The following is a 108,503-nucleotide window of genomic DNA, read 5'->3' on the forward strand; positions in this document are numbered from 1 at the left end:
ATCCTTATATTTAGAGCTGCAAATGGATTGAATCGAATTGGGCATAGGTAGATCCGAATTTAGTTTGTTTAAATTTGAGTTTGAATCATATCTTATCAAATGGATTTATATCACATTTGAATTATAATTGGATATAATTAAATAGTATAAATAAATTAAACTAAAAATGATCAAAATATTAATAAAATGAATTAAAAATTACTTTTATATGACGCTTGAATCCATGACAAGAACCCTGAAACACAAGATTCATTTCTAATTCATTTATTAATATTTTTAGTTTAATTTATTACCCAAATGGGAATATTAATGGGACAAATCAAGAAAATCTGGAAGAGTAGTTAATATGGAACAGGTAGCAGTAAGCATAGCATGTGCCAGGTACAAAGTTGGCTGTACACCAAATCCGAACTTTTCAAACAGTATCCTAAGTATTGTCTACTGCAAAGTGCAAACAAAATAGATGGTGCATATCGCCTAGCTAGACTCTTCCTTTCCCAAGTGGATGGTGTTGAGGGACATGTGAAGACTTTTGTTGGTCCACCACTCCATCTCCAGGCTACAGGCTCCAGGCTACAGGCTCCAGGTTCCAGGCTCCAGGCCCATGCAGAGAGCAGCTGAGCTATGATCCAGGCCCCTTGGCTTGGCGAGGCCTCTTTCACATCAGTACTGTCAGACGCAAAAGTGCTCCTCCAATAAGCCCCTCGGCTCTCCCCCAGTCTCTGGGTAGTGGGTACTGGGTCTCTCTCTCTCTCTCTCTCTCTCTCTCTCCATCCATTGGTTGGTTAAGGAACAAAAGCAATATCTTACTACAAACCACATGCGACTGAACTGCAGACATTGTACACAACAAAGCGGTATATCATCCAAAAAATATTGCAGTTCATCTTTGGTTTGTTTAACAGGATGTGGTTCCTCTGTCGGGCTGAGGTAGCCCAGGCCCAGGTCCAGGAAGATTGAAGAACTTTTCCAAAATCCAAATTGAAAAAGAATTAAGTTGCATTTGACATTCCTTATTTTAATTACTTATATCTCTTTTTACCATTAAGAATTCAGTGTTTATAGGAGCATTTTAACTGCAAAAAAGAGATATTTAAGATAAGGAATGCTAAATATAGCCTAAAAATGCAATTTTGTCCAGCCATCTTTGTCCCTGATCAGTCCATGGGGTTAACGGTGAAAGTAAAATGATCAAACGGACTCTTAAATTTCTACTCTAAAGGTCCAATCTATTATTACTATGTGCAAGGATGATTTGGATGATGTGGGAGAGTTTGAGTGTCCATTTGGTAAGGTACCCTCGGAATTGACCATTTTCAATGGTGTCCTACTGTTTGTGGCTTGTAGTAGGCTTTGAAACGTCATCTTCCCCCAAATAACATAGGGTGAAGAGATGGGTTTGTCTTTTGGGCAGATGACAGAGTAGGTAGCCCATCTCTAATGGGTCATCTGCCACACCTTGGAAGCTTGTCCCTTGTAGATTGAATTTGTAAATTACAATGCTTTGAAATTGAGTTTTGAAAAATCAGAGGCTAGAAGAAGAAGAAGAAGAACAGATTTTGGCAATTCTGAAGTCTAAACCCCCTAACATTTGTAAATAGTTTAAGTAGCTCTTTTAAGAATGCTATCCATAGTCCACAGAATTGTAGGTTAATATCATATTTTGCCCTTTGATACCGTCCATTGCTTGACATTGTTTGCTACTATAAAATCTTGAACTGATTGTCGTTTTAAGGGGTCCACCACTGGCTGTATCATCAACTACATTGTCACGGGCTTGATCCCAATCCTACCACCTACCAGAGAAATGCCAAAAAGGAGAAGAAAATCTTGTTCAGTGGTTGATCAACAAAATATTTACATGGGCCATATTTTGATTCCATGAACTTGGGCCCCAATATAGTTGGGATAAGGCTTTGATATTGATGATGATGTAGGGGGTGTTCTATAATGTGGATGAAAAATTGGTGGGTGTGGATTGGTCTACACCACACTATGAGATAGGGGCCAATCTACACTATACTATTGTTTATACTTGTTTTAAATTGTGGACAAAACTATGTGGATAGAAGTTGTCTATACCCATATGGGCGTTTTGCAGGTGTAGTGTGGATTTATCCACATTGCACCTATTGATTCCATATATCTTATATACAATTTGCGAGATAATTTACACAATCGATCATGTAGGGATGCAAATGGATCGGATTGGATTCGAATCAAGGTACATCCGAATCCGATCCGATAGCAGAATATAAAATCTGATTAGATTCACAAATGGTGATTAAAATTCGAATTCGTTAAGGATGCTAGATATCTAAATCTAATCTAATATGGTTCAAATTATGAAAAAAATTAATAAATTATTAAAAGAAAAAACAAAAAATATAAGTATTTTTAAACTATTTTCATCATATATATTAATATATAGTTGCCTTTTTATAAAAAAAATTACAAAAAATGCAATATAAACATATTTATAAATAAATATATTAATATATACATGTATTTTTATAAGTAAATATGTTTATAAATATATACATATATAGATTGGATCGGATCAGATAGGAGTGATTTGAATTCCAATTGGATCTGATCCAAAAATCTGACAAAGGGTTATCCGAATATGATAAAAATAGGATTGGATTCAGATTGGATGATCCGATCCATTTGAACCCATAGAATCATGAATGAAAAAAAGCCACAAAATGATTTGAAATAATAGTAGTAATAATAATAATAATAATATTATTATTAATATTAATAACAACAGATAAAATAAAACACCAATACATAATTACTAATAAATATATTTATCATTATAATATTATCTTCAACGATAAACAATTTAAAAAATAATTTCATTATAAATTAAAATATATTAAAAAGATTAAATAAAATGAGGGTAGTTAGACCAGTGTTAATGCACCTACGTTACACTGACTCATTCCCACAAACTATCCATACCATAGTGTGGCCCATCCATGAGAAAAATCATGGATGATAAATTGGGGTGTCCCGTCCCTACCCACATTATTTTGTAGACGGGGACTGTCCACACAAAACAAAACACCAAATTCTATCTTGGACAGGACCAAAATGGTCCAATCCATGATATTTTCACACTAGCAAACACCCTCATAATTGTGTGTTTACAGCTAGAACCGGAATAGTCTATTCTCATAGTCTGTTTGGTTCAGACAGGAATCAGAATTAGAATTGAAATTAATTGAAATAGGACTTCATTCCCAAAAGAAGGGGAGAAAAATCAAAATAGTACATCCCAATTCCGATTCCAGACCCCTATTCCCATGACCCAAACGTGCCTTAGAAGAGAGAACTAGCTAATTTACAGCTTAATTCGTAGATAATTGCAAAGTAAAGGACAAACCCACCTCAAAATTCATGAAAAACAACACTAAAAACCATAACCCACCACCTCAATGCACCAAATAAACAAATGTGGCTGTGGTTTCTGGAGCCCCTTTTCACACCCCTGGCATAAGATGTGCAAAAGCCGGCCAGCAGATGTTTCTCCTCTAACGGGTTGTTCGTGTCCTAGAGTTTCAGTGGTGCTTGAAAAGCTGAACCCAACCAACCTAAATTGTCATCTTGCTTTTGGCTTCCATTGACAGTAAAGGTGATAGGATGAACTCTTTTGTATGTTTGTGTGTGGTTGGAAGTTTGCTCTCTTGCTTTCTTTTTCATTTTTCACTGGGAGTCAGTCATCAGTCATGAGTCATGACTCCTGACTTATGAGAGAGTCAGCCATAATATTTTCTTATTATTAGGGGTTTAGACGTTAGACCATTTTTTGTTTGGGTTAGAGTTTGTCTAAAAGAATCAATCCTCCCTCGCTGAACAAAAACCTAAGAAATTAATCCCCTTCTTTTTGTCCTTACCCCTTAACCATTTAAATCTTCAACGAGACATGAGCATATTGACATGTTTATGGAAAATTGTGCAACTAATCAGCATTGAAAAGGCGATCAGCATCGAAAAGGTAGTGCCTTATATTGCTGTTGTCCTTCACTCACACACTTCAAAATCCTTCTTTTTCTCTCTCTCTCTCAATTTTCGAAATTACAGCATTTTGGACCCATCTGTTTGTGACGATGCTTTCAAAATTTCAAAAAATTGGGAAGACTTTCTACCTAATAAAATTATTTATTAATTTCCATCAATTTTTTTTTTATAGTAATGTATTTACATTTAATTATTATTCTGACGTTACCTTAATAATATTCCAAAATATTAATTTAATATATGTTAGCCCAAAACATTTCATGAAATTGAAATTCAGCAAAATCTCACCAACATTCAAGACCTCTCTCTCTCTGCTTAACCTTAATCCATGGAGTTTAGACTGTATTAGAAGTTTACAGGGGAACCGTGGATCATCTTGATTCGGTAGTTAGAGACCCTTCAATTAAGACAGGGCCAAATAATGTAGGACCCATGATGTAATGGTCATGTAGGTTGGATTATTGTGGACCCACCAACTCGTGGACTTAAATTTTTGTTGATTTAAGGAATCAGAATCTACATTGCTCATGCTAAATGCTAGGCCTATGGATTAGAATTTATAAATTAGAACTACAGAACTGTGGTGGCTCGTGAGATAACAGTGCCACACAGTGCCCGGTTTTCCCTTGATTAAGCTTTTATTGATATTAGAAGGTAAGAGAAAATAAAAAGGAGCTTGGGGAAGGGGGACATGATAATATGGTCTCTTTGTTGTAGTACTACGGAGCATCACTGTACACGAGAGTTCACGAGAATCTTATATACTGTGCCTCCTTCCTCCTATGTCTTGTGGGGGGCTGATTTGATCTCCAAATTTTTTAGTAGTCTTTGTGTATGGTCCATCAAACCACTCTGTTCCTGTTATGTGCCTCTAGCTCCCATCAGCCCAAAAACCATTCGACAAAGATGATGGACCATCGTGGGCTCTAGAGCTGTCAATGAATTGGGTCTATTCAATAGAATCAAATCGACTGAACCGATTATATAGTTAATAATATATAGAGGTTTTTAGTAATTTTTCTTATATTTTATGTTTGAAACAATAAATTTCATACACGCACGGCATATAAGATAATCTTACTTAGAAGCACTTGAATTATATTATTGTTTTTATTAAGATTATATTATCAAAAATGAAATTCTAAGTTGTTACTATCATAGGTAATTATAGATGTCAAGTGTAATCGGATCTAATCAGGTTAGACCCGATTTTCGTGCTTAGTAGTTGTTTTGGTTCTGGGTGTCCAGACCCGACCCATTGACAACTTTAATGGGCTTCCAGCATAAAGGTTAGAAATTTAGAATAGTTCATGTTCTTCTTGATTTAGGGTTTAAGGCTTGAGGTCTGTTGTGCTATTTCAGAAATTTGAAGGGTAGGTCCTACAACCTAGGAAAAGAAAAGTGAAGGGGAGGAGGTTTCGACTTTCAAGCTTCTACTTTGAAAGGGAGGGAATTGACCAGACCTTGCATTGTTAATTGTTCTGAGAATTAAGAGAGAGATCTCACTTTGATCGCTCAATGCCAGAGATGGTTTTATCACTTTCAGACAAATCCAAGAAGAGGGTCAGCACTCAGCAGAGAAGAATGGGAGCCGCACTGCATCACATGGCCTAGTCTTTATCAGAAAGGACCCAAATTAGAACACCACATAACATTGGCAGTACTAAGGCATCCAGTAAACCATCTGCCTTTGGCAACCCAAGAACCCATTTGCCTTGTTTCCTGGTGCCTGAGATGTTGAAGGGAATATTTCCCATTAATAGTCTTAGCCTCTTAAATAGAAGGAAATAATTGAGGGAGGACTGTAAAAGAAGATGATGGCCATTGTTTTGTTTGCTAGTCATTTCAATTATTTTGTATGTAGAATTATGCATGGTATGTGGATTAAATGGGATAAGATGGAGTACTGTTACCTTGTTTTCAACCCTCAAGGCCAGAGGCATTTCATATTGGGACATGATCCGATGCTCAGTATAATGCAAGGGGTTCTCATTGTCTACGAATTTGATAATTGATGGCTGAGGTGGCCACCCACCCAATAGAGTTCCACTTGTTCATCTCATCACCTATCTTTCAACTTTGCCACTTGGCAAATAAAATTTCAGTGATTATCATTTCCTTAGGTTACATTTGGAAACGATATAAATAGAGTGTAAATTTTGATTCAGGGTAAATTTGCACTTTGGTTCACTTTTATCTGTATTTGACAATATTACATTTATGTATTGACAAATGATAGATTAATACATATTTACATTGTTAATAAGATGTAAAAGTACATCAATAAAAAAGAAGTAAATTTGTATTCAAGTGCCATTTTGATAAAAAAAAAGGCATATATTTTATTGGAATTTGTATAAAAAGATAAATTTGTCAATGCAAAATTAATCCAACTTTACAATTTATGTGGACTATTTTACACTCTACATATTTGCATAATTTCCAAACAGAGTCATAACTTTTTTTTCACCCCTAAGTCGGCCTCACCATTTCAACCCAGCCCCAAAACAAACAAGAAAAGCATAGTTTGAATTATAAATGAATGGTAGGGCCCCACCTTATTGTAAATGAATGGTTTGAATTTGACATAGCAATTCATTCCCAAAACAACTGACTGAACAAAGAGGTTGGTTTGGTGATGGAATTTGGAACAAGTATGTACAGAATACTGTCTTGATATAGAAATAAAATCATTATATTCTGATGCTTCCTTTTTTTCTTTTTTCTGGTGTGAGGAAAAATAAAATCTCTTGTCCCCCATGAACATGGCCTACCTGTCTGATGGATTCTAGCTCAAAATCACATCAAAAGGTTGAATCCAAAGCCCCAAACATTTAACAAATGTCTTGTCTTTTGGAATGCTATATGCCCCATGGCCTCTCAATCAATTGCTTGAATGAAAGGGTATCTACAGTAGTATTTTTTCTTTCTCTACTTTTTTGTTTATTAAGAATCTAAATACAAAATAATAGACTAGGGCCCTTTGATAAGATTTTTTTAAAGATCTTCCTGACAACCCAAATGACCAAAAGATGAGTTTAGCTTTTGGGTTTTATCTTTTAAAGATATAGACCATTGATAAATATCGTGGTCTATGCTAGTCTATTAAATGAAAGATTTTAGGTGCGAAAAGACGGGAGATTTTCAGCCGTTTTGGGATTTCATGAACTTACCGACTCCCAAGTCCCATATTTTCTTGCCAAACAGAAGAAACCGTTTTTTGATCTAATGGTTTTTGAAAAATCGGAAGATCTTTCAAAAAGATTTGTCAAACAGGCCCTAAATAAGCCTAGACTAACCTCAATTTTGATGGGTGGCAGATTTTCCACTTGGGTCCTACAAATTGGTGGCAATTGAGTTTTTACTTTTTGGTAGGAGGTACATTTGAGTTGACTGTGATGCAAGAGTTGCATGGCTGAGAGCATGCTTACCGGAAGTATCTAGGGTGCAAATTCATCATGTCTCATCCTTGGGATATCAATCTCTACTTGTTTCTTAGTTTTTGAATTTAAAATTTGTCACAGTGGTTCATTCCAGTACCTGGTCCCCTACTACCTTGTTATTATGGTGGATGATATATACTGGATAGCCAAACAGAGCAAACCATAACTAGATCAATGGTTTCTGTTTTGATGGCCTGCCCATTTGATCTTTCTGCTATTTTTAATAAAAATTTACGTTTAAAGTTTAAACGTCCTCTCTTTTAATCCCCATCGTCTCGTAGTCAGATTTCAGCAGTAAAAACTGAAAAGAGACGAAAATAGAAAAAAGGTATCAGACTTTTTAAAATCTCAAAGGAGAGCTCCTACAGTCGAGTTCAATCTCCCGCGTGCTCCTTTCCTGCATATATTTTCATTCGAAGAAGAGTAGCCTTCTACTCTCTCAAACAAACTGTCTGTCTCTCCGATGGAGGCTCGACTCAAGATGCGGATTTCTCGCATGTTTCGTTCTTCATTTGGATCTTGTAAGCCTCGAAACATATCGGATGTTATCGAAAGGCCGATTTTCGTAGCTCAAAACAGCCGAGACTTTCATCTGCTTGAGCCTTCGTCTCCTAAGGTTCGAATTTTTCCATCTATGTGCAGACCCAGATGGTCGGAAAGAATGGAGGTGGCGTGGAACGAGAGTGTCGCAGTCTCTCCAAAGGAGGTGTTACAGAGGTCGAAGGTATCGGAACATGGCCCATGTTTCGTGTCGGGTGATATGGGAGGAAGAACATGTCCTCCTGCGTCACCCACTTTGCCTCTGAATTCGTTCTACAGTTTTGAGGAATTTCAACCAAAGAAGAGAAAGAAAAGATCGAAGAAGACTAGGAAGACCCACGGGAAGTACAAGAAGAAAGAGAGTTTCTACCATCTCAGCTCCTCGTCTGCAGAAACTAATGGTGGTGGGTGGTTCAGCAGTGAAGACGAACTAGACGACGAGACAGAGACGTTTTTCTCCTCGAGGAGCTTCTCTTCTGATTCCTCAGAGTCTCGTCACCTAAACAAGAAGAGTTCTCGCCGGAGATCAGAAGCCAGAGTTGAACGGAGAAGAGCAGTGAGCAAGAATTCCGATATGGGATACTGTACGTTTTCCACTAGGGGGAAAGTGCAGGAAAGTTTCGCAGTAGTGAAGCGCTCCAGCGATCCTTACAGTGATTTCAGGACATCAATGGTGGAGATGATCATCGAAAAGCAGATATTTGCAGCCAAGGATCTCGAGCAGCTTCTGCAGTGCTTTCTGTCGTTGAACTCCATTCATCATCACAAAGTGATCGTCGAAGTCTTCTCAGATATATGGGAAGCTCTGTTCTCTAACTTATCTTGAAGAAATATGCTATTTCGTCTTGTTATATTTAGATATCTGAGAAAGTAGCTAGCTTTTCTCGTTTCTGCTGTTGACTCTTGAAACTCTAACTGTTATTTACTATGTTAATGGTACTCTTTCTGGTTTTTCGTTCAAACCTTTGATGGGTTCTTTTTCTTACTTCATTTTCATTGTTTGTTTCTTTGCTTTCTGTTCCTCCTTCGATCTGATGGGGATCAGTTAAAAAACAAAGACAAAGCAGACGAGGAGCTAGCTGTTTTGCTTCTAAAGACTGAAATGATATTTTGTTGCAGTTTTGATAGAAATAGTTGAGAGAAGAATCGACAACAGTTATTTTTGGATCCTTTTGTTTGAGAATTGAGAAGGGCTTTCCATGGATGGATGTACCATCGGAAAAGGAGTACAGAAGCGACGAATTGATCCAGAGAAAGTGCTGCTTCAGTTGCTTGTGTGATTGGATTCTGATTACCTTAACAGTTTACACAATAACTCCACACTCCACACAAAAGAGATGGAAAACAACGATAGCCACAGTGTTAATTCTCCTTTTCTCTCATCAAGATGCTATTTTTTTTTTTTTTTTTGTTTCAAGCTCAGATCATTTTTTAGTGGTGTTAGTGATTAGTTGCGTTCTAATTAAGTTTTTGTTTATTTCTGGTCGGTAGTCCTCTCTGTTGTTGTCTTGTCTTTCATCAAAAGCTCTGATACTTGTGACTCGTTAATTACTCAATTCCTCTAAATCTAACCTCATGTAGTGGAACTTGGTGGCCCTTTATCCAAAACTGGTACAACCCAAGCATCAATCACATCAAATCTGTAGTTTGATTCCTGATGCTGCTGCTGCTTCGGATGCTACACCTACCCATAAACTCAGAGAAACAAAGGATCAAAAAGGGGTTCATGATTCATAGATGATTTGAATTGGATCAAGCATTTTGTGTGGTCTGTATCTCTTTGCCGACAAAAAAGCTTATGACTTAGAAATTCGTGAAAAATTTGAGTGTAAAAGACAAAAGAAACACAGCTAGTAATAAAAAATTGAAGTTCTGTAAATGTATTGTCTAATCTAAACGTGGTGATATAATGAGAATTTCCGTATTAATAAATTAATAGAATCCGTTTTGTTTCATTTACACGAGAAGAGAGGCAGAAGGAAGTGAGGAACCAACCGCAGCAGCTACCTAGATAGACAATCCACTGCAGAGTGCAGAGTGCAGACTTCATTGGCTTTTGCCTTTTAGCGTCGCCCAGGAGCTAAGCTACGTTTAATTATGGCGCAATAACAACAATGCACTGATCAGTGTTCTCTCTCTATCTAGATTGTTTGAAATAAAAGAAGAAAAAAAGCTTTATTGGTGATAGACTTGGTGTAGCTAAGGCCCCTATCTCTACCTAATGTAGAAGAAATGGAAAAGTCAATTGAATGAGAAAGCATGTCTCTTTTCTGATAGCTATGTTTCACTGTCTCAGAGAGAGAGCGCGACGTTACTAAAAAAGAATGCCATCTGGGTTCCAGCCTGATACTGCAAAGGAGGAATGTTTTCTTAACGAGGGCAGTGATGTTTGTTGGGTAGGTAAGAGATGGTTGTTTTGTTCATGAGGATAACCTTCTTCTCATTAATGCCCCATTTCAAACCAAGCTCTGCTACTCTGCTCAAGTGTTCAACCATTTGTCCCTCCGGATCTCCTACACTTGACGCCTTTGTACTAAGGCGTATACTAATGAATCTGTGTCTTTCCATAAATGGAGATCATATTTGCGCCCCACAAACGCCCTACATGCACATCTCAGCATGCATTGACATGTTGTCAATACAAGGTTGGGATGTACTGTGGGGGCGTTAATAGAGCACAGATGTGAAGTAGGAGATCTGAACTCTATACTAAACATAAAAACACTGGGTTGAATCATCGATTTGAGTTCACATCTCCACCTCACAAAGCCCCACACCACATCTCCACCGTGTATTGGGAATATCTCCTGATGATAGTATCAGAACCGATAATATTATCATCAGAAGATGCTCTCAATAAACGGCGGGGGATGTGCTGTGTGGCGGAGATGTGAACTCCATGGATTTAGTGAGCCAAAGACTCAAATACACCCAGATGTGATCCTTCTGCTGCTGCTGACGTTTGTTCTGAAAATTTATGATTTGTTTATTTATAAAAACAAAAATCATAAAACAGTAGGTTTTGGGTTGGATCAAGTGGCCCAATATATCAACCCTAACCCAACCCCATAAGTAGACCTGGCAAAAAGTTGACCAACCCGTGAACCCGATCCAATCCAACCCGAAAAAATAGGGTTAGGGTCTCATATTTAGCAACTCAAATGTGAAAATGACCCAACCCGACCCATCTCGAAAAAAACTGGGTTGGGTTGGGTCACGGGTCAACCCGCTGTCCCGATTGTCAAGTCTAATTTGGATTATTTATGCATTGTTAGAAGTATTCACTCTTCAGTTTTTTTTATTTAGTCTTTACTTTTTATTGTTTATTCTTTAAATTGTTAATTGTTCAAGTTTTTATTTTATATTTGGAATTTTAAGGTTAATTCTTTTAATTTTGACATTTTTCATGTAATTTTTCTTTATTTTTTTTAATTTCAATTATTTTTTGGGATGACCCGAGTTGACCCATGGGTCAACCCTAACACAAACATTTAGGGTTAGGGTCTAGCATTTGACAACCCAACCCAAAATGAACCCGAAATACCTTAACCCAACCCGAACCCTACCCACCAACCCGATTTCCAGGTCTACCCATAAGGAGTCGAATTTGACCTAATTTCATAACCAGAAATATCGTTTTAGGCTCAGGTTGGAAGGAGTACAAATATAAATATATATGGTATAAATGTATACAAAATAATACAAAATACAAGACTTTGCACTTTACATATTTATATTTGCACTCCTTCCAAACTAGGCTTTAATTTCAAAAGAAAAAAAAAGAAGAAATTCCTTTTCTGGGCTGAATGGGTTCCACTTGGTCCCATGTTTTAAGGGAGTTTGGATTGGCTGAAAACAAAATCATACAATGGACTGGGCAATATGTCACGAGTGAATACACCAAATCGCCAATGCTCTGTAGGCTGTGTTTGGTTGTAACACGAATTTATTTGCATTGATACAAAATAATGATAGTGTAAATAATTTTGGTGCAAATTATGATTTATTTTTGTTTCAAAATTTATTTTATTTTGTTTGATTGCATCACAAATGAAGTAAAATAAGACCTAAAGCAGAATAATGTAAAATCAAAAACAAAATTAAATTAAAATTTTTATTCTTTTTATTTGCACTGCCATGCATATGCATATGTATTAATGCAAATAAAATTGTATAGCAACCAAACACAGTCCTATATACAAAGTGTGGGTCCTATGTATACAAAATACTGGCATGTTTCCTCATGATAAGTTGTCCAACCCGCTGTGGCGCTGTGTATTTTATCTCTATCCCATCTGGTTGATGTGAAGGGAAACGGGGAGCTTTATAAAAGTCCAACTGGAATCCAGTCAATACTAACTGTCCCTCTAAATCTCATCCGCCTAAAAGAAAGGTGTGAGAGAGCACTGGGCCAATGCCAATCATGAGGCCCCACGTCAGTCTGACATATGTAGCCCATACGTACAAAGCTTACGTGGTATATCATAATTGGCGCAGTATAGAAATAAGGACAAAGTCATAGCCACGTCCATGCAAGCATAGCTCATAGAGGTAAAAACATTTCACCTAGTTATGAATATCACTGATCTGTCACTTAGGCTGTATTTGGTTTTAAGGAAAAGATAGGGAAACCAAACATAGCCTTTTCCTTCAAACCAAACACAGCCTTAGAGTTTGTGGAATGCTAATGCTAGTATATCAATGGGTGGGGATTGGCATCCAAACCCAACTCAAACTGATTAAGGTTGATGAAAACCCATCCAGTAGGACCAGGTAGGGCTGCCAGCGGGTTGGATATTTGGATAGAACTGGAACTGACCCAATAAGACATATTAAGGAACCATAATCGAACCAGACCCTATAGGGACTGTAATTTTAGATTCAAAATTGAATCAATTGGTTCTTGGGACAACCGGGTCTGACCCGATGGACCTGATTGTAATAACCTGTTGAAAATATTATACATTTAATGGTTTAGGTAGGATCTGAGTTGGTTTGGGACCGGATAGAACCATTTCTGAACCAACAATAATCGGAACAATATATCAGGAACTAGAACCGACTCATAGGGTCCGTCGGGTTGGATCTGACCCATTGTTGAGGATAAGTCTGCAAACGTTGTACATTTATACAAAGTTGAATTTGATCCCATTATGGGTGATTCAAATTTGATTCATTTATGATTGAATTGAATATGAATTCACCCCCATTTGATCTGATATAATCCCCTTGGATTCAGTTAACTATAGATATTTATATATACATTTAAAATCAATATTATGCCTACTAGTAAAGTTGGTTTGAATGTTTTGTTTTTAATTAGAATCATTGGTTCAAGTTTCATACAAATCATTTTTAATATATTTTGTTCATGATAGTACCAAGTCATTTTTTGATCATTTGCTTGTTTAATTTATTAATGCTATTCAATAAATAGGATATATTTCTCTGCTGGAATGGCTAGCTCTGCATGACACAGAATTTCATGTAGTTACAAATCCTTCATATCTTTGATGATGGACATTATTCATTCAGTTTACAGGTAAAAGTTTTGCCAAAGGACTATGTTAAATTTCACTTCTAAAAAATGAAAAAAAAAGAAACTACTCCAAAAATGCTTACAATAAATGTCAATTAAATGTTAACTACATGAATGCTATTGTCTCATGACATATTAGGGCAAGTGGCTCCCTGGTAATCCAATACTCCATATTTTGTAAAATGAGCAGTTAAGAAAAAAATAGTAATCAAATGGACCTTTAAAGCATCTCAGCTGATAACTTTTGAAACTACACCTGCACCGACTGTCCTACCTCCCTCAGAGCAAATTTTTGTCCTGTTAAGATCAATTGAAGGGAAGGGGAAGGAACGGATTTATTTCAAACCTCACCATGTATTTTTGAAAATGCAAATAAAATGAGAAAAAATTCACTGCAACTAAAATAAGACATGCACATTGATTGAGGACATTTGGCAGTAATGGTTCATATTTCATAATAGAAGCATCAAAATGTTGATTATGCTAGTGATAATGATTTCAAGTGAATCCATGGAAAAGTCAATGAAAAAGAAAATATATTACACAAAAAATTCCACAAAAAAAATTACAACATAAAACAATTAATGCAACATGTTTGCCAAACAATATACATACATATAAAACACGGGCATTACACATATATATTGCACAAAGTGGCCTGAGGTTCATATAGGCTGGCTGGTCCAGTCATTTAACTATCCACAGAAACTCAAGGGGCACAAAAAGAGTCCCCATAGGGCCGCGAACCATATCCATTTTTCCAAATTTGTATTAAAATTTAAAAATCTGATTAGATTAAAGCAGTCAAAATTTGACTTTTAACAGTATTTTAAAAATTTGAATATGAATCTATCACAAACTGAATCAATCAAATTGGTATCTAACAACATTAATACGTATGCATTATAGTATTAGCACCTTTCTACAATGGCACAACATGCAACATGGCTATACATTTCTACATTGTCCATGTTGCAAATATGGAAAATCTGTCCTAGTAACCTTGATTTGAAGCAACAACTTACCAATAATAATTCTTGTAAACAGCCCATATAACTTTATCAATATGAATTTAGACTATAAAAAATATAAAACTATGAAGGCATATTGGAGGCATGATTCTCATAACATGAAGAAATGAAAATATAATATACTAATATTATTGTCTTAAAAAAAAAGTTTTATTATGTTTAGAAGATCAGAAATATGTAAGCTTTATCTAGCCATTTCATGAGTTTTCAGAAGTTTGTATAGTTCCAGAGGATGGAAGTTATGAGTCAAATTCTACTTGCTTCAAGTGGAACAGAAGATATCAGCTCAAAAACTGCGGTCACATTATCATCGGGTATCACCATCTTAACATTTTCAGGCAATTCCACTTTTCCAGTAACATCTGCAGTTCTCATATAAAACTGAGGTCTATAATTTGAAAACAAGGCTGTATGGTGGCCACCTTCATCCTTTGAAAGGACATAGATCTCTGCCTCAAACCTCTTATATATTTTCACAGTGCCAGGCTTGGCAACCACCTACCATTAAAATGTCCAACAAGACAGTATAAGCCAATCAAGGCTGTAACCTTTTATGAACTGTTAAGCACCTGCACCAAAGGTCCAAAACTACTCTGACCATTAAGAAAACATTTTTAAGGTGTGGGCCATGTGGCCCTGGAAACAATTAGGGGTGGCCACGAGCCAAGCTCTTTACGAGCAATTCGGTCGAGCTCGAATAGCTACATAGAAAATAATAATATATAATATATAATAAAACTATAGAAAATAATATATATAATAAAAAATTGTATATACAATAATAACTAATTATTATAATTCTTAATTTTTAAATATCAAATAAAAAATATTTTTTATATATAACTTTTTTATTTTTATAAAACATTTTTTTCTCAAGCCGAGCTCAAGCTTACGAGCTTTTGACTCGAGCCGAGCTCAAGCTCAAGGTTCTAGCTCGAACCGAGCTCGAGCATCGTACTGCCTTGGCGAGCCGAGCTCGAATAGCTAGCTATTCTGCTCGGCCCAGCTCGAATCCACCCCTAGAAACAATGAACCATTACAACAGTGAAAAGGAAGAAAAGGACACCTAGATTTTCTTATAGAAATATTGAAATGCAATTTTTTGCTACTTACTAGCACAACCAAGTACAATCCTATGCAACAAAGGAACTCCATTTTCTAAAAGATGGCCATGCAAGACAGTCTCTTGTTCATTTCCAGACACCTGTTGATAATTCCAGAATAACCAATCTACTCAGATTCTCCTAAATCTACTGTTAAAAAAAATTATACATGTTGATCCATGTTACATAGGTCTAGAAAAGAACAGTAGGAAATAGAATCAAGTTCAGATAATGTTACTCTATGAGAATGGCTTTATGTCCTACAATTTTGTTTGATGATACAGTTGACCACAGAATTTTATGATTGTGTGGAGGATTTTTTTTTTTTTTTTTTTTGTATTACTTGCCTGTCCTCTTTGTACATCTTCACGTTTTAAACCACGTAGAAGAAGACCTACATTGTCTCCAGCGTAAACAATGTGAAACACATTATCAATTTAACAATACAGTATAGAAATCATAGTAGCATGGATTACAATAAGAAACCAGTCACTTGTTTGTCCATGATCCAAAATCTTCTTGAACATTTCTACACCTGTGACTGTAGTTTTCAGAGGGCCACCCTGCACAAGACAAATATAATCATTAATATTAGGTATACCAGAACTCGTTGTCATCAGCTGCTTAATTGAATGAGATCAGTTCACATTTTGCAGTATCCATCAAAAGGTTCAACCTCATTAGTACCTGAGTTAATCCCAAAACCTCTACATCCTCTCCAACCTTGTTCCACACGGTCCATGACAACAGTTCCACGCCCCTTTAAGAACAATGGTAGAAAATATCAAAACTGAAAGCAGCACAATAAATCCCATGAAGCCTCCAGTATTGTCTAATATTTTCCAAGCAACAAATATGGTATTATGGGAAAACAATACTAAAAGCCTAAAAAATCTTAGATTCAAAATAACAGCAGTAGCAGCAGCAACAACAACAACTACAATAACATTTCTACTTAAGGTAACTCAATGGGAAAAGGTGATATAACTGTTGACTGATGCGGTAAAATAACAAATCTGCAGTACTAACCACCAGCAATTGCTTGCCTATTCTTAAGTTAACTTCAGAAATCAAGGAAACATAATTTATGATAAAAAAATCATAGCTTACATTTCAACTCTGGAAATTATATTTGCAATTACCTGAATTGAGAAAACATCTTCAATTGGCATTAGGAAAGGCTTGTCAAGTTGGCGAATGGGATCAGGTATGTACTCATCCACAGCATCCATTAATTTTAGCATAGCCTTCTTGCCTATTTTTTCATTTGTCCCATTCAAGGCAGACAGAGCTGAGCCCCGGATAATTGGAATTTCATCACCAGGGACTTAGTAGAAACTAAGCAGCTCTGCCAAAGAAGCAAATCAGGTTAAAAGATCCAATGAGGAAGCTTAATATATTAGTTAATCAGGTCACCCCTTGTTACTCCTCTGCTTAGTGTGCCTGTGAAATCAAGCCATGGTATAGCTTAACCAGTGGATGCATCAAAAACAAACCACCCCAAATTTGAACATGCCACAGAGCTCCATTTCTACAAGTTCAAGTAGCTCTGGATCATCAACAGCATCAACCTTATTTAGAAATCCCACTAGTGATGGCACACCAACCTGAATCATGCATAGAATTTATTAAAAAACTACTCAGAAGAACTAAAAGAACATATGAAAGGCTCTAAAATTTTTCGAGACATGGCGATGGAGATCAAATGCTTGAAATGCATTGCAACTGCAAGATGACATCATGACAATAATATACTACTCACCTTGCATGCGAGCAGAATATGTTGTTCCTTTGTCTGTGGCATGGGCCCATCTGGGGCAGAAACTACTAGAATGCCTTCATCCATTTGAGCAGCTCCAGTAATCATGTTCTAGAACTCAATCAAAATGTCAGGATAGAGCATTATTCAAAGAAAGATGCTCCTGCACCCACTCATAAAACATATCATCGATGTGGATAAAAACACAAAGTTGACTTTTCCTGACGTTTAAGGGGAAGTAGACTAAGATGGTCATGGCATGTGTATATAAGACTACATACTGCACTGATGCAAGTTGATGATTGTAGAAGTGCCAAGCAAAGGCTGAAAAGAACAGAGTGGTGGTAAAAAAATGTGAACTAAACGATCACTATTTAACAAAGGGTATGAAATAGAGTTATAAGGCAAAAGAGGACTCATGTAACCAACCCCATTACATTTGTTGAATCATAATCATTCTAAATCTGTATGGAATTTTAAGAAAAGAATAACAGCTTGGGGGACAAAAACTCTCTGAAGAGGATAATTAATTCTCCTTTGAACTGTCTTTTAAGCCTCTTAATTTATTTTCTCTCTATATGAGTATATTCTAAGTCCACATCCTGTTGGTAGAAAGCAATTTTTTTTTTTAATGTTGGAAAGAGGCTGAAATGCAACCTCCACAATGTCCTTCTTATGACTAAGGCTGGCCCAAGTGGCCACATATGGGAGAGGATAAGCTAAATAGTACTGATGATGATAGTGAGCATGGGAATTACAAAAATGAATTCTAGATATTTAATATCTTTTTTCTTTTGCTATTTTCTTTTTGAGGTCAATTGTTGCTTAAGTTAAGGCATAGTTGTCAAGGCGTCTAGGCAGAAAAAATGACAAGGTGGGTGACTTTCTATAATATCATTCATATTGGTACATCTTACTAATGTGTTAATACATTCTATTATGTAATATATATAGAATTTATACTTTGTTTTAAAATTTTACTATTGAAATTTAAAAGATCACAGGGTATAAAAAGGTTTCTTTCTCTTTTCTTTTTTGCTTTTTTTTTCCTATTCTCTCTCTATCTCTATGTTAAATAAAGCAGAAAATCCATCCTTGTTCATTTTCTCTTTTACTTCCCATCTTGAATGTTTATCATATAAAGTTATAGCCTTATTTTGTTTTTATTTTTTTGAAAATGGCAAAGTAAAGTTATAGCCTTCTTTAGTTGCTAAGTGCTATGAAATTTCTCTTTCAAATACTTATTATATTGGTATTGTTTTTGAAAACATTGAAATTAATATTTAAAATATTATTATCTTTTAGATATGATGATTTGCAACGTTTTGAGAGGAAAATTAATGTCCTTAATAAAGAGAATTGCTATTTTTCAATTAATATGCATGCTTAAAACTAGGAAACTATCCAAAATGAAGACTAGAGTACTAGACATCTTGACAACTATGAGTTGATGTTTCTTTTCATAATAAATACTATACCTTTTCCATGAAATAGTCCTTTATTCTCGTTCTTCCAAATTAACGAATGAAAGATTATTATAGGTTCTTCCCTACAACTTATTTGCCTATGAAACATCACACTCCTGCAGTGGATGTGAGATTCCACTATTGAGTCCTTCTGTGACGTTGCTGAGAGTCTAAACTAAGAGACAGATCAAGGTATTGGAACTCTAGCTATATCCTTTCATTTTCTTCTTTCTCTCTCCCCCATGTTTTATTCTCTTTCCATTTTTGTCAAAACCACCATCACAAGTTATTGCAGCATTACCATTCTATTTTGGGACCGTCTTGCACTGGATTGCAGAGGAAATGGTAAGGGCATGCAAAAAGAAAAACATCTCCTGGTGGACTAAGAACTAAGAAGGGTGATTTCTTTCCAAAGGAGACAGAGGTAGAAAATATTCAGCTATTTAATGGTCTGAGCAAAGGTCCTCTTGTAATGGCAAAGGAGATCCACATAAGAGTCAAATAATGTGCCAAGGAGAGTTGATACTGACAAGACTGTTTCCACGCTTTCTGCTGATTTTAATGAAGGCCTTTGAGGAGGAAGATGGCAATAATTCGGATTTGGAAGAAGCTCAGTACATTACCCTGTTATTCTCTTAGATTAGTGTTCAACTGTTCATAAAGCCATTTTTCTTTGAAACAATTGCAACAGGGCCTTTGGAAATTGGAACTCTCAACTGCCAAATTCTGGATAATTAGAAAAAACAGTTAAATTTATGATATGATGGACCAGACCAGTTCAAGGAAGTCAAGCTTAATGCTGAAGAAAAACAAGTTTGCAAATGGAGTCATGTGTCTTTACATTTTATTGATTAAGGGTTAGCTATTCCCCTCTTTTCCCACAGATTCAGTGTAAGGTTCAACATTCCAATTTCCAACAAAGGTGACATGCTGATATGGATGGTGTCCTTGGATAAAACCTCAACAACAGTCACCTAACCAGTTATTAGGCAGTTATGGACCTATGCTATTGTTTTTGCTCCGTTAGTGCCCATAGGTTATGTTAAGAAGCGACCCGGAAATCTAAGGGCTAAGCAAGAACTGAATGATATATCGAGCATGACCTCTCTAATGGCCTGGAGCATCTGGAAAAGAAACTATCTGAGAACAAATGCAAGACATGTATGTGCTGCTATTCTAAGTAAAGCTAAGACATCTGTGTTTTTGTCCCCCCTTATGACAATTTGTAAGAATTCTTTTTGTTTGTTTTTGACAAGAGGAAGACATCATTTAGGGCCGATGATTTTATTTTTATTAATTTCCTTTATTATATTTCTTTTCTTTTTTTACCACATAGGAACTAAACCTCTTCTTTTAGGTTCGACTATGATACTGGAAAGGCATGATGCCAGAAAAACTTATTTCTCGCATCATAGGTTTACCCTCTTCTTTTTTTCTAGTTCTTTTATCTGCAGTTTTGTTGTAAATGTTAGTGGGATTATTTTATGGATTATTTATATTGGTTCATTGCGCTGTAATAAAACATTTCGCTGGCAAAGGGAAGGTAAAGGATTGACAAATCTGACCCATTAAAACAACACTGAAACATTTGGCAGCTTACCTTGACATAGTCTGCATGCCCTGGACAATCTACGTGTGCATAATGCCGCTTAGCAGTCTCATATTCCACATGTGCCTGCAAAATGATACAAAAACATGAAGGTTATAAGTAGTTATAATACTAATATGCTTGGCGAAAGAAAGTTATTGTTGTATGGCTTTTTTTTTTTTTATCACTACACTATGTGATTGTCAACAAATCAAATAATATTCTAACCGTTGCAATGGTTTTTGCTTCTCTTCAGGAGCTTTGTCAATCTCATCAAATGCAACAGCTTTAGCCTTACCTTCTTCTGCTAGCACCTGGGAGAGAAAACATCCATTATACTCAATTGAAAGAGTTCATACCTTTAAAGCAATTATAACCATGTTAAGTCTCAAAGCATGATAATTTCAAAATTATACATAAATCCAGAAGTCAACAACAAAAATCTGTCCATTGAAGTGGTTAAATAAATACACAGTGAACATACCTTTTCTTATTGTCTTTTAATAAAAACAAGGAAATAACAAACTACCCTAAAGCATGAAAAAGAGTAACAGGAAGGATGCCAAAGAATAGAGAGGAAAATGAACTGACCTTTGTAATGGCAGCAGTAAGTGTAGTTTTCCCATGATCAGCATGTCCAATGGTCCCAACATTTACGTGAGGTTTCCTGTGTCAAGGAAACCTTAGATAATAGTTATATTATATCTGGCCGAACTTACTTCCTTTCCCCACTAAGTATCTAAATGAACATAACACAATCATTTTCCACATAGATAAAATAGGACCAAGAGAGAAAGTGTTATGGAACACCATTTCGGTGGCTGTTATTTGGATTCTTTTATCAGATACAATGCAGAATATTTGAAAAGTTGACTACAACAGGAAGAGGAGGTGATCAGAGGCGCTCTTAGATAGAAACCAACAGGAAATTCATGGAATGGAAGTACCCACTTCAGCCTTTTTGACTCGGGATCATTGTATAAGAATGATAGATATTAGCCTATACTTTCCTGTCACTTCTATATTTGTTGATTCTACTACAGAGTCACTTGTATAGCATCTTATTGTATATGTGGTCAATGTGTAAACTCAAACACATTTTTTTTTTTTTACTTTTAACTTTTCAAAAGAATCATGTAAAAAAGAAAACAACTTATTACAAATAACAGATGTGATCAGCAGCAGGAGATTCCATTATCCCAGGATGCATGTAAAACGCACATCCGTCCAATTAAAGGGTTAAAACTCTACCTAAGTATGTATATAAAACCACTAACTTTATAGGCGAACATAAGCACTGAAATGCATCACCAAAACTGAATTCAGGGAATGTCCCAGCACCCATATGGCTCAGTTTGGAAGGAGTACAAATACAAATATCTAGAGTGCAAAACCTTGTATTTTGTATGTATTTGTACTGTACATATTTGTATTTGTATTTGTATTCCTTACAAACTGAGCCTTTGGAAGGAGTACAAATGAAAATATGTAGAGTGCAAAACCTTATATTTTGTATGTATTTGTACTTTACATACTTGCATTTGTACTCTTTCCAAACTGAGCATATGGAACAAATGCCCATGACCCAAAAGCCAACGGAGGCACCAAAAATATCCTCACAAATAGATTGAACCAGTAAGGTAAATTTCAATTCATCTCCAAAATATGTTATTATTAGTTCCAGATTAAACACAATGTAGAATTTGCAAATGTTTTTCTTTTACAAACTAATAATTCTTTTTCTTTTTTTCTTTTATGAAAACGATATGCTATGAATTACAAGGAGGTGATCGGAGACGAATACCAAATTCACTAGGCATACTACTCGTCATTCAGATTTCCCATAGCTTTAGAAATTCAACAAAAAACTTGAGAATGGAAACAGGAAAGCGGCTGAGAGCATATCCTGTATACAAAAGTGAGAAACCAGATCGGACCTCTGAAATGCTCAGGGAACGAAAGAAAGCCTACTGTGTGAAAACTGCTTTCAACTTACGTCCCCGTGAATGTGGCCATCGATCTCCACCATGGTCCGGCATCCAAGAAGCTCTCACTCCCACACAATGATTCGGAAACGGAGAAACGACTCGCAATTTCTCCTCGACAGCAAGAGGAGAGAGGAGAAAACAGGCCAATAAGCCGCCTTGAATTAGGAGCCATGGAAGAGAAAAGAGAATTAGGAGTCATGGAAGAGAGGAGAAAATGAGCAACCGCGAGTATGCAATGCGAGGGGTTTAGCTTTCACCTGGGGGTTTTAGAAAAGAGATTGATGAAGCAAAGCCCGCGGCTCACGTAGTTGAGCCTCCCGCTCATGATGCACTCGCGTCGCTGTGTGTCTCTAAAGTCGTGTAACTGGAAAGCTGAAAATAAGCTTTGCATGAGCCGAAAAATCGACTTTCCAGTAAAGCTCAGAAGCCGTTGAGTCAATGCAGAAAGTAGTTAGTCCCCCAACTTTCAATCGTGTGTATGCGGTACCCCGAACTTTTAGAATATATCTAACAGTCCCTGCCGTCGACAGTTCATCAGTTAATTTATAAAATGTCAAAATTACCCTTTCATAAAAAAAATTGTTCATCATCTTCTGCCATGAAACTGAGAAGGAAAATGTCTTTTGCATATAAACAATATCAATTAAACATGAAAGGCAACGAATCCCCTATTCAGTCAATCAATTAGGCGCTCCCAAGAGACTCGGATTGAACTTCTCAAGCTTGGGGGAATGCCATCGAAGGGGTATAGCCGTCGCCGATGCCGGGAGTACATTCTCGGTGGACGTCATCGATTACGCTGTTGGGCTGTTGCTCGATGCCCTTAGAAGGATCTTGGCTGCCGGCTGATAGCTATGTCCGTTTAGAGCTTTGGCCTATCCAAGGAGAATTTCCTCTCGGTCACAAGGTCAGTCAGTCTTCTCCTTCTTTCTCTCTTCTCACTATTTTCTTGGTTTGATGTCTACCATCTCTATGCAATTTGGTGAAACTGAATATTAATTCTATCATTCTACTAGGGCCGATTTACCAGTTTCAGATCAGATGGGATCAACTCCCACTCCCAGTAGAGTAGTTTATTGTAAGATTGACTTATCTTAACACAGAACATAAACGAAACACATGAGAAAAGCTTCAAAAAAAAATAGCAAAAGTCGAATTTTAGGGAAATGAATTATTTACTAAATAATTAAGAGAAAATTGATAATAAGAGAATTGCCTTAGCCTTTCCCTAGTTACTCTTTATATAGGCATATACCCTTATGTTTTATAATCCTAATATGAAAACACTCCATAATAGAATCCTACTAAAGTTCCTTAAAAAATAAAATCATAATCTAAAAAAACACTCCAAAATAGAATCCTACTAAAATCCTTCAAAAGGAAAGCCCTAATTGAATATAAATTCGAAATAATGCTATCTTGGTAAAAATGAAATAAGATGGAAACTCTGAGATGGTGCCAACTTGGTAAAAACAGATTAAGATAGAATTCCTGTGATGATGCTATATCGGTAAATATTTATTAAGATGGGTCAATGGTGACATATCTACTTCTTATGGGTTGGGGAGAATCCGTCATTGAATTCAAATCATCATTTAACTGATTGCCAACATAAGGTATCAAGTGTTTGACATTGAAAACACTATGGGTATGTAAATGGCTGTGTAATTTTACTATGTGAGCATTTTCATTGATGACTTCAACGATTTTGCATGGTTCAACCTTCCTTGGCGCAGGTTTCCCCGTTGCCCAACCAATAGGTGGCCCACTGTTAAAATTTCCCCAACATAGTCTCTTGTGTCAAATACTACTTTCCTCATTTTTCCATCAACATATTGTTTGTACTTAGCATTGGCTACTTTCAGCTTGTTGTGGACTTTTCCTTGGAGATTCTTAAGCTTCTGTACCATAGCATAGAATTTCACATCATAAGTTGAGTAGTTGAGGTGTGATTCATTCAATTTTTTACTATAGTAGGCTATGAGCCGACTACCTTGGCTGACAACAGCATCGATTCCAACCTTAGAGGCATTACAATCAACTTCAAAGGGTTGCTTGAAGTTGGGAAGGGCTAGTACAGGTGCAACTATCAATCGTTTCTTGATCTCAATGAAGGTTCTCTTTGCTTTAGTGGTGAATACAAAATTGGTTGTAACCTTCATACAATCTGTATATGGTGCCATAACAGTGCTGGAATTGCTAATGAATCGCCGATAGAAGCTTGCAAGACTATGAAAATTTTGTGCTTGAATAAGTGTTTTGGGGATGGGCCACTCAACAATGGCATGAACCTTCTCTAGGCCTACAGAAACTCTTTCTCTTGAGATGGTATACCGAAGGAATAAAACCCGATCTGTGGCAATAATACACTTCTTCATTGTTGTATAAAGTTGTTTCTTGTTCAAAGTTATAAGTATATCTTGAAGTTGCAACAAATGAGAATTCATATCAGTGCTATATATGAAAACATCATCAAAGTATACCACAACACACTGACCAATAAAAAGGCTTGAGAACCTGATTCATGACCCCCATGAATGTGCTTAGTGCATTGGACAAATTGAATGGCATCACTAACCATTCATACAAACCATCTTGCATCTTGAATGCTGTCTTCCATTCATCACCGAGACAAATTCTAATTTGATGGTAGCCTGATTTCAAGTCCAACTTAGTGAGCACCTTGGCCCCAAAAAGCTAGTCCAACATGTCACCCAAACGTGGAATTGGAGATCAATATTTGATGGTTATCTTATTAATTACTCGGCTGTCAACGCTCATCCTCTAAGTATCATCTTTTTTCAGTACTAATAAAGCGGGAACCACACATGGAATCATATTGTCTCGTATGAATCCTTTAGCAATTAGTTCATCTACTTTCCTTTGCAACTCCTCATGTTTAGTAGGACTCATTTTGTAATGGGTTTTGTTGGAGATTAGCACCCGACGTTAAATCTATGCATTGTTGGGTATCCCTTAATAGTGGTAATCCTACCGGTAAATCCTTAGGAAACACATCACTAAATTTATCAAGAAAAGGCCTCACCTCCTTTGGAGCCTTCACACCTTGCAGGTCAAACCCCTTGTTAATTGAAACATACACAACACCAATTTCTTTTAGGGTATTAGTGAATTCAGTCATGGCAAAAAGGCTAGAACCCTCACCGGGTTTCGGTTTAGTCTCTCGTGATGGACATAAAGTCAGCCTTTTCCCTTTAAACTCAAAGAGAATAGGTGTTCTTTCATCCATCATGGACTACATAGCGGTCAAATTGCTATAGGCGCCCAAGTAACAAATGTCAAGCATCCACGCATACAACATCACACCACACATGATCACTATAATTGTTGCCAATAGAAAAGCTCACTAGACACCATTGTGTAACTGAAATCTTATTCTTTCTTTTTAGCCATGCAAGCTTATAGGGCTAAGGGTGTTGTTGAGTTTTTAGGTTTAGATTGTAGATGACTACTTCCGCTATAACATTCTCACAATTCCTACTATCAATTACAAGGCTTGCAACTTTCCCACCCATAGTACACGTGGTGTGAAAAATATTATTTCTTAGCCAATCCGATGATTCATCTCTAGGAGTCAGGAATGATCGCTGCATCATCAAGGCATCTCCCACGTCCCCATACACCATTTCTCCCTCTAAGGTTTTGTCATTATAGGAGTCAAACACATGAGGGGTTGAACAGTTAGATGATTCTAATTGGGTTTTAATCTCATCTTCTACAAACATTGCCCCTTTTCTTTTATCACCCTTCACACATTCAACAAATTTATGGCTTGGTTCACCAACATAAAATACTTTAGTCTAGGTGGACCCACCTGGCTTGGATTAGGTTCACGTCCTTGGTTTTGGTTTAGCCCATGGTACTGCATCTGATTTGAAGGTAGGTTAGGATTATTACATGGGGTGGTTTTGCCACATTAGTTTGGGTTCGACCCAATTGGTTAGGTTGGTTGCTTTGTTTTTCTATGGTTAGAGCATGTTAATGTGCCATAGAAGCATCATAGCAGTCAAATAGGTCTAATATATCTCGAATATTTGGTCTTAACCCACCTATATACCTAACCACCAATTGGTCTTCAATTTCAACTAACTCATTCCGGGCCACTAATAGATGAAACTTTTTTTTTACATTCATCTATTGTATTAGTTCCTTGCTTTAGATTTTGCAATTTTTGATAAAGTAAACGAATATAATTATGGGGTAAAAATTCTGACCTCATCTTTTCCTTGAGTTTCTCCCATGTCTTAATCTTTTCTTTGCCTCTTCTCTATCGCATGACTTCAATTGATGCCACCATGCTGCTACTCGTCCTCTAAACCAAGTGGTTATTAAGGACATAATTTTATTTTCTAGAACTTCCATGAATTCAAGGATTTCTTCTACTATGAAGAGCCAATCCATGATTTCTTCTGGAATCATGCCTCATTGGAATTACGAGATCTCAACCTTGAGACTTGCTTTCCACCTTCTCTCATCACCACCCGCAACTACAGCCGATCTGGTTGCTTGCCTTGATGATGAAAGGGAACGCGTGGAGATACTCGCGTTGGAGTCATTGTCCCTTGTTTCCGACCGAGAATGCAGCGACTTCATCTCCTCAACAAGTGCCTCGACTCGTCTTCTCAGCTCCTCCATTTCCTCTTGTGTTTTGTTGTTGAGTTGCTGCTCCATAATATGAGTTACTGGTTTCTTCTTAGGAGCCATAATCTGAAGAATGATCAACTTGAGCTTTGATACCAACTGACGCAGAATGGAAATGAAACACATGAGAAAAGCTTCAAAGAAAAGAGTAAAAGTCGAATTTTAGGAAGAAGAATTTTTCACTAAACAATTAAGAGAAAATTGATAACAAGAGAGCTGCCTTAGCATTCCCCTAGCTATCCTTTATATAGGCATACACCCTTATGTCTCATAATCCTAATCTGAAAACACTCCATAATAGAATCCTACTAAAACTCTTTAAAAACCTAATATAAGAAAACACTCCAAAATAGAATCCTACTAAAATCCTTCAAAAGGAAAGCCCTATTTGAATATAAATTCGAAGTAATGCTATCTTGCTAAAAACAAACTAAGATGAAAACTCTGAGATGGCACCAACTTGGTAAAAACATACTAAGATAGAATTCCTGTGATGATACTATATTGGTGAATATTTACTAAGAGGGGCCGGTGGCGTCATTTCAGCTTCCTATGTATCTTGGAACGGTCCCAACTTGTATAGAACTTATTGGCCTTCTCATGTACTACATCATATCTGTAGTCCCAATTAAAATTCTAATCCACTCTAGTTCTACTCCTAAGACTGGGATTAGGCTAATTAAGCCCAATATCGTCTAGTTCTTGTAGGCAATAAGGCACATGACTTCAACTATCTGATGACTAATGGGTGGCGGCTAAGGTTGCCAAGTTTGGATGGATGTAGGTTGTTTAGTGTGGTGGGCAAGTGAGGGACTGGTCTGGTTCGTTTGAATTATCGTTTCTTAGATTGAAAGGAAAAAAAAGGAAAAAAGAGGATTTTTTCCGTCTCAATCAAACAGTAGATCAATAAGTACAAACTGATGAGGGCAGATTTGGCCCTCCAATGATATTGTGACACATGGCACCTCAGAACGACTAGGTGACACCCAAAACCACTTTGGCAACAACTTGCCTTAGCCAAGTTGATGGTGTCCCACCTGGCAGCCTGGCCCTGGCGCAAATTGGCACAGGCACGAGCTGGCAGCTTGGCACTGGCGCGACCTGGCGGCCTGGCCCAGGCACGAACTAGAGGCCCGGCCCTGGTGGCCTGGCCCAGGCACCGACCTAGCGGCCTAGCACGGGCACCGACCAGGCGACCTGCGAGACGTGCTTGACGACAAATTTGGCATGCATATCCAAACACTCCCACGATCCTTGGAAGTTGGCCTACATGCCGAACGATTCAGAGGGTGGTTAACGCGCATGGAGGTTACCTCTGAGAATCTCAGACTACTTAGACGACCTCGCGAAAATCTTGGATGCGGTGCGTGAAGCCCATGCCAAACAATGCCTATATAAAGGCACCAACCCCAATGCCATTGGGGGGCAAGTAAGCATATTCTAGCTCTCATACTTTGTGATTTTTAGCTCGCACTCTACTATGAGAGTACTGACTTAAGCATCAGAGCGACCTCGCCGGGTTAGCCACCCTGGGTCCTCTGACATTGGTTCCTCGCAGGTCCCTAAAGAACTACGAAGCTCAACAATCAATCCAGTTTGCCACCAGCCAACTCGGCACCTACTAGGCAACTCGGCCCTCTGGTAAGCTCGGCACTTAATAGGTAGCTCGGCAACTAATAGGCAACTCGTCACCTAACCTGCCTAGCTCAGCCCAGTCAACTCGTCACCTAACCTGCCTAGCTCAAGCCCAGTCAACTCGTCACCTAACCTGCCTAGCTCGGCCTAGTCAGTTCGGCACCTAACCTGCCCATCTCGGCCCAGTCAGCTCGTCACCTAACCTGCCTAGCTTGGCCTGGTCAGTTCGACATCCAGGTCCTCATCCAGCAAAAGTTCACTTCGGCCTCTGAGTCATCGGCCACTTGGAAACAGACCAAATGACGAGGTACTTAGCACAAAAATTGATACATCATCAAAAATTGATTCATCATAAACCAAAAGACGATTTGGAAAATGGGCATGCCATGGTTGTGGTGGCGGAGGGGGCGGGGCAGGATTTGATACCAGAAGTGACGCACAAAAAGAGGGGAAGGATGAATCTAGCAACGCAATGTTGTTGGATGTTAGGGGTGGTTCAAATCAGAAATTGAAGTGATGGTGGGTAAGAGATCACGCAAAGGTGTTGTTGACGATGAAGTACATAGACCCAATGTATATGATATGTGCAGACCCTCCGAACGTGACAGACAATTTGTAATTTTGTATTGCATGCTGTTGGTGCATTTAGTGATTCATGGGGTGATGGCGAATGCATGATACTGTGTAGTGGGAGTATCATCGCCATCACCATAGCAACAACTGATTCAGTCTCAAGGTAGAAGACAATGAATAGTATCTCTTTCAAAGGGTAGTTTTTATATTTTAAAAATTTCAAGTGGCACATGTCATTATGTGATAACTGACGGATTGCTAACGGCAAGGACCTATTAGACACATTCTAAAAGTTCGGGGTACTGCATAGACACATTTGAAAATTTGGGAACTAACTAGACACAACCCTCCAAGTTAAAGGTACTGATTAAGAATTTCCCTTAACTTTTTTAGGCTCACAGATCATACTTAAATGAGATGGAAATTACTAATAACTATTTACTTCACTTCTTAGTATAACTATTTCGGCGCAATTTTATTTGCACTAGTACATACATATGGGAGTGCAAATGAAAAAAATGCAAATTCTTATTTAATTTTATTTTGGAATTTACTTTATTCTATTTTGGATCTTAATTTACTTCATTTGTATTATAATTAAACAAAATAAGATAAAATTTAAAATAAAAATAGACTAGAATTTACACTTAAATCATTTGCACTGTTATGATTTTGCATCAGTGCAAATTTATGTAAAAACACAGCCTTAGTTTCATTACTCAAATAACACATTATTATAATTGGCCCTCCAAAATTCTGCAGTATGAGATTTCATTAGACTGTGTTTGGTTTGAAACATAAACCAGGAATTTCATGAACATAGTCTTAGTGCTTTTGCCCCCTCCCCTCTCAAAGAAAAGAATGTACAAACAAACATAATTTTTGTCTTTTCTTTAAAAAATACTGACACGACAACCCTTTAAATGCAAAGGCTAGTAAACGCCATAATACCAAATGCAACCTTAGTATCCAAAAGTGGAAAAAAACTTTAGTAAACAATAAGTTGGCTTATCAACAAAACAGATAAAAACTGAATTTGTTTATATCTGTTTAGGAAAAAATTCAACACATCATCATACTCTATAAGCTAGGGGAGAGACAATTCTGTTTTATTCTCTTTTTTTTTTTCTTAAAACTTTCTTTTCATTACACTTTTATCAGAATTTCATAAAATGTAACTTAAATGTGAAACAAGGCTTGTGCTTCTGTCTTTTTCTCTTCTTATTTTCATTTTCTTTAATTTTTTCAACCAAAACGACCAATTTCCATGCTACAAATCTCTCCTAACCTACTCCAAAAATCCTTGGCCGAGAAAACATTAGCTTTCCACATTGACAGCCTCTGTCTTCTACAGGGCTCTCTTCATGTAACACGTTAGTCTATAGAGTAATACCTACCTTCAGCACTGTTATTGGGCCCAACCTGAGGGCTCGAGTCCGAAGTAGTGTCGAATGCGACTCAGGCCAATCTGTGTTGCACCCCCTACTGTTATATCAAGCTCATATAGTTTAGGGAAAAGTTATGACCAATCAATTGGTATCATAAACGTGTGGAATTTATCAAAATTCGCAAGTGGGTTTTCGATTGATCACAATTTTTCTAATATTATGTATTTTCGACATTATAGATTTTTTCTATAAATAAACATGTTAGGCAGGAGAACCATGTGGGCACTGTAGAAGTTGTCAATGGAGCCAATTTTTTCCCATAATTTGTTTTCTTTCTTTTATGTTCATCCAAATCTCAGTGGTTGAACCTATCACATTTTTTTCTCTTATTTTTCACTCATGCCAATGCGCATAGGTCTGAACAAGGTTCAAGGTTCAAGGTATCGACAGAGGCCGATATGTGTTGGTACTTTTTTTTTTTTCAAAACCGGTTCAGAGGAATCGATTTAAGTCCCGGCTACCCTATAAATTATGGTCTGACCCGATACAATCCCTGTAGGGGTGTATCAGGAAGCTCCTGGTGCGATACGAGTCAATATATATTGATACTTTGAATCTTGGGTCTGAGGTCTCCTACTAATTTATATACTATACTTGTGATAGAATATATACTTTTAAGGCCATATTTTCTTTTCGGGAAATTATTTATCTAGGTAAATGCACTTATCCAAAGAAAATAAATTTTCTATAAACCCCACATAAATCTAAAAATAAAATTTTCATTAACCAATTTTCTCATCTCTAAAAATCCAAAAAATGAACACCCCTAAGTCTTAAGTCTTATAGGCCTAGTGTAATGGCCCAGCCTAGCTTTGCTTAGTTCTGAGCTTGGGCCTATATTTCAGCCCCAAAACCCCTATTACCCTTTGCTAACCTCGGTTCATTATTTTCCTGTTAATATATTTCATTTTGATAAGAAAATTTTCAACATGCTGATGCAAAACTATGGCAGTGCAAATGATTTGGATGTAAATTCTAACCTACTTTTTCTTTTAAATTTTGTTTGACTGCGGTACAAAACTACAAATGGAGTAAAATAGATCTGAAGCAAAATAAAGTAAATCTCAATACAAAATTAAACCAGAATTTACATTTTTTTTTTATTTTACACTCCCATTCATTCGTACTACTACTGCATAAAATTACACTGCAACCAAATAAATACAGCCTTAAGAACAAGAACAAAATACATGTGGTAAGAAGGATTAGAATTAATAATTATTATTCATAGTTGTTAATTTGTTTAAAATATGATAATTTTCTGCTTGGTACAATTGTAGTTTGGATTATTTTTTTCTTGTTGAAAGGGCTACACAACCGAGGGTAACCCATCCCTTTTAACCTCCCTAACCCAGGTGGCAACGGGATTTGATCTCAGGTATCCGCCACAACGAAACAACAATCCTATCATCTGGGCCATCAACCAGTTGGTAATTGGAGCTCGGATTGGCTCCCCATAGAATACATCTAGGAATGGCAATTTTCCTTGTAGAACCAGGGCCCCGCCTCACTCCAAATGGGGCTGGTTTTCCCCAACCCTAAGCAGAGATGGGGAAAATATTTTTTCCCCGAACCGGAGATGGGGTGGGGACGGGTTTTGTATATAATTCTTCGAATCTGCCCTGAATTGGAAGGTAAAATTAATAAAATATCTCTAGGTTTAATATTGATATTTAAAATATCTTTAAGTTTTTCTTAAATTCTTAAAATCCTAGAATCCCATAATTCCATTTTTGAAGTGATTTTAAAGTATTATAATTCAATTCCTAAAATACCTCCAAATTCCTATATTATATATGCAAATTGTCTACAAAATAAATAATTTTTAAGAAATTGCCTTAAAACGGGAAAAATTTGGGATTACCCATTTCCGACAGGGAATGGATGCCCCACCCCGCCACCGGGGACAGGGCAGGGATAGGGAGGGGGTGCCCCACCCCAAACCTGCCTCATTGTCATTCCTAAATACGCTCCACACATGCTCTACAGTACATCTCAGTATGTATTGGAAATATCTCCTATACTTATTACATGGGAGAAATGTTCTCATTGTATGGTTGGTATGTGCTTTTAAGAGGCAATACGAATTCATCAAATTGATATGGATTGTTGTTGATTTTTCTATTTTTTTTTTTAATCAATGCCCTCTTGGCACCCACAAAATATGGTGTGAGCCAAACGGTCGCAATTAGACCTAAAAGTTACATTGGGCACTTACTAGTATAATATTGCTAAAAACAAGACTTGTACATTTATGAAGTAAAGTCAAATATGATTCAGTTGTTTGAAAGAAAGGCACAAAAAGACAATGAAACCTAAACAACCTCTATGAAATTGGAGATGGAGCCTTGCCTGATTTTCAACATGGCAACTGTGACCCAAATAAGATCTGGTATACCATAAGAAATGAATAATGGATACATGAATTCAACAAACCCTTGTACGCGATTGCACCAAATGCTCTGAATTGAACACATAGAGGCGCTTCTGCAATGGAGAGAACTCTGGCGGGGTTAGGTATGTCAATGGGCCAACCTTATTGGGGGTCGAATTGGTCTTAATCGGGTTTGGGTTGAATGAATTCATGCTAAACCCAGTCTTAAACCAAACACTTATGAAATGAAACGCCATGATGCCAAACATGAAACATCTTTGCTTCTTGTCACATTAGATACTAATTTCAATTTAGTTCAAATCAGCCCCCCACAAGATGGTTTTCCACAACATCCCACAGCACATCCTCGCCGGGTATTAGAAACAACTCTAGATGATATCTTGTGGGGATATAGCATGGGACTTTGTGGGAAACTATATATATTGTGGGGGGGCTGATTTCAACTCATTCCAACCAAATTAATATATGGATGCGTCTCCAAGTCTCAACTCAAAACTGTATTATTCATCACACCACGTCCATTATTCCCCTTTTATCATTGACGAATCACTTCATACATCCAAGAGAGAGCGCTAGCTAATTACAGATGTAGGATTTTAATTTCTGTGGTTTCAATGGAGCCATCCCATGTCTCATACCCGTGACACGCTTAAAGTCACAACTCGTGTGAGGGGTCCATTGAATCAGCGTTCTGTCACTTCACAGAAAAGGAAACGGGACTGGTTGTCCATTCCATCATCTGCGATGTACTTTGGCTTTTAATTACATAAATCCCAGCTGCTAACCATCACACTTGGGGTGGTGGTCATTTTAGCTTTGGATACTTGGATTAATTACTACTACTTACTACTTTTGTTTTCATATATAATTAAGGTCTGAAATAAATTTACTACACAATAACATAGGATTCCTTAGTCTCTTGATGAGTGTGAAATTATTTTTTATAACCCAATTTGATGAATAATAATATTCAATCAAGAATTTCATGGGCTTTGCATTAACTTATGAGAGGAAAATTGCCATATAGAACAACCCAAATTAACAAATTTCTAGGATTTTTTTTTAAATAATTAAGCAAGGATTTCTGGTTTTCCTCCCTTGAAAATTATAATGCAAACACTTTAATTAATAGTCTGGTTATATATTGAAAGGGCTGAGACCAAATGATCATATTCTAGTGGATTAAGAGCTTTTAATTCTTTCTTTAATTTTTTCTTTTCATGCATGAAATAATGTAGCTTAGAGGAATATAACTGTTGCTGCTTTCTCACAGAGAGGATGACAATTCCTGAAACAGGCAATTAATTAAACTACACCATTGAGAGTAAAAGACTAAAGTAACTAAAGTAAATTGTAACGCTTCTAAGGCTTCCCTTCTGGCATTTCTAGATATGACATGCTGTGGAGAGAGAGAGAGAGAGAGAAGAGGGGACCATGCAAAAGCAAATTAATTTGTAGAAACAAATAAAGCGAAAACTCATCGTCCTTCGCCTATGGATTGGTCCCTTTTGTCGCAAAATAATCTTCAATTCACATCTCTTCTCTGTGCATTCAAAGCAGCCCAAAAGCCAAAAGGTGGTGGAGAGACCGAAGAGACAACGAGATCCATACCCATTTGTGCAGAGAGAAGAGACGATAGCTAGACAGGTAGATAAGACTGGTAAAGGGAGAACAGATAAAGAAAAGGCCTGTCTCTTAAACCCCACTCCACTTGAACCACAGATGGTGCTACGAGGGAATCCCATTTCCAAGACAAAGAAGTTCTTTCGGAATACCATCAAAAGCTTTAAGTCCTTCCTGTCTGGAGGCTATCAATACCAAAGGCTGTCCAAGACGCCTCCTTTCAACCCCTTCTCCTGCAATAGTAGTATCGACTCCAGATTACTCCATCAAAGCTCTAGAGACTTTGATAAATTCTACGCAGACCTCACCAACCATTACCAATGGGCGGACTCCGGACAAGAGAAGGGAGCAATGAAGAAAAGCAGCAAGGAAACGATGGCGACAACAAATGAGCCCGCCGTGAAGGAAGAAGATGTCTGCAGTGGACGAAGCTTCATGAAATTGGCGAATTCAAGTCCGATTAAAAGCAGGAAAGAAGAGAGGAGAGAAGAGCAGACGAAATTCAGAAGAGCCCAGGAAGGACAGAAGCAAGGGACGAAGCCATGTTCTGCTACTCTGGGGAAGGGTAGGAGTTATTTGGTGGTGCAGAAGCTGAGGGAGTTAGAGATGATGGACAGAAACAATGTAGATCATGTGTTGGACATGGAAGAGGTAATCCATTACTACTCCCGTCTTACATGCCCGGCCTACCTCGACATTGTAGACAAGTTCTTCATGGATATGTACTCGGAAATTCTCACACCGCAGACCTTCTCCGGCAATGAATTGCGATCAAGAATCCGATGAGTGAGACCGAGTTAATTGGTAGATTCTTTCCATCTGTTTTAATTTCTTCCCTTTTACTTGTGATTTCAAATCTGCTCTCTGTTTAATTTCTACATATCGCTTGTGTTGTGGTCTTCGGTTGGTGAACTTTCTGAAATTCATTTGTTAGTTTATTACTCGGAGTCGTGAATCAATCTGGGCTTACTTGTCTATATCTCTTTTTAGAATTAATACATAATATAATTGATTACTGCATTTTACTCTGAAAGGGAGAAAATGCAAGTCTGTGGAGATCTTAATTTGTTTTCAGATGTGGATGCAAGAGTAGGATTCAATTCCTGGAGAGCAGAGCAAAATGGATATAAATTGGAAGGAAGGCTTCCCTCCAGTTATTTGTTCATTTCACCATTCTTCTACTTTTGGTGTGAACAAGCTTCTTGTTCTCTTTCTCTTTTGTCTTTGTTTTTCTTTTTTCTTCTTTCCTTTCTTTTTGTTTAAATAAAAAAAAAAAAAAAAAACAGATTCTGTTCTTAATAGGAAACCCTATATTGATGGTGTCGTGGTGACTTTCAAGGCATTGTAAAATCCTAGCATGCATTGAACCAAACAACCCTGATCATAGTTATGATCTCTGTTGTGTTGGATGCCAAATCTGATAGGCTTAGGTACGTAATATCAACCATTTGTTCTACTATTCATGGATGAATGCATTAAACTACTCCCATAAATTTCTACAGTAGTATTGAAGAAAGGGGACTTTGTAAATTTTGTGGGTTCCCTGTGTTGCGGTGGTCCTCTTTATAAAGGTTGATGTGTGGGCTCTGGTTTGCCTTTGAGCAACCCAAAATTGTAAACAGGCAAGGTCAATCTGATGTGACTTATTAATGGTATAGGGACGTGGGGCCCTTAAAGAGTTAAGACCCAACTCTGTAGAATGAATAAAGAAAGGATTTGGTTCACCATTATTTTCTCCAAGTCATAAGGACTGAAATACAAAGTCCACCAGCCCCCCGGTTGTTGCGCCCGACTGCCCGGGCGTGGGGTCTATGTCTATCCATCTTATTCATCCATCCATATTTTACACCAATATATCTATGCTTATGTCCATGGCCGTTGGCCGGCCATGTTTTAGAGTTTAGAGTTGAATACACGCTACGTACTTGGTATCTCAGGTTTGCTTAGACAGCTCACTGAATACACGCTACGTACTTGGTATCTCAGGTTTGCAACCTGCATACTATTTCAAACCACATAAATGTTGAGAAGCGACAACCCACAAGAAAAACTGGTGAAAAAAAACACTGGATGCACGGATGGGTATTAGTCCTTTGGATGTTTGTGTTAAGACAAATAGAATAAATCAGCTAATCCTGTCTTAAGCTCAACAGAGTGTGTAGTCTCGAGAAAAATCAGCAACACAAAGTACTTTTGACAATTTATGATATTCGGGATATTTAGAATTACTTTTAAAATATTTGCTCTAAAAAAAAAGGGTAAATTGCTGAAACCTCTCCTAAAGTTTGGACCATTACAAAAATCTTCCTTAAAGTTTGATAATTACAATCATCTTCTCTAAGCTTTTTGGTATAGTTGCAAGTAGACTCCCTCCATTAGAATCTTCTAAAAAGAGGTGCGAAAATATCCAAAATACTGGTGCAATTACTTTGACCAAAATGTATATTTTCTAGGTTTTCTCTACATATAAATCACTACCCCAAATCCTTCTAATTTCTTTTCTGAAATTGCTTCGTTTTCCAAAATTTTCCTTAAAGTTTCAACTTTAAATTATCTCTCTGCTTTTATTTATTTATTTATTTTCATAAAGTTTGTATTGCTTTTTTTGGAGAAACCACTAAACAGCCTCAATAGTAACTGTATGGGTATTTATTTTAGACATTTTTATGCCTCTTTGTAGAGTATTCTAACCGAGAGTGTTTACTTGCAATTGTATCAGACAATTTAGAGAAGGTGATTGCAATTATCAAACTTCAAGAAAGGTTTTTGCAATGATCCAAAACTTGAGGGGAGGTTTTCAGCAATTTACCCAAAAAAATTGGTAATGAGAGATGTTGATTAGGCTTGGGCTTGGGCTTGATTTGGAGGCATGTAATACAAGTGAGTATATAACTACGCAAGGATAGCCCAGTCCAAACAAATATGAGGTGTCTAAACGACACACCAACGGAGGGACGAAAGTAGCAGTAGACAGGTCACAGGTGTAAAGAAATGAAGAACGAACTATGGTTAAAAACTTAAAATCAATGGATATGAATCAATCTTATTGCTGGAAGAGCACCATCACCAAGCATCTATGAACCAAAAATCCAAAAACAATAACAGAAACTCAACAGATCAAAATATCAACATCAGTATCACATCGTTTTCCACCCTTTTCTCTTATACGATCTTCGAACAGTTGAGTCGGACCTGCCCAAATGGGGCTGTGAGAACCTGAAGGCTGGAGAGCTTCATCATCGCCATGGCGAAATCCCGGCGGAACAAGGCTCTATCGGCCGCGTAGGCATGGACCCACCATCTGGTTCCATCACCGGTCATCAGTTGCTGGTCGGCGAGAAGGATCCCCCTCCTCTGCACCAGGCTCTTGTAGTATATTGTTCCGAATCCTTGTCCCGTTCCTTCGTAGTCCATATCCATGCCTGGTTCCTCTTCTGATGACGTGGTGGAAGAAGGCGGTTCTGAGCTGCCGGTCCTGTTGCATCTCGACCTCATGAGGTTGAGGAATTCCGGTTCCAGAGTTGGGTCAGGGCCGTTGGTGCCTTTGTAGTTGAACAGACGGTTTCTGAAGAACTTGCAGTGGATCATACCAATGCTATGAGCACCTGCTTGCCGTGGAAAAGAATTATTCAGAGACAAGAACTGAGCAAGAACAGAATCGGAGAACTGTTTAAATTCATTTATATGCAGAATACAGATAGTAACCATTTAGATCTAAGTATGTAATTGGATATTCTTGTTTCAACGAGAACTCAAGAACGGTTAAAAATATCAAGAGTCTAAGATCGACGGTAGAGATTTCTTCACAAGAACAAAAAACACGTAAACGATTACCTAAAAGAGTGACGGTCTCTCTTTCGTCGAATCCCCTTGTTGCGAAGGTCGTAAGGGTTTGGGCGAGTTCGTCATGGGGTGAAGGAAGCTCGGAGGCAGCAATCTGACGGAAAGATAATATGCTGTCTCTCCTTCCCGTACGCAGTGGATAGAAAGGACCGCCGGCCTTAAGTCCAAAATCCGGCGAAATGTCAGATGATGAAACAATATATATATATATATATATATATATATATATATATATGAGAGAGAGAGAGAGAGAGAGAGAGAGAGAGAGAGAGAGAGAGAGAGAGAGAGAGAGAGAGAGAGAGACCAGAGCAACGCCATCTCTTGCAGCCAAAACGAGAATATCTGCGCAAGACACTGTTGCCGGGCATTCTTCTTCAAGCTTGGACTTGATAACGTCGATGAGATCAAAACCCTTCAGTGTTTCATTGGGAGGAGCGTCTTTCTCGGACTCAACTCCATTGCTGGCGTCTAAAAGAATGGAGGCATCGCATCCCTGAAAAAATCCGCGAGAATAAAAGAAAGACAAATCAAAACCAGTACAAAGAATGAAATCCAGAATGCAGGTTGAAAGAAAGAACAAGAATGTTTTACTTGAACGAAACAATCGTGAAAGACGAGACGTAACAGAGCGGGTGCAACATCGGATCGGGTTTTGTACAGCTGGTGAACGGTGGATCGGATGATAAACTCCGCCTGTGGGCAGCTATTCCGGTAGAAATCATATTCGAGGAAAGGTTGATCGATGAAGGGAAATTCCTTGGGATTAAAGACTCGAGGGTGATACCAGAATGCGTGCAAAGAGGAGTGTGACATCGGCGTCGAAGTCACTGAACTGGATGTGAGACCATTCTTGGGTTCACCAATCTGGTAGCCAAGCGAGAGCAAAACAGACACTGCGAGCAAGAAGACGCTCAAATTCTTCGCTAACTCCCACATTTTTCTCTCTCCTCTCCTCTCCTCTACTCTCCTGTTTCTTGCTTCTTTCTCGATTGAGTTGCAGGGGGAACGCTGCTGGCCTGATAATCGTAAATCGACGATAGAGTGAGTGCATTTAAGCAAGCTCAAGAGGGCGGGAGAAATATCAATTAAATGACGTAAATACCCTCTCTAACAGAAAGTTCGTTATACCGTACCATCCACGTCATCAAGGCTTCGCTATACCCGGGTTGGGCCGCCCTTGCGTCCCTCATACCTGGCCCATCCTGATTCCTACTTATAAAGTTGGGATGCTTAGGCCCAATTTTGGCCCGGAAGATATATCTACCCAAGGCCCAAAGCATATACTGGATTCATCGGTTACAACTAAGGGTCCGTTTGGTTTATAAAGTCAGAATTGGAATTGGAATTGGAATTGTCTATTTTCATAATCTATTTAATTTAGACAGAAATGGAAATGGGAATTGAGATCAGCAGGAATAAGATTTTATTTGTAAGGGAGAAAGAGTAGGGAATGGCAATTCCAACAAGAATGAGAATAAAACTTGATTCCGCTCAACCAAATAATTGAAATTGGAATAATCCATTCTGATTCCAATTCCAAACCTCTATTCCCACAAAATAGGGCCTAAGAGTCTTAAGACCTTTGCACATGTAGTGGGTTAATACTGGGCTTCGCATGGGAACGTTATAGGCTTTGGTAACCATGTTGGACTTTGCAAACTTAGCCCACAATCCACCTTGGATGTTGAAGCTGGATTCCGGATGTTAAATGTCACTTTGAATGTCCTACCCACAAATCCTTCCTACATCCCCACCCAAATGACACTACTATCGTGAATTGGCAACATCCCCCATGAATGATAAAGAGAATATTTCCAATGTGATCCTGTAATGTTGTGTGGACAGGGATGTTGGAAGAATTTGTGGGTAGGAGATCCAAATCCAAATTCCATCTTGGTTGAGTCCAGATCTGCTACCCACATGATACTAATCATATTGCTTCCAACATGATCTATGGCCACATATCTCTACATGTTATCTTACTTTATGTTGTCACTAGCGGGGGCCCGTGCAATGCATGGGATGGGGCACCCCTCCTTTGTCCCTTCCCCCTGAAAGTCAAGACACTTTACTCCACTCCCGTTCCGACTCCAGTGACCGAGCAGGTTCGGAGCAAGGCATCCATTCCCCACCGGGGATGGGGAATCTTCAAATTTGCCCCATCTTGAGACAACCACCTAAAAAAATCTAATTTATGGATATTTTACAAATAGGATTATGGGAATTTGGGGTATTTTATAAATGAAATTATGGGATCCTAGGATTATAAGAATATGAGGAAAACTTAAAGATATTTTAAAAATCAATATTAAATTTATGGATATTTTACTAATTTATCATTGGGTTCAGGGAATTATATGCAAACCCCATCCCTAATTTGGGGCAAAAATATTTTCCCTATCCTCACCCCGTCTCAGTTCCGTCCCCATTTAAGATTGGAGAAAACTTGCCCTATTTGGGGCAGTAAAGGGTAGGGCCCTAGTTTTATACGGAAAATCACCATCCCTACAATTATAATAAGTTTTTATAACTAATTAACTAACGGTGAATTAAATAATAATAAATTACAATATTTTATGATAATTTCCAAAAGTTATTGAAATTGCTATTGATTAGTAGTAATGTATAATAAATTAATTATTTATAATAACAATAAATTAATGTAGTTATGATAAATTACATTATTTTTAATTAAAAGTAAACCATTTACTGTTAATTAATGTAAAACCAGGTACGATCAAACTCAACAAGTGGTCTAGATCGGTGTTGATATATTTAATAATTTTCCTAAATTATTTATTGAAATAATAATAATGGATTGTTATTTAAATTATTATGAAACAATTTCTGATAGATTAATTTATTAATTTAGTTTTCCTAATTTTTTAATAATTATTTAGTTGAACAATAATAAATGAATTATTATTTAAATAGTTTTGGAGACTATTTTTTTCATAGATTAATTTCTTAGTTTTAATTACTTATTTAAAAAATAATTATGGATTATTAGTTAAAGAGTTTGCCTAAATTATTTGATAATTGTTAACTATAATTATTGATTTTATAGAAATTAGTAAGTTATGCTAATTAGTATTATTTTTTATCAATAAATTATTATTGTAAAAAATTAATGAAAATTTATTAAATGACAATGATTAATGTAAGTTACACTAAATGTTGAAATTTTGAACATTTATTAACAACAAAAAATATTAAATAATGGATTATTTATTAATTTTTGGTAGATAATTAAATTATTTAATATTTTTTAAATAATTGATTATTTCTGAAATAATTATCTCATAATTTTTGGTAGAATATTTTTCAGAAATTTTTAATAATTTAAATAACTAATGAATTATTTAACAATAGATTATTATTTAAGAACAGGTTATTTAACGAAAATGGAAGATGCCATGAATATATAGGAAACATCAAAATCCCCTTATTCCCCTCTCTTTGCTTGAAATCATGTCCATAGATATAAATATTGTGCTGCTTTTACATTAACATTGCACTGTGCTAACTGTTCTTGGTTGAACCACCAAAATTTGGTTTAGCCCGGCGAATGTTTGCACTGGGACTCTGGAGGGACATGATTTCAAGCAAAAAAAGGTTTCAAGATTTCAATGGTTACCATTACACTGAGCTAGCTGCTTTGGTTGAACCACCAAAATTTGGTTTAGCCCGGCGAATGTTTGCAGCCCATAAACTGTGCTGGGCTGGGCCCTAGCCTAAGAATTAATATTATGTGCTCGACCCAATTCGTAAAGTTGCCGCCTGTAATTAATGGCTATTAATTATTACTTATTCAAGGAGTATTTTGCTGATGTGGCAATTCTTTTTGTTTTGAAAAATCAAATTATACGAGAAAACCCTATTAAGCGTTCCTTGATAGAAAATTTCTAATTTCACTTTTGTTCATTTGGATTCTAGTTTAATGATGGCCAGTAAATAGGCATTACCATGTTTTTCTAACAATTAATACAATTAAAAAAAAACGTGTCACTTGTTCGTCCTTACTTCTAGGGTGGTCAATGGACAAGTTTTGGACTGTCTAAATCAAAATTAATTTGGATGGAATAGACGGATTAATAAGAAATATTGAATGGGCCAGTCCAAATTTAATGGTTTAAAGTATTATTTATTTGATTGGATCGGAATGGATTTATATTGGATTCAATCTGATTGAACTGATATTTGGTTGATAGAAGATTAGAATACAGATGTCAACGAATCAGGTCTGAGTTGGAAAAAATCTAAATTAAAACCACTTCGAACTGACTGAATACGGCCCAGACATTGAATTGGTACAGTAAAAAATGGTTCAAATCATTTATTGGATTAGATTGGATCTGATCAATCTGTAATGAATTCATATTGATCCGGATTGGATTGGATCAAATCTGGTCCAATCAACAACCCACCTTACCTCTACTTTTTGGCGGTAGTTTGTACATCAAATACACTTGGCTTTCTTTCATGCTCTTTACAATTATCGATCCATAGAGTATGGATGAAATACTCAAGTTGTCCAGTCACAAGAAAGAGATTAATTGGGACAGCCATGTTTTAGTCTCCGAAGAAGGTGAAGTAATCAAAGATAAAGAAAGATTGACCCGATTGATCCGTTGATTAATTTTCCTTAAGCTAAGGAAGTAAGCCCTAAATGGAGTAATGGCCACATTTTTGGGCCGATAGAGTGATCGGTGATAGCCAACTTGAGCCCAAGAGGGGATGCGTCCAGTATAGAAGGAGTAGGGGCTGTGTTCAGTATGTCCTGGATGCGTGGCTTTGCCATGGACTCATTTCATGCCATGTAAGAGCGTCAGGATTTGATCCAATCCAATACAATCCAATATGAATTTAATATAAATGGATCGGGTCCAATCCAATCCAGTAAATATTTTGACCATTTTGTATTGATCCAATTTAATGTTTAAATCATCCCAATCTGTTTAAATTGATTTCAATTCAAACCTAATTTATTGATACTTGTATTTTTATCTTCTGTCAATAAATTGGATATCAGTTAATATGACCCAATCCAATACAGATGAACCATATTTAATTCATTCTAATAAATACTTTCGAGCATTAAGTCTGAACTGGTCCAATGCAATGTTTTATTAGTCCTTATTAATTTCATTTGTAGAGAGTATCCAATCCAAAACTGGTCCATTACCTCTAATGCCATGCAAGGTGGTTGGGACGTTGCGGTCTGTGGGTCTGTCAGGATGCGACACGCCCAAGAATAAATTTGGTGGTCAATAGGTACTGGAGGTTGTCTTAGTAATTAAATCTACTGTTTGCTGTGATCATCATGAACTATTTCCCCACCATGGAGGAGAGAAGTCACTTTCCAATTTTACTTTTTACTCCCCACCATGTGCAGTTTTAACTAGAGGAAGGCACCATGAGAATGGGCTACCCCCATGGATCAAAGAAAAAGGATAATAATAATAATAATAATAATAATAATAATAATAATAATAATAATAATAATAATAAATTCTTTAATGGGTTGGGTCTATCCGATAGAGCCAAATCTACTGAATGGATTATGTTGATGGTTCCGTGGTTTTGTTATAAATTTTGTCATAATTTATATGCAAATGGATAAATGTCATAAATAGTATGTAAGATTATTTTATTAAAAAACCTTGCTTTATCAACGTATAAACAGTATTTGTTTTCTTTTTTCTTTTTGGTTTTATTTTGAGGATGGGCTACACAACAGGGTTATCCCTCCCTCAAAACCCTAGACCCCAGGCTAGCTGGCACCTTCAACATATAAACAGTTTTACCATTTTACTGTCATTTTTATTCATATAACAAATAATGTTGTTATTGTAATAGGTAATTATAGGTTCGAACCCAATTAGATAAATAGATAGATAGAAGTCAGTAAAAAAATAAAAATGAACAAAAAGCAATTTGTTTTAGCAACAAGCTAAAACAAATGTTAATATTGGAGAACACACCTCAAGTATATATTTGGCATTGACGTCTTTTTTTTTTTTTTTGAAATGTTGCTGCTAGGTAGAACATTTTCTGGAGTAACAACAATATCTTATGTTTGGTACCGGTGTTTCATATCTATTTTCAACACTGATACCCATTATAGGAAGTCCACATCACTACCACATCATGTTCTCATTGGTAGCAACAAGCTCTAATACGAGAAAACATCAAATTCGGCATTGCTCCAAACCACACTTTCTTGATTTCCAATGCGTCGCTTATCATCATGAAGAGAAACAAATGGGATCGATGGATTATAGATGGAATATTACTTTTAAACAATACCAATCCTTAGTAGGAAAGAGATCCGAGAGCTATTATGCCGGATCATGAAATATTCATCTTGACAAGAAATTATGACTTGGAACACCGTTTTTATGGAAAAATAGTTCCAAACATATTAATGTTTCCTGGAACACCATTTTTTCCAATGTGGCACTTATATGTCACCGTTTTCTAGAGCAACGACATCAATGCAAACAGACGCCAAGTAATCCATAAACTGATGATCACTACATGTTTAACTGTCATGTTTCTCACATAGCGTTCATCAGTCATTGAGAAAGAAATATAAAAGGGAATCGAGGAGATGCCTCAAGCTAATGTATTGAGGCTTTCGCTTTCCAATGCAAGCTCCAAAATGGGGTCTTATCTGTAAGCTTTTGTGCTAAATTGTCATCCCAGATATTGAGGATTCCATACTGGTAATCCCTGAAATCTCTAGAGAAAGAAGGCAACAAAGCCCCCCTTAAAAAAGTGATCAAGTGGGTCGGTGCTCTCCTTTAAGAAGCATATAGTCTTTTGTCTATACATGTGTTCTCTTGTGAAGGTAAAAAAAGATAAAGAGATAAAAAGCTGTCTTTGTCTGCTGTCTCTCTCAAAGGAAGTAATTCAATAAAGACATGCTTAGATGAAAATATTCTAAAAATGCTGGATTGGGAAGAAAAGAAGAGAAAAAAAAGGAATCAGAACCATAAAGAGATAGCATTCAAATCAAGATGTGGGTGTTTCTGCATTCAACTTCCATGATGAACAAGAATGGTCAGACACTGAAATTATTGTGAGGGAATATTGTGGGTTGATTGCAATAAATTAATGTGTTAAGATAATTATATACTGTGCATCGGTATAAGCATAGAGAGAGAGAAGAAAAGATGTTTGATATGTTTCTCTCATGTTTCAAGACTAAACAGGAGAAAGTGGAAACTGGCAGCTGGTCATTAATCGATAAGCGAGCTTGATGTTCATACACTAGACGATTTGGGTGTAACTAATAAAGGGAAAGGGAGAGAAAAAGGACCCTTTTCCCTTGTTTTCACCAGAGGAGAAAACGCAACTTGGCTGCTTTAAAGCCTTATACCATGTGGAATGATTGAATGAAGGACGAATGATCAAAGAAAGGTGGTGAGTCGTGAGTGGTGGTCCCTAACAGAGGGAGAGTTGATGATGGAGTTGCCCATCTACACATTCCGTCTTCAGACTCTTTATTGACCTCCAAATTAAGCTTCTGATGGATTGGATTGTCATACTCTCTCTCTCTCTCTGTATGTGTTGCCCTTTTCATCTAGATAACAGAGATAGCTCAAGAGGGGATGTGGGGATTGTTGTGCTGGTGAGGAAAGCAGCAGCTTAGTGGGAGCGGGGACCTGCGTCTGAATCAAATCTCACAATCAGTAGTAGAAGTCTAGGCTTTGAGAGTTGATAAGCCTGATGAGGAGAAGCCAAACTGAAAGATGCACTCAGGGTTGTCAGTCTTGGAAGAAAAGATATCGTTTGTATCAATTTGGGAAATCTCAACTGTTGAGTACTAGGACCAATTTTATTGTAGGTTCATGTGGAAATATTGTAATAAGAGTGTTCTCTGGAACCTCACTTAATTGTTCCCCTCTAAGCCCGAAAATTTGATATATTGGGAGAGCATGCTCCACCATTTTGATTTCTTACTAGTTTACTTTGGAACTTCTGGGTTCCATCACAAGCCTCCAATATATTGAGTATGTGCTTTTTTCCTTTGATAGATTGGAGTCTATTTCAGATCCATATATACTTTACTTTGTATTTGTTCAAAGCTCTCCATAATCCACTTCATCTACTCATTACGATTCTTGGTTCCTGGAAATCTACAAACACATTTAGGCTGCATTAATTTGGCATTCCTTATTTTAAGGACTTATGTCTTTTTTGCAGTTAAAATGTTTCAATTAATACTGAATTTTTTAATTTCAAAAAGGAGATAAGTCCTTAATATAAGGAATACCAAAGGCAGCTTAAGTGTGTTTCGTTCTTTAAAGCTCATTCCAGCTAGTTTCAAAATGTTTTACTTAGGGAGTTCAAATTTGCTTCTCACCGAGCGCCGCCTCACATCAATCTCACAGTTCTTCCATTCATGCATTGAGAACATCTCCTGTGCTTGATTTTATCATGGGAAGATGTTTTCAATGCAGGGCTGCGATATGCTGTGAGGATGGTGCGAGACGTGTTCTGTGAGGAGTAAATCTGATTTTTTACTGAGGCCACATGTTCTTGTGATGGTGGCGTGCTTTGGTAAAACACTTATTTAGTAATAAAAACTAATTTTTAAATCCGAACACACTACACCACCATGTGCTGTACATAACATCACAAGGGGTGTAGTGTGTTTTAAAACTTACAACTTCAAATAGGGGTGTCAGTGGACCGGTTTTGGATTGGACTCCATCCAATTTGGATGGACCAACAAGAAATATTGAATTGGACCAGTCCAGACATAATGGTCCAATGTATTTATTGGATTAGGTTGAATTTAAACAGTATCTGGTCCATTGACAGAAGATAAGAATGTAGGTGTCAATGGACCAGGTTTAGGTAAAAACCAATTTAAATGAAAATAAATTTGAATAGATTGGATGGTCCAAACATTGAATTGGATCAGTCCATATATAATAGTCCAAAATATTCATGGGATTGGATTAGATTAGACCTGATATATTTATAATAAACTCACATTGGACTGGATCAGATTGGACCAAATCCAGTCCAATTAACACAATGAGGCCCAATAACAAAGAAGGCACCACAGTACCAAGTACATCCAAAGTTGTATATAGATATGGCAGACCCATTAATGATATGGGGACTGCTTTCTGCATCAGTTATGGTGTTTGAATGACCGGGGTGTCTTACACGTAGCAGAATGGGGGTAGAAGATGTCACATCTTCTGTACATGACATCTGCTTATGTGGCATACTTTAGCTCAATATCCCCACAAGAACAAAATATATGGCTAATTTTCTCCTAGGAAAATTCACTCAACTACAGAATTGCACGGTTGATCCCCAATTCCCTCGTAATCCATTTCCATGATCCAAACAACAGAACAGAAAAATCACAAAACCAACTTGTCTGAAATAGCATTTACACAAATGTGTCTAAATCTTAGAAAAGAGATCACAACAGAAGACATTACATACTTAAAGAAGGCGATGGTTTGGACTGTCCTTGGCTGTGGAAAAATCATTGATAAATAATTTAATTTGGACTGAGTGCCCCTCACCATTTGATGACATGCTGACCTTTACCAATCAATTAAACCTTTGAAAATGGTCCAAGAAAAATTAAAGTATACTAATCAAACGGTTAGAATCATTAATTTTGGACCACATACAATAAAAGCAGTAAGACACATCACTGAAATGGTCCAGAGTTCCAAATTAATCTTTAAGCACGTGGAGAGTGCACCAATTCATGTGAGGTGATAACGTGTATAATGAGCCAATGGCTATCATCAGCTTGGACCTTTGAGAAGTGATCCTCTCAGTGATTCATGGAAAGTACTTTGTAAAATAACTATGCATGAAAAGTACTTTGTAAGTATTCCTAAGTTGATTAAAAGTGTAAACAAATTTAACTTTTCTCCTTGGCAAAAAATAAAAATAAAAATCATAATTTTCCCTGTAACTTAATTTTTGTATACTAATTAATTGCCAAAGCAAAGAAGAGAAAAGCCAGCAGTTGATGGTAGTAAATGCTAAGGGACCCAATAATAATTTGTAGCCCCACCTTGCTTACCCTAAATAGGATTCATAAGAAAAAAAGCCCTCTTTGATGTTGACAGTCTTATCTACTAAATTAATCCTTCTCTCTCTGTCTATTTATCTATGAATCGAGCTAGTGTCCTTATTCTCAAGCCAAGGATTCCATATTTGATGTACTCATCAACCCTATTCGGTTGGAATAAATCCCACCACCTACGCATATTAAAAGCCTAGCTAAGCCCTCCTTTGTACCACTATGCTCATATAAACCTTGTGTGTAATACATTCATGCATCTATCTTATTGTAAATATCACATCATATATATAATGGAGCAGCTAGAGGGCCCAAAGTCATTCGACCCAGGGTTGGGTCGGATGATTGGGCCATTTGATTCAGGAACCAATGGTCAAAATGGTTCTATTTTTATAATCTTTTAAAATAAATCTTTTCTCCATCAATGTAAATTTGATTATTTTGTTCATGGAATTCTTATACCCATCGATCGATCAATTTGCTGTAGAAATCATATCGACTTTCGAAATATGGTAGCTGTGGTCCGTGCTTCATTCTGATGATACCAACTTGACCTTTGGAGATGAGGATGATAATCACAAGTCATATAGCAAAGGGGATAGTGAATGTGAATGGCTATCTAGTGATATTTCTATAGCCACATCAATAATAATACCAGTGACCCTTGAAAGGAACTCTCTAGCTTGGCTCTCTATATGGCTAACCATGAGAGAAGGATTCTTGTATATTTCCTTTTCTTTCTCTTCTTGCTTCTAGTAATTACATCTTGTGTGATAGTCTCTAGCATAGTCAAGTATAAAGTGTTAGTGGGCATGCACCTACTAATCCAGACTTTTTAGGGTTTGGGGCACCTCTATGAGCGTGATTTGATTTGACTGTTTTTCTACTGATTGGACTACTTAATTAACTACTTAACAGGTTGGTCCATTCAAGTAACACAACTTAATTTAAAATGGAGAATTAATGAGTACAGGGTTTGTGCTAAGCAAAACACTGAAATATTCTAAATTTCATCCCCAAATCCTTTGGAGATTGTAAAGGTTAAGCACAGTAATCACTAATGCTACCATCTTTGAAATAAACGCCAAAACCCAGACAACCTTTCTCCCTCCTTTTTGTCTGTCTGTCTCTATGTCTCATACTAAAAAAGCCATCCCCAACCCTAATTAGAGAATGACAATGTACAGGATGTACAAAGATGGTAGAGGGGGGTGCACCCACCAAGAGGCTACAATAAACAGTTCATTCAGTCGTGGTTCCTCCTTAGCAAGACTTCATTGCCGTTTTGAGTATTATTGGGACATCAGATCCAACCACAAATTCTTCATTTTCTTCTGTTTTCTTGAAATGGAGGAACATCTAGTCTGGAAGAACCATTACACTTCTAAAACTTCAAAAACCTCTAATACCCATTAATGTCGTTGGTCATTGATCTGTAGACTGTAGATGTTTCAATTCTGAAATAGAGCTGGTAAAGAGATTGGCTTAGTGTGGTTTTGGCAATGTTGGTGGTGAACAACTGAATGCAGGGAAATGACGCCTGGCCTCAGCTTTCCAGCACTGCTCGATATCTTGTGCTACCCTTCTGGCATCCATCGATGCACCCAGTAGGCCGCGTTTGGTGAACCCCACAGCGTATAGCCCAAACACCCCTTTCCACCCATTTGGGAATGGCCTCCTTGGCAACCCATCTTGCTTGGAAAACAAATCTCCTTCCTGAAAACAATTTCAATTTGATTCAATCAGTTCTATTTAATCAGCATTCTAATAGAAATCTTGAGACAAAAATCTATTAGAAATTTTGATAGAGTTAGACCTTGTAATTGGGGCCCTGAGATGGCTAATTGGTAAAGATTATGTTAAAAAAATGGAGACAGCAACTACTTCCATTTCATCTCTTTTGTAAAAAAAAAAAAAACCGTTGACTTGATCAGCGATTTGTCAATTTAGATGGTCCAACCATTGACTCATTCGATCAGAATAATGTTTTTTTGGCTGTTTTTATTTTAATTATTTTTTTATTTTTTAAATTATAACGGACCATCCATTCGAACCGAATGAGCAGTTTGACTAGAAACGGGTTACTAAAGCGGTTCCGGATCCGGGTCTGCTTTTTAAAACATGGGGCATAAGAATAAGAGATACCTTTAACCAAGAAGGTACGTTGCTTTCGTAACCAGTTGCCAAGATGATGGCATCGAACTCCTCGATGCACCCATCAACGAACTCCACTGCGTCTTTTGCCAGTCGCTTTATGCCCCGGCGAACCTGCAACAAACTCAAAAATGATTTGACATACAGAGCAGAGATCGAGACACCAAAAAGCTTGTAATATCATATGGAATATAATAGCTAGGCCACCCAGCGAGCAGAAGCAGACCTTGATATCTCCAGATTTTATCTTGGCAAGCGTCCCTGCATCCAGTACTGGTGTCTTGCCAGACGAGTTCTTGAGCTCAAGGGGACCGAGGTGTGGGCGGTGGAGGCCGAGGCGGGATGTGTCGCCGAGCATGAGACGCGACACCAGCAGCAAGAAACGATCGACGAGGCGTATGGGCAGCCACTTGAGCAACCACATGGACAGCCCAAAAGTTGATCTCCCCAGCATCTCTCGTGGTAGGACGTGCACCTGCAGCCCGAGATAAAGGAACCCCCAAAAGCTCAGAAATGAAACTAACGACAGTGACCAAAAGATATGGGATGATGAGATGATGGCGTGCAGTAGCAACCCGATCGAGAAAGTGAAAGAACAAGAACAAGGGCTTTAAAAAGTGAAAAATCTTAATCTGGAGATTTCTTGATTGGATAGGTGTTTTAGTTATTAATTTGCATACAGAAGAACAGGACGAAAGGAAAGAAGGAAAAATCTTTTTAATGGGTTTGGCTTAAATACTTACTGAATCTCTGACTACAAGAGATGGGGTAGCGTTATGGTTGCAGAGGTCCAGACAGACCTCCATTCCTGAATTTCCACATCCAACCACCAACACTCTCTTGCCGTGGAAAGCGTCTCCGCTCTTGTAGGAGCTGGTGTGAACAATAGGCCCTGAAAACTCGCTCAGTCCTTCAAATTCTGGAACAATGGCCTCCGCATTCTCCCCGGTAGCCACCACCAACCACCGAGACACGTACTCAGTCCTGTCGTCCTTCTTCAATCCCACAGTCCTCACCCGCCAGAGCCCATGGTTGGGTTCATACTCAGCGCTCTCTACTGTTTCGTTGAACACTGGGTGTAAATCAAACTGGCTAGCGTAAGACTCCACGTAGCTCACAAATTGCTGTTTAGTGGGATAAGTAGGAAAACTGGTGGGAAATGGCATCAGCGGCAGCTCGCAGAATTGCTTGGGGAGATGGAGGCAAAGACGGTGGTAAGTTTTGAGCTGCCACAGAGAAGCTACGCAGTTAGCTCTCTCAAGGATCAAACTGGGAACTCCGCTTTCCTTGAGGCACGCCGCTGCGGCAAGGCCAGAGGGGCCGGCACCGACAATGATTGGACCTGGCACCCAGACGCACCTTGCACCTTTATTCATCTTCTCGCCCAAGTGATCATGAACTCTCTTGCCTTCTATTTCTCTGATGAAATCCATGAGGAGTATATATGAAATGAAACAAACAAAATTAAGCAGTTATAAAACTGTCTTCACTTGCTTCCTCTGTAACCTAGTAGTTGGGACGTACTGCTACAAAACAGGCCATATATACAATTGGCTGAGACGGAATACAACTCATGAACTCCCTGAGTTTCTAAAAATGAGATCAGTCTGGATTGAATGATATATTACTCTCTAATCTAAGATTCTAAAGGAGGACTAAATTGGGAACCATGGCAGGTGATGATTTCAAATTGATAAGTTGGGTTTAAGGAGTCTTACCACTTTGAAAGGGTATGTTTTCAATGTAGTACTATTTGTTTTGTTGGAGGAGAAAACTAAGAGGGGGGTGATAGGGGACTAATTAACTCAACCCAAGAGACAACAAGAGAGAGAGAGAGAGCATTGAATTGAAGTCAATCTTATATGGAAGGCCAAGTGGGCATTAGTAAGCAATGCAAAGTGGGACATGGCTATATAATAATAACTACAATTACAATTAGCCAAACAACAGCTTCTGATCCTTCTCTTCACCCACTCAATAACATCTTTTGATCCTTCAATGACAGGAGAGAAAGCCAATCAGTCTCGTCTAAAAAGAAAGGCATGAACGTCCTTTCAAGTGTTTCTTTTCTTAATTTAACTAAGACCCCATGAAAATATGGAGGCTTTTGGACCCACCAAACACTAATGCAAAGAATTAATATAAGACTCTTTGAGTCTAGTTAAACAATATTTTATTGGCTGTTGAAATGGAAATTACTATATATAAACCTTTTTGGTTTCTTTATGACAAAAATATTGAATGAATGGAATAGCCTAATGGCTTCCAAGAAAAAAAATTGCAACTAATTAAATTTCTGCACATTGAGACAAAACATAAATTAATTATTAAGCTTATGGTTAGAACTCAGAAATGAATGGTAATGGCAGGGAGACATAATCCGAGCTACAGGTATCTAATAATAAGAATTGATGGAGTTGATGAGATCCATTTGCTCATTAATGACGAACAATTTGGTAGTTCGAAGTGCAAAGTCCTATCTTGTCATTCCCTGCCACTGTGTTGTCCTTGGATAGGGCACTTGGGGCATGATGTTAAGTGACCAAGTGACTCCCCACCAAGCCACGAATCTCGAGAGATCACCTTTTCTTTTCACTTATTTTCTTTAGGAAAAAAAAAAAAACTAAATCAAACATAACTAACAGAATATTCCTGATTCCTTCGATCAAGTATCTGTCCTTTCCGAAGGCTCCAATCCTCCAAATAATTTCAACCCACCTTGTGCATGAAAGAGATTTTAAATGTTTTCTTCTTTCGTCTCTCCTGCTTATTCCTTAAGTCTGTGGGTGGAGACTGTTGATCCACCTTGGTGCATTAACTATGTTATTATTGATTCTAGGAGGTAGCTTGCTTTTTTTGTCTTTCATTCTTCTCGGTTTCTCATGTCTCGAGAGCAGCTAATGAAGCTATTCATCGAATTCCTAGGTTTGTTCTTTCATGTATTGTTCTGGTTGATGTACTAAATCGAGCTGAATGAAAGAATTTGTACTGTTTAAGCACTTCAAAAAGGGAAAAAATTTTCTAAGTAACTCTAATGAATAACTATAGTTTAAGCATTGGTTTAAGGGATGCCAATGGATTGGGTTAAGTGGTAAATAATTGAGTTTTGGGTATATCATTGATATTGCAACATTGAAATATTTATGTATTTTTACAGAGGCTTGATTAAGTCTAGGTATATCATATATGGGGCAGGCCAGCTGGTTGGGTTGATACCCTTCTTTATCTGGCCAGACAGGATCAGGTTTGGATTAGCTTTGTCTAAAGCTTGGACTATTTAGTAGATGTTTGGAATCGATGCCGTTGCTTCAGAGCCATTTTCTAAGAAAATGTATGGGGTCTGTTGCATTGTTTTCTCAGAAAATGCCACATAGGGTGTTTTATGGGGAAACAACACTAGTTTTGTTTGGTACCAGTGCTATATAACCTTTTTGAGCATTAGTTTACATTATCCAACGCTTTAGATGATGCCACATTGGTGCTATATCATTGTACCATTGGCAGCAATGGTCTGGAACCTAAGAAAAGGTTGAAAATGTTGAATTTGATGTGTCCTCAAATCATGCGTTTCCCGATTTCCAAGCCATTTTTTGGGGCACTACTTTTTCTGATGTAGCACTGATGTGGCGCCGTTTTCTAGGGCAACGACATCGATGCCAAACACTGCCTTAGTGAATGAGAGAGCCGCCTAGACATTTCTCAATGATGAAAGGAATTGCTATAGCCTTATAGGCTAATGACACTAACGTGTTACCTCTACCCCCTAAGCAAGGTTCAAAGTTTCGGCCGTATCGTATTGGCACTTAGAAATGGTCAAAACTCTATTTTTTTTTGAGTTTTTTTTTTTAATTTTGGTTTTCTGGGGAGCTTTTAGCATGCTTTTTATTATTAAAAAAATTGGGGGTCCGATACACCTAGAAACAGGCATTTTGGACCGTATTGCTTTCAAAACAAATGACAAGGGCGTATCGTATCGATACTTTGAACCATGCCCCTAAGGCTCAATTTGGAAAGAGTATAAATACAAATATGTAGAGTGTGAAACCTTGTATTATGATATATATATATATATATATATATATATATATATATATATATATATATATATATATATATATATATATTATATTTGTATTATACTCTTTCCAAACTGAGCCTAAGGAGGAATCATAGGGTACGGGGAGAAAATATTTTATATGTTTTGTGAAATCTCTAGAATGCATTTGATGCATTGGAATTTGATGTGATATAAGACCCTTGATTTCATTGGATGTCTCAATATGGAATGTTTCAACCTAAGAGTAAGTAGCCATGAAGTCTCGGAAGCAATTCCGATGGATCATGGAGTGGCCCAATCTAGAGGGGGAAGAGGGGTTGTTGATCCCATTCTTCAAAGATCAAATCTGGTATGAAGGAGTAACAACTAGGGGTAGCCCTTTCCCCATAAACCACCTGAACTTGAATTCAATAGCCATTAATTTTGTCAACATTTTCTTTCTTAATTACTTTTGAATTAAGACTGAATTAATCAACTACTTCAGCAATAAAGTTGAACACTGAATTATGATGAAGTAATTCTTCTTTTTATATATACATTGATTGTACATGCATCAAGATTTACAGCCAAAGTGTACAATGGTCTTGGGATGTGAGATTTGCATCAAATGTACAAGATTTGTAATCTAAAATGCTTTTGTGGTACCAGTACCACACCAAACATCTTTCTGTACTGAGGAATCGCTTTGACAAACAATAAGTGACAATATTGAAATGGACCCTAACTTTAAAGTTTTGGAAGTTTGGAACTGAGGCTGAAAAAGGGAAAAGGTGAACCGGTTGGGATAGATCGGTAGATGGTGAGCCTCCAAGATGGGAGTTTGGAGTTTGTACTTTGAATTCTGCATGAAACACTGATAAATGAGATTAAAAACAGCAGTTTCTGAACTTAGAAGCAGATTTTCTAGGGCTGTCCCTCCCAGTAGAGGAGGGGAGACAAGTTCATAACTTGGGTCGGGGCCCATGAAAGGGAAGTCTTAATAAAGCTTAAATCAACCTACACCTACTGAACAGACGAAAATAAAAGAAAAGAAGAGAAGGAAGAAGAAAAAGCCTAAATCAAAGCCTCACCTTTCTTAGCCATTGGGACGCTGTCAGGCCCAGGGGTGTGGGACCTCCGCACAGCTCCTGCTTTCAACGCTCATGGAATGCTTTGCAGTTCACTGAAAAGCAATACAATACAAATACGGATTTGGATTGTTTCATCTTCTCCTTTTCTAAAAGATCAAACCCTAACCGTCCATCCCCACCTTAAGTGTTTTTTTCTTACTTAAATCAGTACTCTCTCTCTCTCTCTCTCTCTCTCTCTCTCTCTCTCAAATGGGTTCCTTGCTTCTGCAACTGTCACAATTTACAAAATGCCAAATACCCACGTTAAGGGTGCAATGCATCCATATGTAATTGATTTCATTTGTAGACCCAGAGAGGTTTCAGTAGTAGAACCTCTATATTATGAATTAAGATGAAATTAATCTCAAAATGTTTTAATTCATTCAGTGTTCATTCTCCTCCAGGCATATTACAAGTTTATGAGCAAGTTTCCTAGCTCCTTTTTGTTTCCTATTTATACATGGAAAGCTGCATTAACCCACCTGGATAAGGTTCCAACATGCATTAGTGCTGCTGCTTTTCAATACTCAGATTGGTTGCCTTTGAGAATTATTGCCAATATAAGATAGTTTCTGGGTGTTAATGTGTTAAGAGGATTACAGTGAATTTGTTTGTTGAAAAGCTTAAACCCCAACAGTGGGCAGGCTAGTACCTTGTTGAATCAAAATTAATTTCCTTTGATTCTCTGCAAACTAACTCGGAATTGGAGTTCCCACAAAAGATATGGTGAAGTGTTTGTTGTATATTTTCCAAACTAATTAATGATACTGAACCTAATTTTTTCCATCAAATTCATACTTACTCATCAAGATTAACACAGAACCACGGCATTTCTTTTTTGATAAACAAATGGCAGAAACTGCCCAGATTAATATGATAATTATTTTTGGGAAAATTTGTATCAGATGCTTGTGAGGAAAATAAATTAATTTACTAATGAGTTGGTTGATATTTAAGCTGCATTTGGCATGCTTTCATAGAATTACTTCTAACGAAGTTTGTATTCTAAGAATCACTTTTGAATTTGATTCTTTGAGTTTGAAGGTTGTGTTTGGTTGTAGTGCAATCTTATTTGCACTAGTACAATGCATAGGAGTGCAAATTCTGGTTTAACTAATTTTTGGTTGGGTTTTATTTCATTCTGTTTAGGTCTTATTTTATTTCATTTGTACTGCAATCAAATAAAACAAGGTAAATTTTGAAACAAAAATAAATCAAAATTTGCACTCTCATAGCTTTGCATCAGTACAAACTTATTTACATTACAATCAAACACACCCTAAAATTTTAGCTTCAAAAAAGAATGATCTTTTGGCTTAGAACTCATTCTTCAAATGGCAATTTTTGGCGAGTCTGGATTTCCTACTGAACTCTACCAACAACAAGCTGCAGCTACACATTTCATGGGTAGCGTGTGTAGAGTCATGTGGGCAGGAAATCCAGTGCCTTTTTTGGTACATAATTTCAACCAAATAGGTATAACAACATCTAGCCAATTAATCGAAACGAGACACGAAGAAAGGAGAAAGTAGAGAACCCTTTCTTGGGAAGTAATTAACAAATGTAAATGTTAGGCACTAAGGATGAAATATTTTAGGCTGCATTTGGAAATGATGCAAATGGAGTGTAAATCCCGGTTAAGGATAAATTTGCACTCTACTTCACTTTTGCTTATATTTGGCAATATTTATGCATTGACAAATGAAAAAATACATTTTCCAATGCATATTTACATTGATAATAAGATGTAAAAGTACATCAGTAAAAAAGAAGTAAATTTGAATGCAAATGGGTTTTTGATTAAAAAAAAAAAGGCATATGTTTTATTGGAATTCATGTTGCATTCATTACAACTAAAAGTCTATTTGGTAAGAAAGTAAAATTGTCAGTGCAAAACTAACCCAATTTTACAATTTATACGACTATTTTATACTCTACATATTTGCATTCACACTCGTTTCCAAATACAGCCTTAGTGTGATAATGAGAAAGATGATATCTTAGTCTGATCCCATCTAAGAAAGAAAAAAGTATATTTATGAGTATTTTATTATTATTATTATTATTTAATATTGGTGACACGACTTTAGCCCTAAAAGGGGCCAAGTTATATAAGTTAGACCTAATCAGTGGGTTAGTGACTGTGTGAACACAAGAACCATTAGCAACCTTTCCTCCGAGGTTTGAAGTTTGGACCTTTATATACTTCCGTATATAAGCTAGACCTAATCAGTGGATTGGTGAATACTTTAAATAAATAATACCAAAATTTGAGTAATGTATATCTCTTCTATTCATATGCTTTGTCTAAAGTATTTATACAGACTTTGAAGTAAGGGGGATGTTTTAAATATTAACTTGTTGATTCGAATTCATACAATAAGATTCAATAAAAGTGGCGAAAGCAAAGCCTATAGGCTGTAAATAAAGTGTGCATTATTAGCAATGCAGACCAGGTTTTCTGGGGCGCCTAATGGAGACATTATTAATCGGATTGAAAGAGAAGCAAAGGATTTAATGTGGATTAATATATAGTTTAAAAAATTAAAACCCAGCCGGAAAATGAAATATATTAAACCCCATTACAATAATTTAACACTCCAAAAAGAAAACAAACATAAATAAATAAAATAAAATGAAGAATATGCTCACTCATATTCCCTGTGTAGCTTATTGAAAATATTACAGTTTTTTAACCCATCTGATGAAGTAATTTGCCAAGTGCTGATAAACAATCCTAATTAACATATAATCATTTCTCTCTCTCTCTCAAGAATAATAAGTGGAGCTTGAACAGAGATCAGATATACATCAAAGGATCCTAGAATAACTAATTGCCACTTAAAAATATAATGGAACTCATGGGTGGGAGATCTTTCCAAAGAAAAGCAATTTATAGTGCTCTTATATAAAACACCAATTCTCTTATTTATTGATTTACAAGTTGAACTTCTTTATACCCATTTTATTTCCAATTATATATAGCTTTCATAAGTTACCATTTCTAACGCATGGCGTATATTCTATATACTTAAAATGCAATGCACTTCTCCATGTCAGCTTACTCTCTACATCTCTTCATATTGCTTTCAACCCCCCTACAATTTTCTGGTTTCTTTTGAATTCATAAAACAATAAAAAATCAAACAAGATGTTATTTAAACTCGCCCACAACCAATTCAGTTTCCCCAAGTTGAATGTAATCACTCCCCTATAGAACATAGGCATCTTTTTAATTCAAACATGATAGGCTGATCACATATAATAAGGGTTAAAGACACTTTCCTAAAATTTAATTTGCACCTTCTAAAAGTCTTTCAGTTAACAAAACACATTCCATTCCATTAAGTATAAATGATTGTGATCATGGTGACTTATCAATGGGATAAAGACATGCAGAAGAGGGAAATCAGAGAATATATCTTTGTTTATTTTGAGCTTTTAAATGAAACCACATTCCTCAAATCCTGGTTAATAAAAAAAAGAAAAAAGGGAAAAAGATGAACTTTCCATTAGAAATTTAGAATCATGTGCTCCACTCGCTCCTCTAAACTTTTAAGCTAATTTAGGTATTGATGTATTAATTAATGAATATATATACCCATTGAAAGGTTTGATTAGACAGTGGGTTGTGATATTCATAATATATAAAGCACTTTTGCTCAAACCACCTTTCACAACCAAACTGAAAAAAAAAAAAGAAATATTAGCTACTACTTGGATCAATGATTATCCCAAAATGGCAAAGTAGGTATACAATTACATGTTTTAGCCTTTGAAGATTGTTCTTGTCACATAAGGGGATTGTGGGGGGAAGAGAACATATACCAATTCCCCTTGAATTTGTGTTTTGTTAATTAATCAAACTAGACAGTGACCACCCCAAATCTAATAAGGGGCCACTATTCTGATGTTCTGCTTAATACCTGTTATTTATATGGAAACCTTAGTTTTATTTGATTCAAGAGATTAAATTAGGTTTTATTTGTAAATATTTGTATTTTAATAAAATGTAATTAGAAAAGTTGATCACCATTAATATGGGTTCCACATCATTTGAAGTGAGTATCTTTTAAGATTAAAGATAATTCTTTCTTTCTTTCTTTTTCTTCTTCTTCTTCTTCTTCTTCTTCTTCTTCTTCTTTGTGAAAAGACCTATAAACTGTAAACATGTGTCTAGAAGGTTTTTATTTAAAAGTAGAAAGAAAAACTTTCTAGATAAATTCTTAAGAATAAGATAGGTAACCACTTGTCTGAAAAAATGAAGTAAAAGGTTGAAGGCTAAAGGTAAAAAGCAAGCCTTGGAGAGGCTGAAAAAATTAATGAACTCAAATGGTTGATAGTCAGTTCAGTTTTTTATTCTCTGAGATGTCAGGACAGACAGGAAGGGAAGGTTTGGCTAAAGATAGATATGCCAGGAACAACCCTGCATTGTCTTATATGATTAGTTTGTATACAATGCAATTTTCATTTGCATTAGTGTAAATGCAAGGAAACGCAATTTGATGTCGTCTTTTTTTTTTTTTTTTATTGAGAAAGTAAACCGGTTTGATCTCAACTTTATTAGGAGAAATGTTATTTATTGCAGAGTAAGGAAGAAGTAAAATTATGTGGTTCTCACCTCTATGGGAGGGAATCAAGATAAGAGAGGTGCAAACTTTTCATCAATTTATTGAATGCAATTTGTCCTACTAATGAGTGAGATGAGACAAAAAATGCAAATTTTGCATCAGATAGGAGTGCAAATGAGGGTGGGCTTTGGTGCAATAGTTGGATTGTTCCAGTGTGACCTAGGTGATCAGGGTTTAAATTTTGAAAATAGCCTCTCTATATGTACAGAAATAAGTTTGCGTGACAGAGCCTTGTACACTAGGCTGCCCTTTATAGAACACAAGTCATTGTAATAAGCAAATAGATGCAAATTAAACTAAACCAAATATAAAATTTGTATCCAATTCAGATTTTCACTGCAAATAAACAAAGCCATAGCATTTTCAAAAATAAATCTAGAGTCTGGAGTCTGAGCTCATCTGAAATTCGATGCATCCAAACCCCACTAGTTTCATTACTTGCCCAAGATAAGAAAGATCATCGGTGCATGACATTTAGGGTCAACCCAATCTAATCTTAACCCAACACCAGCAATTCAAGCTACTAATTCGTCAACCCAACACAAATCAGATTGAGCTGGGATGAATCTGGTTGAATTGGTTTTGGCTTGAGATACATCATCATAATCAATTGAGTTGGGTTTAGAACAAACAAAAACACTTTAATTAGTGCTCAGATCTGCTAACCACACCTACCCACAATACATTGCAGCCACACATCGGGAACATTTCCCCATGATTTAAAACGCAAAAATGTTATCGATGTACGGCTGCAATGTCTTGTGAGTAGGTGTGGGCAGCTGATCAGGAGTCCTCTAATTCGCAAATCCCCATTCAAGTCAAGATGACATAAGAATAAGATCTAAGCTCTGCACAATTAAGTAATAATGGGTTCTGATTGGGGCCAAGGCCCAGCTTCAGCCCGGCTTCCAGGGCCCAAAGACCAGCAAATTTTTGTTTATGCGGCAGCCATTTGAATTGTTTCCCCATTATATTACAAAAAATACTTAAACAAAATATCTTATACTCAATTATTTAATATTTGTAATATTTTTTGATAAAACAACTAATTTGAAATAATTACATAATGCCTTATGCACACGCGGAAAACATAGCGGATAGTTGTTGGGTCTGCTAGTTTTGTTATTTTATTGAACAAGCCCAAATATTCTTCCACGTGGCAAGTTTTTTTATTCACAAAAGGGCTCCTCATGTTTCTCCTCCAATCCTTCTTCGTGGCATAAGGCTCAATTTGGAAGGAATAGAGTATAAATACATACAAAATAAGGTTTTATACTCTACATATTTGTATTTGCACTCCTTCCAAACTGAGCCTAAATTTCAAATGAATAAAACTTTAAGATTTTGTTCGAATAGTCATAACCTATAACATATTCAAGTGCACCTAGATAGGTAGGTTAGAATTATGTATCCTAATAAGATGTGTGATGGTAATATCATGCCACTTGTCGTTTATATAAAGGATCAACAACCCAATGTTAAATGCCTTTTGTGTTTATGTTATAGCATTCTTTAAAATTGATAGGCTATTAGGGTGTCACTGGACCGGTTTTTAACTGACCCCGTCCAGTCCAAAATTAATTTAAACAGATTGGATGGATCAGGATTGGATCAATCCAGCTCAAATTATTTATTAGATTGGATTGGATCTGGTTCGTTTGTAATAAATTTATATTAGATTGGATTGGATTAAGTCAATATCTGGTCCATTGATATAAGATAAAAATCTAGGTGTCAATGAACTAAATTTGGATTGAAACCAATCTAAATTAAAATGAATTTGAACAGATTGGATAGTCTAGACATTGAATTGGACCAATCCAAAATATTCATTGGATTAGATTGGACCTTATCCATTTAAAATGGACTCACATTGGACTGGATTGGATTGGACCAAATCCAGTCCAATTAACACCCCTAATAGGCTACACTTCAATCTAAATGTAATGTCAAATGGACAAAGGTTATCACATACCTTTGGACAAAGACACATAATAGTTCAGCAGAGGTTTGGATGATGATGATGGTTTGATGATGAAACATTATAATTAAGACTGTCTTTGTTTGCAGTGCAACTATATTTGCACTATTACAAATGCATGGGAGTTGGGAATGTCAATGAAAAAAAATATAAATTCTGGTTTAATTTGTTTTGAATTTAACTTTATTCTATTTATTTTACTTCATTTCTACGAAAATCAAACAAAATAAAGTAAAATTTGAAAAAAAAAATTACACTCAAATCATCTGTACCATTATAATTTTGTATTAATGCAAATTAATTTATACTACAACCAATGGCAGCCTAAGTGTACCAAAGTCCAAAGATCAGCCTGGATATGATAGTAATTGGAACTTTTGGACATTTGAGAAAAGTTTCTCAGTCAAAGATCAGCTTGGAATATGATAGTAATTGGAACTTCTGGACATTTGAGAAAAGTTTCTCAGTCAAGTCGGCCTATTTTGTGGCTAAGAACCTTATTAAGAAGCATAAAAATTTGTCATCTACTCTCCCTCTTCTACCCAAGTCTTGGAGGCTTCTATGGGAAATTCCAGGCAATTAAGGAGAAACCTCTTTTCTTGCAAAGGAGAGTGGTAAATTGTTCAAAGGACATTGACAAGAGAAGGTCTCCATCCAAGTGGGAAGCCACCTTAAGTTGGTTTTTGGAAATATAGGCCCTGTTCGCTTTTTGATTAAATAAAACAATGACCATTTTAGCCATAATAATTCATTATTAAAATGGGTATTTTTGTCCCATTCAAGTGTTAGTGACTTCCCCCCCTAAGTGGGAAAGCTATTTACCCACTTAAGAGATGGGTATCACTTAGGTAACCTGCTCCCCACATAAATCTGAAAAAAAAAAAAAACATGGATTTTTTGGTCAATAAGAATCAAAATCCCATCTAACTTTCCCTCCTCTCAAAATCCAGAAAAAGAATGCCCCCGTAATGTTGATGGTAGCTTTCTGAATTCAAGCAAGACTGTTGTTGGTTTTGTGTTAAGTGATAATGAAAGTCAATGTTGGGGAACTGGTTGTGGGGGCTCTTGTGCTTCCTCCCCCTAGTGGCTAAAGCAAAAGCTTTGTTTGAGATTGTTTTTGTTTGCTGTGAATTCCAACCTGGATAATATTTTGGTGTCCCAGAGAATCTAACAAGGTTGCCCATGCGGTAGCAAAATTTGATTTGAAGAAAAACCTCGGGTGGTTTTATACAGCTCCCCTTTGTTTTTCCGCTGAGATGAGAGAAGATTTGGACTCTGGTAGTGTTTTTAGTTAATTTGCTGTTGGTAGGTTTGGTTTGGTTTTATTTTTCATTTTTCTTGTTTTGCTATTGTTTCCTTTCTCTGTGGTGTTGTTTGGTTGTTTCTTTCTGTGTTTCTTCTTTGTGGCTGATAGCATTTGAAAGAGTTGAAGGATAAAGCAAACATTCACCAGATTGGACCAATGGCTCAGTTTGGAAGGAATGCAAATGCAAATATATACCGCGTAAATACATACAAAATATAAGGTTTTACACTCTACATATTTGCATTTATACTCCTTCTAAACTCAGCCATGGAACGATAGGCCCTAATTCTTGTACTCTGTATAGAATATGTGGCAAGTTATATGATATATGGGTCCTATATAGCAATTAAATCCTGGACTGAAATAGCCCAGACTTTACCTGTGTGCTAATTACTTACAATGAAATGCTTATTGGATCTCCACTTGCAATTGGCGTGGATCAATCCATTCGGGGACTCGGCTTCAGTCAGGCCTGTTCGAACAGCCTTTATGGCCTTACATTGAGTTAGGGTTCGGGCCCATTGAAAATTTAACAATTTCACAACTCAAACCAGCCCAAATTGCACCCCTAGCATTTATGTAGAGTTAGGGGCCCACTGAAAATTAGGTGAAGTGATATTGTGGTGGGCCGCAGCAATACATCCAAGAGAATGATTTATGGTTTTGGACTTGGGCTAAAACCAAGTCATAGCATAAGTAGATCTAGTTTATATGTTCTCTTAACAAAAAAACCATTCCAACATGATATATGTCCCCACATCTCATATATGGTGGTAGCTTTAGGATAACACAGATGATGTTAGAAGCGTGTTGGGACAGTTTTTTTGTTGCAAGGAGATTCCAGCTTAAGTAAATCATGTCACTTTCAGTCAATCTTTTCTCATTTGGGAGAGCTTTCAAGACACTTCTAATGTTCTAAGCTGGGCCTCACACAGTAATGCTAGAAGCGGTGTTTGGTGAAAATCAAGAAAGTTGATCACCGTATTCTAAACACGAGAAACGTGACTGAAATAGGAAGCTACTTCCGGTACGGGAGTTCTGTGTTCATTGTACAGTTCAAACTGCAAAATTGAACTGAACCAATCCAACTTTGCTGTTTGGTTCAGTTACTTAAAAATGGTTTGGTTCAGTTTGACATCCGTTCCACGGTTTGCTGTTTGGTTCAGCTGGGCCTCACACAGTAATATATTCTTTAATTTTATAATACATTAATAAATAAAAGTTTTAACCTGTAACTTTTTAGAGGTGTTATTTGAAATTTCTAATTGGACTAAACCCAATAAATCATAGAATTGCCCAAAATCCTCAAATAGTATTAGAAATTACATCAAAAAGTAATAAAACAGCATGGTCTGATTCGATTTCTATATCAAAGTGATTTAGTCTGATATGTTTTTCAAATCACACTGAATTGGACCGTAAACACTCCTAAGCTCTGGAACACGTGTTTTCAACCATGCACCACAGTGCATCAACACACCTTGCCTGCAAACGCTCCGAGGCTCTTAGTATGTATTTGGTTCCATCAGTGTTTATGGATAGACTATTTTTTTGTACTTTTTACTTTAAATGTTTCTTGTTTTTGTTGTTTGGTTGGGCTTAACTTTAAACATTTTATACTCTCCACCTCATATTAATACCCATTAAAGTGTGTCCCATCAGCATTTAATTTAAAAAAATGTTGGGGTGTTGGGGGAAATAAGAATTTGACGTTTCCCCAAATGTCCCATGCACAAAAATCAAATTACAGTCTTCACCCTGCAATAAATGCCAACGCTTATGTAGCGCTGATGTGGTGGCTATTTTTCAATAGACGCCCATGTAACCAAATCAGTCTTAATCTATTGCTCGTTCTTTACTTCTTTACCAAAAAAAAAAGGAAAATTCTGTATTAGTGCCCTATACTTTGGGCCTAGTGCCACTTTGATTCCCCAAACTTTAAAATGCGACAATTCAATAATTGAACTTTCAAAATGTGTCAATATACTACCTATCATTAATTAATTTGTTAAACAGCCATTAAGTGACATTTGAAAAGATATAAATGTCCTTTGAGTGTCATCTAATTTTTTTTATCAACCATCCATATGTTGATAAAAATGAACAGTTTCAAATCTTTGCCTCTTGTATTTAAGGAAGTTGGGGTTACATATGAATGGGTATTCTTAGTGACTCAAACTTTCTTGAATAGAAGAGGTATTTATTTTTTGTCATTGTTTGGATGGTTGATAAAAAGAATTAGATCACTTGAAGGATATTTTTATACCAGTTGATGACAGGTAATATATTGGCATAGGGAACCAAAGTGATATTAGACCCAAATTACATGGGTACTAATCTGAGACTTTTTCAAAAAAAAAAAATATATTGCCCGTTAGGAAGGGCTTCCAAACAGGGACTGGCATTCCGAGATGTGCCCCACACAAAAGGCCAATAAGATGTGTTTAATCAAAAATCTGAAAAGCCGAAAATTTCGGAACGCCGTTTTTAACAACTGTAAAATGAAGCTACTCCGATAAGTAGCTTAGTCGGACCTCGCCTGCTCAAGCTCAACCTAAGCGGCTTCTGAGTAGCAGCTTCTCCGAAAGGTAGAAGCCCTCTCGGAGACTCGGATGGGGCCATGGGGGCCCTAATCCACCGTTCCTGCCGGGTGCTGACGAGGGGACGACCGAGATCGACGCAGTTGCGAACCGAGTACGTTAACGACACAGCAGAGACCTTAGAAGCGGGCCAAGCCACCATTAACACCTTTCCATCTCATCAAACTTTCCCTTCCCAATACCGCCACTCTACATCGTTTATCGTACTTTTGTCCTATTCGCGTTCTCATCCCACAAAAGTACATCGATGGATTAATTTCTCTCCGACCCCACCAACTTCCGATTAACCCACGTAAGATGTGTATTTTCACCTCTGCATCTTCCAACCTTTGTTTAAAAACTGACAAACTTGTGGTCCGATTCTCGATACGTGTCTACTCATGCCCGAGTCCATGTTTCGGAACTTACACCGTTAAACCCCACTACAGCCACCGAAAAGACCATGATGTATCACTCAAATTTGGCATTTTGGGTTTTTTCCATTCAATTCAGGATGCACGGCCTCAGGTGCGAACCCGGAACCCCACATTCATCAGTCAGACTCAGAACCCCACATTCATCAGTCAGAACCGATTCCTCGTCAGAGCCATCCCTTATTCAAAAGAATCAAACTCTTGCTCAGTGTTACCAGTACTTCCATTGAATCAGTGACAAGTGCCCCATGTTATCGAACGACACGTCGACCCATGTGATCCGTCCTTTAGATCACTCTACTCTACTGCCTCACTTTTCTTCACAAAAAATATATATAAATAATTTAAATATAAATGTTCTTATCCGTTTAATTAATTTACAGATAAAAAAAAAAATTGAAAATAAAGTACACAAGTAAAAGAAAGGGGGAGAGAGTCTCCAATCTTTTGACCTTTTGAAGCTTCTTAAAAGCCACCACCGAAGAGGGAGAAAGGATAAGGCGGTGGCTTCTGTACGCTGCCCTCCATTTCTGGCAAGGAGCCCATCTGATCACTGTATTCCCGAGAGTCGTCGGTTTGGTATGAATTCATGGCTGTTGCAGTTGCAGAACCAGAGGCAGATGGTGAGGAGACGCCGGTGAGAGTGAAGGGTGCCGGTGTAACTATAGGCGTCTGACTTAGAACTGGTCCTCCGGTCAGCCATGGCCAAGTGTTCGACGTCGTCCAAGGACAGTAACCCACGCTCTGTAATGGAACTGGTGTAGCAGCTTTGCCGTGTTCGACTACTTCCTCAATCTTCTTCATCTTTGTTTTCGTCGGTGCAGAAGATGAGGATGGTGCGGAGGAGATGAGACGGTTCTTCTTCGCTTCAACCAGCTTGGCTGTATCTTTTTCCTGCATTATTCGACCAATAAGATCTGGGTCCTCCACCACTTTGAAAAGGAAAGCCAGCAGCTGCGGCGGCCTCCTCTCCGTCACTTGCAAACGCCTGTTCATCCCTTGTAGCTCTTCCTCTATGGCCTTCTGCTCCTGGTTCAACCGTGCGATCTCCATAATCAGTATCTCCTCCTCCTCCTCCTCCCTCTCCTCCCCGTGTTCTTGCTTTGGCTGATTCATCAGGTACTGGTTCCGGCTACTCTTCCTCCGCACTATGTTCCTAAGTAGTTGCTTCTGCCCTCGGAGGAACGACTCGTGTGCAAATTCCCATTTATCTGGGTCGACCTTCCTGAACCCCTGATTCATGGAAATTCAAACAGAAGCTACAGTACTGTACTCAGTTCCATACATGAAAACTGAAAACTGGGTCACAAGGGATTAAAGCTAATACTCACGTAGGTGTTGAGCTGACGAACAAAGCTTGAGAAGTTGTTGTGCTTGAAGTATGCCGGTAAGATCCTCTGTGAGAAATCAATCGGGTCGATCACTAAGAAACTGTTGTTCGCTCTCCCCCACACGATCACTGAATCGGTGGCCGGATCGCTCACCATCTGATACGTTTTCAAGACGAACGGCGCTACAGGATTGATAGCTTCCATTCCTTTAAATTTTGGTTTTCTCTTCCACTTTAGCTTTCGATCTCTTCTTGGAGTGTACCAGACTTGTATACTATGCTGCACGTTATATATAGAGGAGTTACTAACGTGGCACGACCAGGATATTTTTGTAGAAATGTGTGGGACCCAAAAGGCTGTTCTTTTGTCATCACCATCATCTGATCGTTAGATATTTATTGATGATGAACGAACGTTGATGTCAGAGGGCTGTAAATTAATTTCGACTTAAACATATGATCGATCACTTCCTTCCCATTTCCCTGTGGCAACCATTCATATAGGGACACGATAGAGATGGAAATAAAATCCAAAACATCAGGTGATATTTTTTTTTTTTATTTCCTTTGTTAACGTGTCCGTATCTGATTGGGTATTAAGGAAATTTAATACGAACAAAGGACGAGTCACGACAGCTCGGTCGAACTGGGCCAAGTAAAAGAAGTGGGCCTCGTAGAGATCTAAGTGGTGGGCCTTTTCATTGCTTAATTGGGTTTTGTCGGTGCAGTCACAGTAGAAGGGTTAATGGGTGATGAGTGATGACTGAGGAGTCATGGGTTGGCTCTTAGCGTGTCCGAGACTCTTTGGCCCAAAGGTTGGCTCAAAGTTGGCGAAGATACAGTGTTCTAATCTTTATTATTCGGCCAACAAATGAGTAACACGCGAGGGATTACACGATTTATTCACGTGGTTATTTGATCGTGATCATCATATATCATTGCTGTCCTTTTCTTGATTGAGAAAATCAACGGTCATAACTATATGATTTAATATATTTATATAAATTGACATTTTTATATTTTTATTTCATAGATAAATAAAGCGGATTCGATTGAATTCTAATGTATTTGAACCGGACCGGGTTGTGATAACTTATCAAGCACCTCCCGACTAATCAGGGGCGGAGCAGGAATTTTTTGAATTTACATCTCCGCCGTGTCGGGAGATGTTTCCGATACACGGTGGGGATGTCGTTGTGGGGCGCCCCATGTGAGGTGCAGATCTGAATTCGAACCTTTTTTTATAAGGGAGGCCAAAATTTACGAATGGCCATAAGGGGGTTAATTATTGAGTGGAAATTGGGGGAGGGAAAGAAACTTGTATGAAAAAATGTATATTGTGTAGAAATTTTTAGACCTAGGGGAACAATGCTCTCCCGAATCCCCCTAACTCCGCCCTTGCGATTAATTAAAGTTGCTAACTGATTGATAATTGAAAATCCGGCTTGGGACAAAATCAACAAAAGATCAGTTTCCTGTTTTTTGGAACAAAAAATTATCCTATGAAAGTCAGTTGTAAGGCCGGTTCTAGACTTTGCAGTACCTACTTGAGGTACGAATACAATATTTGAAACCCTCAAAAAATTCGGTTTGTTCTGATTTGACTCTCAACTACCTGCCAAATCAATTCTGCAAAGAACCAACGCTTTGAAAATCTCCTGCGAACCAGGGAAGTCAACGGATTGGGTTGGATAAGTTTGGTTCAACCTCAACTTAATCATTTTCGATCAAATCGAAAGGGTTTATTGAACCCGATCCATCCTATATGCACTACATATATACTAATCAAGCTTAATTATACAAATATTTCAATGCTGTAAAATGAAGAGGTTGGATTAATACGGATGAACCTTAACTTGAAATTCAATTAAGGTTGACCCAATCCGACCTGGACCAAATAGAATCGGTTCAGTGCAGATTTACCACTTAACCCAACCTACTAACATCTCTACTGCTGACAAAGTGTTTGAAATAATTACTCATTGTATATTAATCAGTAGAGAGGGAAATTCAATATGTCTCGACTGAAGCAAATCAACTGTCTACCTTTCCTCATTTCACCGCCACTCTTCCTACTCAAATCTAACTGCTAAAATTAGCAGGTGAGGACTTTGGGTATGTGTGACCTGACCCGCACCAAACCACCCATGGCCCATGGGCCATGGTCGGCATTTTTATATATATGAAAATTTAATTGAATTTATCAACCATAATTGAGCAGATCTCAAATTGTTGATATATTGAAAAAGAAAAGTAATTATGTAACATAAATAATAAAAAAACAAATAGATCATGTGACATTTTTAATGTGATTATTGATTGAGAAATTTTGATTTAATGTGCAACTAATATTTGAAATACTCGATAATTGGATTCTATTCTAAATCATATAGTTTTAAATATTGCATCCTTTTAGTATTCGACTAAGCTTCGATAGGTGTTGGTTTAAAAGGTTCCTTAGGACTTTCTTCTATTGATTGTTTGTTCTATCAAGTCTACTCAAGGCCTCCATCTCAAACCTCAGTTCGCTATATGAATTCTCTTCTACCTTTTCACACTTTTCATTATCATATCGATGTAGAGTACAAAATCTTATATTTTGTATTCATTTGCACTGCACAGATTTGTATTTGTATTCTTTCCAAACTGAGCCTAAATCTTATTGATACTTTGAACCACATTATTATTCAATTATGAGCCCTCAAATCACCAGCAGTAAAATGTATTCGAGAGATTCCGGTCTGAGTTGGACAATCACCTAAACAAGAAACTTCTCATAAGATCTTTTTATGAAATAATTATAAGCTTAAAAAATCAATAGTGGAGATTCGAGAGATTCCAAAAGGTGGTTCAAAATTCTCATAGGGTCAGGTTCACCTTTTTGCAATGTGATGATAAGGACTCGGGATCTGCTACCCACAGTTAATTGTTTTCTCATTTATATCCACACAGCACCACTACCATACATTGGGAAGAGAGATATTTCTAATTCTCACTTGTCATATCTGGTGGGAAGAGATGCGTGGGTGACAGATCCGAGCTCGGTGGTAAGTGCCCAATCGTGTCCATCACTCATTGGAACATAAATTCAGACAACAAAGACATTCAACCTGTTCTCTCTTTTGGGTACAATTAGTCATGAACAAGTGGGATATAGCCAATGAGAGTGCACTGATTAGATCATCACTCATCTCCTATGGTAGATGGTTTGACAAAGGAAACAACAATATTTTGCAGGCTTTAATATGTAGAGTTATCTATCAAGATAGTATAGGATGGGTATTAATATGTAGAGTTATCTATCAATATTTTGCAGGCTTTAATCTATCAAGGTCCATAGGATAGCTTTATTATTTTGTCATTTTAATAATTCACAAATGGATCTAATAGGATGAATATTAAAGTTTCAATCCAATAAAAAAACCCTAATTATTATTATTTGATGTATGAATGACCTCAAAAACTGATATGTACTACTATCATGTGATAAGAGTGTACAACACGTATTTGATACTTTGAACCGTGTTATTATTAAATTATGAACCCACAAATCACAAATTCACAATTAAGTTGGATGTTAAGAATCAATAGTGGAAATTCCAAAATTCCACGTCGAACTTCAAACAGGACCTATGGGTCAAATTCATCTTTTTGCAGTGGGGTTAACTTTGGCTGCTGGGGCCCAGCTTTGAGACAGTTTCTGGGCTGAGCACGTTCTGGGCAGTTCACTTATTCATGCCAATGCTTTCGTTTTTAGTAAAAATAAATTAATATGTAATTATTAATTTATCCATTCTTATAGTAACATGGCATTCCCAAAAATTCTCTCAATAGCATAGTCTGTTGCCCCCCAACAGCTAAAGTTTTTCCTTTGCGGTGTGGCGAGGACATAACTGCCCTACCCGTGTCCATCGCTCATTGGAACAGAAATCCAGACAATAAAACGATGTTTTCTCCAAAAGTTAGGTGAAAACATTAGGCTGCATTTGTTTTAGGTGTAAATTTAGTTTTACACCTAAAACAAATGTGTAAATTTGGTGAGATATGAACCGATTTAGGCTGCATTTAAAAATTTACACTGCCCATGTTTGCTTGTCAATGTGTAAATTTGGTGAGATGGTGTAGTTCTTTTCCCCGCTACCTAACTTTTAACGATTTAGTGTTTAAACCAATCTGACAAAAACTTTGTTGCCGGCTGATTCCGTTTGGACCATGCATTCTTCTGTTTATGTCATTGTTTTTCTTCTTCACACAACACAGAGGAAGACATGTCACCAACTTGGGTTGTTCCCTTCTATTTACGTGGTGATTTCAGTGGTGGTGAAAAAATATAGGTGCTGCTATTCATTGCTGTCGTTCTGCATTCGTCTGGAAGGAGAAGACAACCTATAGTGATTAAAAAAATAAAATAGAGGAGAAGAAGAAGAAGAAATGTCAGAGGTGAGTTCAGATCTGCCGCTGCAACTGGTTGCAGCGACGATGACAAAACAGAGAAAGAAAAAAGGAGGAAAAAGAAGAAGAAGAGAAGAGGAGAGAGAGAGAGAGAGAGATCGCCGATGCTGTTGCCGCCCTAGGATTAGATATGCCTGTTGCAGCAGCAATGACGGAACCAAGAAAGAAGAAAAGGTGAGAAGAAGAAGAAGAAGAAGAAGAAGAGAGAGAGAAGTCGCCCTGGGTTCAGATCTGCCGCTACACTTGGTTGCAACGACGGTGACAGAACAGAGAAAGAAAAAAAAAAGCAGGGAAGATAAAGAATTATTGCAAGGATTGTCATCCAAAAGAATGGTTATTCTCTGCCTTTCAATGGAGCAAACTGCTCATATATATACAAATACGTCAAGAATAAAAATAACAAGAATAAAAATTAGCAAGACTAAAAATTAGCAACTTCCTAAAAGTCCATATGCACAAAATCTTTCTAAATATCTTACAATAGCTCTATTACTCCCCCTCAAGTTGGAGCATGTAGGTCATGTATGCCTGACTTGCAAAGAAGAAAATCAAACTGTCGTCGGCCAAGTGCCTTTGTCAAAATGTCTACTAACTGATTATAAGTCCGTACATGAGCAGTTTCAATAATCCGGTCTTGCAAGGCATCACGAACAAAGTGACAATCAACCTCTCTATGTTTGGTGCGCTCATGAAACACCGGATTAACTGCAATATAAATAGTGGCATGACTATCACAATGCAATTTCATAGGTTTGGGATATTCCACCCCAATGTCATGCAGAACACTCTTCAACCACTTCAGTTCACACGTCGCAGCAGCCAGGGACCTGTACTCTGCTTCTGCAGATGAACGTGAGACGGTATGTTACTTTATGGTTTTCCAGGAAATAGGAGACCGTCCAAGCATCACAAAGTACGTAGTCAAAGAGCGTCGTGTCAAAGGACAAGTAGCCTAGTCGGAGTCACAATAAGCATACAATGTGAGATCACTGTTGGTGCTCAAAATGATACCTTGGCCCGAATTTCTGGGTGCCTGCCATAATCCGTATAAAGATTTGCGCAAACGACATACCTTTCCTGAATGTGTTGATGAGAAACCAGGCGGCAATCGCAAGTGCACCTCTTCTGCCAAGTCACCAGCACAAAAGCATTATGCACATCCATCTGATGAAGCTCCCACTTTCGTGCTGCCGCTACAACAAAAAACAACCGAACAGTCACCATCTTTGCCACTGGAGCGAAAGTCTCATTATAATCTATCCAAACCTTCTGATTTTTCCCTAAAATCACCAATCTAGCCTTGTGTCTTTCAATCATTCCATCTGAGTTATACTTGGTCTTGTACACCCATTTACACCCGATCGCTTGCTTCCAGGGGGCAACGGTTCAAGAGTCCAGGTGTCATTCTGCTCAAAAGCTTCAATTTCCTCCTTCATTGCTTGTCTCCAATGTGGCTCACGAATTGCTTCTAAAAAATATGTGGGATTTTTTCCTGCAGTTATAGCTGCCAAGAACTGTCTATGTCTTAAAGAAAAATTAGTACAAGTCACATAACGTGTAATAGGATAAGACACACCTGAGGAGTGGCATGATCAGCGATGGGGCCATTGATGCGCTGCATTGTGTGGCATACATAGTCCTTCAGCTTCTCAAGAGGACGTCTTTCCCCACATCCTCGGCCAAGGTTTTCACCTTCACTGTTACTTTCCAAGTTCATGTTGCCCTCTCTCTATTCATTAAGAGCCTCACTACTCCCCCTTGCTTCCGGAGTCAAGTCTTCTTCAGGAGTTGGTTCATCATTTGAAGTATCTGCACTATCCTGCTCATGATCATCAAAGCATTGCACATCATCATTACAAATAGATGGTTGCTCGGTCACATTGATGCTAAGTGATTCAGAGATAACAACCTTATAAGGAATATGTTCAGAGAATACAACATCACGAGATACAAAGAACTCATTTGTATCTAAGTCATAAGGTCTCTATCCTTTCTTGCCGAAAGGGTACCCAACAAATATGCACCTTCGACTTTGAGAACCAAACTTGTCTTTGTCACGCCTTTGATAATGAGCATGACATAAACAGCCAAAAACACGAATATGTTTGTAAGTTGGTTCCCTCCCAAACAACAATTCACAAGGACTCTTTCCATCAAGTAAAGGACTTGGAGTATGGTTAATAAGATATACTACAGTCATCACACATTCACCCCAAAAACTCACTGGTAAATTTGCCTAAAAACGCAAAGCACGCAAAACATTCAAGATATGACGATACTTGCATTCCACCCTACCATTTTGATGAGGTGTCCCAACACATGATGTTTGGTGAATAATGCCATGAATATCACAATAATTACTCAAGGCTACAAATTCTAACCCATTATCACTCCTTGTTACCCAAACCTTACTGTCAAATTGGGTCATTACCATGGCACAAAATTTCACAATGTTAGCACTAACTTCACTCTTTTATGCCATCAAATAAATCCACATTGCCCGTGAGTAATGAATCAAGGCAAAAGGTGCAGAAGCTTTATTATGGCTAAAAGGAAATGCATTACGGGTTTTTTTAGCTCTTAAACAAATATCGCATAACTCACTGTGTGTTTCTTGATTAGCAATTTTATTTTTAATAGTAGGAAGTAGACTAACAAATCGTTTTGAGGGATGTCCCATTCGCCTGTGCCACAGTTCATATGATTCCATCTTCGCTAGCCTGCATGCACCAGTCCTTACCACACAGCACCAAAGATGGACCCCATCACGATTCTTGCCCACACCAATCACTGTCCTCGAAGTGGGGTCCTGCATTACACATATTTTGTCAGAAAACATGATGGTACGTTTTAATTCATCAATAAATTGAGACACAGATATCAAATTGCAACTCAAGTTGGGAACATATAAAACATGTTTTAAGATCAATCTTTTTCCAAGCTGCACTTCTCCTTCTTGCAACGCCATCATATTCTTTCCATAAGGAAGTCCAATGGCACAATGAGGGATTTCATGCATATTCTTCAATAGCTCCAAATCCCCGGTCATATTGTGAGAGCATCCCGAATCTATCAACCACATTTTCTTACCCATCAATTTCTCTGAAAAGGGTTCCTTGTGTGAATTGATCATCGCCATTAGCGTTGCCCACTGTTCATCATTAAGTCCGGGAAAACCAGCTTTATCGCTAGTCCGGACAGCCGCAGCAGTGGTATTGACGTCGTAGCTTCCTTGTGTCTGGACAGCATTGGTAGGTGTTGTACCAGGCCCTCCTCGACCCCTTCCGGTTCTCGTGCCTCGACCTCCTCGTCCCCCACGACCACTAGAGCGACCTCCTTTGCCTGCAAACCACCAATCTGGATAGCCTACAAGCTGAAAACATTTGAGCACCTCATGTCCAATCTTTCCACAGTGAGAGCACATCTTCTCATCATTGTTCGTAGCTTTGGTTCTATTTCCAGTTTAGACAGCAAATCCCACAGCCTCTCCTCGTTCTTCACGTGCTCGAGCCACCGTTTTGTGTCGTTCCTCTCGCACAGTTATTGCATATATTCTATTCAATGAAGGTAAAGGATCTGTGCTTAAAATATTTGACCTAACAGTGCCATAAACTGCACTGTCAAGGCCCATGAGAAATTGATGAATTTTCTCCTCTTCCCGCTCCAACGCTAGCTTGGTCGACGCTCCACACTTGCATCCACTACACGTGCATTGTGGGTTCTTCACATACCCAGCCAACTCCTCCCACATGGTCTTCATCTTCCCATAATATGTGGATACAGTCATGCCTTCTTGTTTGCAATTGACCAAGTCACTCTTTAATTGGTGAATTCGCAGATCATTCCCAATGGTGAACCGTTCCCGAAAATCCTCCCAAAGTTTTGTTGTCTCCATATAGGAGATCGTAGATCGGAGTCCATGTTCTATGGTATTGAATATCCATGCTACCAACATGGAATTCACACTATACCAATTTTCTAATTCGCTGGAATCATCACCAAGTTTCGTCACATTACCTTCAAGAAAAGCCAATTTCTTCTTTGCCCAGAACACGTTCTTAATGGCTTTGGCCCATTCATCATAGTTATTGCCTTTCAAGATGATAGGTGTCACAACCAAGTCGGGGTTGTCCTGCGAACCAAGATAGTGAGGAGATTTCGAATCAGCCATAGTGTAAGTATGGCTCTAATACCACAAAGAATAATTGCAAGGATTGTCGTCCAAAAGAATGGTTATTCTCTACCTTTCAATGGAGCAAACTGCCCATATATATACAAATACATCAAGAATAAAAATAGCAAGAATAAATATTAGCAAGACTAAAAATTAGCAACTTGCTAAAAGTCTATATGCACAAAATTAGCAACTCCTAAAAGTCCATATGCACAAAATCTTTCTAAATATCTTACAATATCTCTATTAGAAGAAGAAGAGAGAAGGAGAAGAGAGAGAGAGAGAGAGAAATTTCCAGTGCCGCTGCCGCCATGGGTTCAGATCCGCCCAGTTGCCAAAATCTCACACTGGTTGTTTGATGGAGAGCATTGGCACTAGCAAGAGAAAACGGTTAAAAACAAAGAGGAAGAAAGAGATGTTAGTTTTACATCCTTAATTTCGATGTATATTTTACATTGATTATCGATGTAAAAAAAAATCAAAAATGAATTTTATACCGATATACGATTTAAAATTATACACTTTCCAAACATGTGTAAAATCGAACTGGGGTGTAAATTTTACCCCGATTCGATTTTCCACCTCAAACAAACGTGACCTTAGATAAAAACATTAGACATTACATAGTCAAAGAGATGAAAACATTGTTTCCATTGCAAACGATGTTTTCTCCAAAAGTTGACCTCATAGAATTCAAAGCATTCAGTGTTGCTTCAAATGGCCCCAATTGTCACCTTAGAAAATGACTCCAATACCAAATACTGCCAAAGACATTCAACTTTTCTCTTTTTGGGTCCAAATCCAATTAGTGATGAACAAATTGGGAGATACTCGATTAGAGTGCACTAATCAGATCATCACTGCAATAGTAGGATGATATATAGATAGCTTGACAAAGAATATGAAGAGTTATCTATCAAGATCCATAATAGAAGTATAGAAGATGTCTCTGAGAATTGCTGGGTCAAGTTCAATTCATTGAGAGATGGGTATATATAGAATAGATGTGACTTACATCATTCATATTGAACACTTTGATTCTAAGGTAGGCCTAGCCAAGTGTTTGGAGAAGCCCTGCTGTTTAAGGGTTCTTTTACACACATTGGATGGGCAAAATATAAGTTGGTCAGTAGTTAGGAAGCATTAGAATACTGGCCAAATCCAATCCCATCCCACCAAAAGAAAAAAAATAAGTAATATACATACACTAAAATCGAGAGGGTCCAAGTTTGAAAATGGTATATGCATGCCTTTTTTTTTTCTCTATTTTTTAAACTATTAGGATGAAAATGATACATAATTTGGGATTGGTTTACAAGTCAAAGTCTAATTACATCAATAATGTAACTGGGGTTTTGTATTGATGCACCCAAGTATGCTACATTGACCTATAGGTTTTATTAAACATTTCCAGACACTATCTCAATTCTCTAGTGGTTTTATTAAACATTTCAAGACACTTTCTCAATTCTCAGGTAAAAAAAAAAAGAAGTATTAGTCATATTGATACACACTGATATATCGATATTTTAATCTTTGGTTTGAAAACCGTCGTTTAATCAATAGCCGTAATCTAATGATTTTGAGATAAAAGATTCTTCTTCTTCTTCCTTCTATTACTAAACTATCATGCTGGAATGGTTGATTAGAGTAGTAATTGGAGCTTCTTCTATTTGAGCATGGGAAAAAGGGGGGTATTGTTATCATTCATGGACGTGAAGATAATTATGCGATTGTTTCTTGTGAAAAGTGGCAAGAGATCTAAGAAGATAGAGTTGTAGTTTTCCTTTTCGTAGCAGTTCATTCGTAGACGTGATTAACGGCTGTTACAGAACTACTTCAAATCTCGTCATTTTCTTATCAGCGACCCCATTGTTGGGGCTACAAATAAATTGAATCTAATTTGGGTAGGGGGTATATTCCAATCCAATCTCATAAGAATTCAAGCAATCCATATGCAAATTGCAAAACATAAATTCAAGTTCAATTTGTTTATGTCTAAATATTCCAATCAAATTTCATTCAAAGCAGAGAACAAGAAGAGATCGACACTTGCCTCTAAGAAGCAAGAAATGAACCCACATGGTCTCTAGCAATAACCCCATCTCTGTTACTTTTTGTCAAACGGATGGACTGGTTTTTCTTTCACCCAGCCAGCCCATCCGTAATGGATTTATATTGGATTGAAGCAAATATGGTCTATTGATAGAAGATAGGAATACAGGTGCCAATTTGAACAGATTACTATTCGTGGAATTGAATTGAACCTGGTCCATCTATAATGGATTATGGATTCATATTAAACTGAATAGGATTACATCAAATCCGGTCCAATTGACACATTATAAAACCGGATATATCCAGACTTCTGTGTTTTTGGTTAGTAGATCTGAACCCAATGTTAGAATCGAACCAAAGCACCAAACCATAAGGTTTTCATATCTTATTCCTTCGATATCGATTCAAATTCTGAAGCACTCGACTATTGAATTTTGAAGAATATATGCTTATCATCAGTCTAAATTCTATGCTGTCATATCATGTCTTTCTTTTATTTACAAGGACGAAAATGAAACCCCATCCAAGAGCTGGTTACCCTCTAATACGGTAGAGTTCTCCCTTACTCCAAGAATCTAGTTAAAACCACAAAAAATCAGGAAAACCCAAATGAAGCAATCCTTGCTCGTCATACTCGAATAGCCCATACCCGTCATCTCCCTCCAGTTCAATGGGATTCAGCAGCTGATACGATAAATCCAATGGACTACCAAACAGCAATTGATCAGAGCCACCTAATTGATCGTACTCATTCTTCATTCTTGGCTCCTCCATATCAAACAGTTCTTCCAATGAAAAGCTCTGCACATCATCAAAACGATTGCATCCACTCTCACTGAACTGAGCACTGAACTGAGCCAAGTGACCAGAATCTATTGGTCCTTGGGTGATCCCGTACCCTCTGAACTGATCAGGATTCATCGGTTCCACAGACTCTTCCTTCGGCTCTTGCTTAACTATATTCATTGTTGCTGGCGCAACTGCTTCCATGTAAATCCCCGACTCACACTGCTCTGGTTTAGGTTCTACCTTTGGGGGATTCACCTTCAATTCCTCAGCTAAGCAAACTTCAGAATAGCTGCATGAAGTGGTAGCTGACTATCAAGATTCCATCAATGCAGAGCTTTCAGGAAAGTTGAGACGTGCATAACGACCATACATGGCTTTGGAGAAGGTCCCGAGCCAAAGCCGGCTTCCTCTGTTCGGTTCTCGAATCTCGGCGTCCCACTTTCCCCATGTCCTCTGCCTGACGCCTCTGTAATTACAGCGCAAGTTCTCAGGTCCTCCTTTTCCTCTCATACAACCTTTCCTCGAGCCTTTGGCATGGACTTTCCGATTCCTTTTTGCTCCATCACCGGCGGTATCATGTTTTTCGTTGAATTCTTTCCACTTGGCAAGTCTCTCTTCTATGGAATCACATCCCTTCCGTCTTCTTCGCGATTTTCTCTTCCTTTAATGATTCAGCGACGGAACGAAGAAGCAGGGTTAATACCAATTTACAATCAACCATAATCCAATTCAGTTGTTCGACATCCAGGAGAAGAAGAAACTAATATAAAGAGACAACGCGACTCTGCTTTCTAACTTCTAAGTCATTGCATCAATTAATGGATTTAAAAATAAAAAATAAAAATAAAAACCGAAGAACAACGGAAACCCCATATTCAGATTTCACAGAAAAGCTCAAAATTTGAAGCTCGCGAAGAAGTCTAACGAACCTTCAAACCCAAATTTAGGTTCACCATGTTGATGATTAGAATTATAAAGCAGATCATAAAAATAAAACACTTTCTATACAAAACGAGGAATAGGACCAAAAAACGAAGAGAAATAGAAATTACAAAGAATACTCACTTTTCTGTAATCAGCGATGACATACAATACAAGCTTGCTTTTCTTTTCTTCTCTGGTTCCTGTTCTTCTACTGTACAAATGTTGATTTCCACCATTTATAGCTGTACCGAGATAATTAAAATAAACCCAGGAGAAATTGAAATGACGTGTCGCCTTGGGATCGTGCATGTGTGGAGTTCAATCTGCTGTGGCTACTTCGCTGTAGCCATTGCAACACGTATTCAAAAGTTCATGTGAGTGTTAAACCCGTGTGACAATTATTAATTATTCATAAACATATTATATATCAATACTTATTAATAATAAATTATTAAGTCAGTTTATCAATAGATCATTGGTCTAACGTCTAACACTAAGTGATAAAAATACTACATGTTGCACACATGATGTGATTTCCACTTTCCAATAAATGAGAAAGAATATTATTTTTATTTTGTTACCATCTCACAACCAAACGTTGCCCAATGGTGACTTGCTTAGGATGGATATATGAGATTGAGGATTCATTGAGACTGTGTGTTTGGTTTGAGAGAAAAGATGGGCAAAGAAAGGGAAAGGTAGATGGGACATGGGAGTGAATGAAAAATATTGTGTGCACAGGAAAATAGCAAAGGAATTTGATAGATAGAACTAAAGGAAAAATGGTCATGTAGAGGGCTGAGAGGCTGACAAGACTACAATTGTTCAAGCCATGCCATATACACTATGGGGGTGACTGGTGAGGATTCTGCCAAAGCAGGTTGCTAAACAAAGTCATTTACCCCAATCAGATAATTGAGGCTCTACAAAGCTACACACTAATGAGAACCAATGCTGCATCACCCAGCAGAGGCAGAATGGAAAGCTCTCCAAGCAAGTCCAGCTATATATGATAGATCTTATAACTAGAAAAAGATAACTAAATGCGTGAGAAGTTATACTTTGACCAGACCTTCAACTTAGGTCCCCATTGTTTTTCGATAAATTATTTATCCCGGTAAATGCAGTTAGTTATTTGGATAAGTTTTTTTTGGGAAACACTTAATCAAGTAAGTGTATTTACCCATGTTCTTTTATTTCCCAAGTAAAAAAGAAAATGACTATTGTAGCCATAAAAATCCATTATTAAGTGGGGCATTGTTGTCCCATTTAAGAGTTGGAATCTTTTCCCAATGTGGGAAGGTTATTTAACCACCTAGGAGATATTGATGGGTATCACTTACCCGAGTGATACTTTTTAAAGTAGTATAGATATTTTAAAAATTTTTAGGGCTATTGGTACTTTTTAAAATAGTATAGATATAGATAATAATATAGTATAGATGATTAATGCAATTTTAACCATCTTAATTAAAGTTTTATCAAAATACACATTTACCCCTTAGATAACTCAAGTTGAAGGGGCAACTTTTTCCAATAAAGATTCCAAAAATTATACTTCATTCACACTTTTATAAATAATATGTATAAATATAAATTAGGATTCAACTATGAAGCGAGAAAAACATGATACAAAAAAAAAAGAAGAAAAACTTACAACCAATCAACCAACATTATAATAAAAATGATAACCAATCAAATGGATTTTCAAAATTTCATCGGAGTTTTGATTCATCAAATCTTTTTCAATATCATGTCTTTCCAATATCATTGATTTTTCTTTGTTAACTATTTCTTTGAATTAATTGCTTCAGTGTACATAATAATAGAAATTAAAATATATATATATATAGATTACTTCAGTGGTCTATACTTTTTAGTAGGCATCCATGAATATTATTTAGATTATAGAAAATTAGATATAAAGAGAGAGCTAATAATGATATAGAACATTTAGATTAGGACTGAGCTGGGCAAATTAAATGATTTATTTTTTTAATATTATTCGTTATATAATCTTGCATTTAGATTTTTATATTAACTAAAACTTCTAATAAAATAAATAGAGCATTGAATTAAAATTGTTGGATGGGACCAAGTAGAACCTACTGGAAACACGTGGAAAACCATGGTCCATGGGCCATTGTAACGGTCCCTGTTGTATCGGTAATCGTCGCCGTTCCTCCCACCCTCTCAAGAGTCAAGGGTTCAGACCAAGAAGCCCAAAACCTTCTCACCCGAGTAAACCATTTTTCCTACGGCTCAGTTTTGAAGGAGTACAAATCTAAATATGTTCAACATAAATACATATAATATAAAATATAAGGTTTTACACTTTACATATTTATATTTGTACTTCGTTAACCGCGTCGTAGCAAAATTGAACTCGTTAACCGAGTCCATACGGATGAAGCGAATCACTGTGACCACATTCTCCGATGATCTCCGCCTCTTACATTGTCAACGTCTATCTTCTACCGGACCGATCAAACACGCAGCTCCTCTACCCATTTCTCCTCCATTAATCCAATAATCTCTCTCTCTCTAACCTGTGCATCACCTGAGGGCAAAGGAAGGCGAGCAGAGGGAGAGAATGTCGACCCACAATAGACCCTTCGTCCATGGAATGAATATTTCGGAAATAGATATACATGAAGTGATATGTGAACCAAAAGCCCTGGTCTATTCCGGAAGCATCTGGTTCGGAGGCAACCCCTTCAAATCCTTGCTTCCCATCTTGATGCTTCAAATCTTCCTGTTCTTTGCTTCCAGCCGAATGGTCCAGCTCCTCCTCCGGCCTCTCAGACAGCCCAAGTTCGTCTCCGACATCATTGTAAGTAAACTTTTCGATTTGTTTCACCATGTCATGGACGTACGACCAGATCTCCTTCCTTCCATTCCTTTTATATATGGGGATTCAAATTCATATTTCGATTCTCTTGAACTAATATTCTTCTTCTTCTTCTTCAAATGGATTTGACTCTTTTTATAATTTATCTGATGACGATGCATGTATGAATGCTATAATCTGATGAAGGGTGGCATAATATTGGGTCCCTCCGCTTTAGGGCGCAGCGAGAGATTCAACCAGATAGTATTTCCAGAAAAAGCAATGTTTATTTCGAATACAATGGCCGTAATGGGTATAGTGTACTTCATCTTCTTAATTGGCGTGAAAATGGACAAAAATTTGATATTGAATCCTCGCAAAAAGGCATATAGAATTGGTGCTATCAGTCTGGTCGTTCCTTTTGTGCTTGTGGGATTCATGTCTTACCTCTTACAAAGGCCCCTCGCAGGACTCGTCCAGGGACACTTTTTCCTCTTTCTAGCTGCATCTCTGTCCATCACCGCCTTCCCTGTTCTTGCTCTCGCCCTGGAAGAGCTCAATCTCCTGACTTCTGAGTTGGGCAAGCTTGCAATGCCCAGTTCAATGATCAACGACATGATCGGATGGTTCTTCATGGGACTCTTCGTCGCACTGCATCAAAGAAACTCAATCAACTCGTTACGAGCAATTGCATCCACCACCCTATTGATTACATTCATAACTCACGTCCTACGTCCTTGCATAATACTGATTGACAAGATAACGCCGGCGGGAAGACTGGTCGATCGGGTCTACGTCGTGGCTATACTAATCACAGTTCTGTTCCTTTCATTGCTTAGCAACATGGTCGGTGCAAGCGCAGTCGATGCTCCTCTTGTCTTGGGGATAGTTATCCCGGAGGGTTCTCCTCTGGGAGCGTCCATCGTGGAAAGGACGGAAACCGTAGTTGGGCAGATTCTTCTTCCTCTCTTCTTTGTTCGATGTGGGTTGGCCGTAGATGTGTTCAAGATTACAGACATGACAGCTTTTGCAGCGCTTGAATTTGTCGTTTTCATGGGATACGTAGGGAAGCTTGCAGCTACTGTGTTAATTTCACTCTACTGTAGAGTCAGCATTCGACATTCTCTGTCCCTTGGTCTCATCATGAATATCAGAGGCCTGGTTGAGGTAATTACCTTCATTCATTGGAGGTCACAGAAGGTAATTCCTAACTCCCAGATCAATCGATGGAATTAAGCTCTAGCTCTATCTCTTAATTCTCTTAATTGATTACTTGTTTGTTCCATCTGCCATCGCCTCGCAGTTCATCGACGACCAATGTCTGGCTATACTGGTTTTATCGACGCTCTCAGTAACAGCCGTAGTGGTGCCCTTGTTGACCACCCTTTACAAGCCACCCAGGTATTTTGCCACACACACACACAGAGCAATCCAGAATGCCCAACCCAATGACGAGTTCCGAATCCTTGCATGCGTGCACTGTGAAGAAAATGTCTATGGCGTCATCTCCCTCCTTGAAGCTTCCCATCCAACTGAGGAAAGCCCCATTTGCGCCTATGTACTCCACCTTGTTGAGCTGGTCGGCCGATATGCAGCGGTGGTACACAAAACCGAATTGCCGAAATGCGGCAGTAAGCAATCCGACACTGATCATATTGTCAGCGCCTTCAAGAAGTACTCCGACGATTCAAATGGGACGGTCTACATCCAGCCCTTCACCGTCATCTCACCCTACAGAACCATGCACGAGGATATTTGCACGCAAGCAGATGATAACAGGGTGGCTCTCATTATCATACCTTTTCGCAACAACTATTCCAACATGGCTTCTGGGAGGTCCAGTGCTTTGTCTAACCTTAACCTAAACGTACTCGTCGGTGCACCTTGCTCGGTGGGGATCCTCGTCGACCACGATTACCGGCGGCCCGCCCTGCGTAGCCAGCACTTTTCCTTTAAGGCATTGCTGATATTCTTAGGCGGAGCCGATGACCGTGAGACACTGGCTTATGCTAACCGCATGTCATATCACCCAGGTGTGAGCATCACCGTGATAAGGTTCCGATTATCGAACGGCAGTGACAACAGTGACGATTATGAGGCTGAGAAGAAGCTTGATGAGTCAGTTCTGCTCGAATTTCAATTTAAGAGCATGAACAAGCAATCTGTCTTCTACCATGAATCGGTCGCGGCGGATGAGGGGCATGTGCTTCCTCTAATTGGATCTCTGGAGGACGACTACGACCTTATCATGGTGGGCAGAAGACATAGGACCACCATGGCTGACTGGAGGGAGAGCACGGAGCTCGGGTTTCTTGGCGACAAGCTTCTGTCATCAAACTTGGTTTCCAAAATTTTCTCCCTGTTGGTAGTGCAACGATGCGAAGCGGTGAACTCCGATCCAATAATTAAATGAAGAAACCAAACTTTGAGAAATTTTGGCTACCGTCAGTCAGTCTTGCACCATTATATTTTGGCCTGTATATAGGTAGAACGTCAAGCCGAGAAAAAAAAAATCAAAATTCAAGCCCAAGTACAGTTGAAGATGTGCGATATTTTTTCCATCGTTCTCATTCCCAATCCTCTACGGGAAACTGGAGAATATTGGAACAACTTTTATGCCATGTCAGCATGTTGACTGGATCAACACTGTAAATTATAGACGGACAGGTGTTAGAAAAATTAATTTTTTGGTAAGCTATGAAAATTGATTTTGTGCTTACTCGTGTGTTCACGGATTATTAGCATTTTACAATGCTTTGGGCGCCCATTCTAATTTGGACAGAGGACAAGTTATAGACTTATAGGGCATAATAGTTCTAGTAGAGCCATAATTCTTCAGTACTTAATAGCGCTTTGGGATGATGAATTAGTGGTGGCAAATGGATGGGTTGGGTTGATGATTAAGTAATTGTTAAAAGAAATATTTATTTAATAAGTATAAACAAATACTGAAGTAATTATTTTAACAACCTTTTAAGTTGTTTGATAATCCACTTTTTTAAATCACTTATTATGTTTTTAAATACTTATTGTGGTGGGAATGTTTGGTAATTTACTTTCCCCACAAGTGTTTGACACAAATGACAATTTTAGCCCTCATTTATATATATATATAGTTATGTTATACATTTTAACTAAGAGTCCACGTGGACTCACACGTGCACAAGTGAGAGTCCACTTCATGGTCAGCACTATTTCTATCGTCAATAGCCCTGTATCAAGCTCGGTACACTGGCCGCCGACGTCGTGTATACATCAATTGTCGGCCATAACCCACCCTGACCCTAACCCATCCCATATGACCCACATTCATCCAAACTGTGACATTTTTTAATTTTGTTCTATTTAAAGTGCATTAAACATAGAAATATCAACTAAGAAAATATAAAAATGACAAAAAATTCAAAAAAAATATTTTTAAAAATGCACAAAACACTATAAATAATAAATATATTTCATGTAAAACATAAAAAAAATTATAGAAAAAATAAAGGATAAATCTCTTAAACTACCCCTAGACAGTACACTTAATGTTTACATATTATTTAAAGTACCCTTGAGTTTTCTCATTGACATTATCATTAAGTGCTAATAGAATAAAACAAAATGTCAAATTTATCCTCCGTTATTTCTCAAATTTCATTCCCAATTTCATCGTGACCTCCCCCTCCGCCTCTTCCCCCTCTCTTTTCTCCGTTCTCAAATTATTTTCAACCCTTGTCCAAGAATAATTGTGGGGATCCTTGTGAATCGAGCTGCAATGAATAATCCCCAAATGTGAGCCTTTATTGATTTGGTGAGATCATCGACAATGAATACAGCAAGCACACACTCTCCGATGTTTCGTACCGAAGAAAAGACAACACTAGAATCATGGAATGCCCTCCTTGTTTGGTGGAATGCCCGAAGAGCTCTAACAACACTTTGTTGTACTCTGTAAGATTCCGTCCATCCTCAAGCTGCTTTCCAGCAAAAATAAGCTTCTTGTTGTCCATCCTCAAGCAACAGCGGTGATGAAAAAGGGGCAAGAGGGAATGGGGGAGAGAGAGAACGAAGGGGAGGAAGAGAGAAAGAGAGGGAGAGAGCCCTTCATCGGTGGTTGTCGTCGCCTGCGACGGCTGTGCCAAGAGGGAGAGAGAACGAAGGGAGGCTGCTCGGTGCAGGCGACGAGCCCTTCGTTCTCTCTCCCTCTCGGCACAGTCGTTGCAGGCGACGACAACCACTGGTGAAGGGATCCCTCCCTTTCTTTCTTTCTTTCTCTCTTCCTCCCCTTCGTTCTCTCTCTCCCCCATTCCCTCTCGCCCCTGTTTCAGCACCGACGCTGCTGCAACTTGCAGCAACAGCGAACCCTTCCACGCACTCGGATACAGACGACAAGGTCCCTTCCCCAATATCTCTCTCATCTTCCCTCTATATTTCCTCTTCTTCTTTTCCTCTTTTTCCTTCCTTTGCTTTTACTACCATCAACATCATCGTAGCCAAAAATGGCGGCGGCCACTGCTGTTTTGCCCGGAGACTGCTCGACACAGGTGACAAGCCCTTCGTTCTCTGGCTCCCTCCCTCGCTTTCTCTCTTCCTCCCCTTTGTTCTCTCTCCCCTCATTCCCTCTCGCCCCTGTTTCATCACCCTCATTCCCTCTCGCCCCTGTTTCATCACCCTCATTCCCTCTCGCCCCTGTTTCATCACTATCATTGTTGCAACTTGCATCAGCTGTGGACCCCTCCACGCACTCGGATATAGACGGCCAAGTTCCTTCCTCGATCTGTCTCTCCTCTTCCCTCTCGTTTTCCTCCTCGTCTTCTTCTCTTTCTCCTTCTTCCTCTGCTTCTCCTTCCTCCATCTTCATCTGTGTTCATCGTCTTCTTGACAGTTAACAGAGAACAACCACCAACATCATTGTCTTTCGACAAATGTCGATGGTTGTCGGCTAACTACGATTCATCATCCAACGAGAAGGTTCCTGAGAATGTTCGTAGCAGAGAGAGGCCAGTTCTGGGTTGGGTTGGCGAGAAGGAAAGAGGGTCAACTCTAGCACCGGCGACCATGTGGTCGTCGTTGCCTACGATGATGATACCAAAATCACGCCACCGCTGCAACTTCCAACAACAATGATAAACAATAAGGCTATTTTATGAATTTTAAGAGGAGTGCGACGGAAAATTAAGAGGAGGTTTTAGACAATTGTTAAAAAAATTAAAGGTATTTTAAGACAATAGTTAAATAGTAAGGTGGAGTTTGCGAATTTCGCGGAGAGGAGGTCGGGGTGGATTCAAGCCGAGCCGAGTCGAATACTACTAGGCTCGAGTTCGAGCTAGAGCTCGGTTTAAGTCAAAACCTTGAGCTCGAGTTCGGCTCGAGTAAAAAATTCATAAGTTCGAGCTCGATTTAAAAAAAAAAATATTTTATAAAAATAAAAAATTATATATAAAAATATTTTTTATTTGATATTAAAAAATTAAGAATTATAATAATTAATAATTATAATATTTTATTATATATATATTATTTTCAATATTTTTTATATATGTATATATATATTCGAGTCGGCTCACGAGCCGAGCTCTAGTAGGCTCGAGCTCGGTTGAAACAGAACAGTTCGTGAAAAGCTCGGCTCGTTGCCACCCCTAGCAATAGTGGTAATTTAAGAGATTTACCCAAAAATAAAAAATTTAAATTAAATTTACCATTTCACATAAAAACTGAAAATTGTAAAAAACACAAGTGGCAAATTTAAAAAAAATATACAAAATTCATAAATTTAGAAAAATATAAAATATGAAAAATAGAAATTGCAAAAAAGCAAAGAAATTATAAAAAATATAGAAAAAAAAAACAAAAAATTACAAATAAATAAAAAAATATATGGGAAAACGTAGCAAAAAAACAACAAAAATTATGATACATTTAGAAAAACTATAAAATGCAAAGAAAATACAAAAATTATGGGAAACACAAAAAAAAAGGAAATTATAAAAATTTAGGAAAAAAGAAAAATTATAATAAAGCAAAAAATGCAAATAAATAACAAAAGTATAAGAAAACCAAATGTAGAAAATCTTTTGAATTTTTTAATACAAGAAAACAAAACATAAAAATGTAGGAAACCTTTTTATGGAAGTTTCCATCAACTCTTTTAAATTAATAGAAATTTTTGAAAAAAAAATATAGAAAATATATTGCATGTGGTGCATCTGTTTTGCTAACATATATCTATCTTCATAGAGGAAGACAATGAACACAAATCTGGATTTAAAGCAGATCTAGTATGATCTCTATGCAAACCCAAATCTCTAAGGAGAAGAAGAAAGGAAAACAAAGAGAGAGAGAGAGAGAAGAGGAAGTGAACAATCACTGGTGATTTTGATCGCCAACTACTGAGAACAACAGCTTCCTTCTCCCCTCGACCTGGCGATTGGCGAAATAGAGAAAAGATTCCACCCCGACGCTTTTTCTTGGATTTTCAACCCTTCCCTCAGCCCAACTTATGACCCTAACTCTTTACAACCTAATGAATACCCTCGACCCAACCCAAATTGACCCTTATCCCCCAACCCAAATGATGTCTCAACCCATAATGACCCACATCTTAAATGGGTGGGTACGGGTAGGTTTTTAAGTGGATGGATTGAGTGGGTCAGATGGTTTGGGGGTACATTGCCACCCCTAATGATTAGGGTGCAGTCTGGCATCAATTATGATTTCTTGAAAATCACTACAATGAGTGGCATCAACATTAGAGGAATCGACATTGAAATTTATGTTTTATTGGTTGACTTTGATGATTTCCAAGAAACCGGCTAAAAATCAATTCTTGACTCAAATGGATGACTCAACTCATAATGACCCACATCTTAAATGGGTAGGCATGGGTAAGTTTTTAAGTGGGCGGATTGGGTGGGTCAAAAGGGTGGGGGTCAACATTGTCACCCAATGATTACGATTAAGTCTCTCTCTCTGATCACAAGTCATTGATGATACAGAACCCATGATGACAATACTCAATCACAGAGCTTGTACTATTAACCTTATCAATCAATCATACAGATGTATAAATATTTACAAAGAAGATGCCCACCGGCATATATCCACAAATTAGTTTCCAACAACTCACAAGAGAAGAGAGATTAACATTAATAGTCAATGGGAAAAAATAAAACCAGAGAAACAGGAGATTTCCGAAAATTAAAAAAAAAAATGCAATTTATAAAACCTAACAGAAGTTACCACTCGTATACTTAAAACCTGTAACAGGGGCTTCATCAAGTCATCTGGCCAACAAAACCCCATATTTCGACAGCAACAGAAGGCTGCTACAGACGATGCAGAACTGCATCGTCAAACCCACCAATGGAGGATTGTGATACGTCCCCCATTAATACATAACTGCATTATTTTGATGCATCACAGCTGACCATCATAAGAATCGGTGCAATCAATTGACATTTTCATAATCAGAGACCAGAAGACACTAAAACATTGTGTTCATTCAAACGCCTCTGAAAATGAGCCAAGCGGGTCTGCAGTTGTAAAATTCCAGCTGCCTTCTGAGAAAGAATAGTGTTGAGTCTCGAGATGTAGTCATCCAGTTGATTTCCCGGTTGATCAGATTCCACCAATAGCTTCATCTCCTGAAACAAACACATAAATAAATCAAAATCAAGTATGATTACCCCAGAAAGATAAAAGAAGCCAACTAAGGATATTTTCTTACCTCTCTAACAATATCTAACGTCTCCTCCACCTGCTTCCTGTGAGCACTAACAAGATCTTCCTCTTCCTACTCATGAAAAATATACACATTTGAGAGAAGTCCCAAATGAAAAACCAAAGTTTGATACTTAGCCATGCTTTTTACCTTCAAGATGGCATTCAGGTCATCATCTGATTGTGAATTGTTAGAATCAAAGCCTGGTGGATCCTTCCATTTTTTCAGGTTATCTGTTTTCTTGCTGGTCCTGTTCTCAACAGTTGAGTTCTCGTGTCTCTCCATCCTTCTATTCTTCTTCCAAACTGGCTTCTCCTGTTCATACAACTCCTGGGATAGATCAAAATCCTCTGCAGTAGTGCCACCTCTCCCACCTTTATGATCTTTAGAGAAATCGGAACGTACAGAAAGGCCTTCATCCCTTCCACTAGGTGCACGGTCCATGTTAAAAGGAGGAGAAGGTTCTCTCTCAATCTGTTTTGACCATCCAAATCTGTTGGTTTCATTGGGAAGATCAGAGATGTTACTCTCAAAAGTTGAAACATTGGGTAAAACTGAAGATAGGGGCAAAGCAGTTGAATCCCTTAAGTTTGTTGACGACACAGGATCCTTTTTGGAGCTGCTCCCCTTTGAAAGACTCTTAACCCTGATGAATAAGCATTTATTAGATATGCAGTTACTAGGAAAAGGGTAAAGATATTCCTATATCAGCAAAATATCACAAAGCTATGTCACCTGTCAGCATATCTTAATGTATTCAGAGTGTGTTCACATGATCCTGAGTTTGGAGAAATGCATGATATCATTACAGTGCGTGAGTCCCCAACAAATGAATCCCTAAGAACTTCAGTTAGTTTGCTCCCCCTGAAAGGGATGTGTCCTTGGTCATTGTCAAGTGCACGAATGCATTCCTTCAATGCAAGCAAGCTTTTATTAATTTCAGCACCTTCCATTCTGCACCATTGCATACAAAACGAGTGTCTTAAACTTAAAATCACTAACACCAAAAATAAAGGGACAACCAAGAATGTGGTAGATAACATTCTATAACCAAGTTAGTACAAGGGGGATGAGACCCACAAGATCGCTCCCAATACTCACTGGCAAAATTACACTCACTCAGAAAATTCCTCTCCAATACAAGTTTTCAAAATTTCAACTAATTTTTCCAACAAGAGATGAGAAGACTAGATAGCATACACGACGAAAGCAACCCTATGCATTTTATGGGGGTGTTCGACAACATGATTGGTTTTGTTTTCGAAAACAAAAAACAACTGCCACATCAGCAAAAACAATGCAATTTTGCTGATATGGCAGTTTTGGTTCTCAAAAACAAAACCAATCATGTTGTCAAAACACACCCTCTATTTTCTTGTCTCAAAAATTTTCTAGATGTTGACTCCACAGATGGCAAGTCCATAATACAACACCTGAATCAGATGTATTACCATGCATCTGGTTATACCTTCTAGTTACTTAAGGGCAAACCCTGAGTCAAGACACCTGCATAGCATGCACTACCATGCATTTTGTATACTTTTGTGTCAGTCATCCTAAGAGATACCTGCAGGTCTCCTCAAAGTGAGGCCAGATCTTCTAGTAACAAACAAAACTAGGCACATCATAGGTTTGTACCACTTTTCACGATACTTGAGAATTTTTAGAAATTAATATGAATAAATGCATCATGCTCAAATATTGTGGATAGATAGCACAAACCTATGATGTTACTACATACAAGCATTGTTTGTTACAAGCAGATCTGCTCCCCCTCAAAGCATAATAGAACCAAAGAAAACCTTACCTTGTCTGCTTATCATTATCCGTAGTATCTGCGCCACGTTCACTTCCAGCAAGATCTATGAAGGAGAGCTTTCCAACCACACGGGCAGGCTTTGATTCACTGCCATCAGATGACCTTTTGATAGAAAGCTGCAGTATCGCATGTGAGCGGGAAGATTCCTCATTGGCACCAGTTGTACCTGTACTTCTGGTAGCATTACCTTTCTCAATGAACTCTCGGATTGCCTCGACATTTGATACCCTGTACTCTTGCAAACCCACAATACACACTTGCTGCTTACCATCTTCTCTCATGCAAAGCTTTCTGCAGAAGTAAAGTTCTAAGTCAAGCAACTAAATTTTGTAAATGTTTGCTAGCAAAATATTGAAATTAAATCTTACCTCCGGTCATTAAGGAGGTCAAAAAGTTTCCCACCATATATCTCAAAGAAACTGACAAACAACTGAAAACCTTGATTCCGGTATGTGTGATGCATTAATCTCAATATATCCTGGGATGCTTTCAGGGGCAGTGGTTGCATGGTATAAGTCTTCCCACTCCCTGAATGAGAAAGAGGCAACCAAATCAAGCTTATACATTACGATTGTTTGGTGTGAATTTTCAAGTTAAATATGGCAATATTTTTGCAACTCAGATGTATCAACTATATAAAACCATAGGCAATAAAAAGGTTTCAGCTATTTCAGGGCTAAACAAGACAAAACAACTACACGGAAAATTAAATTCCACAAATTGGAACAGAACAGAAGAGTACATTAGCAACCATATTATGCTTTCACCTAGGGGTGGCAATGAGCTGAACTTTTCACGAGTTGCTTGAGCTCGGCTTGGCTTAATTTCAATTGAGCTTCGAGCCAAGCTTGAGCCCAATTCACTAGTTCGATTATGAAACGAGCCGAGCTAGAGCCTACTAAAGCTCGGCTCATGAGCCGGCTCACGAGCCACCTCAAATATATATATATGATAAAAATATTATAATTATTAATATTTTAAATATCAAATAAAAAAAATTATATATAATTTTTCATAAAACATTTTTTCTCAAAATCGAGCTCGAGCTCGAGCCTTATAGAACAGTCTCGAGCCGAGCTCAAGCCTCGTACTATTTGGATTGGCTCAGCTCGAATCCACCCCTACTTTCACCTCTCAAAACACAAGTAGGATGAAGAAAATTAATAACACCCTATAAAGCAACCACACATAAAGGTTTCAGCCATTTCAGACCATACATCATCATCATCATCTAATCCTTGTCACAATTATATGGCATCAGCTACATGAATCCTATTTCACCATTCCATTCTCGTTAGTGTTACATACATTGCTAAATTATAGGTGCTTAAATCATTTCATACTACCTCAGTCCACGTCCTTTTTGGTCTGACCCTAGGCCTTCCAGCCCCTTCAACATGCACACATTGATGTGATCTTCTTACACCACAATTCCAAGGAAAAACAATTTGATGTAAATGTACAAGCACTTTTCAAGATTGAAGAAATTGATGTGAAAAAATGCATTTGCTTATCCAATACATGAAATGTAGCTCCATAAATTGTTCAAAACCTAGAACGTTTAAAGCATAAATATAAAGCAAATTTAAGATAACCACTTGCCTGTTTGCCCATATGCAAAACAAGTTGCTTTGGTCCTTTGGAAAATAAAAGGGACAATGGGCTCCATTGTCTCACGATAGACCTACAGAAAAGAACACAAAAAGAAAAATACACCAAGGAACAAATTTTAGATCACTAGTATGATCAGGGACAATGGAAGGAATACTTTTTGTACTCACTTCATCATTTGTAACCTCCTCATTCAGTACTGCATCAAAAAAAAATTCATGTTTCTCAACATACTCCGTCAGATCAACCTGCAAAAAATAAGAAATCATGATCTGGAGAATAGCTGGTATCAAAATTGGGATGGGGAACTTATCATGGAGAACTACAAGCTTCTAAATTATCACAAAGCAAATGTGTGGAGTTGAGAGCCAAGTCAAAGTTTTTCCAATAGTTAAAAGCAGATAGATAGAGAAACATTGGGGAGGAAAGCCAAACAAGGATATCAAATTTGGCAATACAAGTTTCTTGCATATAGGGACTAGGGTCACCAAAGAAAGTGATGATGGTATTTGAATTTTCAACACTCCATTGCTTATCATGACTCTAAAAACCAACAAAACTCTAACAGCCAACCCTACATTTCAAACTATAAAAACCCCCACCATGTCATCAGAGGCTTATGTGGTTGTTGCCAACATAAGACTCTTAATCCATGTTGGACATAGCAAAAACCCTATACCAAAATCAAAACATCTCTCTCCCCCTCCCTCACTGACAACCAGCTCTATGTTCAACATGGATTAACAGTCCTATGTTGGAAATAGCCACATAAGCCTCCGATGACGTGTGGTTTCTCAAAGAACCATTCAACCTAAAAGCTTAAGCCGTTAGATGAGGTCCTTGAATAGGTTGATATTCTCTAATACGTCCCCTCACACGAAAGCCCATTGGATTTGAAGTGTGGACAAGCATAGGCCCACCCATACTCAAAGAAACTTAATTAATTATAATGGGGGCAATGAGGATCGAACATTAGACCACTTGGTCAAAGTGGCTCTGATACCATCTCAAAGAACTATTCAACCTAAAAGCTTAATCTGTTAGGTGAGGTCCTTTAATAGGTTGATATTCTCCAATAGTTTTTATAACTTGAAATGTACAACCGGTTGTCAGAGGTTTGTTGATTTCAGGACCAACCTACAAACTATATTTAAATGTACAACTAGCTCAGACTATAATTTTCCCAAAAAAAAAAAACTTTTAAGGATGAAGATTTCAAATTTCATTGCAACAAATTATTTGACTGATATAGTCCAGTTTTCTTGTCTTTCAATCATAAATAAGGCACTTCTAAGAAAAAATCAATCAAATGAACTTAAAAATGCCTAAACAAATATATTAGTACATTCAGAAACATGGCAAATGCACCTGAGTCAGTAATTTACTTTAAACATTTATACTGTGAACATGAAAAACAACTAAGAATTAGTCTTGTATATTTTCAATGGAATTTGAAAAGATATCACAATATATTCTAAGGATAAGACCTGGTCCCAGTTACTTGAACTATGCCCAGCCACATTCCTTGCACTGTACGAAAATGACAAGATGACTTACAATCTACACCATAATCAACTTGAAAGGAAGTTAATATTTAAAAGTGACCAAGTTTTATAGGTTATGTTTTTATTGGTAGCAAATCAAGAGATTTTATTGATGTAAGACTTGTGAAGGTACAAATCTGACAAAGCCAGCTCCTTCCCATCAGTTGGGAGAGGAGACAAGAACAATATAGACTGACAACTAGAAATATGTCAACATATGAGTTTCAAGGAAGGGAACAAAAGCTATAGCATTTTCCAACTGACAAAGTAATGTTACATAAATTAGTTGCTTGGCTTTAAAATTGCAGCAAAATGGAATATGGAAATCGGAAGTTTAATTAGATCTTATTGGGACAAGAACTTATTTTTATGTCTGAATTTGACTCTGAAGTCTGATAACAACTGTGTTGGAGTTCTTGATCACAATGGCTATTGCAGTTTCTTCCATTTAAGCTTGAGTATTAAGATGTTCTTGTCATTATATATGTTTTAAAAAGTGAAAAGAGTAAAGGAAACATTTGCGTACCACTGATAAGGGATAAATGGTGACTCTCAGAGGTGTAACAAAATGCACTGAAAGGGAAAAGACCGGTTATCTTATAAATTTTAGACATAGGTGGCAGTATTTCAGACTTCAAAACACTACCTAAATGCCAATATCCCTGGCTGAGCACCTTAACCCTGATATAGCATTCGCCGCATTCCCAAAATCAGTATGGTCAGGTAAAGGTGAAAATAAATTAATATTAGAAAGATAAAGCCCAAGAGGTACTTAGAGCCGAAGGTGCAAGATGAGGTGCCACTTTTGAAAACAAAAAACATTTAAGTATATGCAAACTAAATCCTAATGAACATAGAATAATTTAGAAGGCCAATGAGCTAAATAACAAAGAAAATGCAGCATATGCTCATGTGACACTACAATTCCAATTACAATCAAGTCAAGCATCTGCAAGATACAACTGCATTTTCCAGGTCTTACATAGGCTAAAATTCAAGCTGAATACGGATGCAAATCTCAGTTACTGATTAAGTATAGTTGAACAGAAGAAACTCACTTTTTTTATTTTGATAAATAACAGCAGAAACTCACCTTGAGCTTAGTCTCATGAACTGTAAGAGAGCTAGAATTTGGCTCTATTGTTATGATGTCTTCCTCCTTCTTTGCTAGTTCCTTTTTATTAAGTGGCCTCTTACGGACCTGCATTCGAATCATCGGCACCGCTTACATTATTTGATCAAACAATTTGCAAAAGAAGCCATTTTGCTAAAGTAAAGCAGTCACAATGTGATAGATTTAATATTCTATGCAGAATTGACCATTTGATGATGTCAGCTTAGTTCAAATTGAAAATTTGAAAGTATTCTAGGTTTATGTAGTTGATCACCCACTTAGGGAATCTAGCATTTCTAAAACCCATTTCTTACCAAGAGGTTTAACAGACAAATATAAGAGTTCAAAGAGCAACAAAGGGTATACCACAACTTTGATCTTAGCAACAGAACTGAGCTTCTCCTTATCGGCTGTAAAGCTTTTAAGCAGATTATTCTCTGCCAAACCACGAACTTTGGTGGTTGATTTGTTGGTAGAAAGATAAGGCTCAGATTCATCAAAGATTCTTCCATGAACAGAATGATAAATAGAGGAGCCGTCATACAGACCAGGAACTGCCATCTACCAATGAGAAAAGAAAAACAAAATGTGTCAGCAGATCTCCCAATTTTACATGGAATTTCCAAAACATAAATGGCCAGAAACAATGTTAGCTCTGAAGAGAAAAACCTAAATCAGCATGTAAAATGATAAGTCAACCAAATCTGCCATGGATTCTTTGAGTAATATTTCCCTCACTGCTAAATGTTTCAATCTAGAAGTTTGGCCTAATTTTTCAGTAAAACGGTGTAATTAAATTGACAAAATATAAATCAAAAAGTAGATGAAAACCATAGCTATGAAATGAATTACGCTTTCCAATAAATGCAACAAATTTATTACCTCCAAATATCAAAATCACAAAAATTTAGATTCACTGTGAAAAAAAAAATGAAAAAGAAACATGAGTATAAATCAAATCAGTAATTTTTTTCTTTAAAAAAAAAATCAAACTGTCAAGGGCAAGACTGAGCAAAGATCGGGAAAGACACAAGCTATATGATGTAAAATCAGAACATCCGATCAGGAATTCAATACAAAACTGGCAAAGCAGGATAAAAATCAAATCTTTAGACAAGAAAATCCCCATAACAAGGTAAGTTGCTTACTTCAAGAGAAAGCCAAGAGACTTACCTCTGGAAGTAGCTCAGTGTCGAAGGAATGCAGATCCAGGATTCCAGGGCTGAATTCATTTGGCGACACATGATCTTCGCCGTTCTTCCTCAAGCTCGACGACCGCGAGTTAACAGGAGGAGTCGAAGGTTCGGAGAACAGCTCATTCCCTCCATTAACGCTCCTCTGAGCATTCCGATACATCTTCGACCCCTGCACTCCTCCTCCACCTCCACCGCCACCAAAGTAGCCATAGTCCTGTTCTCGGTCCAACAATAAAAGAAGCAAAAATCAACGATCGGCATCTAAAACATCAATTGATGTACTCAATGTGTGTCGAAACAAAAGAGAAAGGAGATCATGAACCTGCAGGCCAGGTAAAGTTGCATTTGAAGACTGAAGGTGCTGGAGACTAGCAGATTGAAACCATCCTCCATTAGAGGAAGTCTCTAAGAAGTTGTCAGAGAACTGACGCTGGTGGTGTACGGTCGAAGTACCAGATCTCTGCATCTGTCTCCCGACTGCGTGCATCTTTCCCGCCTCTACTTGTCGATCCGATTAGAGCGTCTCACTCTCGGAATCAGAAGTCAATCTCAAGTTTTGATTTTTAAAGGAAAAAAACACGTTTCCACCGGCATGAACTAAACGACAAACCTTTCAAATTTTCAAACGATTTAAAACAAATGAGGAGAGAGAGAGAGAGAGAGGGAGTCAGAGGCAGAGACAGAGAAAGGAGCAGAAACTCCGGTATTCAGAGAGCAGAATTCCTTTTCTGGTCTGATATTTTGAAAGAAGCTTCAATGGAGGTTGTTCAGTTTGTCTGAAGTTTTTGAAAAATAACTAAAAAAATAATAATTCTTGGGCTAAATCTGTAAATCAGCAGCAGTGAGTGATGCACGAAGAACTGGATTTCAAACTTTGAACGGTAAGGAAGGACTGATTCGAGACGGGATCTGCTCCTCACTCAAGGCGCCTCACAGGTACATCCACGATGGAGATGTTCCCAATGCATGGTAAGTTGTGCTGTGTGAGGTTGGTGTGAAGCGCCTTGTGTAAGGAGCAGATCCGGTCTCGACTAATCCAACTCAAATAGAATATAGTACAGAGACTGGTAGAGAAGGTAATAATCCTCTACCAACTAAATGCTTCCAACAAACTGCAGCCCCACGTTAGCACATCTCCCACGCCATTCATTCATAGGCAATCGGGAGTGTTTTTTTGGTGGATCAGAGGGTGGCACGCGTGAGTTAGACAAGTCACGAGCGTCCCTAAAATTATAGCCGGAGGCTCGGATGGAGATCATATTGGCGCCCCATGGATACTCCAGTGACTTCACAGGACATTACAATCGTGTATTGAGAACATCTCCTGGTTACAAATACGAGAGATGCTTCCAATGCACGCTGAGATGTGCATGTCGGGCGTCTCTGGGGCGCAAATGTGAACTCGCCCGGAGCTCCGGAAAGGGCCAAAGTGAAAAACGATGAGCATCAGGACCCACTCGCTTTTCACGAGGTCTTATAAACGATTAAAATCTTGAAGCTAAAAATTCCAGTCCAAGTATCGAATAGAAGGGTCTTATAAACGTATATGTATATTACATGAATCGAATGGCGATTACCTCACGTGCCGGCCACCTCAGTCTCAGACAACTCATTCAAGTTTTGTGAGAGAATGAGGGAGGCTGATAGCCTGAAATATTAGAAACGTGGCGTGATCGAAGGGTAAGACAAATCAGAATCAGGAAGAAATCTGTGGTCTACTGGACTAGGGAAGTTTATCTGACTTCTGGGTAACATGAAGCCGTAAATAGGATTCGACCGTCCACGTGTTCCAGAGGTTTGATCTGAAATAAGATTTTGGTCTCGCCACATGGCAGAATCCAAAATTGATTAGATCCTAGGGACGATAAACAAATTTACTGATGATGTGCATAGACGTTGGACCATGGAGATGGCAACGGACTTTTGTTTGTTTGCAAGCGGGAAAGCTTTTGCTTGAAACTTTGAATCAGACGGCGTATAGCCGTTGAATAAGAAAAAATTCCCGATTAATACTCTTTGATTCTCAAATTTTCAAAATGTGTTAATTCAGTATATGTTGTTAATCAGTTGTAAAGTCATATTTTGAAAAAGAAACAAATACTTTTTGAATGTCATCTATTTTTCATTATCAACCATCCAAGTGGTGGCAAAAAAATTAAATAGTCCCAAATGTTTGCCTCTTCTATTTAAAAAAATGGGGTCACGAAAATGTCCATTGAGACATGATCCCAACTTTTTTGAATAAAAGAGGTAAGAATTTGGGATTATTTATTTTTTGTCAATGTTTAGATGGTTGATACAGAAAATTAAAAGTCATAAATAAGACTTCTTGAATAGTAGCCATAAATAGGATTTGATCCTCCACGTGTTCTAAAGGTTTGATCTAAATTGATTAAATCCTATGAACAACAAACAAATTTTACTGGTGAGGTGCATAGACGTTGGAGCATGGAAATGGGCAATGGACTTTTCTTTGTTTGCAAGCTGGAAAGTTTTTGTTTCAAACTTTGAACCGGAGGGCATAGAGTTGTAGAATAATTAAGGTTAATTTACTAGAACACCCCCTACAATTTCATAGATTTTACTTAAATCTATCCTATAGTTTGCATTTTGCTAAAATACCCTTTAGGTAGCATTTGTTTGCAATGTAAAACCTCATCAATGTAAAAGTCCATCGACGGAGTTTTTCACTAATAGTTTAAAATCTCTGAACCGTTGAGCTTCGAAAAATCGTAAATATTTACAATGATAATTGATGGAAAACTCTACTATAAGTGAGGTTTTACATCAACTTGTGATGTAAAACTGCACTCCATCCAAATGTCGACAAATCTGAAGCGGGTGGAGTTTTACATCGGTCTTGATTTACACTACAAACAAATGCCAACAAAACCAAACTGGTGGTGGACTTTTATATCAATGAGGTTTTACAACGCAAACAAGCGTGCCCTTATAGTTTACAACCTATGTACTTAATAGACCTTTCATTCATAACTATTTGTTTTATCATATGAAAATAGTAACATGATCACCTAAACTAAGTGGAAAATGTTTAGGTGCATCAACCCATGATTGTTTATTTCCAAAAATGCCCTAACATTTTTTTGTAAACACAACAAAATTGACCAAATAGAGAAAAATAAAGGGGTTATCTGTGTTTTATTAGGGGCAAAAATGGAATTTTAGTTTTAGTCTCTTTTGATTAAATTAATTTTAATGTATTTTAGAGTTAAAACTGTCATTTTCCACTTTCATCTAATGGAATGTCAATTAAGTAAATTGATTGAAAATTGTAAAGGATGTTTTAGTAAAGCACAAACTATAGGGTAGGTTTTAGTAAATTCATTAAAATATATTGGTGTTTTAATAAATTACCCAATAGGGTAATTTTCTTAAACTACCCTTATGATTTAGCTAATTGACTAAGTATACCCCTATTATTTTACTATTGTCTAATCCTACTCCTACTATTTTGAAAAATTACAGTTGCCTTTAAAATATTGACGGAAGGGCTGAAATATCCATTTTGATCTTAGAGCTAAGTTTGGATGGAGTACAAATGCAAATATGTAGAGTGCAAAACCTTGTATTGTCTATTATTTTGTATGTATTTGTTAGATAATGTATTCCATTAGTTTCAATCAGATTGATGTATAGATACATTTATTATAAATGAATAAAAGTACATTATTGTTTACTGTTGATATTGGTATATTTCTGTGAAATTACACTTTAAATTGGACACTTATGAGACTCGCGTTAGTTTAGAATGTTCTCAGCCATTTGATAGACTTTGGGAGTTTATACTGCCAATGTTGACACTGATGTGCTGCCAAATAATATGTAGTGTGTGTTTGATTGAAACACTAAACCAAAACCATTTTCTAGTTGATGGAAAAATTAAAAAGTTACACATAACCCCTAAACTTAATTATGGTATTACACTAGGTGTTGGATTGGGTTGTTTTTGTTATGCCAATCAATGAGATCCATTGAAGGTCAAAACCTGGGTATGTTGGAATAGTCTGAAAATTCATCTGAATTTGTGATCATAGTGATAGGATCAACTCCTTTGTCGAACAAAGTGAATGATAAGATTTCACTCTCTCTGATGGAAACCTAAACTATCAACAGTAAATCTCAACTGTGTTTGAGATTTGGTTTTGCAAATCCATTGGAGTGGTTTTCCGGTCCCCACACTAAGACACCAATATGATCATAATAATGAAGAGATGCACAATGACAAGCTACACATATAGAGCCCTAGTACACTGCTTGCAACACTACAGTCTGCCTTGTCCAAGCACCTCCCATTTATATCCACCTCTCTTATCTCATTTCCTTTTGTTAGATTTTTCTTTCTCCTCGTTTTCAATATGTGTGTGTGTGTGTGTTCAATGTTCTCTCCTGAAACCATATAAACGAGTTATAGGGAATAGTTGGAATGTAAGCTCAAGACTCGAATAAATAGTTGGAAGAAAAGAGGATTGTGTAGAGGTCTCTCTTAATCTTCCTATGTTTGTTTCAGTCTCTTCTACCCTACTAAATTAAAGTTTTTTGTTTCTTTTCTTTCGAGGTGGTGGTTTTTGTGCTTTGGGCTTTTCAGTTAAATTCGAGCCCTGAATTCTAACACTTGAAGAGGGTTCGAAGGTTTGTTTTTTGGTGAAAGTGGGAACTGTTCGAGAAGTTACGTTGTGGAGGAGTTCTTTTGAAGTGAATGCGAAGTGGTATAAGCTAGTGTTAGCTTTTTGTGTAGGGATTAGTGAAGTTGGTTATTTATGGAGTGGATTTCATGTTCTGGTAGCAGAACTGGGAGTTGTGAGAATAAGCCAGGAATCATAGAAGATACCTTTGAATTCAACAATGGAATATTAATGACGGAAAATCTTCTTCAGGAAGCAACGATTCAGGGGAGTTCTTTCATTGCTCTTCTCGGACTTCCATCCACTCAAGCAATGTAACTCTTCTAGAAACCACAATCCGCCAAGGCTCAGTGGATTCCAAAACCAGAATTGTAGAGAGAGAACTGAAATGAATGGAGACACTAGGCTACTCACTCAACTGTTCCCCAACCTTTCCAACAAATGCTACTTTGGTTGAATGAGCAGCCAAGTTTTTCGTCTATGTTGTGGTGGCTTAAAGAAGATGGTGAAGGAGGAGAAGAAGAAAGGGAGAGGGATAGGGATGAAGGGTAAAATTGGGTTTTAAAAAAATATGCATCATGTATATACAAGTTTTGATGGAAAATTAACATATGCTATGGTAAGGGTAGAGCTAGTCAATTGTTAGAAACAATAGGGGTAGCGTTAGACAACAGTCAAATAGTACTTTTTTATATTGGGTGTTTGGTAGTATTTTTCTCTAATAAGCACTTAAATTAGCATTTGTGACTATTTTGTCCTTCATTTTCTTTCAAACTTTCAAAATACCCATTTAAAAGCACTTTTAATTCATAAAAATACTTTCATAAAAGTGCTTTCATAAAATTACTTTCATAAAAGTGCTTCATAAGTGTATTCATAAAAGTACTTTTACAAAAGTGATTTCTTAAAAATATTTTTATAAAAATGCTTTCATAAAAGTATTTTTTAAAAATGCTTTCGTAAAAATGTTTTTATAAAAATACCTTTATAAAAATGCTTTCATAAAAATAGTTTCATAAAAGTACTAACACGAAATTAGTAATTAAAATTCATATTGAAAAAGTTTAGTTGGGAATAATGACTTTAATATGGAAGAATTACTAGCAAAGCTCCTACAAATAAATAACAATTATATACGGCCGTAGCAGTGGCACACCTTTCATGAAACACTAATTCTGAAACAGTTAGACCAGGCATGTGATTAGAGAGACTGAGAGATGGAGACAGTTCACTTTTCATACTGAACAAATTTGTAAATGTTCATTCTCTGTAATTTATAAATTTGAGTTAGAAAGGAATTGGATCTTCACCAGATAGAAGTGAGCATGACTCCATTTATGTTCTGTTTGATCTACCTGACTGCTGAAACAGATTTCAGGGGCCTCAAATCTGATTCTTCCCTTGCTTTCCAAATCCCCTACCCCAAAATACCTATAGTTTTTATTATATTTGGTATTTGTAGTCAACTTTTGTTGATGCTTAGAAATACAAGGCTATCCAATTTGCAATTTTTATGCCTTTTTTTTCTTTATTTTTTCATGTTTTCTTTATCTCTTCATATGTGAATTAAATGTCAAACTATTTATTTATCTATTTCAAAAATCATAATAAAAGGTTAACTTTTGAATTTTTTATTAGGGCTAAATTTGGAAATCTTGATTAATTATGATTCTAGCTTCTAGATGAACCAAACAACATCAATTTAAATTTGATTTTGATTCCTGTCCGAACCAAACAGGCTGGGGGAATAGGTCATTCTGATTCTAATTCCAAAGGAATTACGATTCCCATTCTAGCCACAAACCAAAAGGAGGGATGTTATGGACACACCGACCGGCAGCGCACTGCGGCGCAGTCATAAGCAGCAGCACGCACAGCAGCAGGCAGCGCCACACAGCAGCACACGCTGCTCGATAGCGTGCAACACGCATTGCCTGGCTGCGCACAGCACGCACCACCTAGCAGCACGCAACACACACCGCACGGCAGCTGCACCGCAAGACGCGCGCACCGCCTGACAACAACAGTAGGGCGGGGCCCACATGACAACTCATCAGGGTGGGTCCACACTTATCTTACCACATCAGCTCTATTCACCAACTTGTCGCCAGTTTCACCATCCCTTATCCCTTATCCCTTATCTTATCTTATCCTATCTTATCTTAAGTAAGAGTTGTGTTACTATTAGGAGTTTGAGTTTGAGTTGGATTACTGTAGCCTAGTCGAATCCAACAAGAAATTGCCTTCTGTAATCTCCTATTTAAGGAGTTACGAATTGAAATAAAGCATTTAGTTTTCCAGTCAAGAAAAGAGTGAGGAGAGTTCGGGTGGTTTCTTGGACAAAACACCCATTAGGAGAGTTTGGGTGGTCTCTTGAATAAATCATCCATTCGGTTTCCCACAATAGAGTCTGCACGCAAGGGAAGGCGCAAGGGAAAGCAGGGCTTTCTCCCCGTGGACTAACCCGTGATAAGATCCTACGCCCGGGCCCATAACAAGGGAATCACCCTTCAATTTCCATTCATTGCTGCAAGAGAAGAAACCCAAGCTAGGGCTCAAGTTGCTCAACAAGATGACAAGCCTGCAACTTCCTCCGACAATCCAACTTCAAACTTCAACTAGTTACTCTCTTCGTCAAACTATTATTATAGGTATGTGTATTTATGAGAGAGTCTTGCAATCAGAAGACTCAAAATAGAAAACCTTACTTCTTTCCATGAGGAGAGAAAACCAAGCTTCTTGTCAAGCAGACAACAAGGTGTGAGAGAGGAAGGGGAGACTAAAATCTAATTAAGGCCCTGTTCACTTTTCGGTAAGTTATTTATCCGGGTAAATGCAGTTACTTGAGTAAGTTTTTTTTGGGAAACACTTACCCGAGTAAGTACATTTATCCATGTTCTTTTATTTCTCATATAAATAAGGCAATGACCATTTTTACCATAAAAATCTATTATTAAAAGGGGTATTATTGTCCCATTCAAGTGTTGGCAACTTTTCCCCTAAGTAGAAAAGTTATTTACCCACCTAGGAAATGGGTATCACTTACCTGGATAAGGGGTACCTAGAAAAATAAACTTTCCCTGATCCTCACATAAATTTGAAAAAAGAACATGGGATTCTTGGTCAATGGGAATTAAAATCTCATTGACCAACTTTCCCCTCTCTCAAAATCTAAAAAAAAAAAAACACCCCCTAAGAAAAAAATGGGTGAAAGCAAAAAATTTAACTTCTAGCAATATGCTCGATTGGAGTTTGTGAGGGAGAGAGAGAACAGGATCGTGAAGAATATGGAAGAAAGAAAGAGGAAGGAGGTGGGAGAGGGAAAAATGAAAGAAGGGGCATTTCCATTAAAAAAATTAAAGGAGATGCCAGTGTGGAATTTTAATCCATGTTGGCAGATTAAACCTAACAAATATCAACAATGCTGACTGCAGGTAAGAGTGTCAATGGACTGTTTTTTTACTAGACCCCATTCAGTCCAAAATTAATTTGGACGTGCCAACAAGACATATTGGATTTGACCAATCCATTCCAAAATATTTATTAGATTGGATTGGACCTGATCCATCCATAATAAATTTGGGTTGGATTAAGCCAATATATGATCCATTAATATAAAATAAGAATCTTGGTGTCAACGGACTGTATTTGGATTGAAACCAATCTAAATTAAAATGAATTTGAACAGATTGAATGATCCAGACATTGAATTGGACCGGTACAAAAGTTGTCCAAAATATTCATTGAATTGGATTGGATCTGGCCCATTTGTAATGGACTCACATTGGACTGGATCGATTTGGACCAAATCCAGTCCAATTGACACCCCTAACTGTGTGGGTGTCTCTACAAAAACATTTTGAGAGGAGTAAGGAAGTTAAACTTTTTTAAAAGAACATGGTGCTGACGAGTAAAATTTTCTGTGGTGGTTGTAACAATAAAAAATCCCTATTTCAAACTGGTCTCTTTTACAGTTCACACTTCTGTTGGGCATTACTCCTTGTAAGTATAACAAGTTAAAAAGTGCTTAAAATTCGATGCTTTTCACTGTGGTTTCATCTCTTTCTGATATATTGGTGTAATGCGTACCAAGCATATGAACTGTTTGGCAGAATACCCGAATGAAGAATAACTTATTAGACAGTCTGATTTTGTATAGATCTTTCCAACAGGCCAAGTTTGGTTTGGGTATTCAGCCGTGTAGACAATTTAATTTTGGGGGTTATTTCATCTTTTACAATCTCACCTCAATTAATTTGGTTAACTGTGTATTGCATTTCTTACCATGATCAATATAAATTTATATTTTAGTAGTAGATCAAGAGATGTTTATGTAAAAATTCGTATGTACTCAAAAAATAATTGTTTGCTGTACTCCAAGAATGATCTTAGTGAGCCTTTTGAAGTTGGTGCTAGTTGCATGTCATTTTTAGTTTCTCTATTTGAATGACTTATGGGGTTCTACAAAGATAATAAACTACTGCTCTGAACACTCTCTTAATAGCAAATACGATCTAGCAAGCTTATCTGATGGAATTTCTGATCTGGAAGTTCCATCAGAAGATTTTAATGATGAAGAACTTCAATATACATCTGGTTCTATCCCCAAATTGCAATTTAGGTAAAGCTTTGGAGTTAAGGAAAGAGTAAAAGAGAGAATACTTACAGTCCTATTTTTGAATTAGTGTTGTTCTGATATCATTTTATACTCTTATCCTCAGGAAACATACATCTAAGGCTTGTTGGAATGCAGAAATGGAAATGGCTGAGGTTATTGAAAAGAAAGGCAAAATATGGAGAACAACAGGAATAATTCGAAGAGGAATGATCTACTGCACAATTGAGGAAACTTTGTATGTGACGAATTTGGCTTCAGTCAGGGCAAAGTCCGTTGGAGCAGTTTTTATTGTCTTACATTGAGAATATCTTCATACTTATATGCTTTATTTCATGGGGTGATATTCCCAATGCAAGGTTGGGAAAGGCTGTTAGAACAGTGTGGGCACAGATTTGCCTTGATGGAAGCCAATCTCGTATGTGACATGCCAACTTTGTTTTTGATTTTTTCTCTTATGGGAAAACACCTGAAAACTATTCAATCTTTTGATCCTTTGCTATTACAGAAGGTGCATTTCATTTTGAAAAAGGTAGAGTATGGAATTTATTAAATAAAAGAAAAGGATACAAAGGGCCCAAACATGTAATATATAATATATAATATATAACATATAATATATAATATGTTATTTATGTATATATTAATATATTGTATATAATATATTATAATGAAATTCAGTTTCATAATATCTATTGTACATTATAATATATA

The 108,503-nt window shown here is 37.4% G+C and overlaps 8 protein-coding genes, 1 long non-coding RNA gene and 2 pseudogenes across 11 annotated transcripts; 3 read left to right on the forward strand and 8 right to left on the reverse strand.

Annotated features, from left to right (window-relative positions):
- Positions 1-7,569: 7,569 nt before the first annotated feature.
- Positions 7,570-8,971, forward strand: LOC148869168 (uncharacterized). Its single transcript, XM_088971865.1, has one exon. The coding sequence runs from the start codon at positions 7,933-7,935 to the stop codon at positions 8,833-8,835; it is 903 nt and encodes a 300-aa protein (XP_088827991.1). The 5' UTR covers positions 7,570-7,932; the 3' UTR covers positions 8,836-8,971.
- Positions 8,972-14,825: 5,854 nt separating this feature from the next.
- On the reverse strand, positions 14,826-16,046 carry LOC148869169 (elongation factor Tu, mitochondrial pseudogene; annotated as a pseudogene).
- Positions 15,987-22,747, reverse strand: LOC148869170 (elongation factor Tu, mitochondrial-like; annotated as a pseudogene). Its single transcript, XR_016107635.1, has 9 exons — positions 22,492-22,747; positions 21,087-21,162; positions 20,724-20,809; positions 20,508-20,582; positions 17,445-17,552; positions 17,199-17,289; positions 16,825-17,030; positions 16,370-16,442; positions 15,987-16,245 (listed from the first exon to the last, which is right to left on the reverse strand). The product of XR_016107635.1 is annotated as an elongation factor Tu, mitochondrial-like (transcript).
- A 391-nt stretch (positions 22,748-23,138) lies between these two features.
- LOC148869171 (uncharacterized) lies at positions 23,139-24,973 on the forward strand. Of its 2 annotated transcripts, none has more exons than XR_016107636.1 (2): positions 23,139-23,390; positions 24,461-24,973. It is a non-coding gene; the product is annotated as an uncharacterized LOC148869171 (long non-coding RNA). The 2 variants fall into 2 exon arrangements; XR_016107637.1 differs by having other exon boundaries at positions 23,158-23,390; positions 24,458-24,973.
- A 12,858-nt stretch (positions 24,974-37,831) lies between these two features.
- LOC148869172 (putative Peroxidase 48) lies at positions 37,832-39,683 on the reverse strand. Its single transcript, XM_088972963.1, has 4 exons — positions 39,254-39,683; positions 38,967-39,155; positions 38,654-38,819; positions 37,832-38,424 (listed from the first exon to the last, which is right to left on the reverse strand). The coding sequence occupies exons 1-4, from the start codon at positions 39,596-39,598 to the stop codon at positions 37,982-37,984; spliced, it is 1,143 nt and encodes a 380-aa protein (XP_088829089.1). The 5' UTR covers positions 39,599-39,683; the 3' UTR covers positions 37,832-37,981.
- Positions 39,684-49,661: 9,978 nt separating this feature from the next.
- Positions 49,662-52,721, reverse strand: LOC148869173 (indole-3-pyruvate monooxygenase YUCCA2-like). Its single transcript, XM_088972300.1, has 4 exons — positions 51,632-52,721; positions 51,115-51,363; positions 50,880-51,002; positions 49,662-50,450 (listed from the first exon to the last, which is right to left on the reverse strand). The coding sequence occupies exons 1-4, from the start codon at positions 52,319-52,321 to the stop codon at positions 50,220-50,222; spliced, it is 1,293 nt and encodes a 430-aa protein (XP_088828426.1). The 5' UTR covers positions 52,322-52,721; the 3' UTR covers positions 49,662-50,219.
- A 14,578-nt stretch (positions 52,722-67,299) lies between these two features.
- On the reverse strand, positions 67,300-68,606 carry LOC148869174 (heat stress transcription factor C-1b-like). Its single transcript, XM_088971866.1, has 2 exons — positions 68,317-68,606; positions 67,300-68,218 (listed from the first exon to the last, which is right to left on the reverse strand). The coding sequence occupies exons 1-2, from the start codon at positions 68,518-68,520 to the stop codon at positions 67,451-67,453; spliced, it is 972 nt and encodes a 323-aa protein (XP_088827992.1). The 5' UTR covers positions 68,521-68,606; the 3' UTR covers positions 67,300-67,450.
- Positions 68,607-76,230: 7,624 nt separating this feature from the next.
- LOC148869175 (uncharacterized) lies at positions 76,231-76,938 on the reverse strand. The gene has a single exon (XM_088969899.1). It carries the CDS (start codon positions 76,936-76,938, stop codon positions 76,231-76,233), a length of 708 nt encoding a protein of 235 aa, XP_088826025.1.
- Positions 76,939-79,578: 2,640 nt separating this feature from the next.
- On the reverse strand, positions 79,579-80,298 carry LOC148869176 (dehydration-responsive element-binding protein 2E-like). The gene is made up of 2 exons (XM_088969900.1): positions 80,159-80,298; positions 79,579-80,077 (listed from the first exon to the last, which is right to left on the reverse strand). Exons 1-2 carry the CDS (start codon positions 80,296-80,298, stop codon positions 79,579-79,581), a joined length of 639 nt encoding a protein of 212 aa, XP_088826026.1.
- A 2,686-nt stretch (positions 80,299-82,984) lies between these two features.
- Positions 82,985-86,261, forward strand: LOC148869177 (cation/H(+) antiporter 15-like). Its single transcript, XM_088972480.1, has 3 exons — positions 82,985-83,545; positions 83,750-84,742; positions 84,846-86,261. The coding sequence occupies exons 1-3, from the start codon at positions 83,306-83,308 to the stop codon at positions 85,953-85,955; spliced, it is 2,343 nt and encodes a 780-aa protein (XP_088828606.1). The 5' UTR covers positions 82,985-83,305; the 3' UTR covers positions 85,956-86,261.
- Positions 86,262-90,528: 4,267 nt separating this feature from the next.
- On the reverse strand, positions 90,529-99,935 carry LOC148869178 (kinesin-like protein KIN-13B). Its single transcript, XM_088971867.1, has 12 exons — positions 98,854-99,935; positions 98,509-98,745; positions 97,702-97,896; positions 97,315-97,422; positions 94,848-94,925; positions 94,669-94,750; positions 93,435-93,594; positions 93,055-93,357; positions 91,983-92,201; positions 91,398-91,893; positions 91,254-91,319; positions 90,529-91,170 (listed from the first exon to the last, which is right to left on the reverse strand). Exons 1-12 carry the CDS (start codon positions 99,016-99,018, stop codon positions 90,994-90,996), a joined length of 2,286 nt encoding a protein of 761 aa, XP_088827993.1. The 5' UTR covers positions 99,019-99,935; the 3' UTR covers positions 90,529-90,993.
- Between the last annotated feature and the right edge of the window lie 8,568 nt (positions 99,936-108,503).

This window comes from Nelumbo lutea, chromosome 2 (assembly GCF_056320005.1).
Source record: "Nelumbo lutea isolate HS-2025 chromosome 2, American lotus-T2T, whole genome shotgun sequence".
Classification (NCBI taxonomy): domain Eukaryota; kingdom Viridiplantae; phylum Streptophyta; class Magnoliopsida; order Proteales; family Nelumbonaceae; genus Nelumbo; species Nelumbo lutea.

Excerpts from the sequence above, each read along its gene's own strand:
- LOC148869168 (XM_088971865.1), top strand. The coding sequence starts at position 7,933 with ATGGAGGCTCGACTCAAGATGCGGATTTCTCGCATGTTTCGTTCTTCA.
- LOC148869172 (XM_088972963.1), bottom strand. The coding sequence starts at position 39,598 with ATGTGGGAGTTAGCGAAGAATTTGAGCGTCTTCTTGCTCGCAGTGTCT. Across the intron at positions 39,156-39,253 it reads TTCACGATTGTTTCGTTCAA|GGATGCGATGCCTCCATTCT; the intron begins GTAAAACATTCT and ends GGATTTTTTCAG. Across the intron at positions 38,820-38,966 it reads CAAGAGATGGCGTTGCTCTG|GCCGGCGGTCCTTTCTATCC; the intron begins GTCTCTCTCTCT and ends TTTGGACTTAAG.
- LOC148869173 (XM_088972300.1), bottom strand. The coding sequence starts at position 52,321 with ATGGATTTCATCAGAGAAATAGAAGGCAAGAGAGTTCATGATCACTTG. Across the intron at positions 51,364-51,631 it reads CTCTTGTAGTCAGAGATTCA|GTGCACGTCCTACCACGAGA; the intron begins GTAAGTATTTAA and ends CTCGGGCTGCAG. Across the intron at positions 51,003-51,114 it reads TAAAATCTGGAGATATCAAG|GTTCGCCGGGGCATAAAGCG; the intron begins GTCTGCTTCTGC and ends AGTTTGTTGCAG.
- LOC148869174 (XM_088971866.1), bottom strand. The coding sequence starts at position 68,520 with ATGGAAGCTATCAATCCTGTAGCGCCGTTCGTCTTGAAAACGTATCAG. Across the intron at positions 68,219-68,316 it reads TTCGTCAGCTCAACACCTAC|GGGTTCAGGAAGGTCGACCC; the intron begins GTGAGTATTAGC and ends TCCATGAATCAG.
- LOC148869175 (XM_088969899.1), bottom strand. The coding sequence starts at position 76,938 with ATGGCTGATTCGAAATCTCCTCACTATCTTGGTTCGCAGGACAACCCC.
- LOC148869176 (XM_088969900.1), bottom strand. The coding sequence starts at position 80,298 with ATGAGAGGAAAAGGAGGACCTGAGAACTTGCGCTGTAATTACAGAGGC. Across the intron at positions 80,078-80,158 it reads GGGACCTTCTCCAAAGCCAT|CTATTCTGAAGTTTGCTTAG; the intron begins GTATGGTCGTTA and ends CACTTCATGCAG.
- LOC148869177 (XM_088972480.1), top strand. The coding sequence starts at position 83,306 with ATGTCGACCCACAATAGACCCTTCGTCCATGGAATGAATATTTCGGAA. Across the intron at positions 83,546-83,749 it reads AGTTCGTCTCCGACATCATT|GGTGGCATAATATTGGGTCC; the intron begins GTAAGTAAACTT and ends AATCTGATGAAG. Across the intron at positions 84,743-84,845 it reads TTCATTGGAGGTCACAGAAG|TTCATCGACGACCAATGTCT; the intron begins GTAATTCCTAAC and ends ATCGCCTCGCAG.
- LOC148869178 (XM_088971867.1), bottom strand. The coding sequence starts at position 99,018 with ATGCACGCAGTCGGGAGACAGATGCAGAGATCTGGTACTTCGACCGTA. Across the intron at positions 97,897-98,508 it reads ACACTGAGCTACTTCCAGAG|ATGGCAGTTCCTGGTCTGTA; the intron begins GTAAGTCTCTTG and ends TCTCATTGGTAG. Across the intron at positions 93,358-93,434 it reads GACCTCCTTAATGACCGGAG|AAAGCTTTGCATGAGAGAAG; the intron begins GTAAGATTTAAT and ends TTACTTCTGCAG.